Source organism: Acinonyx jubatus, chromosome X, assembly GCF_027475565.1.
Source record: "Acinonyx jubatus isolate Ajub_Pintada_27869175 chromosome X, VMU_Ajub_asm_v1.0, whole genome shotgun sequence".
Lineage (NCBI taxonomy): Eukaryota > Metazoa > Chordata > Mammalia > Carnivora > Felidae > Acinonyx > Acinonyx jubatus.
In genome coordinates, this window is record NC_069389.1 from 25,913,247 (window position 1) to 26,057,425 (window position 144,179).

Sequence of the window (144,179 nt, forward strand, 5' to 3'; positions counted from 1 at the left end):
CTTTATGGGCCTTGCTGCTTTTTTTTTTTTTTTTTTTTTTTTGTTTATTTTGAGAGCGAGCGTGTGAGCCCGGGAAAGGCACAGAGGGGGAGAAAGAATCCCAAGCAGTCTCTATGCTGTCAGCACAGAGCCTGACAAGGGGCTTGATCTCACCAGCACCAGATCATCACCTGAGCCGATGCCAAGAGCCGGACGCTTAACCGACTGAGCCACCCAGGGGCCTTGGCTTCTCGAATGAGCCATGCCGCAAGTGAGGGAAAGACAAAAGCTGCTGTCTCCGTGCTTCCTGTCCAGCACAAGCATTCTCCCATTTGTGCGCTGCCCAGGGTTTGGGGGTCTGCACAGGCTCTACTGGGGAATCCCCCGGCCCTGCTTTGCCACTTTTCCTCGATGGCTTTCATCCGTGACCGGAATTGTGGGCTGGCTCATACTCATGGCTTACCACCTTCAGCGTGCCCCCATCTGTGCCTGTCATTTCTGACCCCGACAACCCTTCCCCGTTCTTCAGCCATTAAAGACGTTTTCATTACCTACTTTAGAAGGTGGGAAGAACCACTCAAATCGTCATCTTAAGGTCGTTCCCCTGCCCCGTGTGACCATTTGATTCCTTGTCAAAGCGTACAGGGAATGAAAGCGATTTCGGTATGCTTCACCCAATTTTCCCCTCCCAACCCGAAACGCCGTTCAAATAAAGATCTTTTTTTGAATAAATAAATGCAAGGTGGCAGGCCATTCTTAGCGATTTAAAAGAAATCAAAATTGGAGGATGGGCTTTTAAAAAGGCTGTGTTCGTGGTTCTTGAACAGAGGGACCGTACTACCTAAAACAACCTGTGTCCCCAGGAGGGTACATGCACACACAGGTCAGTGAACACCAAGCACAGTAATAGAGAATAATGAGCACTTGGTTGGCAAACCACAATGCAAAACTGGAGGAAGCGAGGCTGTGGAAAAATGACCCAATTTCCCCCCAACATTCTGTATTTCTGAACCAGCAGAAGGTCAGGAAAAGGCGAGCCGTCACCCTTTAAGAGGCAGAAAAAGGGGAGGTGGTCTGCCTGATGGGAGACCCTGGAACTGGTGAATCAGAATATCATCCACGTATTTATATACCTTTATTAAACCCTACGAAACCCCTATCACAAAACGTGACCGGGGCAGTGTCCTAGGAAATGGCCAAAAGGCCAAGGTTAAGTAGAAGTCCTTGGAGGAATGCAGAGGGGAGACCGACACCAGGTGCCCTGTGTCCCTTCTGTGTGGGAAACCAAGCTCCCCCATACCCGGAGAGGCTTGCACCAAGAGTGGGATTACAGTGTAATTCTCACAGATGCCTCTTCATTCCAAAAACGAGCACCTTAAGGAATCAGTGTTGTTAACACATTTGAAGTAATTTTCTATTTCAAAACAAATCCATTATTTATTCAAGCTTGAGAGAAAGAGGAGAGAGAACGAACCAGTGGGGGAGGGGTAGAGAGAAGGAGCCGGGGGACAGAAGAGCTGAAGCGGGCTCCGTGTTGACAGCCCGATGTGGGGCTCGAACTCACAAACCTCGAGATCATGACCTGAGCCGAAATCGGACACGTAACTGAGCCACCTAGGCACCCCACTAAATCCATTATTTAAAAGGGACAACCTGTGCTGTGGGAAATCATGAGAAAGGGGGATAAAAAAACAGTTTATATGCTGCTTTTAAAGTTAACTTTGCTGTTCTTTCTATGCATTACTGTACTGGAAGATGTGGTGGGAAGGTAAGTACATAGTTGACAGAAAGTTTCCTTAGGATTTCAGATACGCAGACAAAACACGTATGCAGACTCAAGATGTAAAAGACCATTTCAGGTATTCTACACAAGCCCTAATTTAAATATGCTTGTTGAAAAAAACCATTGTGAGGCTCCCTGGAAAACTTAACACTGGATATTTGATAATATTTTGTCAGACATGATAGGAGTATATGGTGCTTCTGTTAAAAAAAAAAAAAAAAGTTTATTTACAGGGGTGCCTGGGTGGCTAAGTCGATTAAGCATCCGACTCTTGGCATTCTGCTCGGGTTATGATCTCGGAGTTGGTGGGATCGAGCCCTGGGTCAGGCTCCTCGCTAACGGCGTGCAGCCTGCTTGGGATTTTCTCCATTCCTTGCTCTCTGACCCGCCCCCAGTGTCTTTCTCAAAATCAATAAACTTAAACAAAATAATGTGTATTTACAGACGAATTGCTACGATGCCTGGGATAGGATTCAAAATAATCTGGGGTTAGAGGGATAAGAATACAGATGAAATAAAATTGCTTTTTATAGGGATAATTTTGGAAGCTGGGTAATGAGCAAAATGAAGGATGATTCTACAGTTCTTCTGTATTTGGGTAGGTTTACACATTTTCATATATTGAAAGAACATAGCAGAAACTTTTTCAGATATGCTTACTGAAAAGATTAGAATTGATCCGTGATTTCTGTGTAGACGTTGGAAGGTTGACTACAGACTCTAGCACGAGGAGGGTCACGTCCTCTGTGACTGCTGACCTCTGAAAAGCTGTCGCTGACCGTTGCACAACATGGGGGCATGGATGTCCTGCACGGTTGTAAATCTTGTGGGTAACTTTGGAGGCTCCCAAAACTTAAACTAATAGTGGATTGTTGACTGGAAACCTTACAGATGGTAAGTCATTTACTGCATCTTTTGCATATATATTATATACTATATTGTTAAAGTAAGCTAGACTAAAGGAAAAAACAGGAAAATCATAAGGAAGACAAAACACATGGGCAGTACTATGCTGGACGTAGGACACAAACCCACATGTAAGAGGACCTGTGCAGATCAAACCCCTAACCTTCAAGGGTCCACTGTAGCTATGGAATGATAAGTAAGTTTGTTTAATCTGGATCTTGCAAGTAATACATTGAAGTAGAATGCAAAATGTAAGTTCCTAACATATTCCACTTTATTAAGATAAAGTTGGTTTTTATATACTTCTACCCAATTTCTAAAATTACCGAAATCTAACATTACTACAGGTATTAACGGAGGAATTGGAAGAGGAGGTTTTGCAACAGCCTATTTCAGTCGAGTGTGATACTGTATACTGTAAATCATTTCTAACTACACAGAAAAGAAGCAGAACGTAGTGTTTGCTTTTAGTTTATTAATTTATTTTGCAGGAATCTTTGACTTTCCGAATATGTACTGTGTGGAAGTACGATGCATGCATAGCCTTTTAAAATGCCTTTGTACAATTTCACCTCAAAATAATGATTCACAGCATACACGGAAACCTAAAAGAAACATGGTATTTACAAGATTTAATAGGTTCTTGCTGTTTCAATGAAGAAACTGATCAATTCTTTTACAGTAGGGAACCATGGACATTGGGTCTCATTATAAATAAGAATTCAGAATTGTTCAGTCTCAAAGCAACTTTTCATGGCTTTAGAAACTAAAATCGAGTCATCATCCTATTAATCTCTGAATGCCCAAGCCATGCAAAATTCTACTTGTATTAAATATTTGGGGATGCAAATAATAAAGAAAAAAAAGGCAGGTCTAGTGAATGTGAAAACATCATCAGAATTAACTTTCACTCTAAGAAAATTCTGTCAATTCTTTCAAAAACATACAGTAGTGGTGCAACAGACAGTGCCCAATTTATTGATTTTTTTTTTTTTATAGTAACATTTCAGTGGTCATGGTTCTTGCTCGACTGATATACCAATATACCCTTTAACTACGAAGGGACATCTTCACATTCCAGGATACATGACTGATGTTTTCCAAGGACAATTTTTTTATGCCTTATAGTCTTGCTTTTTTGTTGATACTGTCAAAGACATTACAGTTACCTTTTAAAATACTATAGAAAACTGAGTTGCCACAGAAAGTTGGCTATGAACCCTAGATCATCGGGACAAGAGGATGACAAAATTGAAGGAAACGATATTTTTTTAATTAAAAAGTACTAAAACTGAGACCAGCTCCTTAAAAATTAAACTGCCTATCACACTTCCCACTTCATTCAGGGAAACAAACAAATGAGCAACACTTTGCCCCCCTCCTTTTCCTCGTCTAAAACTACCTTTCCTACGACGCAGTTCTTCCGTTTAAAACCCCCTGCCTCTTTGCTCTCCCATACAAGGTCATTATCAATGCAAACATTTTACAATGCTTAGGAAGTTTCTGGCTCCTCTATTACCACTTTAAACTCTTAAGACCTCCACACGTTAAGGGACAATGTACTTGGAACAAAACAGCACGTGTGCTTTCTAAAAACCCAGTTTACAAAACCATGAAATAGTGTAAAACGTATAGTCAGGTCTATGTGTTACCAGATACATCAAACCAGACACGTTTGAAGAAAAAAGACGTTTCGCTAGCAACCAGCCGCGCCCCGGCCTACGCGAAGAGCGGCGGGCCGAGGCGGACAGGTGCGGCCCGGCGTCCGCCCTCCTGCCGCCGGCCGACTGGGCACGCGCTTCAGTCTGACCGGGACGGCCTTTCCAAAAGGCACCTTGAAAGTTGACCGAGTCCTCCTTCAAAGTGGTCAGAGGCAAGAAGTCTAGAGAGGGGACACAGTTAAAGAGCTCAAGCGTGTCCGTGGAAAACAATGTTGCTTCCTTTAAAAACTGAATGCAGCCTAACTTGGCCTACGAAACTTGGGCCCAACCAGAAATGAACACATACGGAACTTCTGGAAAAGCCATCTCTGATGCCTCCTACCCCACCGTCTACACCTATCCCAGAGACCGGTTTCTTCTCCTTTTTCCTGGCAGGGGCAGACAACGATCGACTAGATAGATCACCAAAGGACTGGAACCATGCATCTACCGTATGACGACAGCTTATTAACCCGGATGTGTGTTCATGCAATAGTTGTAAAGTCACCTACGTGGTTTCAATACGGCATCCGACTGTTTCCAGACATGCTACTTTCATTCTGAACGGACAGGCGCCCAGTTAACTGCTGCCACTTGGGCGTATCTAAGAAAAGAATACTGGTAAACCTCGAGCTAGAACACCAAGCGGGATATAGATTTTCCCCCTAGATTGTTATTTAATACCAAGCGGGGTGGATCGTCACTGAAGAGATAGGAAACCATACAAAGGCAAAGGCATTGGCATATTACACAAGAGTAGGACTGAGAGACGGCTGCTGGAGACGGACAGACACCGGTGTCACAGAAGCTTTTAAAGAAGGCGATTTTCAGGTCGACGCTTTTAAGCCCATCTGTTTTCTCTCCGTTCTTTTCACAGTCTTGCCGCAGTCGAGTGAGGGATGTCTTAGCGGCGTAATCACAGAGCCATGCGTACTTGGCGAGACGAGTGGATATTTTGGGAATTTTCCACATACGAGACGTTGGCAAAGCAGTGGGTAGAGGGTGAAACGATGACTTTGAAGGAGAATGGCGACGGGTTATGACGCCTTTGGTTTCATGGTGCATTTAGGGACAGCTGGTGTTTCCAGGTCTGCCCGACACCCCTGGTACCTTACAATACAATGACAGCTTCAAGAGTGTGGGTGTGTGTGCGCGTGCACGCGAATGTGTACAGGGGGGCACGTGGCATGCGAGGGTGGCTACTCCTAAAATCTGAGCCTCCGGTAACATCCTTCGGGATTCAAAGCCCTACTGATCGTATTGCCGTTTACATTCACCCAAATGATGGGAAGATTCCAAAATCCAATTCTAAGCTAGGAAGGAAATTCAACGACGGAGACCTTAAAGAAACATCCTATGAACAGTCTTCCAGTGGTGCACCCTAGGGGGCCACATGGTTTTCTCTCTCTTCAGTTACTCATACCCTAAAGTTTTGGCTTCACAAATAAGGAGTGCTTTAGTATCACCTGAGCTACCCGAACAAACTCATTAGTACCTCTGAATACACCCTGTTAACGTTAAACAGCTGTGAGTTGTCAAGTCCTTTGCGCTCACCTCTCTCTAATCTCATTTCTTCACCAGCCTTCTCCTCCTCCCAAGTAACACAGTATGCAACTTGATGACATCGGCCAACTGTAATTTCCCTCACGCTGGTTTATTAACATGTGCAAATAAATCTGTACTGAACGGCTAATAGTGATTTTTTTTTTTCAGCTAAGTTAGGATTGTGGCACAAAACATTGTGCTGTAAACATCATGAATTCATCACAAAATTGGAAGGAGGAAAAAAAAAGGCCCTATGGACTGCACACATTTCTTACAGAACCGCAGCTGAGCTCAAGATTTCCAAATGGATTCTGGAATGGATTTACATTTGGCATACATTCACTGTGCTATTGGCAAAGCGCAGTTTTATGAGAAGGTCATTCATAAAATTGTTCTTGGTAAGGACTTGTTATTTTTAAAGCCAATGGCCTAATAAAAGCATGCAGTAACATAAAAATTGTATCTATCGTGGCATAATTAGGTCTTAGTTACCAGTGTTGACTTAGCTTGATGAATTACTGTACAAGCAACAGGGATCTTCTCACCTCTGATTGTACTCTGGAACAAAGGGCATGATGTGCCTCATTCCTGACAGTTACAAATCACATTTTGAACTATCGTTGTGTGTTTGAAATTACCTCTGAAAAAAGCAGCAATTAAAAATACCCTTATGACTTAGCCCCACCCCCCCCAAAAAAATTGTGGGTGCTTTTTCTTGTTCTTCTCTTTACTAGGAAACACCGGGAAGAAGCATGGGAAACCTGGGTTTTCCAGAGAGCTGTGACCAGGTGAGTCTGCTCTGGGAATTCACAGTTTGTCTGATAAACTGTAACAGGTCACACCATGACTGAAAGTTCTAGTTTATAAAGTAAGGGCTACTCAGCAGTAACTTTAACAATTGGGATTCCACAGAAGAGCGCTTGCCCTCTCTGTGTACATTCTTTCAGGAGTGAATCCTTTCCCGGTTTCAAGTATCCCTTTCTCTCTCACTCTGCAATGAGTTAAGAAAGGAGAAAAAAAAAAAAAAAAAAGGAAAGAAAGAAAAAAGAAAAAAAAACCCCACCGAAGAGAACTCCCCATTTTTCCTTTAGTGAGCACAACCAGCTCCAGGGTCCTTCCTCCTCCCCCCGTGGAATCTGCCATGGAAAGGCTGGGCAGATGAACACCTTCCCAAGGTTTTCTTTTCTTCGAGTGGGGGCTCCAAGTTTCACTCTCGAACTGACGCGGACCCATCGGAGTTCAAGTGTACCGCGGCATCTCGCACTGCTCACAGCGGTTGAGGGCGGGATGGTTCAGGAAGGTGCAGCTGTCACAATTCCACGGAGCCCCTTCGTAGTCCTCGTCTCGGGGCTGTGTCCGAGGACTCTGCTTGGAGCCGGATGGATGCTCTGAGGGAAGTTAGGATGAAGAGAGAAAACAGACTGAACATTGCCAGGTATGATCCAAGCTGAAACACTACGAGAAAACAAGGGGGGCGGGGCGCAGTTTGCTACCTGACCTCCTGTGAAAGCCAGCTGGTATACGGAGCAACTAGACACAGGCAGCTCAATGGGTTTGTGAGACAAATTCTACTTTGTTCAACATAATTGACTTTTTTGCTTTCGGAAGAAGATAAACAGAAGCCCAGTACATATGACCTTCCTCATTCATGATCTTAACAGCAGTTATGCTACGTGGCAGCCAAATGAACCAAACGAGAAATCTCACAGAAGATGGGAGATTCTTACCATCTCCTTCGGTTTGCCCTGACGTCCCCCAGTACTAGCCAAACTGTCATCAACCTCTGCTAGGCTGGCCTCCTCCCATGAGACCTTCAGCCTCACAGTATGCATGCAGAGTTTTATTCAGAATGGTAAAAAGAGAGACTCCACAGGTTTTCATAAAAGCTAAACTCATTCAAAATAAGATTTTTGATCCTTAGCTTCTTTCCTACCTCTTTGGCATTATAATTTCCTTCAGATATAGTTTTTCAAAATGGACATATCTGAGGGTGCCTGGGTGGCTCGGTCAGTTAAGCGTGAGACTCTTATTTCGGCTCAGGTCATGAGCTCACGATTCTTGAGTTCAAGCGCCACCCCCCCCCCCCCCCACTGGGCTCTGTGCTGACAGTGTAGAGCCTGCTTGGGATTCTCTCTCTCTCTCTTCCCGCCCCCCCTTTCTCTCTGCCCCTCTCCCACTGGTGCGAGTGCTTGCTTTCTCAAAAAAAAGGGGGGGGGCAGTCTATCTGGCCATATAAAATGCTGGCAACCCTTGGTTGGTCCTCAGGATTTTCTTTATAAACACTTGAAACTTAGATTCCTCTTAGGGCCTCACTCCCTCTGGCCTTGTGTTCAAAACGGCTTTTGTCTTCTACAGTTACTCTGGAAATTCTGCTTTTTGAGGAACATCCCTACTGAACATGGTATCTGGGAGCAGGAGGCTAGAGACCTCTAGACGGAACTGACCCTGGAATCCGGAGCAACTCAGGAGGCTGGGAAAAATCTACCTGTAAAACAGTCCAAATCCTCACTGTGAACTGGAAAGGAGGTGAAGATCTAAAGTCAGCAGCCTTCCTAAGCAGGTAACGAACTAAGATGAAAGGCTTTAATCAGCCACCATTTGGGATTAAGTGTATATTCTTTTGGAAATTAATGACCTGACTTGGTGGTAGCAATGTGCCTTTCCTGACAAATGGCTGCAGTGAACATTCATTCCCCAACAGGTAGAGAGGACTGAGTTTCAGACCCGAACCTTCCAATGGTCATAGTAGGGCTCAGGTTCACCCAAGAAGGAGCTTAGCTTGACAAGAGATCAGAAAACCACTGGGTTCGTCAACCTACTTGGGGCTTCTCTTGCTGAATACTATAGGAAAAGAAAAAATAACTTTCCCTTTATCTTTCTGAGTTCTTGACGGAGACCCCTCCACCCCAGGTAAAAAAAGACAAGCGAACAAACAAAGTTCATCAACATGTGTACCTCACATATCAGGGCAGAGACCTAGGAAAACTAACTCCCCAAAGGGGGCCAAGCGGCCGTTTAAATATCATCTTCAGCTTAAGACCAAGCAAAATGGTAGAGGGAGGGCAGGGGAAGCCTGTTAGAGGAGGTTATCTGACAAGCACGGGAAATAGGGGTCTATTCCCGAGGCGTAAGTCCCATCCTTTCTCCACTGATAACCATTCTTTTGATTCAGTCATAAGGCTCTCTCTGGTACAGACAAGGAGATTCCTCTAAGTGGAGACTGCCTTTATAAAGGTCACCCTCACGCATGTGTGGAATTTGAGAAAAAACAGATGAACAAAGGGGAAAAAAAAGAAAAATAAGATAAAAACAGAGAGGAGGCCAATGGTTAAGAGACTCTTAAATACAGAGAACAAGCTGAGGGTTGCGGGGGGGGGGGGGGGGGCGGGGGGGCGATGTAAATGGGGGGAGGGCACTCTTCGAGATGAGCAATGGGTGTTGTATGTAAGAGATGAAACACTAGGCTATACCAAAGCCAAAACTACACTGTATGTTAACTAACTTGAGAATGAATCAATGAATGGAATGAATGGAGTGAATGAATGAACGAACGAGTGAGGGGCAGTGGTAAGTGTACATGTAACTGTTCCTGACAAAAGGGTAACTTCTATTCTGTCGTCAGAGCCTCTCCTGCCTTTGCAGTTTCTTACAGTAAATCTTGACGCCAACAATGGCCTATTTTATGGTGCCGTATTCTCCCCTTCAGGACCACCATGACTGAATTTGGAATAAATCACTCTCAACTGACTTACCAAAATAGTTAAAAGGCACCTAATTTAGAATTACTATTGGTAAGACACTGTGCATTTCATCCCAAGGAAGTACTGCTGAAATAGAAGCATCTAAAACCCAAAAGACATTTTAGATGTCTGTTTTCATTTGATTTACAGTTGTGAAATCGTTTCTTTCTATGGCCTGTGTAAGAAGCAAAATCTTTCAAGCCTCCTAGAAAATAAAAACTTCAAAACAGAACTGAAGTAAATAGGCTTTTCCTTTAAGACTAATTATTTTTAGGGGTGCCTGGCTGGCTCTGTCAGAAGAGCATGTGACTCTTGATCTCGGGCTCCTGAGTTCAAGCCCCAAATTGCACGTAGAGATTAACCCATTTAGAAATGAGCAGGGTTTTTTTAAAGTTTAATTTGAAGAGGCCAAACTTCCATACAAATAACCATCTTCACAAATCACACAAGTCAAATCAATAATGTTTATAATACACTCATTAGAATATAGAAAACAAATTGCCTAAAAGGATGCTAGTAAAAACTTCAAAATTGGTAAATAACTTCTACCCAAAAACTCCTTTTTCCCTAATGGGAAATATGCCAATGGTAAAAGAGGATTTTTTTTTTTTTTTTTTTAACTAAAATAAAGTACAAGGTAGTTTCATGTTTGCTTGGTTCTTAGGCTGGGATTTTTCCCCTACTTCTGTAATAGTCAAGTAAAATACTTGCATAAACTCATATATATACAATACTTTTAGAACCCTTATTTCAACTGAATCCCAAGGTAAAATTCGTCAGGGGTTATAAAAAAGTAATTAAAAAAAGCTTTTTTAAATATTTATGAGATGGGGCGCCTGGGTGGCGCAGTCGGTTGAGCGTCCGACTTCAGCCAGGTCACGATCTCGCGGTCCGTGAGTTTGAGCCCCACGTCGGGCTCTGGGCTGATGGCTCAGAGCCTGGAGCCTGTTTCCGATTCTGTGTCTCCCTCTCTCTCTGCCCCTCCCCCGTTCATGCTCTGTCTCTCTCTGTCCCAAAAATAAATAAACGTTGAAAAAAAAATATTTATGAGAGAGCGAGAGCACATGCATGTGAGCAACTGGGGGAGGAGCAGAGGATCCAAAGCAAGCTCCACACTGACAGCAGAAAGCCCCATCAGGGGCTCTAACTCCAAAACTGTGACATCATGACCTGAGACCAAGTCAGACACGTAACCGACAGAGCCACTCAGCGGCCCTCAAAAAGTTATTTTTAAAAAAATCTTTTTAACCTTTATTTTTGAGAGAGAGACAGAATGAGAGGTGGGAAGGGGCAGAGACAGAGAGGGAGCCACAGAATCCGAAGCAGGCTCCAGGCTCTGAGCCGTCAGCACAGAGCCCGACGTGGGGCTCGAACTCACGAACTGTGAGACCATGACCCGAGTAGAAGTCAGAGGCTTAGCCAACTGTGAGCCACCCAGCAGCCCCAAGAAGCCATTTTTTTTTTATTAATTACTTGGCCTTGCTTTGTAGATGCTATTCAAGCAATCCATCCAATGTGGTGGACTACTAGCCACTTAAAAAGCGGCCACTTCGATGTGCTCTTACTGCCAAACGTACACCAGACGGCAGCACCTGGGTGGCTCAGTCGGTTAAGCATCCGACTCTGGATTTTGGCTCAGGTCACGAAGTCACATTTTGTCAGTTCAAGCCCCGTGACGGGCTCAGGCTCCAAGCTCCGCAATGACGGCGTGGAGACCTGCTTGGGAGCCTCTCTCTGTGCCCCTCCCCCACTCGTGCACGCTCTCAAAATCAATAAAAAAACAAACAAAAAAACCACACCAGATTACAAAGACTGTTTGAAGTAACATGAAATATGTCATAATTTATGTGGACTTGCTACTGAAATATTATGTTGTACATACTAAATAATCTAATTTCACTTTAACGTAGGAAATTTAATATATCTAGCTTGTGTTGTATTTTTATTGGGCAGCGCAGCCTTAGAAACTCATCAGAGAAGATGAGTTTTAATTTTTTTATTAAGAATCTCTACATGCAATGTGGGGGTCACGCTGCCAACCCTGAGGTCAACAGTCACATGCTCCATGGCCTGAGCCAGCCAGGCACTCGGAGAGAATAATTTTCTAAAAGGAAAAAAAAAAGGCCTTTCCTTGTGGTAACTCTACGTGGGTGAACACGTGTGTTTGGACGTTGTGCACAAACTCCGGACACACAGGTACAAACCATCTGCAGCTGCTGCCTGGGTGTCATGGACGTCTGCCTGTACTTTGGAGGTCACGCTAATTCTCCGGGCTTTCCTCTCAATTGTGCAAGGGTCTGATGAGTCTGCATGAAAAGAAGCAAAGCCAGTAGGAAAGGGATTAAAGCCGTTCATGAGAAGAGTGGACAGGCTCCCAAGGATCTGTCATGGGACACGCACACTTGAATAGTTACCCTATGACTTCATGTCAGCGTCCGCGCTCAGGTCAGGGTGCGTGCCCGATTTCATACTGCTTCGACAACCTATGTAGAACCGTGGCTCTTTCGAGCTTTTCCAGCCTCTACAATTACTTGGAGTAAATGTCTCATTTCACCACTTTGCCACTTTCCTGGTGTAAACTCGGTGAGAGTAATTAAAGGTCCACGTGAAGGCAAAATTTGGGAGGTGATACTTGAGCCAACGGCCTGATTAAGCAACAGTTCTTAGAAAACCATGGGTTGAAAGCACATGATCTGTAAGGCTGGCTGAAGAATCCATTACAGTAATAACAGTAAGCTACAGTACTTCATAATTAATAAGAAGAGCAGCGATTGAAAACTCAGCACCAACTGAGAGCAGTACGGACTGCAGGCATCCCTTGCTAGAACACGGTTTCTGTGAACGCACACCTTATTCAGAAGCAGTCCTTTGTGTTACCTGCCCTTAGAAACCAAAGAAGGATCTTGGCATTGTCTGATTAGTTCTGAGCCCACAGGCAATCCCCTAGTATGATCCACCTTTGGAAATTACTGCCCCTGAATCCTAAGCCTGGTGCCTAGGTATTTACTCCACTATCAGCGTAAACAAAAGCAGACTAAATGGTCTCCTTAGGCTCCAAAGAATACTATAAACTTCTATTTCTTAAGCTTCTAAAGCACTTTTATAGTGTCATATGCTTACTACTCTCATAGACTCTTAGGACAGCCATGTAAAATACATAAACTAATGAGGATTTGGACTGATCGCCTCTCCGGTGCACAGACTAGACCTGAACAAGGTCAGGTGGCCGCAATAAGCAGGACCAGGGCTCAAATCATGGGATGACAAGGTCAGTGCTCTCACCGCTGTGTTACCGACGAAAGGTTGGGGAGGACTTTCTAAGGCAGCTGAGAAGCTTACATGTACATGGAATTGCTTCACTACAAAGTTCAGTCCAAAAAGGGTTCTTGGTCTCCTTCTTTTTCCTTAGGTTTCTTTTTCTTCCTTCCCTTCCTTCCCTTCCCGCCCACCCCCCCCCCCTCTCCTGGCCCCCCGAGAGAGACAGACTGTGACCAGGGCAGGGGCAGAGAGAGGGAGACACAGAATCCAAAGGCAGGCTCCAGGCCCCGAACTGTCAGCACAGAGCCCGATGCTGGGCTCGAAGCCACGAACCGCAAACTCATGACCTGAGCAGAGGTCGGATGCTTAACAGACTAAGACACCCAGGCGCCCTTCATTCTCTTTTTATTATCATACTTACTATTCAGATAAACATCCATATTCCACTTGGATTTATACATGTAAGAATGCCAAGACATTTATTTTAGCCAATAAACGAATTCTGTCAGTTATTTTTATTTTATCTTAAGTGGCACTGCAAGAAAATCTACCTTAAAGTACATAAATGTTTTTGAGAAGAGGCCAATTTAGTTTTTGAAATGTGAACGCTTAGAAGACAACACACCTGACTTCAGAGAGAAAACCAAACAGCTTCTGATTTCAGCTTAGGTCATGATCTCATGGTTCCTGAGATCGAGCCCTGAGTCAGGCTCCGTGCTATCCATCACATTTCATTACAACTGTCTCCTCTCTCTGCCTCTCCCCCAGGTGTGCGTGTGTGTGCTCTCTCTCTCAAAATAAACACACGGTTCACCTTTTGTTTTTTTTAGTAATTTGACAAACTACAAGGTAGGGTACATAACAGGACACTATTATACCAGTGCCACTGTATGTTCTCAGCAACAGTATATCTAATGAAAGCTCAATCGGATTTCTCAAGTAGAAATTCATTTCTAGTGAGGATGTTAGTTTTCTAGTCTACTTTGTATTAAAACTGTATGTAGGGGCGCCTGGATTTAAGCGTCCAACTTCGGCTCGGGTCATGATCTCACGGTCCGTGAGTTCGAACCCCGCGTCGGGCTCTGCTGACAGCTCAGAGTCTGGAACCTCTTTTGGATTCTGTGTCTCCCTCTCTCTCTCTCTCTCTCTCTCTGCCCCTCCCCTATTCGCACTCTGTCCCTCTCTGTCTCAAAAATAAATAAACGTTAACAGAAAAAACAAACGTATGTAGACTAGGATAAGCCACTTGGGGTAAGCGTCAGGGAGCATCAAGCATCTATCTAAATGATCCATATACCTACTGACTACTGGATACATACTTTAGAAGTTGACTGCAGTTGGAATTTAACTACAGCTCACTGTGAGGACTACTCAAAGCTGCAAGGAATACAGCCGCCTTAGTAAAGGTACTTAGAGTCACACGAAGCTGGATATGACGGCATCCTAACGATATTCCTAGCTGAGTAGTCCAGCAAAACAGGAGCTTCCCACCTCAAGTATATGCTGTTGGTCTCCAAGGCAGAGGCACAATGACCTGTCTGCAACACCGATATGACCACTGCTAGAACACTCTTCGGGCTCCTGGCAGCTGACCTACCACGTGACGTCAAGACATTTTCCTCATTTCTTTGTGAGTGTTTAAGGTAAAACTTAGTGCAACACACATACCGTAAGCGTGCCATCTGAGTACTTTTGACAATTGCATATACACCTCAATAATCCGAATCCCTATCAAGACATTACCATTAGCCCATAAAATCCTCCCATGCCTTTTCCCAGGTAATCCCAACCTCCACTCCCAGAGACCAAAGCTGTTCTGTTTTTTAATATAAACTAATTTAGTGTATGAATTGCAGCATGTAAACAGACTCATACAGTATATATTCTTTTGGATTTGCTTTATTTCTTTCAGCATTATGTTGCTTAGGTTCCTGCATGTCGTGTGTGAAAAGAGTTGATTCGTGTTGGTGACTAGTATTCCCTCATGTGAATACAGCACAGTCGGTTTATCCACTCACCTGCTGAGGGCCACTTGGGCTATTCCCAGTGTTTGCTCAATTTGAACACATTCGCTATGAATCTTCTACAAGCCACTTTGTGGACATGGTTTTAAATTCCGTTGGATAAATTTTTAGAAGTAGAGTTGATGGGCTATAGGGCAGGTGAATCAAGGTGTGCTTTTACAAGGTGTGCTCTTACCAGAAATGTAAGAATTCTGATGGCTCTACATTCTCATTAATGTTTTAGACCTCGTTCTTTAGGAATCTAAGGATTTGAATTTGCATTTTCTTAATGTCTATTCAAGTTGAGCGTTTTCATGTGTTTACTAGGCCATTTATGTATGTTTGTGAAGTGTTAACTCAAATGTTTTGATCTTCGTAAAACTGGATTGCCTTTTAAGTTTTTTTTCCCAACATTTATTTTTGAGAGAGAGTATGTGCGTGTGTGCCTGAGCACGTGGGGGAGGAGGAGAGAGACAGAGGATCCCAAGCAGGCTCTATGCTGACAGCAGAGAGCCGGATGCAGGGCTTGAACTCACAAACTGTGAGATCATGACCTGAGCCAAAATCAGACGCTTAAGCAACTGAGCCACCCAGATAGATGCCCATGGCTTGTCTTGTTATTACTGTGCTATAGAGGTTCTTGATACATTCTAGATACCACTTTTTTTTTTTAACCAGCTATGTTTTCAATATTTCCTCCCAGTCCATGGCTTGCCTTTTCACTTTCTTCACAGTGCGTCTTGACAAGCAGAAATGTTCAACTTGAACGAAGGCCAGTGTACCAACTATTCTTGCTGTGTTGCTCAAAATTCTTAGCTAAACCCAAGTTGCAAGTATATGTTAGGTTTTGTTCTGCAATCTCTGTAATTTAGCACTGACACTTACATTATGTATGACCCATCTTAGATTTCTGTGTATAGTAAGAGGTAAGGATCAAAACTGGGTTATTTTTCCATATGGTTAACCAGGTTCTTAAATTAGTTGCTGGAAAGACTTCCCTTTCTCCCTTCACTGCTTTGGTGCTTTTGTCAAAATCGGGCAGTGTAAGTGAGGGTCTCTATCTGGGCTCTCCATTATTCTCTACTTTTTATCCCTATGCCATTAACATACTACGATGACTGTAGCTTTATATTAAGTCCTGAAATTAGTTAGGGCTAAGACTTCCAATTACATTCTTCTTTTTAGAGATTGTTTTGAGTATTCTATGTCTTAGGCAATAAGGTATGAATTTCAGAATCAGTTTGTTACTTTTGCCCAGTACAGTTAAAATGGGTGTAAGTACAAATGACTAGGGGAAGAATAAGTTTCCCACTTGTGATTTAAGTGCAGACATGATGTAATACCCTAATTTCTTCTGGCAATGTTTTGTAGTTTTCAACATCTATCACTGGTGTTGAACTTATTTCTCATTTTTGACTTGTTTGCTGGTACATAAAAATAGGGTTCTTGTAGATTCACCTTCCATCCCAAGACCTTGTTAAAGGCACTTATTAGTTCTAATAGTTGTGTTTGAGTCTCCTTATAGCTGGAATAGGGGCTGACTTTTGTCAGATGCTTTTCCTATATCTAGTAAAAGGAGCATGAACTTTTTCTCCTTTACTGATAGCACATTCCTGAGCTAAAAGAAACTTGGTCATGATCCATTATCCTTTCTATATATTGTGAAAATTTCGATTTTTTTTTTTTTTTTTTTTTTGCTTTAAATTCGGGAGGGGGTATTGATGTGTAATTCTGGTTTTTTTCTAGGGGTGTGGGGGGTGGTGAGTAGATAATACCTTTATCAGGTTTTGGAATCAAGGCTCTGCTGATGACACCCAAAACAAACAAAAAACTGAGAAGCTATCTTTCCTCATCTATTTTCTCAAAAAATTTGCATAAGGTTGGTAGTATCTTTTCCTTAAATGTTTGACAGAATTCAAGTACCAATGAAACCATCTGGGTATAGAGTTACTGGATTCAAATTCTTTAATAGACAGCTATTAATATATCCTGTATCATCTTGTTGTCGGTTTTGGTAGATGTGTCCATTTCATATAAAGTTCTGAGTTTATTGGCATAAAGATGTTGACCACATTCCCTTATTATGTTAATGGATAACCATTATTTCTCTTACTATTTTGATAATTTGTGTTCTATATTTACCTTTCAATCTCCTTGACTTTATTCTTTCCTAAAGGTGGAATTTTAGATAACTGATCATTAATCTTCATGGCTTGAGTGTGTCTTCACAAATTTCCTTCTAAACACTGCTCAAAGAATTTGGCCTTCCCTGGCATGCATGGGTGGCTCAGTGGGTTAAGCATCCGATTTTGGCTTAGGTCATGATCTCACAGTTCGTGGTTTGAGCCCCACATCTGGATCTGTGCTGACAGCTCAGAGCCTGCTTTGACTCTGTGTCTCCCTCTGCCCCTCGTCTCTCTGTCTCTTTCTTAAAAATAAATTCACATGAAAAAGTAAATTAAGGAAGGTAGGGGCGCCTGGGTGGCTCAGTCGGTTGAGCATCCAACTTGGGCTCCGCTCATGACATCACGGTTTATGAGTTCCAGCCGCGCGTCGGGCTCTGTGCTGACAGCTGGGAGCCTGCTCCCGATTCTGTGTCCGCCCACCCCGGCTTGTGCTCTCTCTCTTTCAAAAATGAATCAACATACATACATAATTAATTAAGGAAGGCCAACTTCTTCTTGTTTTTTTTTTAAAGAGAGGTGGAGCTTTAATGCCCAGCTCCCGGGAGATAACCACTAAAATCTTGAAATTTCCCCAAGCGATAAGGAGTGTCTCTGTTATTTACGGTGGGCCCTTCAGACCATCCCGGAGATGGCTCGTGGTGGACACACTGCTCACCAACTTGGTCGCTATTTCCAGATTAACAACTTGTCAATGCATTCTGTTACATAGGGTGATTCTTTGGTAACAGCCCTTGAATCAATTAACTGAAGTCTGTTGGATTACCAATAGGTAAGACTTCTTTAGTACATACTCAGGCAACACCGAGTTTAAAGAGACCCATATATATCATTGATGACTTTATCCATTTAGATTAAAAATGTAACTCCGTGACTTTCAACTTGAGACTGTACAGAATGTTGTCACAGTGCCAAACCTGATACTTGGTAGTCATCCACTACATACATCCATAGAAAGCTATTCAACTAAAATCAAGGTAACGTTATTTAGCACAGAATTTATACATTACCTCCTGAGTAGGGAGTCTAACAAGATTTGTAAATATTCTACTGGTCATTTAAAAAAAGGCATTCTCAGGGTGCCTGGGGGGCTCAGTCAGTTGAGCGACGGATTCTGGGCCAGGTCATGATCTGACAGTTTGTGGGTGCAAGCCCCAGGTCGGGCTCTGCACTAACAGCACAGAGCCTGCTTCGGACTGGCTATCTCCCTCTCTCAAAAGTAAATATGGAAAACAAAAAATTAGGGGCGCCTGCTTGGCTCAGTAGCTTAAGCGTCTGACTTCAGCTGAGGTCATGGCCTTGTGATCTGTGGCCTCAAGCCTGTCCGTGTGGAGTCTGCTTCAGCTCCTCTTTCTGCCCCTTCCTCACTCGAGCTCTCTCAAAAAAGAAACATTAAAAAATAAATAAATGAAACACGTCATCCCTAACTTAAGAGGCTTAGATCTACAACTCAAACTTTGCATTCTCAGGTAAGACCTTTCAAGTTCTCATTATTTTAGAAGAAGGGTTACAGTTAAGATCTAAACTAGGATCCTAGAGTTTAGGATTACAGTTATGACAGAGGTAAGTCATTTTACAATGTTAGCTATATATTGTTTCACTTAAAAAAATTAAATGGTATATCCCACTTAATTACCTTTGACAACCATTCCAGGAGTCACTAATTTGTAGTGCCTTTGAGAAATTAAAATATGGGGGACACGTGGCACAGTAGTATCACTATAGTAACTTTTTTTGTGCTGAAAAGTTAACCTCGCTCACGGAAATTTCTTCAGCTAAACATTCTGATACTTATTTCTCTGTTTGTGGCATTTCCCTACTCACCTTTTTTAGATGGCTTGGGTGGTACAACTGGGCCAGGTTCTATGTTGTCATAAAAATTATTCATGGCTTTTGGATCAAAGTTTCCTATAAAGAAAATAAAATCACCATATGCATTTAGGGCTCTTGTTCCTATTTGCCTTTTTTGTTAAAGAATATATAGAAATAAAATATGTAAGAAGGGAAACTTTTCCAGGGTTCAAAACTCCTATCCTCTTTCCACTGAAAATGTTTTCCTGATCACTGTGAGAAAAGACCCAAGCAAACTACCCCATCAGTGTTGATCAACAAACCATCACCTGAAGGGATATTTTTCTAACTGCAAAGCTACTCTCTTGCAGGAGGATTATGTATGTGACACACGTAGGGGAGGTCAATGAGGAAAAAGGATGGCTGAACTATTTTGCATTACTCTTGATTTTAATGAACAAACCGTGAGAAAGAAGGTATCTTTCATGCCATTCATGGTTTACCTTAACAAGTTCCCCATGATAAAGTAAACTGTGGAAGAAGTGAAACAGAAATTTACAAAGAGGAATCAAGTTACCGTAGCAGCGGCTCACAGTTTTCTTATCTTGAAGAAAAGGAGAATACTGAATGGTGCCTACAGATTTATCCAAGATAATAAGGTGCCAATTTCAGAGTAATAAAGACGACAATCCCTGAGAATTTTGTCTTGCTACAAAATTTTCAACTCTCTCAGGATGTTCACTCCCTGGCCTAGTGTCTATTTCAGCCCCACCTCCTGCCCTGAGTCCTCCAAGGTGGGTTGTGATCCACTGTCAGCTTTGGGTCCCGCTTCGACTTCTGCAAACCTATCACCGTAATCTGCTCGTTCTGCGCAATTGCAATGAAGGTTCAAAACTACTCCTGCTTATGAGGTACAGAGAATGCTGTAGGGTACTGACCATTCAAATATATTGGCTGTCTTGATGTCTAGACATTATTTTGCCCCCACGAAAGTTTTCCAACATTAAAGTTTTTCTGGAGTATGGAAGAGTAGCATTCAGTATAAAATGGATATATTTGGACCCCTTAGGAAAGGGGATTTAGAAACACTTCAGCACCAAAAAGAGCTGTGTGTGGCCCGATGAAGACCAAAAACCCAGCTCTTTGCTTCTAAAACCGTAATAGTGCTTTCCCTTGCAGGTTTTATCACAAATGCGTTTTTGCATTTGGAAGACAAATGAAAGCCACAATGCTGTAAGACGCTGCCTATGTATTTCCTCAACTAAGTTACAGCTGATGTTTTAATGTCTAGGTCTCATAAGGCTTACTACAAATGTCCCAACCAACCGTTTGAGTGTGCCTTGTTCTGCTTCAAAAAAACCCCCAAGCAAAAAACATGGACGTAGTCTTTCAAAACAGTGACAATACTTAGTATCCACCCCCCACACCACGCACAGCAATTCTTCCAGTGCTTAAAGCAAGGAGTCTCTAGGATTACCTTTGGGGGGAAAGTGAAGGGTAGGGGACCAGACTGTGCACCTTTCACATTCAAATTTGCTTCTATTCAGACTGTTCCCTATCTTTTACCTCTTGCCTAAACACGGCAACAGGGTACGTTATTATAATACTCTTAAAATATAGTAGAAGCTCTCTTAGCTGCCCTAATTAAGAAAAGGAAGTGGTGGTAAAAGGGGAGGGGCTGAATCAGACGTCGTAAGAAAAATGACTTGTCACCTTCCATGTTGGCACAAGACTTTAGTGTGTGTTGACGAAAAAGTTTTCTACGGTCCGTCTTACATAAACTGTACACCTCTAAGGTCCCCCAGGGGAATGGGCCAACTCTTTCTCGTGTAAGGTCCGGGGAATAAACGTGTCAGGCTTTGCGGACCTGTGACAGTCTGGAGGCAGCCCTCACCTGTGCTGCAGAAGCACAAAAGCAGCCCCAAACACCATGTCAACAACAGAGTGTGACCGTGTGCCACCAGAACCACCAAAAGAGGCGGCAGGCTACTGCCCCGAACGCTGAATCTACAATTCTGTCTTATTTTGAGTAATGGAAGAGAATCCTCTGAGGTTTTTATGACTTATCCCCTTAACCCTGGGCAGTTTTCACCCGTAACTAGCTCGCAGACCTCTTCCTGCCTTTTTTCTTTTTGTAGTGATCTGCCTTTGGTTTTTTTATAGGAAGAGCAGATCCTCCTGCGTCCATGTGAGCTCAAGAAAGAATAGAGACACACAGGAAATGGCATACACAAGCGAGGGAAAGGGCACGACTAACTCCCGCGGAGCAGACCGTTCAACTGCTACAAGCAACAGGACAGGCACAGGCCCGTGTGTGGCCTCCCGCTCAGGAGTGTGCAGCGGCTGCGGACTCGGAGCAGGTATCTCGTGGGGGGAATGAACACCTCCGGCCCGGGGAGCTGGGTGCACGAGAGTCAGTTAAGAGAGCTTCTACCGTAATACAATTCTATACAAGAGCCAAACCAGAAAAGAACCTCAAAATCCAGAAAGTATAAAACGTAGCTGGATGTTTTCATGTGACGGATACACAAAAAGGACAGGGAATTTCTTTTAAAACTGAGGAATCAGATAGTCGGATACATGATTCCCGATTTTTACAGATACGTTCGATGAGTAACACATCAATCTAGTGTGTTTTATAATTAAGACCCATCAATATAAAATATTCACAGTAAAGGACTAAAACAGGAGAAACGCAGAGTAACAACACGGAACAGTCTAAACGATAAGAACTTAATGATGAAACTGCCCAAGTAAAACTATCTTGGATCCCCCAAAGGTATGGCCATGGAGCAGAGGGATCTCTTTACCAGGATTATAATGGATAAAAACTCTCTCTTAAATCTGTAAAACCAAAATGATGGCTATTTAAGCAGCTTAACACACCACACTATTACTTATGGTTTACCAAATAATCAAGTCTATACCTCTAGATTGAAGGAGGTCAACTTCTTTCAGTGTACAGTCAACATTTATCTGGAGTTGTCTGTTCATGCTTCTCAATCTTGTCATTTCCTCAGGCTAGTAAGAAAGGACCCAAAATAGCAATTGTGGGAAAGTCATTATCAAGCCCAACATTTAAGAACTGCTATTCACGTTAATCGTTCTGACTGGTTATTACCAAGAATATGGCCTTAGTCCAAAAGAGGGCACGCTGAAGAAGGCCTAAACGCTGAAAGGAACAGTCAGGTAACATGGGGACATCAGTATGGCCACATAAACACAAAACGTGCATTGTAATCACAGAGCATGGTAAGGGAAGCTATGAGGACCAATCTGTAAAACAAGCAATGTCCACGATTGTAGTCTCGTCCAGGCTTGTAGAAATGACAACAGGACTAAGTTAAATTAATGTGGAGTGTCAGACACTGTTCACCAGAGGTTTCTTACTCGTTCCTCACCACCATCTTCCAGGGCAAGCATCGCCAGTTTATAAATGAGGAAGGCGATGCCCCAAGAAGACCTAAAACTTTTCCAAGGTTATCAAAGAAAAGAAGTGGTAGAACCAGGATTTAAACACACTTTTTCTCCTACATCAAACAAGTGGGCTCCACTCTGCCTCCAACTTCCTTTCCTTCTTCATGGACTTCCAGCCCAACCTACTCCCCCCTTAGGCGTTTCAGGGGCATACATGAGACAAATGTAAAGAATGCTCTATTCTTCAGTTCAAATTTTCTGGAAGACTTGACTTCCTCTGACCTTCTAAGGTTCTTTACATATATACAGGAAAAAAATAATTGAGGTTTTAAATTCCAGAGGCATAGGGACTAAAGCGTTCACCACAGCCCAGATATTAACTCAGTTACTAATGTGCTTTGAGCTATATACGGTAAAAGATGAATATCTGTTAGGACAGAAGTTGTTAAAAACCTGTATTTTTCTACACACCATGTTAATCTAAGAGTCAAGAAAAATGAGCAAAAAGGCTCTCCATTTACAATAATACAAGCTCTCACACTGGAGGTGTTCTCGGAATAACTGGGACTGCCCCTTAAATTCGCGAGTATGAAACCTTTAAAATAAGGAATAGAACACAATATAATAAGAGCTACACTTCCTTACACTGCTATGGGAACACGAAAGTCATTCAGAAATATTTATTAACGACTGCCTCTTTCCTATCTGCCAAACACGGGACGTTACCACATAAAATGCTTATACCTTGTCTACCAGGCAATATCAAGAGTTTAAAATAGACGTGGGCATTTTCACTAAAGATAAAGCCCTTGGATCAGTGCTAGGAGTATGTTAAAAAAAAAAAAAAAAACTCACTTTATAGAATCTTACCCGGAAAGTCAAGTACCTAAACGAGTTGAATCTTCCCATGAAGGTGCAGGAGGAAGGGGGGTGTTTCAGACACAATGGTCCTGAATAGTGAAGCTACATAAGTAAGTATGGAAATACTAGAATACACTTGATAGTCCAGAGGCTATGAGCACATTTCCTTGTAAGAATACCAGCAGCTCTAGTCAACAGGATCATTTCCAAAGACAGGAGAACCACCAGAATTCCCTAAAGAAATAACTTCCCTGTGACGATTCTTAGGTCCTTTTTCATAGCTTCTGATGAAACCAAGGGGTGGGGGAGCTATTTCTGAAAAGTCAGTACCATTTGTAAACAAGTGCACTGTATTTTCGAGAAGGACCTTCAAGATTGGCTGTGTGTAATTGAGAGTTGTTGTAAAAGATCTGACAAAGTCAAAATTTCTAAGCTTTTTTTCAGAAGGTAGCAGAAATACCTTAAGTCAACTGAGCACTTGAAGAAGTTGTTATCACAGAGAGCAAGGCTGACGACCACTGTTGTTTGGTGGCTTGGCCCTCATTATGCAGCTCGGGCTGTAAAATGTCAGTTAGTCCAAAAACCCGCTTACAACAAGATGCAGGAGAGGAAAAACTTGGGTGTGGGGGAACTGGCAGCTCTCTGCTTAATGAAACCTTATTTATCCTTCAAGGTTTAACTTGCATTTTCCCCTCCACCATGAAACTGTCTCATCTTTGAACCCTAACAGCAAAAAGCTAACATTTCTATCGCAAAACTCTCAAAGTACTTAATATCCCTACCATTTAGCTGGCCGACCCTTCCGATTCTCTTTTCTCTCACACAAAAACACCATGCTTTGCAAAGAACAGATTGAGGCCATCTTGCACTTGTGCCCTCCTTAGATCATTTCACTCTTTCTCTAAATTCTACAACTGCAACCTGTAGCTGGTAACCAATGTGCATTTCAGGCTCCCGAGGTACACACGTTTTTTTTTTTTAATGCACTGCTTGTTAAGAAGTTGATTTGCAAACTTGAAGGTAGACCTAGGAGCTTAGTAGCACACACACACACAAAAACCCCGCAAAACGATTCTCTTTTCTGTAATCCCACATGTGAGTGGGACAAAGACAGCCATTTACTGAGCACTTCACTCCATGCCAAACACTTTTACATATATTGTCTCTTTGTCTTGACAATATTAAAACGTAATTCCCTTTTACAGATAGGGAAAATCAAATGCACAGAAGAGCCAGTGATTGCCAAAACTATTCTGCCTCCAGAGCCTACGTGAACACTCTGTGAGCTATGTCCTGGTGCCTCAAGTGAGCCTCCATCAACAACAGGGAATTCTGACCAAATGCTTTATTTCTGGATTAATGTCCTCTGTAACATACCCTTACGTTATACATGTTCCTAAAGCTACAGTTTTGCAAAATGGTTCTCATCTGTGTGTTTTTCCAGTGTTGTCCAACCAACACTTATAAGACTATTCACTATTTGCTGGGTACTACATAAATTCATTACTATGTATTATTTAATCCTAACAAAAATCCCAAGAGATAAGTATTCACAGGTATCACAGATAAGAAAGTTCACAGTGAAGAGAGAGCCACTGTCTGAACATCCAGCTAGAACTGTCCCTTGCCCAGGCGTTGTTAATAGTCCCTCCCTTTACTCTAGGGCTGGCAGCACACACGGAAGGGGATCACACGCTTAAATTTCTCGTCTCTCAAATACTGTCAATTCCTTAGCAGGAATTATCCAACAGCCATAGATCAGTAAACACAGGGCCCACGGTTAGGTTAGGGAAAATGCCTTTTATGCTAAGAAAATCTGTTTATGCTCCATAAGAACCTAAAAGACTGCAACGTGCCCAACCACCAGGGTAGATTCTCATGTGGGTTATATTCTTCAATACCTCCCTAGTCACAGAATTCAATGAAGATTTTGAGTGGAGGAAAAAAATGAAGAATTTATCACCTTTTATTGAAAGACAGCTTTATAATTTTCTAAGCATTTGAAGTAAAATCCTCCCTTCTTATAACACTATCCTTTGAAATTCTAATACTGACTAAATTCCTTTCAATTACTAAATATACCTGTTTATCAATAATTTCTTTCTGGCAAATCCCACCGGTTTCCCCAGGACCAGCAGAATAATCTTCAAACACCTCAGCCTCAACATCTATGCCCCACCAGACCGATGCACATTAACCTGTTAACACTCCAGAAACCTCACCTTACGAGTGAGACCTGTATGTGCTACCTCCTGAAAGTCTGCGTGTCTTAACTTCACCCCTTTGTTAGCTCAGTGCTCTCTTCCCTTAGCAAATGCCCTCCCTGAGGAGTGGGTCTTTGGCCTTTTCCCCTTCCCTCTCTTCACCGTAGGAAAATCAGATGGAAACCAGGGACCTGCTTCCATATAAAAACGCATTATGAAACTGCATATAATTTCCGGAGTTCCCAGATTTCCTGAGAAGCCACAATTCTCCATCAAAAACTTGTCTACAAAGGCAGAGCCGCAAGCTGTCTGCAAGAGGCCCGACTTGGAAATGCTCAGAAACCTCCCTCAGTTTTGACACGTTGGGAAAAGAAGGAACGGCCCTATGGAAAGAAGCCAAGTTTAAGGTGAAGCCCTGAAGAAGACGCAGGACTTACCCATTTAGAGCTCCAGAAGAGGATACGGGAAGGCAGAAGTGCACAGAGTACACACACAGACGAGGGGCCGGGGGAGTTGTCTCATCACCCGCGAGCGTAAACAGCACTGACCCCACTGGGTTAGAATTATCTGTTGACAGATCTACTCGTCTCGCTGGCGGGTATGCGCTAAGCACCCAGCACAGGACCGCATTCATCAACTAAAAACGGCCTGCTGCACAGATGAATGTTCAAAGGTGAAGTGACTGATCGGATCACAGCAAGCTTGTGTTGTCACAAGATTTTAGGAGGCTGGTTTCAAAACTTTCCAGGTTGCTTAACATTTTTTAGAACTCATCAGCAGTGCTAAACATGTTAAAAACATACCGTCTCACTCTTTGCGTGAGAGCAGTGAATGTTAGGACTGCGGTCAATACTGCTATCTTAGTTGCTACAATTATTTACACTTAACAACACTTCTCTGCCTGGAAATACTCTATAGTCAACACTTTCCCAGATTCATATCGATAGCGTTCTAAGTCATTTGAATCAATGTGCTTAAATAAGTAACTTCTAAACCTTTGCAATTTATATGTATATGACATGCTTCAAAGAAAAAATGGACACGTGAGAACAAATGACAAAATACTTAGTAGGGAGCACTTTCCTACTTTGACAAAAACTTACGGTTAATGAGATGCCATACCTTGATTAGAAATGTCAGTTATTTGAAAATACGGATGAATCTATGGAATTCATACAGGTGAAAAAAAAAATACAAGCATCGCATTAGTTTGATGAGAGCTACTGAAGGCCACAGTCCCTTGTCCATCGTTTAAAAAGCACAAAGCTCCTGCAGGGAAGAGAACCTGCAAGAGAAACGAGTGACCTGGACAGCCACCATCCCCACCTTCCCATCCACACACCGCCACCGAGGACTTACCGTGGGAATCGCCGTGGTACAGCTGACCCTTCGGAGCCGTCTCTGCATCAGGTCATGCTCCATACCGTTAACTTCGGCCTTCAAGCGCTCGAGCTCCTCTTTCTCGAGTTTCAACTGCTTTGCTAACCTCTCCATCCTTGCTCGCTGATGTAACAGCAAGGCTACAGTGTTACAGACAGAGTCATCGCAGAGAGGAACAGTGAACCAGTGACTGGGAAAGTTCTCCATGCACTGCCAACGTGTAAAATACTCCAAAGGAACCCTGTCCTCAACCTGAGCGGGCACTTACTCTTGTGTCTTGCTAATGCTGTCTTACCTTTCCCAGGTCTGCTTGATTTTGGCTCTCGTACCAAAATGACACCCTCTGTAGGTCCCGCTGGCTCTGCTGTCCTTCGTTCCCCTAAGACTGTGTTTTTAACTATGCCTGCGTGCGTTTTAAACAGGTTCACTACCAGGCATTTTTAAGTACAATCACAATTACTATCCGCCTCACATACTGAAAGAATAAATTCTCAGCTAGCTTGAAATCTGCATAGACTTAAAAAATCCTGTCGTCTTTTTCTTTAGTTAGGCTATTAACTAATCCAACAAGGTTCTTCATCACCAGTCCCACTCGTAAGTAGACAGTGTTTATAAATATTACACGCTCCAGGCCATTCTCTAAAACAGACACAAATTCTTTGACTTTGATCAACTACAGCCCACCCTCTTTTTCCTACTCTGTAGTTTGTTTTCTGACAATATCGATTTCGCTCGTCTGTATTTTTGTCCCAATGCATGTTCTTCCTAAAAAACAGCCTTATAAGGTCACCATTATCATGCCTACGTGTTCATATTTTAAAACAGAGAACTCTGAAAGCAATAACCCTATTCTTGACAGCTATGCTACTGCCCAATATTTAATCAACACTAAACATTTAAATAAAACTAAACAGCTAATACGGGGGCGCCTGGGTGGATCAGTCGGTTCAGCATCCGACTTCAGCTCAGGTCATGATCTCGCAGTTTGTGAGGTTCATGAGGTCAAGCCCCGCATCGGGCTCTGTGCTGACAGCTGGGAGCCTGGAGCCTGCTTTGGATTCTGGGTCTCCCCCTCTCTCTGCCCCTCCCCCACTCGTGCTCTTTCTCTCTCAAAAAATAAATGAAAACATTAAACAGCCAAGAAATGTGTTTTGTTTTTTTTTTTTCAACAGGACACTGCCACCTCACCACAAAGATGAAATTTCATAGTAGGGCTAAATGAAATTACCTTGTGTATAGGCATAGTCATCTGATCCAGAACTAGAACTCCTCTGGTATTTATGGCTTCCCTTTTCTCCCCCAGAACCAGGTATCACTGAAATGGGCTGAATCGGTTCTGGGGCTGCAGAACGTTCTTCTTGGTCCACTAAATTTAAAAGATTTTCAGTCGTTGCTCGACCTACGGTAATTTTAAAAACCGTAGTTGGGTTTGGTATCATTCGAGGAGATGGTGATGGAACACATGAAGGTCCAGTTGGCTGTGTATACGTAATATACACAGGATTAACACTAAATGGAGGTTTTGGCTGCCCGGATATGCCTCTTGAAGGGGAACTTGAAGGTGGCGTGGTGGCTGTGTACAGGGAGTGCTGATTCCGTGGAGACGGCTGATTACTGATAGGTGAAGGACTCCTGTTCATGGCTGTCCCAGGTCTCTGAGAGGGTTCAACTGTGATTTCTATCTTCTTCATGGATCCTTTGGGTAAGCTGGACGGTGTGTATGGGAGATAGGCGACCGAATGGCTCCCCTGTTTCTGATAGCTAGGAGGTCCTTGTTGATACGGATGGGGTGGAGTGGTGGAAGGACTAGGTGGCATAAAGACATGGGAACCTGGATGGCCCAACTGGGAAGGTTGCACTTGATGTTGCGGAGAGCTGAAGGGTGAAGGGCACTGAGAAGGAGGCGGTGAATGGTAAGCAGGTTGAGGAATCTGCTGCTGTTTGGGAGAATACTGAGAAGGCTGATAGTTCTGTTGATGGGGATAAACGGGTAAAGGACGCTGGCTGTAATGAGGCACCGGGCCCTGGGGGGAGGACTGCCACGGCGTACTCTGAGGAGTTTGTCTCCCTGATGAACTCTGAGATGTCTGTCTAATATAAATAGAACCAGGAGGCCCATAGAGATTGCTTGGAATCTGTGGCAGGATCTGTAAAGCTCTTGGTACAGTCTGTCCGGAAGGGAGGTTCTGGGATACCGTAACAGTAATGGGATTGGTACTATACCGAGGTATGTGCATGTACGAAGGAGGAGGAGGGGGTGGTGGTGAAGGCCCTTGCATAGCAGACGGATTCATTCCTGTTTGCATGGAAGATGGCTGCTGAGGTGGCTGTGAAGGAGGAGTAGCTGCACTTCTGTTCTGTTCATTCATAAAAAAGGGATTGTAGTTCGGAGCAGCAGCCACAACAGCTGGAGCCGAGTGTGGTTCCTGAACCAAGCAGATCAGCTGTTTACTCGCCGCATGCTGTGGGTCAATATGTCCATCGCTGGAGCTGTGTACCAGTGTTCGACCACCGTTAAGTTGGGCTCCATCTGCTGGGTGGTAGCTACTAGGAGAATGGATACCCAGATTAATATGCAAAAGGCGATTTCGATTCATCCTGTTGTCCTCTGGACTATGGTATTCCATATACAAGTATTTGCTACTCTCCTGGGAAAGGGCTCGGCAACAGGCTTCAAGATTGTTGTTGTTCTAGGGGAAAAAGACAGTAACATTGGCAAAATTAACAAATCTTAAGAGCGGAAGTGAAACTTTGCCGGTTCCGCAAATACAACTGTCCTAGAGAATGGTACTTTCAGCAGAAAAAGCTTCGCGGTCATCTTCTCCGACCAGGAGATCCCAAACAATTCATCCGGTTCCACAGACCGGAAGCTCACAGGACTATTACTACCACGACTGCTACAGAAATGTCAAGAACCCGCCAATGAACTTTGTGACTCAACTGCCAGGTTTCTGACTCCAAGTCCAGGGCTCATTTTATGTTTGTTGCATCTCAACAAACTAAAATGTTGGGCTAATCTTGGACTCACCACAACCGCTCTGAAATAGAAGTTAAAGTAATACTCGTCATTAATATTTAAACTGAAAAACATGAAAACAACCATGCTTTAGTTTTCAAAAAGCACTGAAACTACAGAAGGAGAAAAAGTATAATAAATTCCTGGAGTCAAAACAATAAAACTCTAAAGCAGTCCTTTTTAACCCAATTTATCCCTACATCACTTCAGTTATCATTATCAAAGAGTAAGCTAAACAAATCAGTAAAAACAAACACACTTTTTGAACTATGGTTCCACGACTTTGCCAAAGTTAGGGTAAATTTTAACAGGAAACCAGGTCTCAACTGCCTTAATGAAATTCACTCACACTCCCAGAGTCTCAAAATTTTTTACCCACTGGAAGGTTGGTTGCTTGGTAAACCTTCAACATCTCTGGAGGGTTTCAATTTTTTGAGTTAGGCACATACTCACAGGTGATAATAGCAAAGTGACATTTTAGACACTCCACTCCACAATAATCATTCTAATGAAGGATTCCTTTTTTGATTTAAAATACTATAAGGTAGTTTTCCGTTAAAATACCAAAATCTCAACTATTTTATTAGCCTCAAGCACAGTGTTATTTATTGCCTTCACAATAATAAAGTTTGTCAATTACTGGGACTTTGTAGTTCAGAAATATACACACAGATATGCACATACATATGTGTGTACTACTACCTATTTTAGGAAAAAGCACATTTTATAGAAAAATGAAAGGAAACACTTTTACTTCTGCTAAGAAGCACATAAGGTTAAACCCAAAACAGAACATTGAGTGCTATAATTTTGCCACTGGAATAACTTCTGGGTTCATCTACTTCAACTCATTTCCACATGAGGAAAGAAATGCCCGCGGAGTTACACGGCTTGACAACAAGCACTCGACTAATTCACGGGGAGCCAGTTTGAGATTCTTGGTTTCTTGCCTCCCACGGCTGCTTCCACTGTAACACAGTCATTTCAACGGAGAGGATGTTGGGCCAAAAGCAAATTGTTCTAAGGCTTCAGAGGGAGTAAACGCAGATTCAGTTAAGCAAACCTTCATAAAATGAATTCTCAGAAATGTAAAGAATTGGGTTTATCAAAACTCCATACACAACTGGTATCTTTTTCCTTACATAAAGCTTCTGATACTAAAATTCTGAGCCAGAGAAAAAAGTAATTGTTGAAATTTAAGAAGAAAATTATTAAAACTCACAGTCTGGCCTTTTTCTTATCCTGCTTGAAAATCACTCTGATCTGATCAAGGAAGAAAAGCTAGATATTTAGCAAATTTGGATCCAAAGGATTCAAATCGATTGCCAACTAGAAAATGTCACTGACCGATATCTGAGAGAAAAGAATACGAAAAGTGAAAATAAAGTATCTCTGCAATTGGATTAAAAGGAGAACAAAAACTAGACAGTTTTATATGAAACCTAAAGCAGTCGCGGGTACTTCACTATTTGACATTTGTCTTAATGCTGTTGAAATTTCGTGTTTTCTACAGTGAATTAGGCAGCCTAAGTAAAATAGTATCCTCACAAGAGGACCCAAATTCAAAATGATACAAGGCTGACTTGCTAGCCTATTCAAATGCGTGTCTACAGTGACAAGGTAGGTCAATTTTCTTATCAAGAAAAAATATAAACCAAAAATACAGATATTTAAGTATTATTTTTACGAAAGCGTTTTTAAAATAAAACCACCAGAATGAAATGTCATATTTAACCTGCTGACTACCTTCAAAGAAAAACATGGATATAAAATATACCAGTCAATATGAAGAATAAATCAAAATTATTGAGTTGGATAAAGACATAAAAATAATTAAGAAAACACATAAAAGGTTTTGAAAAGACTGAGGCAAAAAAGCATATTCCTAAAGTGATTGTAAATTGAGAGGACAGCTCAGAGAGACTTTAAGACTTGTATATTAAATGTAAACTACTGAGTCTTTAAATGTAAACAGAAAAACTTTCCAGAGCCAGTAACTGGTAAGTCTCTCTACCAATAAACTATATTAATCCCAAAGGAACAAAGAAGAGAAAGACTTGGGTCAATGTAAAGTAATAACAAATGATCATTAACTTGAATTTAAAGTCCATTCCTTCAGTTTAGAAAGCGTGATAAAGACACTAAGCCATGAAAAAATACAGGTGATAATGGGAAAAATTAAATTTGAAAAAACAAAGTCAGAGCTGGGGGGAGCTGGTTAGGACAGGTAAGGAAGGTGATTGCTTGGAAACGGTTTTAACTAGAAGCCTCACTCTTGCTTGATTTCATTCCAGTGGGAAGCACCTTTACTCTACCAGAGACCAAAATGGGGCTAAAATAGACAATAGAAAGACAGACTGGGAATGTGTGCTAGAAAAAACAAAGGCAAGCTATAATACAAAAATCACAACCCAAAGGTCTAGACCCAGTAACAGGGCTATGAAGCACCACTTTTGCCACAATGATTCTGTGAGTCCCTACTGGCAATTAACCTCAACTGTATATAGGCTTAGGTGCTTTCCTGAGCCATTCACACTGCAATTAGGTAGTGTTGGCATATTACGCAGTAAGGTACGATTTCAACTGACTGCGTGTGACAAAGACCAGTGGGCAGCAGGATAGTAGTGTAGACCCAAACGTAAACCAAAAAGGGAAATTCTATAACCCAAAACACACCAAGATCCTGTGGAGGATGATGCAAAATCCAACAGGGAGAGAGTATCAGGCCTGTTTCTCTGTTGTCCCTTGAATGGGAAAACATAGTTTATCCAATATGAAAGATTTACTTTAATATAAGACAGCAAAACCAAAGGACTATGGTTAAACTAGAGAAAGTGGCCTTATACTTAAAACTGCATCTTAGTAAGCATGTATTAACGAGAAAAACAGTAAGAAAGGGACAGGACTCTCCATAGACCTTTAAACATTGGCTCAAAGTTAAAATGATAACTCTGAGATTCAAAATTCAAATATAAGAATTTGGGGACTGATGAAACAAACTCCAATATGTAAGAAGGCAAATTGTGAACCGAATCACTTTTCCTTTTGCTACATGCCTTTACTCCTTTCTTAACGGGTTCTGAATGGGGTAGGTTTTGCCTCCCATGAGGCCTTCATCAATGTGTGGAGACATTTTGAGTTGTCACAACTGCAGGAATACTATCATCATCTAGTGGTAGAGACCAAGAATGCTGCTCAACGGCCTACGAAGTACAAGGCAGGGCCCCACAACAAAGACTACCCACCCAAAATGTCGATAGCACCAAGGTTGAGACATCCTGCTCTGAAAGCTTCCCACTGCCCTCCTCCACACACACAAGAAAGGTGAACTGACTTCTAGTCACCACAACACAAAGCCAGCCCTAATAAGGAGAAACGTAGTTTAACATCACTATCGTTGCTGGGTAATCTACCTGTAACATGCATTGAGACACAACAGCCTCTGGAATCTCCGGGAAACGTTGTCGGAGGTCATGGAGAACCTGCATATCAAGCTGTGGACTGCCTTGCGCCATGCCAGAACAAATGGTGGTCAAGTATCCGTAAGGAAATTGATGCTAACCGGCCTTCCAATAGTAATGATCTTCCAACACCGCGGTCATTTTCTATTGAAAGAAATCAAAGTTAATCACTGTGCTATACACCTAAAACCCATGTAACATTGTGTGTCAACAATACTTCGATAAAAAGGTAAAAGAAATGAAACTATGGTTGCATGTAAGTACATATTTCACTTTACTCAAAAAGAAATGACCAATATGTTAAAATGGAAAGACCCAACATGACCACATTTGATTCCAAAGTTATAAAATTGAGTTCAACTCAGCCAGACTTTTCTGATGTAATACAGCCAATCACCGGTTTTGAAACAAAAAAAGCCAAACTGCATCCCCAAACTTCAGTTTCATTTTAATGCTTAAAAAAAAAAAAAACTGCAGCAGCTAGTTTAAACTACAGATTATTAGTTGGCAACCAAGTTTTTCTAGCCTTGAGAAATGCTACTTCAATATAATCACTTATGTTTTACCAAGGGCTATTACATCACTCCTCTAAAGCAGAGTAATCATTTCAAATGTCTGAAAACAAGGACTTGATAACACCACAAAGCTTACTTGTCCTGTCTGCCTTACATTCTGCTTGTATTTTGAGGCCAAAAGGTTTGAATTTCAAGTGTGAGTAAAGGAAACCCAATGTCTAAAGGAAGTAACTTAGCAAACAAAAATGAAAATGTAGGCTCCTTTGTTTTTAAAGATGATGCTAGTGGCCCGGCATGAGCCAGACCTAACTAGGTAGGCTTTCACCTACTTCTGATGCCACCAGCAGAAAGGCTAAAATGGAAGGATTTGAGATTACAATTTGAGTGTAGAAAATTAACATCTAATCTCACTGGCACTACTCAAATTAAGCACTCATATAAACAAGGCAAGGAGTGAAATAATAATGAAATCATAAATTAACTGGCACAGTCAAGGATCAATAAGCCAGTACACTTTTTCATACAGCTGACCTTTGAGTGACAGGGGGATCAGGGGCACCAACCCGTGTAGTCGAAAATCCACATATAACTTTTGACTCGCCAATAACTTAACTACTAATAGCCTCCTACTGACCTTACTGATAATGTAAACAGTTGATTAACACATATTTTGCATGTTAAATGATGTATTATATACGGTATTCTTACAAAAGTAAATTCAAGAAAAAAATGTTAAGAAAATCACAAGGAACTGGGGCGCCTGGGTGGCTCAGTCGGTTAAGCGGCTGACTTCGGCTCAGGTCATGATCTCACGGTCCGTGAGTTCAGGCCCCGCGTCGGGCTCTGTGCTGACAGCTCAGCGCCTGGAGCCTGTTTCGGATTCTGTGTCTCCCTCTCTCTGACCCTCCCCCATTCATGCTCTGTCTCTCTCTGTCTCAAAAATAAATAAACATTAAAAAACATTTTTTTTTTAAAGAAAATCACAAGGAAGAAAAAAATACATTTACAGCACTGTACTGTATTTTTAAAAAATTTTCTTTTAATGTTTATTTACTTTTGAGAGAGAGCGAGCGAGAGAGAGAGCAGGTAAGCGGCAGAGAGAGAGGGAGACATGGAATCCGAAGCAGGCTCCAGGCTCTGAGCTGTCAGGAGACAGCACGACGCGGGGCCCGAACCCACAAACTGTGAGATCATAACCTGAGCCGAAGTCGGACGCTAAACTGCTTGAGCCGCCCAGGCACCCCTGGACTATATTTATTTTTTAAAATCCGCATACAAGGGCACCTGGCTGGATCAGTTGGTAGAGCATGCAACTCCTGGATGGCGGGGCTTTGAGTTCAAGCCCCATGTTGGGTGTGGAGATTACTTAAAATCTTTAAATAAAAAAATACATAAATAATTTGTAAAAATCTGCATATAAGTGGACCCATACAGTTTTAACCTGTGTTGTTCAAGGGTAAACTGTACATATCTCCCATTTTTTTAACAGGAACAATGAAGAATACACCATACAATCTCATAATATTTCTGCTGTGTTCACTCACTACGTAGTCAAATATTTTTAAGTATAAGAAGTAAACACTTGCATTTTCATAAGAGGCATGGAAACCATGATTATATGTATCTAAACCACACACATAAGGGAGGGTCATTCCACACCAAATCTTCTATTTCTTGCAAATAAGCCCCAAAACTTTAAATTATAGCATTACTTGGGGGCAATGTAGACAACTACAATCAATGTTTTAAAAATTAAAAATGTTTGGATTGGTCCAAGATCCAAAGCACCACAGGCAGACCCTGAACTCACCTCCTCCCATTGACACACTACATTTACACCTACATATAGATCAATTCCTCCACAAGAACCGAAGGCTGACTGAACACCTTACGCACAATAAAGGCTAGAGAAACCTCAATCAGAACGGCAAGAGACACAGATGGCACGCTACCAAGGGCAACTCCACCCCGATGTTACAGGATGCGGTAGTGACATCACTGACAGACTGATGCATAGATTCACCTGCCTGGGGCACAGAAAATAAGCTGCAGTTTAAAAGGTAACTAGACAAGAAGTGAAGAAAAACCACTTATTAACTCCAGAACGTCCACCCAACAGTGGGGTAACTACTGGAACTCTCCCAGGGGTGGGAAATGCTGGTGATCTGCACTGTTTACCTCCCCTCTCCACCTTGGGAGTCCACCCAAGAGCAAGGTCCGGGTGTTCTCGCTGCCCTGCCACTTTGGCTAGTCCCGGCCCCCAAGCACATACCAGCTCCAGCCATCCAAACAGGGCAGCCCCCGTGGGGCGCACACCGGGGCAGGCCAGGCCTTCTTCCGCTACGGCTCCAGTCATCTCACCAAGGGGGCTAAGTGCAAAGCAGCCTGACGCCTCTCCCTCCACACCAGCATCGCCCACAGGGGCAGCCCTGATGCAGAGTGCCCCGGGACCCACAGACCACGCGCACTACCGCTCCAGCCAGCCAGCCAGCCAAACGTGCAAGGAACACACAGTCTGCACAGGGTATGTACCTACACAGGGCCACTCCTTCAAGACCGGCAGAGGGAGCTGTTCCACCTAATTCATAAGAAATAAGCACAGAAAATCCAAGAAAAAAGGGAGCAGAGGAATATACACAAACAAAATTAAGACAAAGTTTCAAGAAAATAACTAAATCAAAATGAGATAAGCAATCTACCTGACAGAAATTTCAAAGTAACGATCATAAAGTTGCTCACCAGACTTGAGAGAGGAGATGAGCTAAGAACTTCAAGAAAAATATTTTTAAAAACCTGAAAGACTGAATAACTGAAACAAAAAAATACACTACAGGTAATCAACAGGAGATTAGAGGATGCAGAAGAAGAGATCAGCAATCCAGAAAACAGGGTAAGAGAAAACATTCAAAACTGAGGATCAAAAAAAAAAAGGAATTTTCAAAAATGAAGAGGGTTAAGGGACCTCTGTGACAAAATCAAGCATATTAACATTTGCATTATAGGGATTCTCAGAAGGAGCTGAGAGAGAAAGGGGCATAAAACTTACATAAAGAAACAATAGCTGAACACTTCTCTAACCCAGGGAAGGAAATAGACATCCGGGTCCAGGAATCAGAGAGCCCCAAACAAGATAAACCCAAAAAGGTCCATACCAAAACACATAATAATTAAAATGTCAAAGATTAGGGGTGCCTGGGTGGCTCAGTCGGTTGAGTGTCTGACTTCAGCTCAGGTCACGATCACGCCGTGAGTTCGAGCCCCACATCCAGCTCTGTGATCACAGCTCAGAGCCTGGAGCCTGCTTCGGATTCTGTGTCTCCCTCTCTCTCTGCTCTTCTCCTGCTCACTCTCTCTCTCTCTCAAAAATAAACACGAAAAACATTTTAAAACATAAAATGTCAAAGATTAAACAGAGAAAAATCATAAAAGCAATGAGGAAACCAATTATGAATGTACCAATTAGGTACAACAACAAAAAACCCGTGAGGATATCAGCAGATTTTTTTCAGCAGAAACACTGCAGATCAAAAGACAGGGACAAGATATATTCAAACTGCTGAAAGGAAAAAACTTACAACCAACAGTCTACAATACAAGGTTATCAATCAAAATAAAAGGAGAGACAGAATTTCCCAAACAAGTTAAAGGAGTTTACCACTTTGACCTCTCTTACCACGAGTGAACCAGCCTTACAAGAAATGTTAAAGGGTCTTAGCCAAGACCCAGAGTGAAGACAATTATGAAAGGAAAAACTTTCAAGGGTAAAGGCAAACATATAGTACATCAACGACTTACAATGCTAGTATGGAGGTTAAAAGCTAACAGGAGTTAAATTATTTGTATCTAAAAAATTAAGGAATTCACAAAATAAAAAGATATAAAATGTACAGAAAAGATAGATAGGAAAGTAAAATGCAGTGCTTTTAGGAAGTATTAGAACTTAAGCAACCATCAACTTCACATAGACTGCTATATATACTTAGGATTCCTGTTCTATGTGAACCTTTTGGTAACCACAACACAAAAACCTGTAACAGATACACAAAAAAAACTAAAAAGAAAGGAATCCAAGCATAGTATTAAAGAAAGTTACCAATCACAAGGGAAGAGAGCAAGAGAATAAAGAAACAAGAGAACTACAAAAGCAATCAAAAAAATTAACAAAATGACAATAAATACATACCTATCGATAACTACTTTAAATATGAATGGTCTAAATATTCTGATCAAAAGCCACAAGGTGACTGAATCCATTAAAATTGACACCCATCTCTACGCTGCCTATAAGAGACCTAACTTCAGACAAGAAGACACATACAGACTGAAAGTGAAGAGATGGAAAACATTCCATACAGATGAGAGAGAGAAAAAGAAAAAGCTTGGGTAGCAATACTTCTAATAGTTCTATTGGACATAACAGACGTTAAAACAAAGACTGCAACAAAAGGAAAAGAAGGACATTATGTAATAATAGAGGGATCAATCCAACAAGAGATTATTACAATTGTAAATATACACCCAACATTAGGGCACCTAAATACACAAAACAAACAAAAAGGGAGAAACTGTGAGTACTACAATAACGGTAGGACATTTTAACATCCCGCTTACATCAATGGATAGATCACTGACACAGAAAATCAATGAAGATACACTGGCTTTGCATGACACATTAGACCAGATGGAGCCAACATATACAGAACATTCTATCCCAAAACAGAAGAATACATAATTCATCTCAAGTGCACATGGAACATTCTCTAAGACAGATCACATTTTAGGCCACAAATCAATTCTCAATAAAGTTAAGAAGCCTGAAGTTATATCCAACATATTTTCTTTTCCTTTTTTTAAAAATTTTTTAGTGTTTATTTATTTTTGAGAGAGAGAGACAGAGCACAAGCAAGTGAGGGGCAGAGAGAGAGGGAGACACAGAATTTCAAGCAGGCTCCGGGCTTTTACCACAGAGCCCGCCATGGGGCTTGAACTCATGAACCGTGAGGTCATGATGGGAGCCGAAGTCAGATGCTCAACTGACTAAGCCACCCAGGCGCCCCTCAAACATATTTTCTAATGACAATGATATGGAACTAGAAATCAGTAACAACAGCAACAACAAAAAATACAGAAACAGGACCATAGAGAAGCTAAAAAAATATGCTAATAATCAATGCATCAACAAGGACATGAAAGAGGAAATTTAAAAATACCTACAGACTAATGAAAATGAAAACAACAGTTCAAAATCCTTGTGACGCAGCAAAAGCACTTCTTCTAAGAGGGAAGTTCATAGTGAAACAGGCCTACCTCAACGAACAAGAAAAATCTCTACACCTAAAGGAACTAGAAAAAATAAGAACAAAGCCCAGAGTTACTAGAAGGTAAACACAGTAAGAAACAGAATGGAAATAAAGGAAGTAGAGGCTAAAACTCAATAGGAAAGAATCAGTAAAACCAAGAGCTGGTTCTTTGAAAAGAAAAAAACAAAACCGATAGACGTTTAGCCAGACTCATTAAAAAAAAAAAAAAAAAGGACACAAGTACATAAAATCAGAAATCACAGAGGAGAAATAACAGACACCACAAAAATACAAAGGCTTGTAAGAAACTACTAGCATAAATGATATGCCAAGAAACAGGACATCCCAGAAGAGATGGATAAATTCCCCAAACCAAAAACCTTCCAAGAATGGATCAGGAAGAATAGAACATTTGAACAGAGTGATTACTAGTAACAAAACTAAATCAATAATCAAAAAACTCTCCCCAAACAAAAGTCCACCACCATATGGCTACACAGGTAAATTCTACCAAACATTTAAAGACTGAATACCTATATGTTAACTACTTGGACTTAAATAAAATTAAAAAAAAATAGATAATTGAAAACAAAAAACTTAATACCTAACCTCAAAGTATGCAAAAAAAAAAAAAAAAGAAGGAAAACTTCCACATTCATTCTATGAAAGAAGCATTAATGTGATATCAAAACCAGATGAAGACACTATAATAAAATTACAGGGGCGCCTGGGTGGCTCAGCGTCCAACCTTGGCTCAGGTCATGATCTCACGGTTCTTGGCATTGTGCACTGCCCTGACAGTGCAGAGCCTGCTTGAGCTACTCTCTCTCCTTCTCTCTCTGCCCGTCCCGCTCGCTCGCATTCTCGCTCGCTCTGTCTCTCTCTCTCACACACACACACACACTAAATAAATAAGCTTGAAAAAAAAGGAAAAGAAGGGGCACCGGCGTGGCTCAGTTGGTTAAGCGTCCTACTTCAGCTCGGGTCATGATCTCGCAGTTCATGACGTTGAGCCCCACGTTGGACTCTGTGCTGAGAGCTCAGAGCCTGGAGCCGCTTTGGATTCTGTGTCTCCTTTTCCCTCTCTGCCCCTTCCCAGCTTGTGCTCTCTTTCTCTCTCTCAGAAATAATAAATGAATCAACTGTATTAAAAAAAAAAAAATTAAGGGGCACCTGAGTGGCTCAGTTGGTTGAACAACTGACTTTGGCTCAGGTCATGATCTCATGGCTTGTGGGTTCGAGCCCTGTGTCAGGATCTGTGCCGACAGCTCAGAGCCGGGGGCCTGCTTCAGATTCTTTGTCTCCCTCTCTCTCTGCCCCTCCTCTGCTCACATTATGTCTCCCTCTCTCTCTTGTTCAAATACGAATATAAAAAATTCTTTTAAATTAAAATTTAAAAAAGAAAATTACAGAGCAGTATCCCTGATAAATATAGACACAGAACTCAACAAAATATGAGCAAACCAAATTCTATACATTGAAAAAGTCATTTACCACAATCAACGGGGGTCTATTCCAGGGATGTGAGGATGGTTCAAGATCCAACAACAAATGAACGTGACACACATTAACAGAATGAAAGATAAAAAGTATATGATCATCCTATGGGGCGCCTGGGTGGCTCAGTTGGTTAAGCACCTGACTTCAGCTGAGGTCATCATCTCACAGTCCATGAGTTCAAGCCCCACGTTGGGCTCTGTGCTGACAGCTCAGCCTGGAGCCTGCTTCGGATTCTGTGTCTCCCTCTCTCTGCCCTTCCCCTGATTGCACTCTGTCTCTCTCTCTCAAAAATAAATAACATTAAAAAAAAAAAAAAAAGTATATGATCATCCTAATAGCTGCAGAAAAAAATAGAAGACAAAATTCAATAGACTCCACTCATGATAAAAACTCTCAACAAAGTGGGCTCAGAGGGAGCATAACTCAACATAATAAAGGCCATCTATGAAAAACCCACAGCTAACAGCACACTCAATGGTGAAAAAGTGAGAGTTTTTCCACGAAGATCAAGAACAAGACAAAGATGTCCACTCTCACCACTTTTACTCAACACAGACTGGAAGTCCTGGTTGCAGCAATTAGACAGTATAAATAAGAAGCATCCAAAGTGGTAAGGAAGAAATAAAACTGTCACTATTCACAGATGACATGATGCCATATAGAAAAAATGCACACTGGGGCGCCTGGGTGGCTCAGTCGGTTGAGCGTCTGACTTCGGCTCAGGTCATGATCCCGCGGTTCGTGAGTTCGAGCCCCGCGTCGGGCTCTGTGCTGACAGCTCAGAGCCTGGCGCCTGTTTCAGATTCTGTGTCTCCCTCCCTCTCTCTGACCCTCCCCCGTTCATGCTCTGTCTCTCTCTGTCTCAAAAATAAATAAACGTTAAAAAAAAAAATTAAAAAAAAAAACGCACACAGGACACCAAAAAATTATTAGAATAAATGAATTCAGTCACGTTACAGGATATAAAATATACAGAAATCTGTTGCACTTTAATATACTAATAAAAAAGCAGAGGAAGAAAAGCCCATTTACAAGTGCCTCAAAAAAGAAGGAAATACCTAGAAATAAACTTAACCAAGGAGATGAAAGACCTGTAACTCGGAAAACTGTAAGACATTAATGAAATAAAATGAAGATGATGCCAACGAATGGAAAGATAACACCAGGCTCATGAAGTTATACAATGAATACTGTTAAAATGTCCACACCACCCCAAGCAATCTACAGGCTCACTGCAAACTCTATCAAAATACCCACAGCAAGGCACCCGGCTGGCTCACTCTTAAGTATCTGACTTTGGCTCAGGTCACGATCTCACAGTTTATGGGAGCTTGTGCCCCACTTCATGTGAGCGCGAGCCCCACTTTGGGTAAAGACAGGAACCGTGCTTCGAGTGAGACCTGCTTCTCTCTCTCTCTCTCCCGCCTCGTGGGATTCTCTCCCTCTCTGCCCTTCTCACTTGTGCTGTCTCTAAAATAAAAAAAAAAAAAAAATAGATAAATACCCACAACATTTTTCACACAACTAAACAAATAATCCTAAAATTTGTATGGAACCACGAAAGGCTCATGAGAAAGAAGAACAAAGCTGGAGCTATCACAATCGCAGATTTCAAGCTATACTACAAAGGTCTAGTAATCAAAACAGTACGGTACTGGCACAAAAACAGACACAGAGATCAATGAAACGGATTAATCTACAATAAAGGAAGCAAGCATATACCATGGGGAAAAAGTCTCTTCAATAAACAGTGCTAAAAAAACAAAACTGGAGATCTACAAGCATAAGAATGAAACTGCACCACTTTCTTACATCACATACAAAAATAAACTCAAAATAGATTAAAGACCTCAATGTGAGAGCTCAAAGTATAAAACTTCTAAAAGAAAACATAGGCAGTTATGCCTTATACTTTGGCCTTAGCAACACTTTTCTTGATATGTCTCCTTAGACAAGAGAAACAAAAGAGAAAATGAACTATGGGGACCACATCAAAGTAAAAAGCCTGTACACAGCAAAATAAGCCATCAACAAAACAAAGACAACCCACTGAAGGGGAAAAAAATATTTGCCAATGATGTATCTCGTAAGGGGCTAATATCTAAAATATATAAAGAACTCATACAACACCAAAACAAACAAACAAACAAACAAACCCAAACATTCTGATTAAGACACGGGCAGAAGACCCGAACAGGCATTTTTGCAGAGACATATGAATGGCCAACCGACACGTGGAAAGACGCTCAACATCAATGGTCGTCCGGAAAATGCAAATCAAAATCGGAATGAATTATCACCTCACTCTAGTCAAATGTCTAATATCAAAAGGCAAATAAGTATTGGCAAGGACGCGGAGAAAAAGAAGCCCTCGTACACTACTGATGAGAATGTAAATTGGTGCGGCCACTCTGGAAAACACTATGGAGATTCCTCAAAAAACTCAACATATAAATACCATACAATCCAGTGATTCCACTGCTGGGTATTTACCTGAAGAAAATGAAAACCCTGAATTGAAAAGTTATATGCACCCCTATTCTTAGTGCAGCATTATCTACAACAGCCAAGGTACAGAAACAACCCAAGTGTCCACTGACAGCTGAACACTCAAGAACATGTGGTGTATGTACACAGTGGAATATGACTCAGCCATAAAAAAAATAGTAAAATCTCGTCATTTACAACAACACGGACCTAGAAGGCATTATGCTAAGTGAAATAAACCATTCGGAGAAAGACCTATACCATATGATTTCACTTACATGTGGAATTAAAAAAACCCAAAACAAATGAATAAGCAAGCAAGAAAACAGAAACAGACTCCAAAACACAACAGAAGAAACTGGTAGCCGCCAGAGGGGGAAGGGGATGGGCAAAACACATGAAGGGGATTAAGAGGTACCAACATCCCGTTATAAAATAACTAAGGGCAGCTTGGGTGGCTCAGTCGGTTACGCGTCCAACTCTTCTTCATTTTGGCTCAGGTCATGATCTCAGGGTTTCTGGGACTGAGCCCCATGGTGGACACTGTGATAACAGCGTGGGACCTGCTTGGGATTCTCTCTCCCTCTCTGTCTGCCCCTCCCGTGCTCACGTGCATGTGCTCTCTCATTCTTTCTCTCACAATAAACAAACTTAAAAAATAAATAAAGTAAGCCACGGGGATAAAAAGTCCAGCATAGGAAATACAGTCGGTAATACTACAGTAACGTTGTATCATGACAAATGGTAGCTACACTTATCGTAGTAAACACTCCTAATGTATGTAATTGTTCTATCACTGTTGTACACCTGAAACTAATGTGACATGGTAAGTTTTCAGTAAAAGAAAATGTTTTTAAAGAAGTGAATGAATCTTTGAAAAACAAATGAAGAAATAAAAATGTTTAAGGCAACTACTCAATTACTTTTGCTCGTTTATACCCGAAAAACAACCATTCTATAATCTCAAACTTGATGTTAATTACAGGCAGGGTATTTCATTTTGCTTGCAATCTGTCGGCTTCTACTGGACATCTAGCTTGCTCTCTTCTTCCTTCCAAGCCAAGGCTGCCAAGAGTTACGTACGCTCTTTTTGTCTACAGAGTGGCCACAAAGCCCCTATGTATCAGACTCTGCCTAGCCACAGGTAAAAAAAAGAGTTATTAGTTACTGTTTTAATAACTCCCAGCCACCACATGGAAGAGGTCTAATTAACATGAAGAAATATTGACAAGTTGGGGATTACAATAGGTACCCAGATGGGCTTTCTGTCGACCCTGTACTCTTTTGCTCCCTGCAATTCATTCCTTAGTCTGCTTTTATCTAGCTCTTATCACTGTTCCACTGACATGCCATCATCTCCCTGATGCTAAATCCAGAAGATACACTTGCTGGTCCCTATGCACCCTTGACCTCTGTAGCATCTGACAGTACTGATTGCTGCTTCTTTTTTTTAAGCCTCTGTGACAATATCCTAGCCTGGTTTCTTCCCACCTCTTTTGTCCCATTAAGGTTCCTAGGTTTTTGCCCTAAGCTGCTTCCTCTTTTCATTCTACATTTTTTTTTTTAAGTTTATTTATTTTGGGAGAGAAAGAGAGAGAACACGAGCACAAGCGGGGGAGGGGCAGAGAGAAGGAGAAACAGAATGCCAAGCAGACTCCGTGCCATCAACGCAGAGCCCAAAGAGGGGCTCGAACCCACAAACTGTGAGATCATGAGCTGAGCAGAGATAGAGTCACACGCTTAACCGACTAAGCCACCCAGACGCCCCTACATCCTTTTAAACAGCGATCACATCTACTAGTAAGCTTTCAATAACATTTAAAGGCTGATCATTTCCAAACTGGGATCTTGAACATCATGCTCTCTCCGAGACTCCAGACGCATACAGCCAAGTGCCTACTCCAGAGCACCATCTGGATACGCCCAAAGATAATTGTCAATATGTTCAAAAAGGAAACCCTCACCACAACCCTTCCTCAAATGCTCTCTGTTCTGTCCATGAATGTCACCACCATGGAGTCAGTTAACGATACTAGAAACCCGACTGTGATCCCTGACTTCCCATTCTTGTACGACCAACTAGAGTGTGAAATGAAGCGGTCAGGCTTTCTACCCCAGTTCTGCAATTTGTTAGTCTCTACGAAATAGACTCAACTCGTATGCCTTGGAAACTTCACCTATAAAATGGAAAGAACGGTAGAGCTGTCATCAAATTCCTACGTCAAACATTAATAAGTCAGAAGGCATTAGTTACTATTATTCAAGGCATTTCTGAATATTGTGGTCATCGGCATTATAGCTGCAACTTCCTGCTGTGCCCTCACCTGGGATCTTGCCTTCGTCCCTCCACATCATGGCCAGAATATTGGTTTTACAAGATGCCACACTGAGCATGTCGCCTCCACTCGGTGTCCCAACAGAGCAGAGCCGGGTGTGATCCTGTGCCACCTTCTCTTCAGGCATTAGACTATGATCATCCACCTGCCGTAGATGTTTTTGTATCGTCCTCCCCCTACCACACACACGCACGGTTTCTCGGAGCCACAATGATCCTGTCCATATTGGTACTGATGGTGCTCCTTCTAAGGAGGCTTCTACGGACAACCTCCTCCCGAGTCCTGCTGCCAGGCCTCTCCTCCCCTACGCTGTGCTAGAGGACCCTCCATTATGCTGCCACAGCAGGTTGGGCTTATCTTCATGGACGCACCAAACACATTATACTGAAGCTGCCTGTGTATCTAAAGGACTCTCATATAAAACTGTAGCTCTACCTGGAACGTGTTGTTATGCCAAAGTGGGGAAGTACTCAGAAAATGATGGGAGCTTGTCATAAGGACCTGGGAGCCAGCTTGAAGAGGCACCCATTGGCCAAACCTGTGACAATCGGAGTACCCAAATAATTAAGGACAGTAATGAATTACAGGCCTGTAGAAAAGAGAAACCCATGAGTCGCTACCAGTATTAAATACACACATACATAAGTGGAGAAGGGAGGGCTTTTGTTTACAGTAGAATCCAACTGGTAAACACGCAAGGAGTGGTAAGACCTAAAAAATCATTTTGCAGACAACACACTAGAGACCGCTTCAAGCAAAAATGATCAATGGATGCTACATCTTGGAGGAAATTTGGATGAAGAGTAGGATGCATGAATGATCTTAAAATATCTCCCCCAAAGACCTGCTTATTAGTTTCAAGGGGTAAAAATTATGTGGTAGACAAATCAAACAATGTCATGCCTGGGTGGTCAAAATTAACATCAATGAGGGAAAGACAGACAGTGGGCACTTCCAGATGTGACACCCTGAGAAAACAGAGTAATATGGTTTCTATGCTATACTATTCCCGTCAGGAATGCAGAACCTGAAACTAGTTATGAGGAAATAGACAAACACAGAATGACAAATGTTCTATTATTTAAAAAAAAAAAAAAAAAAAAAGAGGGGTGGGGACAGGGTGAGGATGTCATCTGAAAAATGTCAATGTCATAAAAGAAAAAGGCAAGACAAGTATCACAGATTAAAGGAGACAGAGTACATGACAACTAGATCTAATAACTGATCCTACACTGGATCCCATATGAGGTGGGGAAAGTGTTAGAAAACAATCTGTTGACAAAATTGAAATGGAGATGACAGATGATGAGTTTCAGGAATTAGGCAATGAAATATTTAGGGGTAAAGGGCATGACAACTTACTCTCAAACGATTCAGGAAGAATCCATACACTATGTATGTGTACACACACACATGTACACAAACACACACACACAGAGAGAGGGAACAAATAAAGCAAACAGGGACGAATGTTAATGATAGGTGAATATGGACAAAGGATATAAAGTCTTCTTTGCTTAATTTTTATTCTTGCAACCGCTGTACTTTTGGAATCGTTTCCAAATAAAAAGTCAAAACAAAACAGAACAGACAGAAAGTCTGTAGTTGTATTCAGGGGCTGTGCCTTGTTCGCCCACGCACTCCCACAGCCTGACGGAGTACTTGCTCAAATGTCTGTTAAATAATGAAGAGTCACTCTTACTGTATGTAGCAAACCAATCTACACGTAGAGATGACTCTTGCCCCCTACCTCCTGCACACACCCCCAATAAAATATTGGGGCCTCAGGGACCACTGATGTAGAACAATCTGTCAATGCTTAGGAAAAAGGAAAAATAGGTTAAGTCACTCCATCAGTGGGTATTTCTAGCTTTTCACTTTTAAAATATCCCAAATTTGAAATGCTAAGCTATTCCCCCAGATTAACAACCTAGGCTTAATTTAAAATAAACATTTCAAAGTCCTGGGTGTTAATTCAAACCTGTTTGAATTACCTACCATTGTGATCAAAACAAACATTATTTGCCTTTTTCACAGTAAGATAATCTGTAATTTGCACTAGCCACAGGAGTCCTAACTAGATGAGTTAACTCTGCCCAATCACTGAGGCTGTAAGACAGCAGTGTCTAATAAAAATATAATGCAAGTTAAGTGTTCTAGTAGCCATGTGAAGGAAAACAAACAGGTGACATTTTAATAGATTTTATTAAACCGGATACACCAGAAATAGTACTGTTTTTACATATGATCAATATAAAAATCACTGATGAGCTATTTTATTTATTTCTCTCAAACTAAGCCCTTGAACTCCAGTGTGTATTTTATACTAACAGCATATCACAGTTCGGAACGGCCACATTTCAAGGGCTCAGCAGTCACCGCCAGTTACCGGCGGCTACCTTACTAGACAGCACACCTCTAAGGCTTTGCGATTTTCATTCGATTAAAAGACTAACATGGAAGCGCCTGTGGGGCTCAGTCGGCTAAGCATCTGACTCTTGATTTCACCTCAGGTCACGATCCCAGGGTCATGGGATTGAGCCCCGTGTGGGGCTCTGCAATGAGCATGGAAGCTGCTTAAGATTCTCCCCCCACCGCACCCCCACCACCCCCGGCCTCTCTCTCCCTCTGCCCCTCCCCCTGCTCATGTTCTCTTTCTAAAATAAATAAATAAAAGGCTACCAGGTACAACTCTTTGATTCTAGAATTCAGTATCTCCTCTGACGGTAGACAATCAATTAGGGACAGGGCCTGGCAGAGACTAGGTGTTCAATGAGTCTCTGTAAGGTCAAACAGAAAAAAAAATAGAATTCACTGAATTTAAAGGTAGGAACGACTTTAGTAATCAGATCCGCTTTGATTTACAGAGATAATGACAACTTTCCCACAGGAAATGATACTTCGATACTCGAGGGGCTAACCACATTCAGAACACTTGATGGCTACTTAACTGTCATCGCTAAAGAGCTTTCTTTTGAAGCACCCAAAAGCTTAACTCAAGCTGTCCCAGTGGCTCCAAAAACCAGTTTTACTCACTTCTCAACGCTAATTTCAAGGGTTTAAAATGTAAGGATAATACAGTTGACTTTTTGTGAAAAAGAAGCCAAGGGTCCCCCAAAACAAAGAGGCTCCGGGTGGGAAGGGCTTGGGTTCGCTCCGCTTCTCGTCTCTGGAGGCGCCGTCTCCCCGCCGGCTCCGTCCGCCTTTAGAACCTCAGGCGCTACGGAAGCCAAAGTTCCCGTTCATTTCACCGCTACTGCTGTCAGACACCAAAGACGGAACCCGTGTGCCCCAAAAGGCAGATCTGATGATCTGGAGTCTACAAGTAAGAAAACAAACTCAAAGGACGGGCCTGTGGCAGAATCACGACTCAAATCCAAGCCTGCCTTCTCCAAAGGCTGTGTCCTCCCCAGGGGCAAGGTATCAAGGACACTGCCAGCAGGGTGAGGATGAGCGCCTTTGACCGGGAAAACAAAAAACAAGAAACCCCACCAGCTTATCAACCAATTAGGTGGTTATAGGTGTGGGGGGTAGGACTGGGAGGGGAGGAAAGAATCCTGATATAAATAAGCTGTTTGGGACACACGAGAAGCAGAGCTAAAAGGAAAAAACTGGCCCTTTTTTAAAGGTTACAATTACCGTACTCGCCTTGGAAAAAAACACTGAAAGGCATCTTTCAAATCAAAGCCAACAACTTACATACCCACAAAGACGGCTACCACCGGAAAAGATGATTAACAGTAGACCTGCTTTTCACAAAGATGAGCCTAAACTGGTAAAAACGTCTGCGCTTAAAGGGATTATGTACATAATCTGAACAGTGGACAGCACTCTGCCCTATACAAACACTCATTCACAGTTAGTAAGCACTGACTGACACGGATCATCATTAAGCGTTTCACAATATACAGCACTCTCAAACTTAATAATTTCCTGATAATTAGAAAATGTTACAAGACTTCTTTAAAAAAAAAAAACAATTTCCTTTCTGCTCACTGGGAGGCTAAAACAGATAGTTTACCAATAGAAAATATTCTAGCCAGTAAGAGGAGCCCCTTTTCCTAAAAAACAAAGTGAAGCACTATACTACATTTTTGCATTTAATCCCACAGAACGCAACTAAAATGAAACACTGCCATATAGCATATTATAGATTTCAATATGACGCTCATCAAAACACACCATCTATTCTTGTCCATATATTATCAACATGTGCAACGACCATGCAAAATACATACGGACTTTGTTTCTTAACAACACTTTAATGGGCTGCTACTCTTTATACAATTCGAAAGTGGTGAGTGATCTGAAACCAACCAGAGGACTCCGGCAGTATGTGAACTGTACTGGCTAGGCTAGGCTGTGACCTAACTCCTGGGACACCCTTGAAACCCCACCACCACCCACTAAAGCACAGATGGCCACAGCTGTGGACTATGGAACTGTGTAGGCGGTAACCCTAGATCAAAAAAGAAACACTGGAGGCATAACCCCACGATCGTCCCAGGGTTCCAAAGCCAGATAAACCAAGAGGTTCTCCAACGTGAAGCCTTTCTTGTCTGTCGGCTTTGCCGGGACTCCGAATTTCTGAGGGCAGGGTGGAGGTGGGGTCGGGGGCTGGGCTCTGACGCTATGCTTAGCAGTGGAATCACTCTGAGGTTTCCTTCAGTGGGGAGGCTACCCTGCCCCCTGCATTCAGGAACGTCGGCACCAAGGCGCAGTGGGTTCTGTTCCTCCAAAAGCAGCTACTGGGATTTCTCCCAACAGAATTATTCCTCCCGGCGGGAAAGCTCCCCCAGAGCTCTGCTCTGATGCTGCCATTCTCCACACTCTAGAAAATGAGCTCACACCTAGTGCTTTGTGTCCACAGCCTTCTCTGAGATCAGCAAGTACACAGGGTAGTGCGGTTCCGGGTCTGAGTGTTTACTTCTGCCACATTTTAGCTCACTTCCTAAAATAATTATAGCAGAGGTTACAAACCAATGGTCTGTAGGCCAATCCAGCCCGCTGATCTGCCTGGTTTGACCTCAAAAGTGTTAAAGAAAAAAAGCAAAAAAAAAAAAAGTTGAGTCGTATTTTTTAAAAAAGATGTCTTATTTCTTTAAGTAATCTCTACATTCAACATGGGGCTCAAACCCACAACCCCGAGATCAAGAGTGTCATGTTCCACCGACCAAGCCAGCCAGGTGCCCCAAACACACTTTCACATAGAGAAATTTTACATAACAATCTGGCTATCCAGCTTTCCTCAGAAAAAATGAGAAGCTGGAACAGTATCAAGTGGCTAAAAGTGCAGCATGGAAGAGACACATACTTTCCAGCCTGCCTACTCTGCACGCTCCCTAGGGCGTCCCCAAGTCAGAGGCCCGACTTTGCTGTTACCCGCAATGTGTCCCATAAAAGGTGCAAAGCCAGTACTGTGGAAGTCCAAGCCTACTGTGTCTCAACAGTAGGCTGCTGATACAGTAATGTGGGGCACAAGAATTCTTCACCGTGCAAGCCTATCTGGTGTATCATAAGGTGGTTAGCATCCTGGCCCCTCTTGCGAAATTGCCAGAAACACCCCAGGCTTCTTTAGAAAGGCAAAAGCATCTCAGGCTGACACCTACTGCTAGCATGTTAAGTTTGGTGACATGACAACTTCGGAGCATTGAAGAAAACTTAGCCTGGTCTTGGGAGGACTTACAAGTAAAGGCATCATTCATTTTTCTGATTAGTCTGGCCCAGCTAATAACCAGTGAACAAAAATACGTATACTAGTATAAGACTTTGGAACTTTCATCCATTTCTTGCTGCTTCGGAGGTTTTGGCTTTAGATGATACTTACTGAGCCCTATGTATGTACCAGGCACTGTGCTAAGTGCTTTGTCTCATTTAATCCCCCTTATCCCACGGGAGAGGCCATGATATCACCCACAAATTTGAAAACGAGGAAATATGAGGTTCAGAGAGGGTAAGTAATTTGCCTGTAGTCACATAGTTAATAAGCAGCAAAGCTAGGATACAAACTTAAACATCATTTTCCTTCCACCTCAAGTCAATTAGGACTTAAAATTTCCTTTATTTCCGGGTACGGGGTTAAGACAATGATGTCAAAACTCTGATGATGTCAAAACTCTTTTTTTTTTTAGTTTTTTAAAATGTTTTTATTGCTTTTTGAGACAGAGAGAGACAGAGCATAAGCAGGGGAGGGGCAGAGAGAGGGGGAGACACAGAATCTGAAGCAGGCTCCAGGCTCTGAGCGGTCAGCGCAGAGCCCGACGCGGGGCTTGAACTCAAGGAGTGTGAGATCATGACTTCAGCTGAAGTCGGACGCTCAACCGACTGAGCCACCCAGGCGACCCTGATGATGTCAGAACTCTTAAAGACAGTTTGTTTGCTTGTTTATTTATTTTTAACATGTGTTTATTTTTGAGAGACAGAGCGAGACAGAGCACGAGTAGGGGAGGGGCGGGGGGGGGGGGGCAGACACAGAATCCAAAGCAGGCTCCAGGCTCTGAGCTGTCAGCACAGAGCCCAACGCAGGGCTCGAACTACAGACTGCAAGATCATGACCGGAGCCGAAGTCAGCCGCTTAACCAACTGAGCCACCCAGGTGCCCCAAGACAGTTTAAAGTCCAAACCAAAACCTGATTATAAAGTAGAAGAGTTTTTTCAGATGAACATAAGGGAAGGAAGACAAAAATAATATAAAAACAGGGAGGGGGACAAAACAGAAGAGACTCATAAATATGGAGAACAAACTGAGGGTTCCTGGAGGGGGTGTGGGAGGGGGGATGGGCTAAATGGGTAAGGGGCATGAAGGAATCTCCTCCTGAAATTATTGTTGCACTATATGCTAACTAATTTGGATGTAAATTTTAAAAAATTAAAAATAAAATGAAAAAAATAAAATAGAAGAGTTTTTTGTAGTAGATAAATTCTTTGAGGTAAACAGCAACAAGAAGTGGCCTGAACAGTGAAACATAACAAAGCATCTTTTACTGGTACAGGTAAGGGTTCCAATTTCAGGACTTTTCATGCATGTATGTAAAGGTGTAAGCAATTAACAAGGGAGGGACAGGAACATGATAGTTGGTATTTCCCCTACATGAGGCCTTCCAAATAACTTATATGATAATCGTGTCACAGGATTCTGATTATAGGGAAAAACGTTTTGAAATAGTCACATTTTCACTGCATCTATCTCATATTCTATTCTCAAAAAATATATATGATGGATCAATACAATATTCATATTAAAAGAATCAAGAGCATTTTCATGTTAAATATAGTCCCCCAGATGCAAAAAGAAGCAGATTCCCTTTTAACTGAACTTAACACCTCCTCGCAAGTGAACATCTGTTTGCAGGCTGTCCCCTATACAGGATCTATCATACATGTCACTCCTGCCTTCCCCCACCAGCCTCAACAAAAATACAAACGAAGGTACTTGGGATCTCCTTCCAATTCTGAGTCTGGTAACCAAAAAGTAGGGTATAATTATTTGTTTTTTTAAGTAAGCTATATGCCCAACATGGGGCCTGAACTCAGGATCCCAAAATCAAGAACCGCACTCTCCACCAACTAAGACAGCCAAGTGCCCCAAAGAAGCAGGATATTAAAAACTAAAATGAAATGATGTTACGCAGTGGTATATGAAAAAAGAAATGGGAAAGCCTTGATTCTTATTAGAAATATTTTGTTCGTGGGGCGCCTGGGTGGCTCAGTCGGTTAAGCATCCGACTTCGGCTCGGGTCGTGATCTCACGGTCCGTGAGTTCGAGCCCCGCGTCGGGCTCTGTGCTGACAGCTCAGAGCCTGGAGCCTGTTTCAGATTCTGTGTCTCCCTCTCTCTCTGACCCTCCCCCCGTTCATGCTATCTCTCCGTCTCAAAAATAAATAAATATTAAAAAAAGAAAAAGAAATATTGTGTTCGTTTAGGAATACTGAGTTGGTTATAGGAAAAAAAAAACAGTATCTAGGTTAGAAAAATCAGAGATTTCCTTCATAAAATGACTTTAAAAATATCTCAAGAACATTCTGGAAAAGACAAAACTACAGAGTCAGTAAAAAGATCAGTGAATGCCAGAGGTCTGTGGGGAGGAAGGGTTCACAAGCGAAGCAGAGACAATTTTAAGGGTGGTGAAATTATTCTGTATAATACTCTAATGGTAGATACATGACATTTATGCACTTGTCAAAACCCACAGAACCTGATAACACAAAGAGTGAACCTTAAAGCATGCAAGTTTTAAAACAGGTCAAGGGATCCCAGGAAGGAACAGAGACCATATGATGTAACCTAATTGTATTACAAATGTATGAAACAATATCACTGCAGGTGGTAGAGGGGAAAGGTGCTGACCTAAATAGCGTTGGAAATGAGTGGCACCTCTAAGAGTAAAGTCAAGGCAAGAGGAACTGTACATAAGCACTGTACTCTAGTTGATAAAGTTGTTTCTTATGGGGGTAGAGGTTAACAAAACTGATATACATCTATACACATATACTAGGAGAGAACAATTAAGTACATGGATGGTGAACGTTGGGAGCCAGTTCTTACTGTTAGAAGTGGGAGGTCACAGACAAGCAACAGGAGAAGACTAGTATGATCCATGTAGTAATGGATTAGGTTGGAGACATCAGTAGCAACTCATGTTTAGCTTAACAGCTTAATACTAACACAGATATATAAAAACAGACATAAAGAAACGTTTATAGACATGCATAAATATATAGTCTATACATGGGATTTCAGCTAGCAGAGTCCAGAAGCACCAACACCCTGAAAAGGCAATGAGCACATCTAGTACTCAGATCTTTATTTTTTTTTAATGTTTATTTGTTCTTTCAGAGAGAGAGACAGAGAGCACGTGCGAGCTAGCGGGGGAGGGGCAGAGAGAGAGAGAGACAGAATCCAAAGCAGCCTCCAGGCTCCGAGCTGTCAGCACAGAGCCCGATGTGGGGCTCGAACTCACACACCATGAGATCATGACCTGAGCTGAAGTCAGTCACTCAACCAACTGAGCCACCCAGGCGCCCCATCAGATCTCGATTTCTAATAGCATTCTCTAATAAAAGGAACCAGGGCTTTGTGGAGAAATGGCTGATTCTAGGACTGGAAGGGAGATACACAGGATAAGCCCGGAGTATGTTATAATGGTAGAAACTTATCAAGTGCTCAAAAGACACAACACCTCCCCCCCCATCACCGTGGAGGCATGTTAAAGTGACACAGGGACCATCCAAAAGAGTTCATCAATGGCCAAAGCTAGAAAAAGTTAAACAACAAAATAAAGTAGTAATGGATTATGATCCAAAGTATAAAATAATTATGCATGAACCCATACTGATATACGTAAGTGACTAAATGAACAACTAAATGGGGGAGAGGGGACAATCTTCCATGCAGGAGACTTCCCAAAAATTTATGTAGAACACCCTCAGGAGATGGACCATAACTTCCCACTCAAGCGGGGACCACACGGTGACTTCGTTCCAAACAACACAGTGCGGGAAAGAATTTAAAAAAAAGAAAGAAAAGTAACACTACAGTGGAGAACCCTGACATAAACCTTAGCCAGGTGACCAAACTGAACATGAACAGTGACAAATCATGTTGAAGCAGACACTCCTGATGTGCTAAGAATAGAAGAATGGCACTTTACCTCTGTGGTCTTCCTCCCCCAAACCCACAACACCAATCTAAATAATGAGAAGAACAGGAGACAAATCCTGACTAAAAGATATTCTACAAAATACCTGATCGGTTCTCTTCAAAACTGACAAGGTCATCAAAACAGTGAAAGTCTGAGAAACTGTCACAGCAAGGGGAGCCTAAGGAGACATGGTGACCACATGTGATGTGGTGTCCCGGGGGGGGGGGGGGGGACCCTAAAACAGAAAAAACACATTAGATAAAAACCAGAGAAATCTGAATAAACTGTGGAGTTAATAACAATGTTTCAATATTGGTTAATTAACTGTAATAGATGTACCGTTGCTAATGTAATCTACTCATTAATTAGAAGAAACCGGGTGCTGAGTAGACAGGAACTCTGTGTATTACCGTCTCCGTTTTTCTGTAAAATGAAAACTGTACAAAACGAAAAATCTACTTAATTAAACAAAATTTACCTGAAGATGATTTATAAGCTCTGGCACGGCAGTCTTACTCACATCTCCAGCTCGAAAAGCACCTTCTTTTCAGGAGTCTGTAAAGGTGACGAAACGAGGAGATGGTTATCCTTGTGCTGACTTCCCAACTCAGTATGGAAAAACGACAGAACCCCACAGACTTCTGGGGCCTTAAGGTGACAGCAGACGGGATGCCAGACCACGCTCTGAAGCCAGGTGGTTCTTTCCCAAGTATCCTCACAGGCTGAATCACTGTCCTTTTTGTCAGGTCACAAATCTCTCCCACATTAATTCTACGTTATTCCAAGAGAGCAGCAGTTCAGGAAAACAAGAAAATAATCCACCACCTGTTTTCTTAAGGCTTTTGTAGCACGCCTGGTTGTGACTTACCATCCTGACCCCCCATTCATCACAGAAGATAGGAGGAAGCCCAGACCTCACAAGCTATGTATGAAACTTTAAACTGTATGGTCAAAATAGTAAATACCTTCATAAAATATGTGGACTACAGGGGCACCTGAGTGGCTCAGTCGGTTGAGTGCCCAACTCTTGATCTCAGCTCAGGTCACGATCTCACGGTTTTTGAGTTTGAGTCCTGGGTCAGGCTCTGAGCTGACAGTGCAGAGCCTGCTTCAAATTCTCTCTCCCTCCCTCCCCACCTTCCGCTGCTCTCTCTCCCTCACCACAAATAAACTTTAAACAACTTTTTTTTAATGTGGACTATAATACAAACTATTTCTGTTCCCCAAAGGGCAATTTATACAAAGAAGAGTAACCTTACAGGCTTCTTTTGACAGATGAGCATTCTCTCTCCCCATCATTCAGAAACTACAGTAGTCCCCTCTCACACATGGTTTCATTTCCTGCAGTTTCAGTTACCCATGGTCAACTGCAGTCCAGAAGCAGATGATTCACCTTCCAACTTACCATGAGAAGGTCAACAGCAGCCTAACACTATGTCACAACGTCTACACCTTTCATCTCACCATAGCTCATCACGTAGGCATTTAATCATCTCACATCATCACAAAAATAGGGATGAATACAATCAAATATTTTAAGATGCCACATTCACATAACTTTTATTATGGTACATTGTCATACATGTTCTCATTTATTATAGCTAATCTCTTCCTGTGTCTACTTCATAAACTTTATCATAGATATGTACAGAAAAAACCATAATTTACATAGAGTTCGGTACTATCCATGGTTTCAAGCATCCATTGGGGGACTTGGAACATGCTCCTTGTGGATAAAAGGGGGGCTACTGTATCTTCATCCCAGTAAACCTGATAATCCAACGTTAACTTTACCATTTGGGGGTAAACACTGGGTTCTATAAGAGGTATCATGGATACAAGTCTCTACTTAATCTCCTGACTAAACCTCATTTTATGACCAGAGGAGAGCTAAAATAACACACCCTGTTTATATTGTATATTTTTAGAACTTAACCATATTCTTCTGGGGCACCTGGGTGGCTCAGTGGGTTAAGTATCTGACTTCAGCTCAGGTCATGATCTCATGGTTTGTGGGTTCGAGCCCCATGTCGGGCTCTGTGCTGACAGCTCAGAGCCTGAAGCCTGCCTCGGATTCTGTGTCTCCCTCTCTCTCTGCCCCTCACCCACTCGTGCTCTCTCAAAAAAGAAAAAAAAAAATTAATGTAACCACATTTTTCTTGTTTTTTAATTTCTCAATTCCTTTATCTTAAACATTACCCCAAAAATGAACTTCAAGTAGGAGCAGAAATCCCAGGCATCTACATGAATGCTGCTTCTTCCATATGTAATGGCTTTTTCAAATCTGATAGAACACAAAATCCACCCCACATTCACGTGAACTTTCTCAACCTTAATCACCATAGCTCTCTCCCCTTCCTAAATTCCCAACAAGTTGAGTGTGCATCACCCCTATCTGCACCTGAAATAATGTGTGTTAACTTTTCATCGTCCTCTAGGGTTCAGCACTGTAAATCTTGAGAAGAAAAATCAAACATGCTCTTTTAGTTACAGTGCCTTATGCACACTAAATAGTGTAAATGATTAAATACAGGATTTTAAATTAATTGGAAATCAAATTTGCTCTGGTTGAGGTGTTTTAAATTTTTTGTTTTCGGTTTTTTAAACAAAGAGGTCTTTATTTGTAAAAAGCCAAAGGGCTCCTGGTCGATAGGACAGGCCAGCTTCTCAGGGCTTGGGGGCATTTGGGCAGATGCTTGGGGTAGGGGATGCCCTGTGAGCGTCTGTGTCACCCAGGGCTGCCCTGGGGACAGGTGGCACTGACTCAAAGACAGGGTAAGCTGGCGGGGGGCGGGGGGGTTGTTCAGGCTCTAGCAATTCTGGAACAGGGTAAGCTGGGGGGGGGGGGGCAGTGCTCAGCCTCTAGCAATTCTGGAACAGGATCCTCCTTGGTCAGCAATGGGAGTGCAAGGGTGCCGCCTGCAGTTAGGCCCCCAGGATCTGTCTCTTGGCACAGCCATGGGGGCTGAGCATGCTCTGGGGCCGCTTCAAGTGGTGGGGCAGGAGCCACGGGGAGGCTGGGCTGGTGGGTGTCCCATGGGCTGGACTCAGTGCCCTTTTGCAGGGAGGTCTCCGAATGGAAACTGTGGTTACTGTTTTCATCACTGAGACCCAGCAGGATGAGGGGGCCACCCTAAGGGACTAGCGCCCCTACCCCCCCACTCCAGGGCTCGGAATCTCTCTGTCCCCGCCACCTGCCCTCTGTCGCTCCCCCTCCTGGAGATCCACCACTGGCACCCAACTTGAAGATACAAAGGGAAGTGTGGCCTACAGTTGACCCAGCACTCCTCCCATCTCCAGACTTTCTCCACGGTCACCATCACCTTCGTGAGGTCATCCTTGGCCCAGCTCCAGGTCTTAGCCCGCAGGGTCCCACCAGCCATGCTGGTGGGGCTGGAGCGGAGACAGAGGCCGCAGCTGGGCCGCCTCCCGTCCCACGGGCTTGGGCTCAGGGCCAGAGCCAGGTGCCGCTCTCTCGGCCTGCCGGCCCTCCCTCCAAGGTCTTTAGTCTCAAATAACATTATTTAAAAAGAGAGACAGGACAAGTGACTAGTAACACATGCCAGAGGCAGATCATCTCCACATTTTATAACTTAAACAGATTACTTAGCACACTTTTTCAAAAGGTAGGTTGTGGCCTGTTAGTGAAACGTATAATACATTTATTGGGTGATGGTAAGTATGAAAGAAAAAAAAAGTCACAGAAAATAGCAGAGTGCTTGATACATAGTAATGGTAAATCTGGATTCAAAAGTCTTGTATGAGGTGTAGGTATGTATTATTAGATCATGATTAAAATGTGTTGTGTTGTTTTCCTCCCCCCCACCCCCACTGTGGGTGGTTATGAGAAATACTTAGAACATGGTGAGGTATTCTAGGCTACGTAAAAAAACAACAAACATTTACTACCTTTCTATTTTACTTTTCTCTCAACAGATGACGATTTTCTTAATGTTTTAAAGGTTTATTTTGAGAGCACATGCACACACCAGCGGGGTAGAGCAGAGAGGGAGAGAGAGAAGAGATGGCAGCAACTCGGCGTGGAGTTGAGACACGTGTGCATATGAAAGCTGAAACAACTCTTGATGTTACTAATTTCTGTGTGACTTTGTCTTTCTCAAATGCAGCCTCAATGAGTTCTGTGTGGCTCCCTCACGTACTACTGGAGGGTTCCTGCCTCCTAAAAAGATTTTTAAAAGGTGAGCCCGGGCAGCTCAGTGAGTTACGCGTCCGACTCTTGATCTCAGCTCGGGTTCATGGGATTGAGCCCCTTCTTGGCCCTGTGTTGACAGAGGCGAGCCTGCTCAGGATGCATTCTCTTTCTCTTTCTCTCTCCCCCTCCCACCCCCAGCCCCTTCCCTGCAAGAGCACGCACACACTCTCTCTCAAAATCAATAAATAAACATTAGAAAAAAAAGATTAAAAAAAGTAATCAGTTTCCTGGGGCGCCTGGGTGGTAAGTCGGTTGAGTGTCCGAGTTCGCCTCAGGTCATGATCTAGCCCTTCCCGAGTGTGAGCCCTGAGTCAGGCTCTGTGCTGACAGCTCGAAGCCTGGAACCTGTTTCAGATTCTGTGATTCCTTTGCACTTTCTGCCCCTCCCCCACTCATGCTCGCTCGCTCTCTCTCTCTCTCTCTCTCTCTCAAAAATAAACAAACATTAAAAAAAAAAAAAAGTAACCCGTTCCCTAAACCCAGAAATTCAAGATCACAAACCGTGGGAACTTCATACTGGAAGGGTATGAAAGATGAACAAAAATATCGTTTATAATCACTTCTTTAACAATGTCAAACCTGATGATCCTCCCGAATCCATTGTTCATTCATTTAACAAGATCTGAGCAGTCAGGTTAGAGGTACAAAAGACCGATGCCCTCAAAGAAACACAGTGACAGTTATAGGAGAGGGGTTAAGTCATATAAAGAAACAAGGGAAGACAAGGAAAAAGCTTCATGGAAGAGATGACATTTAAACTAGGTTGCAAAGAATAGGATTTTTTTGAAATAAAAAAAATAGAAATATAAAGTTGGAAGGAACTCTAGATGTCGCGTAACCCAGTGGTTCCCAACTGGGGATGCTTTTGCCCCAAAAGGCACATTTGGAAATGTGCGGAGACAATTTAAGTTGTCATACTGGGGAGGGACGCTTCTGGCATTTTGTAGGCAGAAGCCAAGGATACTGCTCACCATCCTACAGGCCACAGACAGCTCCCGACAACAAATTACCTGGCCTCAAACGTCAATAGCGCCAAAGGTGAGAAACCCTGAATCCAGCCTCAGTATAATGTCCTTGTTTTATAGAAGATGACTGAAAGCTGCAGGGATTTGAAAAACTTGCTAAAAAGCTAAAATCACACAACCGGCCTCACAACATCTTGGCCGGCGTTTAATTCACACACACAGCCACACATGTTATTATACTAGGAAAGAGATGTTTTGTAAGAGTGGCAAAGTTTCTGTCATGTGGAAAAACTAGGTGGAAATCAAAGCTGATATTATTATTCAGTCTTTCTTGAAACGGGTCTACCAGTGGCTCAAAGAACTACAAAACCATATAAAAAATTATACCCGTACATGTTCATTATACGAGATTTATCACCTCCACAACTCTGTTATTGAGCATGGACCGAAAAGAACAATTACCACAAAAGCTAGGCAGGTGGAAGATGGACATGTGCACACAGCACACTCAATTACTCCGCAGGGCGGGTCTTTGAAACTCCACCAGCTCCAGCCACAGTCACCGAGGGTCTGGGACCTGGGTGGGATTTGCCCCTTTAGTTCAAAACCATATGCTAAGTTACCCTTCCCTTTGCTGATGAGCTTTCTAGTAACAAATTACATGTATAAAGACCTTCTCAGGGGCCTGATTTAGGGCCCAAATCCAAACACATCAAGTTTCCCGGCCATCTTTTATTTTTCCATCCTTGCTCTTCCATGCCCAAAGCGGTGAGAGGGAGGGCATGGGGTAAATACATGTTAACAGCAGTACAGATTAGATTTCGGAACGGTTTTTGGCCCTAGTAACTACCGAAATGAAGATATATATACACTCCTTACCTCTCATTTTTCGATTGCTGAAACTTCAACTAAGATGCCTTGTCCAGTTTGACACACAACAATTCACGGTGAAACGCTTGAGAAAAGGCTGCAGACACTACCCTGAAAAAACTGAAGACCAAAGAGGTTTCAATTATAAAATGTTTAAAGACAGCCTGAGCAAATGATAGTAGATAAATCAAAGGTCACGAAACAGAAAGCAGTGTTTGTACTCCTTTACTGCCTGGAATTTCAGGGAATACGTTTACATTCAATCAATACCAACAGAAAGTTCACCTGACTGCATCAGCCACCCTGCCCCTCTTCCCACTAAGTCATGTCTAGTGCCTAAGGGAGAGCCAGCAACAGCAGGGAGGACAGCCACAGCTCCTCTGAGGTTTCCGTCTTCACAGAAAGCTAGCGAGGCTGGGGGACGCCTGGGGAGCTCAGGCACTTAAGCGGCTGGCTCTTGGTTACAACTCAGGTCATGATCTCACAGTTCATGATTTCGAGCCCTGCATCAGGCCCTGTGCTGACAGCGAGGAGTCTGCTTGGGATATATTCTCTCTCTCTCTCCTTCTCCCTCTCTCACTCACTCACTCAAAACAAATAACCTTAAATTTAAAAAATTTAAAATTTTTTTAAAAAGCAAGCAACAGGAACTTTACTTGCATCCCCGGCAAACTATTGGGGGTCCCTGCAGCTCCCCATTTATACTAGTCATTAAAATGTGATGAGTTTCAGGCTCTTTAAGACCCAGAGGTCTTAAAATTTAAATGACTCCATACTGAATCTAATTTACTCTCTGGTAAAGTAAAGGCATTTTTTAAATTTCCAAACCCCCAAAGGAGCACCACACCCACACTGCAAAGCCCAACAGCAAAGGGGGTATATGGCTTTTTGTCACCTGCTCTATCTCCTCAATAGAATTCAAAATGCTCACTGAAGACTGGGAGGCCCTTCCCATAACCCAACTCACAAAATCACACATCATTCAAAAATACAGAAAAAAAAGTATTTGATCATAAGCCTCAGTGAAATAATAAATAGTCTTAGATAGAGAGGAAACAATACATACCGATCAATAATTACTTTAAATGTAAATGGACTAAAGCTCCAATAAAAAGATACAGGGTGGGTATCTACTAACAGTATGCTAGACCCACAGGGGCTGAACAAAGTGCCGGGGTACAAGCCCCCACAGAGCCAGTGTAACCTGGCCTTGGACGACCTGACGCCGGCCTGCATGAACCTGTTCGGCATTATCTTCAGCACATGCAGCCTCGTGCCCAAGGTGCAGTGGTACGCCTGGGTCACCGTCTTCTGCCCGTTCATCGGCGTGGCCAACACCTAGAGCTCTGAGGACAGTGCACGGATGATGAGCAGCCATGCTGTCCATCTCTGCCACGGTGATGTCCTATCTGCAGAACCCTCAGCCCATGACGCTCCCCCGGTGATGTCAGCAAAGGACTACTCTAGCCACCTTCCCCCAGGCCCGGCCCCCTGGCTGCTCAGCTTGCTACGTCACCTGCTGTCCTGGGTTCCCCTGAATGAGAAAGTCTCAGGGTCCACACCTGCATGGAGGGAACCTGACCCTTTCCCTGGGGTTCCACTTCAGCTGGGCAAAGAATACCCTAGGCCTACTGTTCCTGCCTACCTTCCCCAACCTGCCTGCCAGTGAGGGAGATGCTATCCACTTGTGGTTTTTTTGTTGTTGAAAACAGTGAATGATCAAGTTCTGCATTCTGGCAAAAGAAAAAAAAAAAAAAGATATAGGGTAACTTGAATAAAAAAAAAAAAAACAAGACCAGAAGCACCTGAGCGGCTTAGTCAGCTGAACCTCCGACTTCAGCTCAGGCCATGATCTCACATTCATGAGTTTAAGCTCCACATCAGGCTCTCTGCTGTCAGTGCAGAGCTCCCTTTGGATCCTCTGTCCCCGGCTCTCTCTGCCCCTCCCCCCACTCATTGTCTCTCTCCCTCTCTCTCTCTCTCTCTCTCTCTCAAAAATAAATAAAACGTGTTTAAAAAATAAAGCAAAGAACAAGACCATCCACATATGGTCTTACAAGAGACTAACTTCAGAACTAAAGGCACATGCAGAATAAAAGTGAAAGAATGGAAAAGCATCTATCATACAAATAGAAGTGAAAAGAAGAGCCAGGGTAGCAATACTTATACCAGACAAAACAGATTTTAAAACAAAAACTGTAGCAAAAGACAAAAAAAGACACTACATAAAGATAAAGGGAACAATACAAGATGATATAACAATTGTACATATCTATGCACCCAACACAGAAACACCAAAATATGTAAACCAATTATTAACAGACACAAAAGTAGAAACTAACAGTAATACAATAACAGTGGGGGAGTTTAATACCCACATACATCAACGGACAGATCATTCAGACAGAAAATTAAAAGGAGAGTGGCTTTAAATGACACACTAAACCAGATGGACCTAACAGATATACAGAACATTCTATCCAAAAACAATGAAATACACAGTCTTTTCAAGTGCACACACGGAACGTTTTCCAGAATAAATCACGTTAGGCCATAAAACAAGTCTTAATAAATTCAAGAAAAGTGAAAACACATCAACTATCTCTTCTGACCAAAATAATATGAAACCAGAAATCAATTACAAGAAAAAATCTGGAACAAAATACCAGTACATCTCTGCCCCTCACTCAGTTGCACCCTCTCTCAAGAGCAAAAAGATGCAAAAATCCTTAACAAAGTATGAGCAAACCAAGGTCAACATTACACTAAAAAAAAAAAAAAATCATACTCCAGGGATGCAAGGATGGTACAATATTCACAATTTAATGTGATACATCACAGCATCAAGAGAAAGAATAAAAATCTTTATGATCACGTCAAGAGACACACAAAAAAAGCATGTGACAGAGTACAACATCCATTCACAATAAAACTCCCAACAAAGTAGGTTTAAAGAGAACATACCTCAACATAATAAAGACCGTATATGAAAAGCCCACAACAGCATAGTGAGTGGTAAAAAAAGTGAGAGCTTTTCCTCTAAGATCAGAAATAAGACAAGGATGTCCATACTGAACACTTTTGCTCAACGTAGAACTGGAAGCCCTAGTCAGAGCAACCAGAGAAGAAGAAAAAAAAAAAAAAAAGGAACAAATTGGTAGGGAAGAAGTAAAACTCACGATTTGCAGATGACATAGGGCTATATAGAGAAAACCCTAAAGACTCCACCAAAAAAAAAAATAGAATTGATAAACGAACTTAATAAATTGCAGTCTATAAAGTACACAGAAATCTGCTGCATTTCTCTACACTAATAATGAAGTAGCAGAAAGAGAAATTAAGAAAACAATTCCATTAACAGTTGCATCAGAGAGAATAAAATACCTAGGAACAAACCTAACCAAGAAGGTGAAAAATCTGTACTCTGAACACTCTAAAACACTGATGAAAGAAACTCAAGATGACACAAATGGAAGGATACTTCATGCTCATGGATTATAATAATTAGCATTGCTAAAATATCCATACTGCCCAAAGGGTTCTCCACATTCAATGCAATCCCTATGAAAATACCAAGACCATTTTTCACAAAACTAGAATACTACTAAAATCTATATGGAACCACAAAAGACCTTGAATAGCCAAAACAATCTTGAGAAAGAACAAAGCTGGAGGTATTACAATCCCAGATTTCAAGATATATTATAAACATGTAGTAATCAAAACAGTAGAGTACCGGTACAAAAAGAGACACATAGATCAAAGAAACAGAGAGCACAGAAATAAATCCACACTTAAAAAGCCAATTAATGTATGAGAAAGGAGACAAGGGAGGCTATACGATGGGGAAAGGACAGTCTCTTCAATTAAACAGTACTGGGAAAACTGGACAGCTACATGTAAAACAGTGACACTGGACCTCTTTCTTACACCATACACCAAAATAAATTCAAAAGGGATTAAAGACCAAAGTGTGAGACCTGAAAATATAAAACTCCTAGAAGAAAACATAGGCAGTAATTTCTTTGGCATCAGCCTTAGCAACATGTTTCTAGATATGTCTCTCAGACAAGGGAAACAAAAGCAAAACTAAACTACCGGGACTACACCAAAATGAAAAGCTTTTGCCAAAAAAGAAAAGCATCAACAAAATGAAAAGGCAACCTACTGAATGGAAAAAGTTATCTGCAAATGATATTAACTGATAAGGGGCTAATATCCAAAATACATAAAGAACTAAAACTGAACACCAAAAAAACCATCTGAGGGGCACCTGGATGGCTCAAACATCCGACTTCGGCTCAGGTCATGATCTCGCGGTTCGTGAGTTCGAGCCCCACATTGGGCTCTGTGCTCACAGCTCAAAGCCTGGAGCCTATTTCGGAATCTGTAACTCCCTCTCCCTCTGTCCCTCCCCCGCTCATGCTCTGTCTCTCAAAAAACAAACAAACAAACAAACAAACGTTAAAAAAAATAATCCAATTAAAAAATGGGCAGAAGACCTAAATGGACATTTTTCCAAAGATGACATACAAATGGCCAACAGACACATGAAAAGATGCTCAATTATCAGGGAAATGCAAATCAAAATAACAATGAGATACCATTTCACACCTACCAGAAAGGCTATTATCAAAAAGACAAGGGGTGCCTGGGTGGATTCGTCAGTTAAGCATCTGACTCTGGATTTCAGGTCAGTCAGGTCATGACCTCATGGTGGTGAGATCAAGCTTCACATCAGGATCCGGGCTGATGTGGAGCCTGGTTAAGATTCTCGGTCTCCCTCTCCCTCTGCCCCTCTCTTGCTAAAGAGCGCAGGTGCTCTCAAAAGAGAGAGAGACAGACAGACAGACAGACAGACAAGAAATAACAAAAGCTGGCAAGGATGTGGAGAAAAGGGAAACTTCATGAACTGTTGGTGGAAATGTAAACAGGCATAGCCACTGTGGAAAGCGGTATGGAGTCTCCCCCCAAAAATTAAAACTAAAAATAGTATACAATACAGTAATGCCACGACCAGGCACTTACACAAAGAAAATTGAAAACACTAATCCAAAAAGATATGCACCCTTATGTTTACTGCAGCATGATTTATAATAGCCAAGATATGGAAGCAACCCAAGTGTCCATCCAGAGATGAATGAATGGAGAAGATATGGTGTGTGTGTGTGTGTGTGTGTGTGTGTGTGTGTGTGTGTGGAATACTACTCAAACATAAAAAAAAAAAAAGGTATCCTACCATTTGAGACAACATGGATGGGGACCTAGAAGGTACTTTACTAAGTGAAATAAGTCCAAGAAAGACAAATACCATAGGATTTCACTTACATATGGAATCTAAAAAGCAAAACAAACAATAAAGCACTCTTAAATAAAGAGAACAAACTGCTGGTTGCCACAAGGGAGGTGGGTGGGGAAATGGGTGAAACAAAGGGGATTAATGATGTGCAATCTTCTAATTGTAAAACAAATAAATCACTGAAATGAAAAGTAATGCAGGGAATAGAACCAGTACTATTGTGATAATGTTCTTTGGTGACAGATGGTGACTATACTTGCGGTGAGCACAGAGTAACGTACAGAATTGCTGAATCAATGTTATACACCTGAAACTAACATAATGTTATACACTAATTAAACTTCATTTTAAAAAAGGAGAAGAAAACAGTCTTCAGTTCCCCAGCAGGCAATATTAACAACTCAAGAACTGACTAGATATTGCAGGTTAACCAAGGAGCCCTAGTGAATGAGGGAAAAATTCTCCCACAGAGAAAGATTTCAGCTAATAATGGCAGAAGCGAGCAAATTAGCACAATCACAATTTTGTAACTTTTTTTATTTTTAAGTAAACTCTAGCCCCAATGTGGAACTCGAATTCACGACCCCACGATTAAAAGTCTCATGCTCAACCAGCCAGGCACCCCTCACTTTTGAAAATTTTAATTAAATAATCCTTGCAATGGTAATCGGTAGATGGTAAAAGAATTAGGTAAAAAGTGGGGCTTCATGAAGGGATCAGGAGGTTATCACCGGAGCCCTCTGACAAATCAAACTATACAAAAACACGTGTTAGGGAACTGGGGAAACTTGAACATGGACTAAGTATGGTAAGAGCTATTAAGAAATCATTATTGGGGCACCTGGCTGGCTCAGTCGGCTGAGCATCTACCTGACTTGGTGTCAGCTCAGGTCCTGTTCTCACAGTCCCTGGGATAGAGCCCCGAGTCAGGCTATGCACTAACAGGCGAGCCAGCTTGGGATTCTCTCTCTTTCTCTCTCTCTGCCCCTCTCCCACTCAGGAGTGCATGCAGGTGCAAACTCTCTCTTTCAAAATAAGTAGTTAAAAACAAAAAAGACATCCTTATCAGGTGTGTTGTGTATGCTACTGCATTGCGGTCATACAGAACAACGTGTCGTTTTATAGACATATTTAGGAATAAAACAATGTCTCGGACATGGTATAAATTCTCAGCGAAAGAGACATTTGGAAATGTTCACAAATAAAAAAGTAAAAATAAAAGCACTTAACTAATAGTCACTACAGAGTCCTTTAAGGAGAAAACATCAATGAACTCAAATTAATATTTAAAAGATCATTTTCATTATTTAGTAAAGAGACTGTAGAATAAGAAGCTAGAGATATAAAACTAATGCAAGGGTTCTTAAGGCAGTCCTGAGATAAAACCCTTAAAAAGCCAACACCATTATATTTAAGTATCAACTTAATAATCCTGTTAGTAATTATAATTATCAATATTAACATTTATAATTGATAATATTAAACATGTTAATTTAAGCACTTACTGAATTATTATATGCAAGGCTCTGCAATAAGCACTGAAGCAAGACTATGGCACCCATGCCCTGTTTTAAAGCTTCCACTTGCGCTGGTAAAAAAATAACATACTCCGTACCCCGGTCGAGGTAAAGCAAGTTTACTGAAGAAAAATAACCAAAGTAGACAAGAGAAAAGATACAGGATTTAAAAAAGAAAAGGAAAGAATGCCAATACTCTGATGAGGATATTCAAGAGATAACAGCACCGGTAGCAGTTCTAGCAATAGTTTAAAGCACGACAGGTTTGTCAGTGGGACAAGAGGGGGCACTAATGAATGAACTTCCGAGAAAAGAATCCTCAGGGATTAAAAGTAACTAGTTCTTGAAAGAAAATGGAGTAATACTGAATGTGAGGAGGCCACATCCTCATACGCTGAAATCCGTAGTAACTGAACACCATACTGACTGACTACTCCCAGTAAACAAGGGCATTTGACCTTCATAAACCTACATAACTGTTCAAAGTTACCGTAACAAGGACACGGCATGTGGAATGTAGGCACCATGTAGAAGCAGAAGCACCACCATATTTCTGGTGACACACTGACTGCAAAACGGGTCCAAGGCAGAAAAGCTTTTTGTTCTCCCAAAGATTCAGATGATCAGAGCAAACAAGATTTTGGCTAGGATCTTCATCAAGGGTGATTACAGAAGGAAAAGAAGCCTTACAGAAGATACCCAGTAAGGGAGTTAGAGGGTTTCAGTTTAGCCATATGAATGACAAGGATGGCAAATGTGTTGGAAAGAAAAGAGGTATCTTTTTTGCAACTGGAAAAACGGAGGCACGTCTAAAGACGGGGAAAGAGACTGATGGTACACGTGGGGATGAAAAAGGACTAGTGACAAAGCAAGCTTTCCAAAAGGACAGAGGAGTTGGCAAATTCCAGAGCCAGTGGAATCATGAACTAGAAATGGGGGGGGGGGGGGCTACTGAGGATGGGATATGAAAGAGTAATCTCCCCATTGTCCCAATCTTTAGGACATGAGTCATGAAGTCACTGTATCATTTAGTTTACAGGAAGAAGAAAGCAGAACATGACAAAACTGGGACATCAGTGAGTATGCATAGGCAAGCGTTAACTGGTCACAAGAGGTAAAAAATGCCCAAGTGGTCCCAGACAAAGAACATATGCCATTAGCCAGGTGTGGGGCCACAACAAGTCACTTAACTTCCCTCAGGCTTTGTTTCCTATTTTTTTGCTTAAAACTGCCTAACCATCGCACCTCACAAGGCTCCTGCGGAAATTACACAAAGAAGGAAAATGGTTCTCACCTGTAAAGAACCACATTCGTTCCCAAGGCTGTCTGAGAGCTCTCACAGGACAGCAAAGAGGAATCTCAGCAGAAATATATCCGTGTTTCCTATTTCAAAAGGACAGATATGTATTATACCTACAAACAGGTCAACTATGACAGATGTAATGATGGTACGAGCACGGCTGGGAAAGCTTTCTTTTACATGACAGAAAAAATTAGCTGATACTGTGCCACCCAATAGCCATTAAGAGGGATTTCATGTTCCAAGAGTAACTCCAGACACTATTTTTTTTTTTTAATGTTTATTTTGAGGGGCACCTGGGTGGCTCAGTTGGTTAAGCGGCCGACTTCGGCTCAGGTCACGATCTCACACCTCGAAGGCCCCTGAGTTTGAGCCCCATGTCAGGTTCCGTGCTGACAGCTCGGGGCCCGGAGCCTGCTTCCGATTCTGTGTCTCCCTCTCTCTCTGCCCCTCCTCTGCTCACGCTCTGTCTCTCTCTCAAAGTAAATATATATATTTTTAATGTTTATTTATTTTTCAGAGAGAGAAAGGAAAGACAGAGCGCGAACAGGGGAGGGGCAGAGAGAGAGGGGGAGACAGCCTCGGAAGTAGGCTCCAGGCTCTGAGCTGTCAGCTCACCGCCCGACGTGGGGCTCAAACTCACGAACCGTGAGACCGTGACCTGAGCCGAAATCGGACACTCAACCTACCGAGTCACCCAGGCGCCCCCCTCCAGACACTATTTTTAGCTGAAACTGAAAATACAACAAATCTGTCCATTGTCAGGATCTAGAAACTGCCTAAGGTTGAAGGGACTTAAAATGCTGCTGAGTATTGTTATAATTTTATTTAGATTTATACACACGCATAGACACAGAATATAAACTTTTAACATAAATCTACAAAACTAGCCAAGTGAGTACAATTCCGTAAAACCAAACTTAAAGAGAACTAGCGGCTGAGTCTGAAGTCTTAGAGAAACACGTCCAAGGCGTACTCTGCCATGAAGAGCCAACAGGACTTCCTCTCTCAGTTACAGCACATTAGGGGATTTGAACCAACCTGCCTGCTGAAGACCTATAAATAGAGCTGCACAAAATGTAAGAAACGACTATCTTAAAGGACTGAAGAGCCAACAGGATAGTGCTTTCAGATGGATTAGAGGACCAGAAAATTCAGAGAGGTGACCCCAACAATCCAAAAGAAACCAGAAGCTAAACTGCATCGGACAGCCTGACAGGCTTTAAGGGACAAAAGGAAAATCCTCCCCCCAGCTTCAGGTTAGGAACCTGAAGATCACCACCTTAGAAGTAAGGGTGAACCAGAAATGAATCAGTCCATACACTGAATGCACTCTGGCTTTGAGTCATCTGGTTGGCCCAGAAAAATCTTGACAGAGATTAGACTAAGTAATCCTGGATTCCCTCAAGCAGATGCCACAAAAATAAATCCTTTCTGGAAGAGATCATCCCTGGTCACAAATAATTTGTCAAATAACTCTTCAAATCCAATGCCCAGCATACAATTAAAGACAACAGAGCACTTGAGGAGACAAGAAAGCAGGATCAAAAGCCATAGAAAGAGCAAACAACAAAAAGAGATTCACAGGAACTCCAGATACTGGAATTACCAAACAGAAAAAATTTTTTTTCAAACAAAATTTTAAATTACAATTTAATCTCAGTAATCAACTAAAAAACCATAGTAAGTGACATAATCGATTTTTAAAAGAAGCAAAAAGTTACTGAAAAATACAAAAACTAAAATTATGAATTCAAGAAAGAGGTTTAACAGTCAGTGAGAGAGTAAATCAGACAGTGGAGAGAGTACCTCAAAGGATAGATTGGTGGGAAAAAAGCTCAGAATGAAGAGAGGGTAAGAAACATGAAAATACAGTAGAAGGTCCACCACACAACACAGTTAACTGGAATCCAGAAGAGGTAGTATGGGGCGCAAGCAATATATAGCTAAAATTTTCCAATAATGATGAATAATGTCAAACCACAAACTTAAGATTCTCGATGAATTCCTAGCAGACAATCAACAAAGAAACACTTAAAACTGTCCTGTGGGGTGGGGTGGGGGGAATTACTTTCTTTTGTTTTTTTTTTTTTTTTAATGTTTATTTTTGAGAGAGAGAGAGAGAGAGAGAGCGCGCGCGCGTGCGCATGCGAGCAGCGGAGGGGCAGAACAAGAGAGGGACACAATCCGAAGCAGTCTCCAGGCTCTGAGCTGTCAGTACATAGCCCAACGCGGGGCTCAAACTCATAAGCCGTGAGATCATGACCTGAGCTTAACCAACTGAGCCACCCAGGCACCCCAAGATAGCTTAGTTTGCAACAATATAAATCAAAGCTAATAAAACAATCTCTAAGGAGCAGAAAGAAAAACTGCCAACCTAGTATTCCAGTGCAGAGAAAATATCCACCAAAAATGGAAATGAAGGGGCTCCTAGGTGGCTCAGTCCGTTGTGTTCAACTCTTGATTTCGGCTCCAGTCATGATCTCACAGTGTGTGGGTTCCAGCCCTGCATCAGGCCCTGTGCTGACTGTGCAGAGCCTGGTGGGGATTCTTGATCTTTCTCTCTCTGCACCACCCCGCCCCCCATCAAAACAAATAAACATTAAAGAAATGGAAATGAAGTATATTCTCAAATAAAAACAAAGTTCACTTCCAGCAAACCCCACTCAGAAATCACAAAGCAAAAGAAAACCGATCCAAATTGGAAGCTCAGAGATGCAGAAAAGAATGAAGAACCATGCAAGTGTTAAGGAAATGGGTTTAAAATCTAATGGAACACTGTATAAAATACTGTCTTGTGGAGTTTAAAATGCATATAGAAACTTAACTCCAAACTCATTATGTATATTAAATATGTATGCCTTTTGTAAAAAAAAAAAATTTACAGAAAATGAAATTACAGGACAAAGCATGTATGTCAGGAGGTGGTTAAATGGAACTAAGGAGTTTTAATGTTCTTGCTTCAACCAAGAGGAAAGTGAAAGTATCACTTAACACTAGACTTTGATAAATCAAATACACATGCTGTACATGCTGGGGTAATCACAAAAAGAATTAAAATAAATATGTGGTATTTGAACCAATAATGGAAAAACTGATACAAAAATAACGGAAGAGAAAAAGAAATACAGAACAGGTAAACTGGAATGTTCAGAAATGCTGGAAGTAATCTCAAAATAACAGTAATCATATTAAATGTGAATCAATTAAATGTTCAAAAAAAAAAAGAAAAGAAAGAAAGATTATCAGACTGGATTTAAAAAAATCCCTACAAATAGAGGTTGTTTTCAAGAGAGTCACCTAAAATATAACACAAAAAGATTAAAAGGAAAAGGAAAGAAAAATACATCATGCAAACATGAGCCACAATAAAGATGCAACAGCTAAATTAGTTTCAGACACCAAACAGACATCAAAGAAAAAGCATCCCTATAGTTAAAAGAGTCACTTCAAAAATGATAAAATGTTGGGGCGCCTGCGGTGGCTCAGTCGGTTAAGCGTCTGACTTCAGCTCAGGTCACGATCTCGCGGTTGGTGAGTTCGAGCCCCGCGTTGGGCTCTGGGCTGATGGCTCAGAGCCTGGAGCCTGTTTCAGATTCTGTGTCTCCCTCTCTCTGACCCTCCCACATTCATGCTCTGTCTCTCTCTGTCTCAAAAATAAATAAACGTTAAAAAAAAAAAAGAGAGAGAAGTTATCTAAGGAAAATGTGATAAAGCCAGAAACCAATTACAAAATATGGATACTTCGAAAATTCTCATTATTACTAGAATTTAAGAAATATTTTTAAAAAATATTTATCTATTTTGAGAAAGAGAGAGAACACGTGTGGGGAAGGAGTAGAGAGAGAAGGAAACAGAATTGCAAGCAGGCTCTGTGCTGACAGCACAGAACCCAACACAGGGCTCGATCTCACAAACTGTGAAATCATGACCTGAGCTGAAATCAAGGGTCAAATGCTTAACTGACTGAGCCACCCACACGGCCCAAGAAGTACAGTTTTCAATAACTCGCTGATCAAAGAAGAAACTGCAATGGAAATTAGAAAATGATGTGAAATAATGAAAATATTACCTATCAAAAATTATGGGATTCAGGTAAAGCAATACTTGAACATGAAATGATAGTTTTAAATCCCTGTGTTGGAAATGAGGTTGCGAATTAATACCTAACTACCACTGTTAAGCAGTAAGAAAAGCAAAATAAACTCTAAAGTAAAAGGAAATAGTGCGCATAAAAGCAGATATTAACAAAATATAGTGTTTTGGGGGGAAAATTACTATTAATTGCTAAACCTCCCCATGCAAATTATTTTTAAAAAGCAGGAAAAGATACATTTACTCAGTAGTAAGAATGAAAAATGCCCGAGAGATGAAAATATACATTTGGACAAAAACTTGTACATGAATGTTCATGACAGCATTATTCATGATGGCCAAAAAGTAAAAACCACCCAAATGTCCATCAACTGATGAATGAATAAAATGATATATCCACCCAGTGTACTATTTTCTCGCAATTAAAATATAAAACTGACACATGCTACAATACAGATGAAACTTAGCATTATGCTCAGTGAAAGAAGCCGGTCACAAAGTAGCACATATTGTATGATTCCATTTATATGAAGATTTCAGAAGAAACAAATCTATAGGGGGCAAAAAAGATTTGTAATTACCTAGGACTGATGAGGAGGGAAGGGGCTGGGGGATAATAGGGAATGAATGCTAATGTTCTAAAATTGCTTATGATGATGGTGGACAACTGTGTGAATGTATTAAAAACCACTACATTGTACGTTCAAGTCTATTTAAAAAAAACAAAAAATAAAAGGGAGTTTTATCACTAAGCCATCCGTACACATTAAATGATAAAAGAGTATAACCGTAATGCCAATACATTTGGAACTTCAGCTAAAACAAATTTTAATAAATATGAGATTTACCAAATGGTTATAAGAATAAAGCCATATTCAGCATCTTTTCCCAACTACAATTGTATGAAACTAGAAACCAACTGCAAGAACAAAAACAGCAAATTCACAAATACTGAAGTAATGTGTCAACAAAGAACTCGAAAGAGAAAAAAAAAAATACCATGAGACAGCTATGTACACATTTAATGCAATCCCTACCAAAATTACCACCAGCATTTTTCACAGAGCTAGAACAACCCACCCTAAAATTTGTATGGAATCACAAAAGACCCCAAATTGCCAAAGCAATGTTCAAAAAGCAAAGCAAAGCTAGAGGCATCACAACTCCGGACTTCAAGCTGTATTACAAAGCTGTAGACATCAAGTCAGTATGGTACTGACACAAAACAGACACATAGATCCATATAACAGAATAGAAAACCCAGAAATGAACCCCCAATTATACAATTAGTCTTCAACAAAACAAGAACGAATACCCAATGGGAATAAGACAGTCTCTTCAACAAATGGTGGTGGGAAAAGTGGACAGCAACAGGCAGAAGAATGAAACTAGACCACTTTCTGACACCATACACAAAAATGAATTCAAAATGGATAAAAAACCTAAACATGAGACCTGAAACGACAAAAATCCTAGAAAAGAACACAAGCAGTAACTTCTTTGACATCAGCCACAGTTAACGTCTTTCTAGATATGTCTAAGGAAGGGAAACAAAAGCCAAAGACAACTCTGGTGACTATATCAAAACAAAAACCTCTGCACAGCAAAGAAAACAATAAAACTAAAAGGCAACCTACTGAATGGGAGAAAACATTTGCAAATGATGTACCTGATAAAGGGTTAGTATCCAAAGTATAACTTATAAAACTCAACATCTGGAACACCTGGGTGGCTCGGTTGGTTAAATGTCCAACTCTTGGTTTCAGCTCAGGTCATGATCTCACAGTCTGAGGGTTTGAGCCCCATTTCAGGCTCTGCACTGGTGGTGCGGAGCCTGCTTGGGATTCTCTCTCTCTCTGCCCTTCACCCAGATGCATGTGCTCTCTCAAAATAAACTAAAAAAACAAAAACAAAAAAACCCTCAATACTCAAGGGGCAACTGGGTGGCTCAGTCAGTTGACTGTCTGACTCTTAATCTCAGCTCAGGTCATAATCTCACAGGTCCTGGGATGGAGCCCCGTGCTGGGCTCTGAACTGAATGCACAGAGCCTGCTTGGGATTTTCTCTCTCCCCCTCTCTCTGCCCCCTCCCCTGCTCATGCTCAGTCTCGTACTCTCTCTCAAACATTAAAAAAAAAAAAAAACCTCAAAAACGAATAATCCAATTAAAAAACAGGCAGAAGACACGAATACACATTTTTCCAAAGTAGACATACAGATGGCAAAAGACACATGAAAAGATGCTCAACATGACTGATCATCAGAGAAATGCAAATTAAAACTACAATGATGTATCACTTCACACCTGTCAGAATGGCTAAACTCAACAATACAAGAAACAACAGGTGTTGGCAAGAATGAAAATAAAGGGGAACCCTCTTGCACTGTTGGTGGGAATGGAAACCCGGACAGCCACCCTGGAAAATAGTATGGAAGTTCCTGGAATATATAATGAAATATTACTCAGCTAAAAAAAAAAAAAAAAAAAAAAAAAAAAGAATGAAATCTTGCCATTTGCAACGACATGGGTGGAGCTAGAGAATATTATGCTAAGCTAAATAAATCAGAGAAAGACAAACAGCTTATGATTTCACTCATGTGGAATTTAAGAAACAAATGAGCAAAGGAAAAAAAAGAAGAGAGAGAGGCAAACCAAGAAACAGACTCTTAATTATAGAGAACAAACTGATGATTACCAGAGGGGAGGTGGATGGAAGGATGGGTGAAATTGGTGGTGGGGATTAAGCAGGGCACTTGTGATGAGCATCAGGTGACGCATGGAAGGGGTGACCTATATTGTACACCTGAAATTAATACTACAGTGTGTGTTAACTAGAATTTAAATAAAAATTTTTAAAAAGTACCTTGAGTCAAATGAAAATGTAAAATACAATATACCAAGATTTATGCAATGCAGCAAAAGCAGTTCTAACAGAAAAGTTCAAAGCAACAAATACCTATATATATTTTTAAAAAAGAGAAAGGAAAGGAAAAGGAAAAGGAAAAGGAAAAGGAAAAGGAAAAGGAAAGGAAAGGAAAGGAAAGGAAAGGAAAGGAAAGGAAAAGAGAAGAAAAAAGAAAAAAGGAAGCTCTCAAACAGCTTAACATATCTCAAGGAACTGGGACAGGGTGGGGGCAAGTCCAGACTCAGGACAATGAAGGATAACAAAGAACAAACCAGAAACACGTGAAATAAAGACAAAAGAAACAACAGTAAAGATCAATAAAACTAAGAGCTGGTTCTGCGGAAAAAATAGAGAACCGTTAGCTAGACTCAACAACAATAAAAAGAGGGCTCAAATACATAAAAATAGAAATCAAACAATACATTACAACAGATACCACAGAAATACAAAGGATCATAAGAGACTACAATGAACAATTACATGCAAACAACCTGAAAAACCTAGACGAAATGGATAAATTCCTAGAAACATGCAACCTTGTAAGACTCAATCATGAAAGAATAAGTGGAACAATTACTAGGAAGATTGAATTGATAATCAAAAACCTCCCAATGAGCAAAACGCCAGGACAGTGACACTAGTGAATTCTACCATTCCAAGAACACCAATCATTCTCAAACTCTTCCCCCCAAAATAGAACACTTCCAGACTCATTTCATAAGGCCAGCATTATTCTGATACCAAAACTAGACAAGGACACCACAACTGAATAAAACTATAAGCCAGTATCATTGATGAACATAGATGCAAAATCCTCAACAAAATATTAACAAACCAAATTCAACAATACGTGAAAAAGACCATACACCAGAATCAATGGGATTTATTCCAGGCACACAAGAATGCAAATAAACCAACGTTATGTATCACATTAAGAAAATAAAGGATAAAAATCATATGATCATCCCAATAGGTGCAAAAAAAAAAAATTCAACATCCTTTTATGATAAAAACTCTGAACAAAGTGGGTATAAAGGGAACACACCTCAATATAACAAAGGACATGTATGACAAGCTCTCAGCTAATATCATACTCCAACGGTAAATAGCTCAAAGCTTCTCCTCTAAGATCAGGAACAACACAAGATGCCCACTCTCACCACTTTGATTCAACATAGTATCAGAAATCTTAGCAGAGCAATTAAGCAAGAAAAAAATAAAAAGCATTCAATTGTTAAGGAAAAAGTAAAAACTTGTCACTATCTGCAGATGACATGATATTATGTAGAGAAAACCCTAAAGACTCCACCAAAAAATTGTTAGAACTAACGAACGAATTCAGTACTTGCAGAAAACAAAATCAATACACGGAAATCTGTTGCATTTCTATTAACTAATAACAAACTATAAGAGAAATTAAGAAAACAATCCGATTTACAATTACATCAAAAAGAATAAAATATGTAGGAAAATAATTTAAAGAGGTGAAAGACCTGCCCATACACTGAAAATTATAAGACACTGATGAGAGAAAGGGAAGACACAAATAAACGGGAAGATATTCCACGCTCATAGATCGGAAGAATATTGTGAAAATGTCCATAACCATCCAAAGCAATCTACAGAGTCAATGCAATCCCTATCAAAATACCAGTGGCAGTTTTCATACAAATAGAACAATCCTAAAATGTGTAGGACTGACCTCAAAAGGACCCCAAAATGGCCAAAGCAATCTTGAGAAAAAGGAACAAGGCTGAAGGCATCAAACTCCAGGATTTCAAACTATATTACAAAGCTATAATCATCAAAACAGCATGGTATTGGCATAAAAACAAACACACAGACCAACAGAACAGAATAGACAGCTGAGAAATAAACTGAAGCATATATGGTCAATTAATTTATGACAAGGGAGCCAAGAACACACAGGGAAGGAAGGAGAGTCTCTTTGATAATCTCTTGGCAGGTTGCTTCAGATTCTGTCTCCCTCTCTCTGCCCCTTCCCCACTCACACTCTATCTCTCTCAAAAATAAACAAATATGAAAAGAAAAATTAAGAAAAGAAAAAAGAATGGGGCACCTGGGTGGCTCAGTCAGTTAAGGGTCCAACTTCGGCTCAGGTCATGATCCCACGGTTAGTGAGTTTGAGCCCCACGTCGGGCTCTGTGCTAACAGCCCACAGCCTGGAGACTGCTTCACATTCTGTGTCTCTGTCTCTCTCTGTCCCTCCCCCGCTCATGCTCTGTCTCTGTCTCTCTCTCTCTCTCTCTCTCTCTCTCTCAAAAATAAACACTTTTAAAAAATTTTAAAAATATAACGTCTGTCAGGAAAACTGGACAGCTACAGGCAAAGAATGAAACTGGATCACTATCTTACCCCATATGCAAAAATGAACTCAAAATCGATTAAAGACTTGAACATATAACACACGAAACCATAAAACTTCTAGAAGAGAACATAGGCAGTAATAAACTTGACATCAGAGTTGGTGATGATTTTTCTCAATCTGGCTCCAAAAGCAAAAGGCAACAAAAAGCAAAGCAAACAAGCGGGACTACACCTAACTAAAAGGCTGCTGCAGAGCAAAGGAAATCATCAACAAAAATGAAAAGACAACCTACTGAAAGGGAGAAAATATTTGCAAATCAGATCTCTGAGAAGAACTCCTACAACTCAACAGTAAAAAACAAACAACCTAATTTAAAAATGGGCAGAAGTTCTGAATAGTCAGTTTTCTAAACAAGGCATGCAGATGGCCAAAAGCTACATGAAAAGATGCTCAACTTCACTAATGATCAGGGAAATGCAAATCAATTGGCTCAGTTGGTAGAGCACGTGGCTCTTGATCTCAGGGTCATGAGTTTGATACCCACATTGGGCACAGAGGTTACTTCAAAAAAAGAAAAAAATGGAAAAAAAACCCACAATGAGATAATATCTCACAGCTGTCACAATGCCTAATGTTGGGGTGTCTGGGTGGCTCAGTTGGTTAAGCATCCAACTCTTGATTTTGGCTCAGGTGATGATCTTGTGGTTCATGAGATCAAGTCCCATGTCAGGCTTTGGGCGCTAACAGCGCAGAGCCTGCTTGGGATTCTCTCTCTCTCTCTCTCTCTCTCTCTCTCTTTTCAAAATAAATACTAAATAGGGGCGCCTGGGTGGCTCAGTCGGTTGGGCATCTGACTTCGACTCAGGTCATGATCTCACGGTTCCTGAGTTCAAGCCCCGCGTCGGTCTCTGCGCTGACAGCTCAGAGCCCGGCGCCTGCTTCAGATTCCATGTCTCCCTCTCACTCTGCACCTCCCCTGCCTGTGGCCTCAGTCAGTCTCTCTCTCTCTCTCTCAAAAATAAATAAAGATTTTTGAAAAAAAGTCTTCATCAAAAGAAAAAAATTAGAGTAATAACTATGTACGGTGACAGATGTTAGCTAAACTTATTGTGGTGAACATTTTGCAATATATACAAATATGGAATCATTGTGTTGTGGGCCTGGAACTAAACTGGTATGTTATACGGGGCGCCTGGATGGCTCAGTCGGTTAAGCGTCTGACTTTGGCGCAGGTCATGTTCTCAGGGTTCGTGAGTTCAAGCCCCACACTGGGCTCTCAGCTGACAGCTCAGAGCCTGGAGCCTGCTTCGGATTCTAGGTCTCCCTCTCTCTGCACCTCCCCCGCTCATGCAATGTCTCTGTCTCTCTCTCTCTCTCTCTCAAAAGTAAACATTAACTTTTTTAAATAAATAAATAAGTGGTATGTTATAGGTTATGTTTATACCTCAATTAAAAAAACCAAAAAAACAAAAAAACCCTGAAGTATACTACTACTACTTTAAAAATTCAATCTGTACTTAAAACCTTTCTGACAAAGCAAACTCTAGGTCTAAATGGCTTCAGGACTCAGTTCTATCATAACTTTAAAGAAGAAATAAAACCAATCTTATCACACTCTCTGAGAAGATACAGTATACAACTATACACAGTATATAAATAAGTCCCACATTCATAATGTTGCCCAAGAGTATACTAGGATTCCATTTATATGAAGCACAAAAGTAGGCAAAACTATATGATGTTAAATGTCAGGAAAATGGTGAAGGAAAGTAAAAGGTACAAACTTCCGGTTATTTAAAAAAAAAAAAAAAAGGTCAGGGAAATGACTGGGGGTGTAGGGTAGTAAGTGATCAGACAGGCACACAGAGGAGCTTCTACATGACTGATAATGTTCACTTTCTTGATCTGGGACAAAAGTGTGCTCGGTAAAAATTCACTGAGCTGTTTACCACTGACATATGCTTTCTGCACATTTAGTGAACTTTTAATAAGTTCTTTTTTAAGTATGAAGGAGTACTTATTTTTCAAAATCTGTTAAAGGATGGGGGAGTAAAAAAGTCTGAAGTTCACTGCTTCAGGGCAAAGAAATCAAATAACTAACAAGAACTTCAAAAGCAGGTATCAGACAACATGCTAACTAGCAAAAAGTATTCACAGAGGTGCCAAACCAGCTAGGAACTCTCAAACTTACAGTAAAATTGGTTTGATACTACTCAAATCCAAAAAGGTAAATTGATTTATATCTAGACTTAGTGAGTAGTATTGGTTCATACAGATCCAGGACAAGCCACTTGATATTTTTATTAAGTAAGAAGGTCTTTGAAATGTTAGAAATCAACTAACAGACTCACACCTATAGTCAAATCTCCTAATTTTATAAATGAAGAAAACAAACTCCTTTGAGTCGGGCGATTTGTCCAAGGTCAGAAGCAGCTCTCCCTAAGTAAAAACAAAGTTATTTAATTAAGTTCATCACTCTCCCAATTTCTTTAAGTTCTAGAGGATTGCCACCCAGCAAGAGAATTTGTTTACTGGCAGTGTCCCTCAATAAGGCTATATTCAATTTAAACATTTTCAGCCAAGTGTTACCAACTCAAAATTAATTTCTGTGCCATCCAAGACTTATAGCCAAAAGCTATTTCTGGAGCAGAAAAGATAAGACTTTCTAAAAGTAAAGTTCACGATGTGCAACCAACCGATAACTTTCTGTTTACACTAAATAACTCTGTGTGGCATGCGTCATCATTTAGAATGACAATGGCACCTATAGCATAAAGTGTCCCTGAAAAAGACCAAAATAACCAATAATGATCATAACCTGAAATCCGTACACAGTGAAAAAAAAAAAAGTGCTAAATCTGTGACAATAAATTTTTGTACTAACTTAATATTAATTTTCTTATTAAATCAGTTTTAAAAAATTAACTTCTACAATTCATTCCAGTTAACTTCTATATCCAATATGAAGAAAGTATGCTTTCTATGTAACTTTAACATTTTTAAATTTTTTTTATTTTACAGAGAGAGAACATGAGCAGGGAGGGGCAGAGAAATAGAGAAAGAAAAAGAGAGAGAGAGAGAGAGAGAGAGAGAGAGAGAGAGAGAATTTCAACCAGGATCCTGACATGGGGTTCGATCCTACCACCTTGGGATGATGAGCCAAATTCAAGAGTTGGACGCTGAACCGAATGAACCACCGAGGCACGAACCACCGAGGCACCCCAACTTTATCAGCTGGAAAAGAATGGCTTGTCATCGTGAAGCTAACCCCATCAAAAGTGTACGCATACAACAACCCATTTAGTCCTGTAAAAACATAGTTTTAAATCCTATACATGCTTTGGTCTCCACTCTATCTCCATAGCATTCTTTCCACTATCATAGGACTCTCTCTTTTTATTTCAAACTATAAAGTTCAGCACCAAGATGTATCCCTACACTTGGCAATCCCCAGGGAAACGCCTGGCCTTCTGAAGATCTGCAGAAAACTTAATACACAACATGGTTTTAGGGCCACAGACACTTATTCACTAAAGAAATGGGAGGTCTTAATGATATAAATACAAACATTAAAAGTGACTTAACAGGGGTGCCTGGGTGGCTCTGTCTCTCTATGTCTCTCGAAAAATAAATAAATGTAAAAAAAAAAAAAAAAGAAAAAGAAAAAAAATCACTTAACAATTGGGGAGCCTGGGTGGCTCAGTCGGTTGAGCTTCCGGCTTCGGTTCAGGTCGTGATCTCGCAGTTCGTGGGTTCTCTCTCTCAAAAATAAACATTAAAAAAAAAAAAAATTCTAATGACTTAACAACTAATGCAACATGGTATCCTGGATTGGATCCTGGCACAGAAGAAGGACATTACTGGAAAAGCTAATGAAATCAAATAAAATTGCAGTTTAGTTGATAGAAATGTACCAATGTTAATGTCTTTAGTTTTGACAAATATACCATGGTTCCGTATACCTGGGTGAAGGGTATATGGAAACTCTGTACCGTCTTTGCAACTTTTCCGTAAATCTAAAGTTATTTCAAAATAAAAAGCTTACTGAAAAAGAAAATTTTGACAGCAAAAACTACTAAAAGTTGAGAAATTTTACATCAATTCTAAAACAATCAAAATGTCCAGTCAGTACCTTCACAAGGCCTAAACAGGTGAGATGGGCACATTTATGAAAAGACTTTAAAAAAGTGTTACCTATTTTTCCAATATTACTAAATAAAGCCTGGAAAAGCTTCAAAGAAAAAAAGAAGATGCTTACGTTAGGCAGGTATGAAAATGAAAAGCTATGAAACCATTTCTCAGTGGAAAGGGGGAACAATACTATTTAAGTATAGAAGACAGAGGCAGTGGACAGCCAAGCAGAGAGGGGTATTTTAGAGGCTGTAACACAGTAACACTTAATAATAAATATAAGTGTAACATTACTTGTGCACTGGCCTATGGGCTAGCTGGTATTTTAAGTGCTTCATATATATTACCACGCCGAACCCTCCCAAGAACCTATAAGGTAGGCAGTACAGTACTAATAAGTACAATCTACAGATGAGAGAAGTTCTGTAAGTGAAGGAACAGAGGTTTGAGGGCAACCGCTATACTAAACAGCCTTTTGAAGACCCACACCAGGAAAAAAGTTCGGCCTTCTAGAGACTAGGTCCCACTACTCACCCCGTCCTCTGCATCCGCTAGAGAAGCAAGCCCTCTGCCCACAACTTGGGAGTCCTTGCTAGGATCCTGGAGGAATGTGACTCCCCCATCCCATCTTCAAGATTGTATTCATAATCTTACAGTACCTCCTGCACTCAATGCAGACTCTTGTTGAGACACTGTTATACAAAGAAGTTAGTTTGTATACCACTATCAGTCTTCAAATTCAGATATGTGGGACTGGCCTGGGAATCTGAAGGCCTTACGTGACATTATCTCTGTGAGAAAATGGTGATGAATTGCAAAAAAATAGTCCTATAAATGGACCATTTAGAAACTGAGGCTCCCTCCACACAGAATTTGGCCTTATAGATGCCGAGATAATTAAATGAATTTTAATAAAAGACACTGCAGTTACTCACACAATCCAGTTTTGCTCATATATCAAGGCGGCACAGTTTCTTATACTTAACATAATAGGAATGGTGTTACTGAAAGAAATTAGCTCAATATTTTACGCATTTCCTATACTACAGCCAATTTTGGATGTATCCAGCAGTTAATATGCTGCTCTCCCTGCCCCCCGCCATCAGCTTTGCGCTAAAAAGGACTACCCAGGGGCGCCTGGGTGGCTCGGTTGAGCATCCGACTCTTGACTTCAGCTCAAGTCTCATGGGACCCCAGGGACAGGGGATCCAGCGCTGCGTCAGGCTGCACACTGAGCATGGAGCCTGCTTCAGATTCTCTCTCTCTCTCTGCCTCCGCCCTTCTCCCATACTCACGCGCTCTCTCTCCCACTAAAAGAAACAAATAAGGGGCGCCTGGGTGGCTCAGTCTGTTGGGCGTCCGGCCTTGGCTCAGGTCATGATCTCATGGTTTGTGAGTTCGAGCCCCGCGTCAGCTCCGTGCTGACAGCTCCGAGCCCGGAGCCCGCTTCCGATTCCGTCTCCCTCTCTCTCTGCCCCTCCCCTGCTCACACTGTCTCTCTCTCTCAAAAATAAATGAACATTAAAAAAAATTTTTTTAACTTTATAAATAATTTTTAAAAATTACTACCAAATACACAAATGTTTTCTTTCTCTCTCTCTCCCTCTCCCTCACTCACACACACACACAGACACACACATCCAGCACAGAAGGGGTCTCATCTCAGAAGTTAGTAATAGCAGTAGCGACAATGATGATGACCGTGTACTACGAAAAACTGACTCTTCTTGAGTCTTTACCATTGCTAGTTATGTTGTAAATATGCACGATACATCCTCTGGCTGGCTCATTTCATCCTCACAAAAACCCTGTGAGGTAAATATGACACTACCCCAATTTCAAAAATGAGGAAACAGGTCAGTGATTAAGCAACTTGCCTAAGATCACAGAGCTAGTGTCAAAAGTAAGATTTGAACATTCGAGCATTTTACCCCAGAGATGTTTTTAACCACTGCGCTCTGGGTATAATTAAATAATTTGGCAAACTCTGAAATAAAGGGTGATTACTCCATTTTTAAAACAAGAGTGATTTGGAGATTTAAAAAAAAAAAGAGAGAGAGAGAGAGAAAGAGACCTATCTTGCCTTTCAGTAGAAATACATCTTTCAACCAAGCCAAGACTGAACACATTCATACAGAACAAATTTAAAATGTATTCCGCTTTGCTTTTAACACTTCAAAATCCCTCACTTGTCCGAACACTGCAAACAGTGGTAACGGCATGGAACTCCAACAACAGACTAATAAAACTTTATTTTAAAACCTTCAGGTAAAACAAACACAGTCCCGGTTTACCATTAAGTAAACGGGTCTAAAATAACTGCTACAGTTCAAATACCCTTGAAAAGTTTCAAAACAGCAACAAGAGATAGTGGGAACAAGATACGGCTTTTATGACAAAGCAAAACTCTGTTCTTTCCACAACACTGTAACATCTGCTTTGAGAACAAATATTAACCTGGGATAGACTGAACAACTATATTTCAAAACATGTGCTTGAATTCAAAACTGCTTCATTGAACATCTAAAAAGGCTATCTGTTTATCTCCCAGAAGAGCCAGCTGATCGGCACAACACATCTAATGTGGACAGCGAAAAGGTGTGCTCCATACCATCCCACTGAGTAATTAACAAAAAGCACGCAACCCCCAACAACTTCTAGAGCACACACGGATTTCCTAAATCATCTACCTGAATCTCAGAGCTTGACTTCCCAGCAAACAAAGGTCTTTGTGGCAGGATTCCAAACCAGTCCACAAAAACTAAAACACCCATAAGGTTACCGAAGTATAATAAAATACCAAACCTGCACGGGCAACGCTTCTCTGGGAAAACTCATTTTGCAATCGCCTTTAGAATAAAACCAACTACTCCTGCCCCACTCAGCCCTCCAGCAGCAACCAATTCTTCACCCCCCGCCCCAGGACCACAGGCCCAGGCTTCCACGATCAAGGCAGAGCAGGAGAAAGGGCAGGGAAGATGGCAGTTGGCAGTGCACGAGGCTTCCGAGTTAGGACAAAAAGGCAGAGCTGCGGCGGGAGGAGATCCTGGGATACGGAAGGGAGGACCTACTCGGGAGAGCAGGATGAAGGGCGGGATGGCAGCAAAAAGGGGCAAGAGAAAAGTGTGAGGGTCAGGGTGGGTGACAGAAGAGGACAAGAGAGCAGGGCCCACTCCTGGAGCAGATGAGCTTTCACAAACTTTCCTTCTTCATGCTTAAGAGAGGGAAGGAAGAGAAAAAGAGAAACGGTGGCAAAGATCTTGACACTGCCCCTCTCACTCTGGCTACTCTCACTCTCCTTTTCAATAAAGGATGGAGGAGGTTCGCTAAGGGGTCTTGTCCAGGTCCTTCTTGATCCCATAGAGCACAGGGATTCGAGAAGGGGAGTGGACCTAGAGGAGTTTTGTTTTCCTCCTTGTCAGCATCCACTGTGCCAACGACTTCAGGGACAATTAGAACCAAGGGGGCTAAGGGCTCCCAGGTACCAGCAGGAACAACTAGTAGTAAAAAGAGAGGAAGGAACCTAGGGAAATTTGGCACATGAAGTGGGATGGTGGAGGAGGGCCAAATAAATCAATAGAATTGCCAACGAATTAAACTATAATCACCGTTCTCAAATATTTAGGATTAATTCATTTTGACAGTTTCCAGGATTTCATCAGGTCCATTTCACTTTTAAATAAACAAGTATTTGTGGCCATAGTAATAGACTGGGGTTTATTATGTGGAAGATATGAAAATATACTTCGAAATACATATGAGATAATTTCCTGGTGCTTTTTTTTTGTACAGTGGCACTATAAATCATTGCAGAAAAAGCTTTTTTGTTTACTGAGTGAGCATTCAGTTACTTTATCATTTGTCAATTTTTTCACCCCAATAGCCCAAATATCATGAGTAATTACCTTCACAAATAAGGAAGGATAGTTAACTCTTTCTTGGGAGTATAACTATAATGAAAAACTTGCTCATTCAGACCAAACACTGCCTGGCAGGACTGAAAGTTACTATTTCAAGCAAAGCTCCAAACCCATACACACAGATGCATCCTGAGGAGCACAGGACTTCAGACTCTACCACCAGCCTCTAATGCCCACGTTTCCATCAGACAAGTCTACCTAACCGCAGGTCCCCCCGAACAAGTTACTTCTTAAAGGACGGCCCCGTGAATCCCAAACTCCATAATCACATTCCCACGACTCCCCACCAGAGATAATTAATTCAAGAGGTAAACCTAACGAAATGACCTGCTGGAGGATGAGTGCCAGACACTTCGCATCCTCCTTCCCCCGTGTTATTTTAGCAGCTCCCCTTCCAGTTGAAATCTCTCCTGAGCAGAGATAATGGCCAGGAGGCAAACTCAGCAGCACATCAAAGATGCAAGAACAGAGACCATCAGATGACAAAAATGACCATCGGCCATGCACTGGCAAGATGCCCCTGCTGTTTCACCGACATCTCAGATACTGCTTGGGAACCGGGAAGATTTTTCACCCCCTAGCCCCACAGAAGATCATACTGGATCCCAGAATAGCTGCCACATTTTCTGCAAACGACAAAGTGGATCCAAAACCTCTGGACTGGGGCGCCTGGGTGGCTCAGTCGGTGAAGCGTCCGACTTCGGCTCAGGTCAGGATCTCACGGTCCGTGAGTTTGAGCCCCGCATCGGGCTCTGTGCTGACAGCTCAGAGCCTGGAGCCTGCTTCGGATTCTGTGTCTCCCTCTCTCTCTGACCCTCCCCCATTCATGCTCTGTCTCTCTCCGTCTCAAAAATAAAGATTAAAAAATTTTTTTTAAAAACAAACAAAAAAACCCCCAAAACCTCTGGACTAAATTAAAGAGAAGAAAAACAGCGCCTGTTATCAGATACTCCACTTGTTGGAGAAGGTAGGTGGGTGGGTGCGTGTGTATATACCTCCAAGCTATGATAAAGCAAATTCAAACCCCTAGAAATAGTTGGTATTTTATTTTAGTAATGTAATTTGAAAAACTATGCAGGACCAGAATAAACGAAATATTTGATCTTTGAAGTATCCTGGCATGCTGAAACTAGAGGCAAAGTTACTGAAAACATCTGAATTTCACATAGGTCACTACCGGCTACTGGGAATCCTTACTAATCAGCAGACTTCTGTTAAAATGTTACCTCTGGCTAGAAAATGAACACGTCTGAAAAGAAGGGAAAAAAAAAAAAAACCCCAAAACCTTGAGATTATCTTCAACCAAGAGCACTGAAATCTTTCAAGATTACCGACAGAACTGAAAGGTTTCTTTGTAACAAAAATTTCCATTTCATGAAATTTTTATCACTTAGCACACACACTTCTGCAGGGTATAGTAGAAAAAGCCCACATTCTAAAATCAGACACACATGAATGTGGGCTCTAGGTCTGCAATTTTCCAGCTATATAACCTCCTGAGGAAAATTACTGAAGAATACGAGAGGTTAGTGTGGTTATGTGTACAACAGGCATAACGTTACCTGCACAGGAGAGCTATAGGTAACCCACCAAACCCGGTGCCTGAATATACACAATACCAGCTTCCTTAGCTGCAACACACGCTGCACAGAATATGCCAATGAAAAATATACGTAACTGAGAAGGCTGTGTCAAATCAACACGTGAAAGAAAACCCAGAGTGACAGAACATAGACTATTATGTTCTGTCCAATATAAAGATGAAACTCATATATTTAATATTTATCTTCACGGAAGTCTTTTCCTTTGATTAAGCCACTGGTAAGCAAATGGGGCTAGGGGACTAAAGTTGAAAAACTTCCTATGTGACACTGCTTGAAAATGTGTACGTGGATTTGCTTGCATTCTTCACGTCATCACAAAATTTACCATGGGTGACGATGCCTTTAATAATACTGTTAAAAGCTAACCTCTCATCTCAAAAGCCTTTTCTTGATTGACACGTTTGTTTCTTCTTACAAACGTTCTGGTGTACGATTGCAAAACGTTTAGAAGGCAAAGAAAAAAATAAATCCCTTTATTCTTCTAAAATGAGAAAGTGAGGAGAAGAAGCTAACTTTGTCAAATTGTTCTTCTTTCTCATTCATTCTTGTTCTCTCACAAACCAGAACTAAACAGATCGCATGCCAAAATTATTGTCGGATTGACAAACGTCACTGAAGAACACATGGAACTGACAACCCGTCTGGACCAAAGGTGACAAGTATTCTTAAGCAATTTAAATAAATTAAATTTCCGTAAAGACAAAAATGCTTTTTATCAACACTATGAACTTTTGACTTTATATGCAGCCTACTTGATAACCCACCTTATCCCTCATCCCAACGCCCCAAATCCTGTTTCTTACGCCCTTTTTAATGAGCTGGCACACAGGACTAAACTACACAACTCCAACCGGGAATAACTAATCTGTTGTCGGACCTCAGAGGACTGTTGGTGCGATCTTTGTTTTTTAAAACAAAACAAAACAAAAAACGGACACCAGGTTTTCGCCTTACTCCACACCTGCCACCAATTGCAACCCCCCCCCCCCCCCCCGTTTAGAACAATTACTATTACTACTAACCTTCCCCCACATCTCTCAATAGCCTCAAGAGACTCAACCTTGATGCTGATTAGTCCTCATCGGCAAACGCCTTGCTGGGGCTTGAAGCCCGTCCACCGACGTTCACTCTCCGCAATGTCCAGGGTGCGGCGAGGAAGGACATCATCCCCTCTGCTTGGGGGGCGAAGGCCGAGCAAGGCCCCCGGCCACTCCCTCTCTCCTCGGCCTCCCAGGGCGTCTGGGGCGGGCGCGCCAGGCCCTGCGCAGACCTCCAGCAGCCCCGCAATTCCCGGTGTCCGCCGCAACCCCAGGCCGAGCCGAGCCCACGGGACGCCCGCATTCGAGCGCACACCTAGCGCCCGGGCGCTGGGTCACCGAGACGACCCAGGGGCCACCCCCGACGCCCCGACTGGGACAGGTGCCGGGCCCTTCTTGGGGACACTCACCCGGCAGCCGCAGCTCCTGTCTGCTGCTGCCGCTGCCTCGCCTTCTCGCCCGCCGCCTGCTCCCGCGGGGGGGTCCGGGCTGGCGCCGCCTCCCCGCCCGACCCCCCTCGGGTGCGCGCCGTGCGGGGCCCGGTCTGGTGAGAGCCGCCGCCGCCGCCGCCGCCGCCGCCGCCGCCCCCTTTCCTTTCCTCCCTCCTCCCTCCGTGCGTCCCTCCCACCGAGGCCCGCCTCGTATTTCCTGGATCCGGCCTCAGCAAGAGCTTGGCAAGCGAACCGCCGGCTTCAGGACTCTCGTCGGGTGCCGTCGCTCGCCAGGCACAAAGATGGCGCCGCCGGGGACTGCCGAAGGCGATGTCGCGAGACTTCTCCTACAGCGACCGGAGAGCGGGGGCCCACAGGAAAGGTGGTCAATTAGGGCAGCCTCAGCTGCCCTCAGAGCAAACGCTCCTCCTAAGCGAAAATGGGCGGTACCGGTTACAGCGGAAGTTATTGCGGCTGCGCGGAACGGGGAGTGACGCATGCTCAGAACGGCTCCTGAAGTAAGACCCAGTTCTCCGTGTTTTACCTGTTTCCTCCCAGAGGCAAGGGGCGGAGAAAGGGTGGGCGGAGGAACCAGAAATGAAACCCGGGAAAGGGTTGGGCAGGACTGATTGGGAAGTGGGAGGTGTCTTAAGAGACACCGGGTCCTCCCTCCAGAGCCTGAACGGCCAATTTGGCGTCCCCAGGAGTCCCAACCCTTTCCTTCTCCCTTCTCTCCCAGTCACCAAGTATTCTTTGGAAAGTCTCAGCTGCCCTTTCATCCTGTTTTCCGATTCCCGTTGTGGTGTTTTTTCTTTCTTTTTTCTTTTTCTTGTTTTATTTGAGAGCCCGCTGTGTGCTCGGAGCAGCGTTCGCTGCTGGAAGCCACAGCCCTCCAGTTTCTCACATTACCAAATAACTTTCTCTTTCATTTTGGCGCTACGTGAGCCTTCCAAATGGCATACACTTAACTGCTTCTGCTCCTGTTTTGTTTTTTCTCTCTCATTCATTTATTCGTTGATTCAAACGTATGTTGAGAGTTTCCTGCGTGCCAGGGACTGAAGACACGGAGACGTGCTCTGACCTCAGGGAGCTATTGGCCTGGGATAGCGATGGATGAGATAAAAACAATGATGACAGTTCAGCACAGTGAATTCTGTAACAAAAATAGGTACCGAGAGGAGTGACAGGTCCTGGGAGCAGGGTACCATGACATGCATCAAAAGAGAAAATTCTTGGAGGGCAGTCTTACAGGCGTGGGATTTAGTCCATTGGATCAGGGTAATGTCAGGCAACAAGCCACCCGATTATTTTAACAGAATTTAATATAAAAAAGTGATAATTAGGTAACTGAAAATGCAAGAGGAGAGCTTAATACACGACGGAGACAGCAACTGTGCTACAGTGGCCTAACAGCCACTCTGCTGAGAGCCAGGGGGACCAACCAAGGGGGGATGTTGGGATTATTACAATTTAAATATTTAGAGAAGGGGCTGCGTGGAGCTGAAATTCAGACCACTGAGGAGGGAAGCGCACCTACCGGTGCTGGTGTCTCTGATGGGGGCTCAAGATGCTGTGTCTGCCCTTGTGGAGAAAACTGCAAAGTGGATCCAACCACTGCTATGGGAAGGAACTGCCAGTGTCCTAAGAGTCCCAATCTCCCTCTGACCTGGGTCTGAGAAAGACACTAGAGCGGAGCTGGACTTGACCCACAGCCAGCAGCAGAGCAACTCTGGTGTTGAGAGTCATTTTAGAAGCCGGATGTGGCCCAAAAGGGAGCCGTTCGCTCCTGTCTCCCTCCCCACATAGTGGGCACCCTCGTGTTCAAACACGGATAGAAAACTTGCTTTGAGTTCAGGGTTTCGTACCGAACAAAGCTGCCCCTGGGAGAGCCCGCTCACAAAGCCATGAGTGAGAAATAAATGTGCAGTGTGGTATGCCGCTGAGACTTTTGCTTATTACAGGGCAGAAGCAGAGTGCTAACAGCAGCTCTGTTCCGCAGAGTGAGCGGAAGTTTCTTTTCTTTTCTTCTCCTTCTTCTTCTTTTTTTTTTTGTCTTCTTGCTCCACCATCCCTATAGTGCTGACCTAGCATGTTTGGTCCAGAGTGGCTCAGCACCGCATCACATTCCAGTCATCAGGAAGGGGAAGATCTACCCGTTTCCTTGAAGGGTACAACCCAGAAGTTGGTAACATCATTTATGGTCACAGCCTGTCAGCCCAAACTTATTCACATTGATGTATTTACCCGCAAGGGAGACCGAGAAATGTGTTCTTATTTTAAGCAGTCTTATACCTGAGCTAAAAATGCCATGCCTCTAGAAAACAGGTTGGTGGGTTGCTGGCGGGAGGGGGGGACAGTGGGGAACGAGCGGCCCCCTAAAATAGTCAAATCTCAGAACTTGATCTCAAGTTATGTCTTGTCCTCTCTCCCAGTTGGGTCCTGCCCCCAGTGAGGGGCTTAAAGTCAAAGAAGCGAGTATAATCCTCTTTCTGTTCCTTAGGCTTCTACTTCTCCTTCCCCATTTTTCTAACTAGGAATTTCTTCTCCTCCAAGCGTGAAGATGGCGGGAACGGAGACAGCCAATTTCCTGCTTTACAGGTTACAGTCACAAGATGCTTTTGTCCTCTCCGGACACAGCAGATGGCCAAATTGACTCTATCTCTTGATTGCTTTTGGTTCTTCTTAGGCTCCCACTGGGAAGATTTGATAGTACATCCTAGGGCCCATATGGCGTTCTTCCCTCTGTCAGCCCTCTCTCTCCTCAATCCCTGGTCTCTTACTTTTTGATGTTGCTGAAAGTCCTCTCTTGGTTGTCCGTGTCTTCGGTGTGGCCGGCACCCAAATGCTGGCTCTCTTAGGAGGTGAGTGTGATTCTTCAGCACCCTCCTCACGGCCTAGTTCTTTGATATAAACTCCCTTATGGGATACCCACGACGTCTCACTGCCAGGATCCCCTCACCCCTCAGCAGGGCCTTTGGCAGGGCACAAGCAGGAGGCTCAAGCTTTTTTGCATTCTGGGACCATCACGTGATCCAAAGGAACCGTGCATATCCTTGCCACCATAAGTAACAGCCAGGCCGCCCTGTCACTGCTGCACCCGCAAGCTTCCTGTCTTTAGAACTCTTCTGGCGCAAGGCAGGCAGCAGTGTCTGTGGTGACTCTGGTGTCTAAACTCCAAGGACATGTGGCCAGCTCTCGCTGAAAGTCTCCGCCTCTCCCCTAAATTTCTCAAATAGCTACCGTTCAATCAGGCAGCCGCAGCGTGACACATCTTTAAGACCCTCCTGACTCAGCTCTTCCGAGAGGCCCCCCCTCCCTTTGGCTTTGCCTTCTCCAGGGGAAGAGAAAATCTACAATAATTCCTGAGAGGTGAGAACTACCGAAAATCTTCCTTCGAGACTTCTCGTATGTCAGCTGGAGGAAGTGTTCGGGTTATAGTTCTAGACCCGGGTTTGCTGCCTCTTGGTGAGCCTCTAGGGAGGGACCTAGAGCTCTCATTACCATACGAGACAGCTTAGCAGGTATTTTCTTCAGCTGTGTCAGATACCTCTATGTACCGTTGCAGATATTTTTGGCCTCATTTGTGTTAATAATCTATCGCCACATAACACACCTTTCCAAAAAACATAATAGTCTAAACTAATAACCATTTGATTTGCACGTTATACAGTAGGTCAGCAATTCAAGGATTGGTTCTTTTTTTTGGTAATCTCTGCACCCAACGTAGGGCTTGAACTTCCATAGTGTAATGGTGAGCACTCTGGACCCTGAACTTACAACTCCAAGATCAAGAGTCACACACCCCACCGTCTGAGCCAGGCAGGCGCCCCAGCGGTCAGCAATTTAAACTGGCCGCAGCTGGGCTGCTCTTCGTCTGGTCTCACCCAGGGTAACTCATGGTGACAAGAGCCTCTCACCAAGTTGCCCGACTCCACAGGGTACAGTCTAAAAGCTAAAAGGTTGCTTGTGCTCGCTCTGGCAGCACATGTACTAAGAGCTAAAAAGGGAGTTGGGCCTGTGATGGGCCATTTCGTCAAACTGTCTGCCTCTGAGTGGTGAAGTATATGATGAGATCACGGATTCTCACGGTCAGGTGCAGCTCCTTTGCGGTAACGCGGTCCGTCGGTTTTAAGCAACACTGCATGGGATACCATGTCAATGGATGACCATTTCATAGACTCTTCAACGGTAGCCCTACTGGGGGAACTGCGGATGGGAAAGGCAAACTCATAACTGGAGTGTGAATCAGTCCTGAAGAGAATGAATTCCTGCCCCGTAGTCACACACACCCCTCGTGGAAACGATCCAAAGTAATTATTTGCCCAAGTGGCCGTCTGGTCTCCTTGAGGATGGTGCCATGCTGTGCCTCAGTGCTGGTTTCTGCAGGTGGGGGGTTGGGCCGGTAGCAGCTAAATGAGCCTTAGTGAGAGGGAGTCCTTTTTGGACCTGAAAGGCGAGCCTGGGTTCCATCGGCAAGATCCCTTCTCATAGAGCAAGCCTATGACGAACCTTGTTGGTGATGGACTGTTTGGACGGCTTGGTGCCAGGCAATCTGGATTTGGGGTACCTGCTATTTATAGGAATTCTCTGGGACCTTAAGGTCAATGGGATGTCACAGTCCTCCTGTGAGAGGAAGAGGTCCCATGGGAAGCTAAGCTTGAGTGCAGCCTATCTCTCTGGGAGAAGGGCAGATCTCTGGTTCCAGTTAGCTTTTTGCCTGCAAACCAGCATCATAATTTGTCAGAATCACTTTCAGACAAGTGTGCTCTTTGTACGAAAATGTTCTATCGAGATTATGTTAATTTTCACTCCTGTGTGGACCCCCTGATTGGTTTTTGCCTTGCGATTTGGTGATTCTCAATGGGAAAGAGGTTGCTCATAACCTAAATGGCTCCCTGTGTTCTATCTCCTGTTTTGCTTCCCGCCTAAACTTCACCTAGCACTTGCCCTGTACTGACCAGTACCATAAATAATGAGTGTGTCGAAGCGCCTCCTGACCTTGCTGGAAGAAGTAAAGGCAACCGATTCTAATTGCTCCTGTCAGAACCGCAAGGAACAATAGAATTCAGCCTCTTATACCAAGACATTTGAAGAGGAAAAATGAAATTAGGAATTAAGTGCAAAGGAGCGAGAAGGAAAAGTTACCAGTTGCCCAGCCCCAGCACCTTTTCACCCCTGGTTCCAGGGCAGGACATGCTCATTGTCTCATGTTTCAGCATTCTCTGACTTGGGAGTTGTGATCTGGTGATGGATAATGGGTTAGTGCTCTTTCTGGAACATGACTCATCTATACTCACTAGAACTCTTTTTAGAACAGGCCAGACAAATAGGATTGGTCTCAGGCCATCTCCTGAACTGGATGGACAGAATACACCGATCTCTGCAATGCCAGCTGTTGACCAGGGTCAACCCTTTCACATCCATCCCTTTGCTTGCTAGTCCCCATTCCTAACCACCTATGCCCCCATCCAATGGCCAACTCCCTGCTGGCTCATCTCTACCAAGGCTGTCATCTCAGGAGTGGAAACCTACTTCTCTTAATGTAGCTTAATTCAAATAGGCTCAATGTCTTTTTCTTGTTTAAAGTCAAAGGTTAATTAATACTAGGAATAGGGACCTGGATGGCTCGGTTGGTTAGGCGTCTGACCCTTCATCTCAGCCCAGGTCACGATCTCATAGTTGGTGGTTTGGAGACCCACGTCGGACTCTGTGCTGACAGCGCAAAACCCGTTAGGGATTCTCTCTCTCCCTCTCTCTCTCTGCCCCTCCCCTGCACTCACGCTCAACCTCGCTCTCTCTCTCAAAAATAAATGAAGAAACATTTAAAAGGACATTTAAAAATAATAAAGTGAGAAAAAAGAGATTCCCTCTCTGTCTGCCTCCCCTCAAAAAAATAATGACACTAGGAATAAAAACACTTAAGGGTATAGTTCTTTTGACCAGTACAAAGTAAGCTCTAATTCCTTTTCCAAAAGAGTCCATTTCAAATAGAAAATACACTCGGTATTTACTTCTAAATAAATTCACTGTGACTCTCAATCTATCTTTCCTTGATGCTAGATAATCTCCACAATGCTCTGAGAGAATCCTAATGCACAGGCTGACAGTTGCCCACCTTGCTTCACTCTCAAGTTGAGGGAATCACAGATAGATTTCTTTTAAAAATCTCTGTGGGGGTGCCTGGCTGACTCAGTCAGTAGAGCATGCAACTCTTGATCTCTGGGGTTGTGAGTTCCAGCTCTGTGTTGGCCATAGAGATTACTTAAAAAAAAAAAAAAAAAAAAAAAAAAAAAGTAGTTTAAAATAAGTAAATAAGGGGCGCCTGGGTGGCTCCTTTGGTGGAGCATCTGACTCTGGTTCAACGCACGATCTCACGGTTTGTGAGTTCAAGCCCCAGGTCAGACCCTGTGCTGACAGCTCAGAGCCTGGAACCTGCTTAAGATTCTGAGCCTCCTCTCTCTCTCTCTCTCTCTCTCTCTCTCTCTCTCTCTCAAAAATAAACATTAAGAAAAAAAAGTAAAAAATGAAATAAAATAAAATAAGTAAGTAAATAAATAAAAATCTCTTCTCTAACGAGCCAGCAAGGTAGATTTGCACAGATACAGTGGGTGGCAGATAACAGTGGTAGGAGAAGACAGGAGCGTTAAATACCATTTTTGGCCACGCAGGCAGAAGAGAATGAGTGAGGAGGTAAATTTGGAAAAGTGCATATAGAGTGACCTAAGATCATAGCAATGGTAGACAGCATTTATAGTGGACACTGTGGTGCTCCACTGAGATCCCCTCTTCAGAGCCATGCGCCTATCCCCAAGTCTCTGGGGCTGTGACATCCGTGACAAGTGACACCCGTGTAGCTCACCGGGAATTGCCTTTGCTTCAGGGATCTGTGGCGCAAAAGTTACACGCTTTCCCGGTGGGTGGCCCACGGACCAATGACTGGCTGATGTAGAAATGCAAAGGCCTGGCAACCTTTCACTCATTTGGGACAACTCTGAAAGACCATTCCAGCTTCAGAGCTCCACGTGAGGTAGGCTGAGGTCTTGGTTGCATCGTCGTCGTGGATCCGTGTCTCCCCCTGTCCCCTTTTGTTTTGCCTTCCTCACTGGTGTATTTTCTAAGAGAGTTTCTCACTGAACCTCCCGCACTCAGGTATTCATCTCAAGACGTCTCTGGAGAGAAGCCAATCTACGCCGTCTGTACAGTAAACCCATGTGTATTTGACTGAGTTGGTTTTATTGTCAAGCACTTGCAAACCCTTCTAATAATTGTCCCAGATTTCCCGTGGTGAGGGATGGAAGAGACTACTCCCTTTTATTAGTGCGTGTGCCTCTAATGAAGTTCCTCCACCTCCAGCTCGAAGGGTCATCATATGATTCACTTCTGACCAATCAGAGCCTCATAATCCTTTGGCCACCACCTTTCGGGGGTGGCACATGACTTAGGCAGAGCAACCCTGATGCCGCTGTGAGGCTTTTGCTGAGGCATCTGGGGAAGACTTTCCTACTTCTTCTAGAGGATGGAAGGTGGGGAGCTACAACACCCATCTCATGACTAGGGACGGAACTCCTGTCCGGAACTACGGAAGGGTAACAACCCAAAAGAAGTGACTTGAGAGGTGAAGAGAGAGACAGAAAGGAAGTAGGTCTGGGGGATATAATTTGAACTCTTGTATCACACAGTACTTAAAACCAGCCCTATCCCCTATGCCATTCAGTTAGACGGATCAATACGTTTTCCTTTCTGCGTAAGCCCGCTGAAGATCAACTTTCCGTTGCTTGCAAGCAAAAGATTCTAAACCGATAGACCACGGAAGAATGAGCATAAGAAATGAATGGGTGGAACACGCAAGACCATCGTTGAGATGGGGAAGGCCAGTTGACTACAAATACTTATATTCTGTGTTAATAAAATGAATTCTATCTTTTCCGAGTATCTTTGGGTCTCAACATATAAGTGCTCAAGACTAAGTGTTCCATGAGCATCTGTTAAATTACAAGTAACTCTACAGAAAGGAAGCAAACCTGGAGAACTCAAGGGGCACAGTGACTTTGGGCAGAGGCAAGATTTAAACCCCTCCTCACCAAAAAGTTGATGATTTCTGGATTAATATACTTTATAAAATATTGTACCTGAGAATCTTCCTTGCTCTTGGGAAGACTAGAGCCAACCCCTCAATACACATAAAAAATGGCTTCTGTTTTAGTCACTGTTTTCCCCAGATGGTCTTGAGGTCTTTCTGAAGCACAGAATTGCCTTTTCATAGTAAACATGTGGAGGGGAGGAATCATTTTATTCTAACCTTCAAGATTCTTCTAGCTGGCCTAAGAATACACGAGATGGATTAACGGGGGAAAAAAAAAAGTTTAATGATGTGTACATCGAGGACGAATAATAAAATTGAGACCTAAAAAGAATGAACAAGGCAGGCAGTTTTTAATACATTGTTTTAAAAAGTTTTATTTATTTAAGTAATCTTGCACCTCACGTGGGGCTCAAACACAGGACCCTGAGATCAAGAGTCACATGCTCTTCAGACTGAGCCAGCCAGGTGGCCCCAGTTTTATGCTTTTTAAACAAGGAAACAATAACTTTGTGAGAAATTGACAGGACAAAGAAAACTTATGTTTGTGACGTTCAATTCGTAAGGAATTCTAAACAGATTTTGGGCTGGGGTAGAATATGAGTAAAAGTAACACAGTTCCTGGGATGCCCCGGTGGCTCAGTCGGTTGAGCATCTGACTTTGGCTCAGGTCATGATCCCCTGGTCTGTGAGTTCGAGGCCCACATCAGTCTCTGTGATGACAGCTCAGAGCCTGGAGCCCGCTTTGGATTCTGTGTCTCCCTCTCTCTCTGCTCCTCCCCTGCTCGTGCTCTGTGCTCTGTCTCTTTCTGTCTCAAAAATACATAAACATTAAAAATTTTTTTTTTTTTTTTTTTTTTTTTAAAAGTAACAGAGTTCCTTTAGACAGCCTTCTTGGCTGTGAATTCCCGATCTCTGGTGATAAGGTTGTCTCTTTACCTCCTGGTACAGGGAGGGTTCCTTTCTCATGGGAAATTTATTTTCTGCTTTCTGGCAGCAAAGGTCAGGGTGTTCTTGCACTGGTTGTTTCTTTTTATTTTTTTATTTATTTTTAATTTTTTTTTAAATTTTTTAAAATTTACATCCAAATTAGGTAGCATATAGTGCAACAATGATTTCAGGAGTAGATTCCTTCTTGGCCCCTGACCCATTTAGCCCATACCCCCTCCCACACTCCCTCCAGGAACCCTCCGTTTGTTCTCCATATTTATGAGTCTCTTCTGTTGTGTCCCCCTCCCTCTTTTTATATTATTTGGGTTTCCCTTCCCTTGTGTTCATCTGTTTTGTCTCTTAAAGTCCTCATATGAGTGAAGTCATAGGATTGTTGTCTTTCTCTGACTCATTTCACTGAGCATAATGCCCTCCAGTTCCATCCACGTGGTTGCAAATGACAAGATTTCATTCTTTTTGATTGCCGAGTAATACTCCATTGTATATATATACCACATTCATCCACCGATGGACATTTGGGCTCTTTCCATACTTGGACTATTGTTGCTAGTGCTGCTGTAAACATGGGGGTGCACGTGTCCCTTCAAAACAGCACCCCTGTATCCCATGGATAAATGCCTAGTAGTGTCATTGCTGGGTCGTAGGGTAGTTCTATTTTTAGTTTTTTGAGGAACCTCCATACTGTGTTCCAGAGTGGGTGCACCAGCTTGCATTCCCATGCACTGGTTGCTTCTTAAGTAACTTCAATTCATAATTTTTTTTTCCAAATATTTTAAAGTAATCTGTGTACCCAACGTGGTCCTTCAAACTCAGGACCCTGAGATCAAGAGTCACATGCTCTACCAACTGAGTCAACCAGGCACCCTGACTTTAATTCAAAATAATCAATATGCCAGAGTAGCACATTTTGGGCCAGACTGCCCTTGGTCGCACAGATGGAGAAGTACAAAGAAAATTGAAAATGAAAATTGAGGTTAAGAGAGTTGCCTAAGGTAATAGGTAACTGGACCAGTCAATATGGGACTTTGATCCTTTCCTTCCCAAATGCAATAAGCTCTCTGCCAGGAACACCAGAAACAGCAAGTGTCATTTGCTCACGTCTTAAGAATTTATTCATTGTTCCACATATATTTACCAAGCCAGATTCTGAGGCTACAGAGATGACTAAGACAAAGTCCTTGGCTTCAAGGTCTATTGGAGAAAAATGGCACAGAAACAAATGAGCATAATAGAATGAAACAAATGAAGCTATAATTTATACATTTGATATTCTCGAAACTATGGTTAAAGGGAAGTGTTTGGCATAGTGGGGAGTGGGAAAAGTTATGGGAAAGACACGATTGTCTGGGGAGAGTGTTCTCAAGGAGGTCTTGTGTAAACTCATCATGAAAATGAATAAACAGGGCACCCGGGTGGCTCAGTTGGTTAAGCGCCCGACTCTGGATGTTGGCTCAGGTCATGATCTCACGGTTCCTGGGTTCGAGCCCCACAGTTGGGCTCTGCGCTGATAGCGCGGAGCCTGCTTGGGATCCTCTCTCCCTCTCTCTCTGCTTCTCCCCCACTTACACTTTCTCAAAATAAATAAATAAACTTTAAGAAATGTAACGATTAAATATATGTTCAGTTATCATAAGTGAAATAATAAATACTCAAAATTAAAGCTTATTATTATTTCAATTTTACCAGGGAAAAATTATATATAGTCTCCAAAACTTCTCTTTTTGGTATCCTGTTTATTCTCAAATCTCATCCTCCCAATCAGAGAGTAGTGACATCACAGGAATTCTTTTTAAACTTCTGATTCTATAATTTTCTGACCCATTGTCATGAGTCCTGAGATGTGGGGGGTAACAGCTAGGAGATGATAAATCAGGGTGCATGTGAGTAGATCCTCCTTATATTTTGATTTATAATAAGAAATACATATTTGGTTTAGGTCCCCCTTCCTGGCATAAAGATCTAAAACCCTTGGAATTCCTAAGTGATAAGAGCTATAAAAGTGCCTTTTGTTATTCATAACAAGCTCCTTTCAACCACACCTGAGTCTGTGTATAAAGGTAACTTTTGGAAAACCCCTAAGGATAGGAGCTGGTTGCCAAGGGAACCGACCTCGTGATTAAAGGGTACTTTCAAAAAAAATAAATAAATAAATAAAGGGTACTTTCAACCCCACCCCCAAAACTCTGGGGAGGAGAGAGGGGCTGGAGGTTGAATTAATCATCAATGGCCAAAGTTGTTTTGTTTTGTTTTTTTTTTTTAGAGAGAGAATGAACGCAAGTGAGAGCGGGGCAAAGGGAGAGAGGGGGAGAGAGAAAGAACTGGGGCTCCCCTGAAGCGTGGCTTCTGCTACACCCAAAGTGGGGCTTGAACTCCCAAACTGTGAGATCATGACCTGAGCCGAAGACAGATGCTTAACCAACTGAGCCACCCAGGTGCCTACAGTGACCGATAATGTCATCAATCATGTCTATTTAATGAACCCTCCCCAAAACCCCAAAAGACAGGCTTAGAGAACCTCCAAGTTGGTGAATCTGTGGAGGTGCCCCATGAGTTGCATTCCAGAGAGGGCATAGAAGCTCCACCCATGCCTCTTCCCCACACCCAGGTTTGGGGTGCCGAGGGGGTGCGGCCAGCCCCTCCCCACACCCAGGGGGAGATTCCAGGAGAAGCTCAAACTTGTCTTCAAGGATGGCGGACTGTGGTGTTGAGGGGGGAGCGGCCCCACCCCCCCCCGGGGCTCCTCACCTCTAAAATGGGGGTGTCAATTACCAGGTGATGAGTGAGCTCTTTCCTTTTTCAGCAGAAATGTACTGAACACCCAGGTTGGGTGGGAGCCTGTGCGCGATGCTGGACACAGAGGACCCTACACAGCTCTGCCGTCTGGCTGTTCCTGAGTTATAGCCTTTTATAGCAACCTGGTAATCCAGTAAGTAAACTGTTTTCCTAAATTCTGTGAGTGACTCTAGCAAATTCATTGAACTGGAGACGGGAGTCATAGGAACCTCTGATCTATAGCTGGTTGGTCAGAAGCGCAGATGACAACGTGGACCTGTGATTGGTGTCTAAAGGTAGGAAGGGTAGTCCTATGGGACAGAACTCATAACCTATGTACCCCGATGGCGCTTCCAGGCAGATAGTGTCCTTGATTCGAATTTAGTCATCTGGGGGCACCTGGGTGGCTCACCCGGTTGAGCGTCCAACTTCGGCTCAGGTGAGGATCTCGCGGTTCCTGAGTTCGAGCCCCGAGTCGGGCTCTGTGCTGACAGCTCAGAGCCTGGGGCCTGCTTCAGATTCTGTGTCTTCTTCTCTCTGCCCCTCCCCTGCTCACACTCTCTCTCCCTCTCTCCAAGAAAGAAAGAAAGAAAGAAAGAAAGAAAGAAAGAAAGAAAGAAAGAAAGAAAGAAACATTAAAAAAAAAAAAAAGAACTTAATCACATGATTACATCCAACTCCATATGCCCAGGAAACAGGTTAGAATGGATTGTGATGGACAGCTAGCAGACCGTACCCCAATAGTGTATGTAAAACGTTTTTGTAAATTTTACTTTTTATGTTAAACATTTTCCATTTTTCTTCATAGCCTTCATTATCGTCGTAGATTAGTTTACTGTTCAAACGTATTTGTTGCCCCCGTCCTCTGGGTCTTTTTCTACGGAGCCAGTTCCTGGCGGGCCTCCATGTAGGAGCAGTATCTGCCTTGCTGTATTTTTTTAAATGTTTATTTATTTATTTTCGAGGGAAAGAGAGGGCGGGGAGGGACAGAGAGAGACAGGGAGACGGAGAATCTGAAGCAGGCTTGGAGCTCTCAGCACGGAGCCCAACGTGGGGCTCGAACCCATGAACCGTGAGATCGTGACCTGAGCTGAAGTGGGGGGTCCCTGCCTCATTGATATTAAGCTTCGTCATCATGACTTGCTTTGGAGAGTGGGATTTGAGCAGGAATGCCATGTTCCACATTTGAGCTTAAGCTTTAAGAGCTATTCTATTACCCCGTCCTTGCTTTTTTTTCTCCTGCCCGGAGATCAACATGAGGCTGGTCCTTCCAACTGGGACCTGGGGTTAAACAGAGCTGCAGCTAGCCTGCCCAGAATAGGTACCTGAGTGAGAAACCTGCGATAAATTAGACGTCTGGGGATCATCTGTTACTGCGGCATAATGTGGAAAAGCTGACTGATGCAATGATTATAATGGCTGCATATTATTCTATTGTGTTACATATTCCAGTTTTTTAGTCCATTTTCCTCATATTGAACATTTAGGTGGTTTCCAGGGTTCTGCCATTATAAATAATGCTGAAATGGACATCTGTGAGCACATTTTTGTTACTGTTTCTAGGAAATTATTTCTTTAGGCTACTTTAAAAAAAATCTTTATTTATTTTTGAGAGAGAGGCAAAGTGTGAGCAGGGGAGGGGCAGAGAGAGAGGGAGACACAGAATCTGAAGCAGGCTCCAGTCTCTGAGCTGTCAGCACAGAGCCCGACGCGGGGCTCGAACCCACGAACCGTGAGATCATGACCCGAGCCGAAGTCAGACACTCAACCGACTGAGCCACCCAGGCGCCCCTGGGCTACATTTTTAAGGGCAGGAAACTGGGTCAACATGTATGATCGGTCATCAAGATTGCTCTTATTCCCGAAAGGTGTGTGTTGTCTGTATGTTAGGTCAGGTTCCAGCAAAACCCCACAAAGACCACTCTAGTACTTTTGACAGAAGGAAAATAAAAGAGGAAAGTGACTTTACAAGTAATGGAGAAGCTGAAAAGTCAATGGTAAATGAGCTCAAAGATCGGCAGCAGCAGAAAGATGCAGCCACCCCCAAGGGCTGGACGGCCACGTGGATGGGGTAGTATTGCAAAAGCTCAGAAACCAGGGCCAGTGGAAGGGGAGCTAGAACCACAGCTAGGTATGTCCGGTCAGAACTGTCCAATAGTACCTTGAACCTTCAAGGGAGGTTTGGTCTAGCAGTGCTGGGTTCATGAAAGAAATGCTACAAGCAGCAGAGACAGGGGGAAAAGTCCTTTGAACTCTTGGTTCTCACTCTCCAGTCTTCTGCAGATATTGTCCACTGGGCAAAATGACCCAGAAGTCAGAGAATAAAGGAGTCGGGGAACTTGGGTTTCCTATGATACAGAACAGAGCACGAGCAGGGCGGTAGGGTGTCTGAGAGCAAACTGGACAGTATTGAATGAGTAAACTACTTTGCTAGCCTTGCCAGGTATTGTACGTTGTCATCATTGTAAATGTTCTTTTGGCATGGAGACAATATAGTTTAGTGGTTGAGGTACTGACTCTAATGTCAGACATGCCTGGCTTTGAAATCCTGCTCTAAGCATTTCCTAATTATGTGACCTTGGGTGAGTTGCTTAAACTCTTCAAGTGTGAGTTCTTCATATATAAAATGTCGTGAAGATTAAATGATCTAACGCACGTAGCACAGTACCTAGCGTGAAAGAAGTCCTCAATAAACCCTAGCTAATACAGGTACTAGGTACAACATGAAATCTGTAGATGAGTTGAATTTTCATTTGTTTGATGTCTATATAGGATAAACGTTTTCTATGTGACTTTCCTTTCCCGTGTGTATTTCCTCAAGACTCAGTTGACTGTTCATTCTCCTAACTACGGGGTTTAGGTGTCTTTCTTATAAATTCGCGTGACTTCTCAAAAAACTTTTTTTGAATGACTTCTTAACATGGTATAGCTGGGAATTCTTTGTCACATGTTACATTTCATGTTGCTTGAAGCTACAAAAGTTGTCCTTGTTACACAAAGCTGAAAAAGACTCCATTCTGGGTTTCTAGAGCTGGATTATGATATATTAGCATATTAGTATATTAGCATATTAGTAATTTGATAAGTTTGACTATGTATAACAGAGAAGTAACATCTCTTCTGTACAAGTCTAGGCCAGGGCGGTACGTTATAGTATCAGAAAACCAGATTCCTTCTATCTTGTTCTGCCATCTATAAAGTGCTGCCACAGTCTCCTGACCCCAGATGGCTCTCTACCGCCTCCATCTTCCAACTAATGGGAAGCAGAAGAGGGAAGGACCTGTGTCCTCCCTTTAAGGGCATCACCTGGAAGTTGCCCACATCCCGCTACTCACATCTCATTGGCCAGAGCTTAGCTTCATGACCGCATTCTAATGACAAACAAGACTGAGAAATGAAGTTCGTATTTGAGAGGCGACGTACTCAGCTCAAAATTATATTACGATCAGAGGAGGGGGCAAACAGATTTGGGGGGAAACCGGTGGCCTCTGGCATTCTGATTTTCTGGACACACGAACATCTCTGTGTACCCTTCTTCCCACACACAGAACATGCCCATTGCAGACTCACCGGTACAATCCCATTTCTACTAAAGGGGGGCAGATTATGGCACCCTAAAAATATTCCTCTTCGTAATATGGACCATCTTGAGAGCTAGTTAGTTTTAAGAAACCCCAGACACAGGAGAAGCTCTGAAACCCAGTAGAAGTTACTCTTTTGTAAGAGACATTTACATTTATAAAGGAAATCTCCATCTGTAAGCCTCTCTCCCTAGTACCCGGAAGAGGAGGATAACAAACCTGAGACTTCAGCTGTAACAACCTTATCCTTGTTTGCTGGGCTTTTCCTCCTCACTTCCCATAAATGGCTCCCCTCTCCCCTCATGCCTTTCTTTTATCTTTATCTGAAGGTATTTAAGGGGGTGGCTTGGGCCGTTTCAGGGACTTACTCAGTTTTCCTGGGTCTCTCCCAGGTGTACGGGAGATACACATGTTATTAAACTTCTGTTTGTTTTTCTCCTGTTAATCTCCCTTTTATGATGGGTTGGAGGCGGGTCTCAGCCGAGAATCTGGGAGAGTAGAGAGAGAATTATTTTTCCTTCCCTACACTACATACATTTCGATGTTCAGGATCTCTGAGGAATGTGTGATCCCCTGTGTTAGGTTCAAATGTATCTTCTTGTGATGCTGCGATCTGTAAAAAATAAGACAAGCAGTGTGTCCATCCACAGCATACTGGTGGGTCAGGGGCAAGGTAACCAGAACAGAAACAGCGATGCTGGAAAGAGAGAGGTAGAAACCCCCAGCAGTCATCAATTTGAGGGGATTTTTGGAGTGATGGGTGGGGTTCGAAGCCGCAGGCCAAGAAAGAATTCTTGAGATGTCTTTGGTGCAAAAAAGTTGATTTTTTTTTTTTTAAAGCACCAGGACGGGACCTGTGGGCTTGAAGGGCTGCCCTGGGACCAGGAGGTGAGACTTATATACTTGGGAGTTGGGAGAGATGAAGTCGAGGGGAAGTTTCCAAAGGGATTTTCTTATGTTAAAGAAGATTCACCAGATACTGGAGGCCTAGCTATAATCAAGCTAAGCTTTTTTTTCCCCCTCTAGCAAAGCATTCACATTAAGACGGTACGAGTTCCTGGAGAAACGTTTTCCTTTGTCTGCCTCAAGTATTTGTCGATGGGCTGCAGGTTATAAGGAAATTTAACTGTCTGCCATTTCCTTCTTGCCTTTGTTCCCCACATCAGGTTCAGGGCAGTTATTGAGTGCGACTGGCTTGGAAATGCAAAAGCTCCTTGTCCTAGCCTTGGGTCAAACTCCTTAGTTAGCTCATCTGATCGCCCTTAACTCTGCTCCCTTAAAGAAAGCCCTTGTCCACTGTCCTCTTATGGCCCTCCAGAAGGTTCATTTCCATTGATTATCATGGCCACATTTTTAGTGGGCCTTTCTTGGGGATTGATCAGTTTTCGCTGTCTGTTCTTTGGTGAGCAGTTTGGGGGTCCGAACACTGCGTGAAGGTGAGCAGAATTTGCCACCCCAAAGCATACCGCTTTGGCATAAGGATTATTTGGGGCTGATTATTTTTAAGACACTGCAGGCATAGGAGAAGCTCCGAAAACGAAGTAGAAGTTACCCTTTGGTAAGAGACATTTCCAGGTATAAGGGGAATCTGCATGTGTGAGGGTGTCTCCCTCTTTTACCGGGAGCTGGTGGTGAACTCTAAGTCTCTAGAAACTGTCCTCAATGGAAAAGGCAGGGATTTAAATCTGCATAACAACTACGCCCTTGTTTACCGTGCCTTGCCTGCTGGCCTCCCATCACTGACTCCCCACCCCCAACATAGTTTGTCCTTTGCTGAAACTGGTATTTAAAGGATGGCTGCAGCCATTTGTGGGAGTTAATCCATCTTCCTGGGTCTCTGCCGTGTAGACAGGAGGTATGTATGTCATCAAACTTCTGTTTGTTCTTATCCTATTAATCTGTATTTTATTGGGGGAGGGGGGGTCTCGGCCAAGAACCTAAAAGGATAAAGGGAAAATGATTTTTCCTTGCCTGTGCAGGATCTAATCATCACAGGCATTTGCAGACCCTGCGCTTGGTTTCTTTGGCTTTCAGATGCTAACATTTAATAGGCTTCTGGTCTATTTGCTGCTTGTCAATTACATCCAGAAAAAACCCATCCCAGGGGGTCAGCCTCAGGGCAGCAAGAGTCTGTCTTGGCCACGAACTCCTCCAGAGGAAGGAGGCAGGAAGCTGCAGGGTCCAGGGGTTGAAGGGCTCACAGACCCCAGGAACTTGACCGAGATGCGCAACTGCCCAAGGCTCTCTCCTATGCCCTGCACCCCTGGGTGCCCTCCCACAGCCACCCCAGTTCCACACCTGTGCAGCTAGTGGTGGCGGTTTGCCCCCCCCCCCCCCCCCCCGGGGTCTGCCTAGCTCTGACTGGGTCCCTTCCCTCTGGTAGGATTTTCCTACAAGTAGCAAGATGTAGCGGACGGAAGCTGTTCAACCTTATAAATGTTTCTTACTTATCCCAATGCTATTCTTCTGAGGCCTGTGAGCTGCTTTCCACGATCTTGCTGACCTTTGTTATTGCTGTGCCTGGCTGAAATTTCTTTTTCCTTAGAAGAAAGAGAACATGGATGTTGGGGGGAGAACTAGCCCTCTGCCACAAGTGCCTTAATTCCACTCCATCAAGTGAGTCAGCAACTTGTAGGAAGCATGGGGCCAGTGAAAGAGAAAACTGGCTCCCTCAGATTGCCATATCGTACAGTGTCAGAGGACTCACTCTGGGAAAAAAGAAAAAAACCCAACCCAGACAGCCTCACCCCATTGCCCCCACCCCCCAAAGCTGCAGCTAGTTTTGGTCTGATTGATATAAACGCTCAAAGATTATGTTATAACTCACAATGAGGCTGATTTTCTGGGGCCTGTCAAAAACTTGACTTTGAAAGCCTGGTGAAACAGCGACACAGCGACTCTAAAAACTAAAGTTGAGAAAACCCAGGTACTGTTCTAATTTTTCGACATGGTTGTCATATTGCTTAAGATACTTCTGAAATTCTTTTATTCTCTTTTAGGTATATTTCATGCGGATCTGTAGCTTGTAATATATTCTAAATGCTTCATGATGTTTCCTCCCTTCTTAAAATGTAAAGTAAACCTTTAAAGAGAATGAAAAATGAATGATTGTCACAAAGAGATTTTTCTTCCTCTTCCCAGCATGTTCATTTTCTTTAGATGTCATTTTCTGGATGTTCATTTCATCGAATAAATCTACTCTAGATTCCTTCATCTCTAACACTAAAGATAGCTTCATTAGTTTGCACTGTCAAAATACAAATTAAATACCAATTTTCTCTGGGAATGGAGACGGTGGCCGTTCTAAACAGAAGTTCTGAACCAAGTCAAGAGACTTTGAGAAGTTTGTATCATTATAGTTGTTTATGCTGGTGTGAAATGTAAGGGGGTTGATCTATTTTGTTCCCTGCGATACAGCTGGCACATAGAGCAGCACTTGGTGGGCACTCAATAAATAGCTATTGGGTTTAATAAATTAATGGGTTTTCCTTTTTCATAATGCTAAAGTACACTGGAAAATCTTCAACCAAAGTAGTTGAATAGAGCTGGATCTTTGCGATTCCTTACAAGGAGAAGGCATGGTGGCATTACATAATTCAGACTATTAAAATTCATGAAAGCATTCAGACTGGGTGAGAAGATATTTAACCTCAATTTGATGTCTCTAAATATTCATACCAGGAGAGAGGAAGAGGGGCACAAAGTGTGGGAACACAATTATGTGATACGACAGCGTTTCAGATGTGCCTCTGGTGGAAGATAATGGCCGAGAAGACATTGACCCAAATGATTGGCAACATAGTATTGAAATAAATATTTTCTTTAAAAAAATTTTTTTTAAAAAATATTTGTTTATTTTTGAGACACAGAGACAGAGCATGAACAGGGGAGGGTCAGAGAGAGAGGGAGACACAGAATCAGAAGCAGGCTCCAGGCTCTGAGCTGTCAGCACAGAGCCCGACGTGGGGCTCGAACTCACGGACCGTGAGATCATGACCTGAGCCAAAGTCGGACGCTTAACCGACTGAGCCACCCAGGTGCCCCGCGAAATACAGATTTTCAAGTGTTCTTCCTAGAGTCTCCTGGTCTCACAACAAAGTTGAGAGTGGTTTTTATTACTGTTCTCATTTTACAAATGTGGAAATTGATCTCCCAAGATGTAACTTGTCCAAGGTCCCCGGGGCTGATGATTGGTAGAGCCAAGACCTGAAGGTCTTTGACAATCAAGGTCACGGTGGGTTAGAAGGCCTTCTTTTGTTCCTGGCATCCAGCTGGTCTGCAGTTGTCTCTCGGCCCCTCAACCCCCTTCTGCAGCATATCTCTCGTTCTTTTTGTTAAGGATATTGTACTGATGTTGTAATTTCATTATGTGCCCTGAGTTAATAGAGGACTTCTTTCGTCTTCAAGTGTCCGAAAGGATATATAATATTTGCTGGGTCTTCTAGAAGAAAATAATGATAATTGGAACCCAAGTTCCATTGTTCTCCCCAAGCAACCTGCCACATTATGGATTCCTGGGAGAGCTATTTAGTAGGAACTCTATTAGGGGCTGAAGATTTGTGCCTTCCTCCCATTCATATATTGAAGCCCTAATGTGATGGTTTTTGGAGACAGGATGTTTGAGAGGAAGTTGGGTTAGGTGAGGTCATGAGAGGGAGGCCCTCATGATGGAATTGGTGGCTTTATCAGGGCGAGAAGTGAGAGCTCTTTTGGGCTCTGTGCATATGCACTGAGGAAAGGCTGTGTGAGGACATAGAATTTGGCCATCTGCAATCAAGAAGAGACCTCACCAGGAACTGAGTTGGCGGGTACCTTGATCTTGGACTTCCCACCAAAATTGTGAGCAAATATTATTTCTGCTTTTTAAATCACACAGCCTATGGTGTTTTTTTAAGGCAGCCCAAGCAGATTAGTATACACTCCGCAGTGCTTTGGTCCCCAAACCTCTGTGTGGACATCTTGGCCCAGGGGATGTAGATTATATCACTAGTGCGGAGTGAGCACTGTTTTTGCCTGGACTAGAACGTGGCTTTTTCCGTGTGTTCTTTCTCCAGAGCCTGAATCTAGGCTTCTAAGGGGATGGAAGTAGTGGTGGGGGGGCTTCTTCCTAGCCAAGAGGGCAGTGATAGAAGAGGTGTGGCCTCTGTCCTCTTTGGTCACTAAAAGAGGCCAAAAATAAGAATCTCGAAAAAGAATCCAGGGGAAGAGAATTCATATACAGAGAATGGATCTCTGTACAAATGGCTTGTTACAGTCCTTTAACTTCCCAGCTAATCATGGAAATTGAGGCCGTTGAGTTCAGACTTTTCTTCTTTTGCCAGAACCTTCTTCCCTCTAAGCACTGTTTAAGGTACATCCAGCAAATTTTAATGTGTCCTGTTCCATTTTCATACAGTTCAGAACACTTATCTAATTTTTCTTGATTTCTTCTTTGTCTATGGACTATTCAGAGTTGTGTTATTTGGGAATTTTCCGGAGATCTTTCTGTTTGATTTCTAATTTAATTCCATTGTGGTCCTATAACACACTTTGCATAATTTGAATCTTTAATTTATTGAGACTTGCTTCATGGCCCACACTGTGATTTATCTTGGTAAATATTCCACATATACTTGACAAGATTGCATATTCTGCTCTCGGTGGAGGGAATATTTTATAAAAGTTAATGAGGTCATAGGAGTTGGTAAGTTCACCTCTCCACGTACTTGCTGATTTTCTGTTTACTTGTTCTATTAATTATTGAGAGGGGTATGTACATATATGTATTTTGAGAGACAGTTCGTGCACATGTTTGAGCAGGGAAGAGGGGCAGAGGGAGAGGAAAAGAGAATCCCGTGAGATCATGACCTGAGCTGAAACCAAGAGTCAGATGCTTAATCGATTGAGCCACCCAGGTGCCCCTCCAGCTTTATTTTGATTAGTGTTAGCATGGTATATAGTTTCCCATGCTTTGACTTTTAACCTATATGCATTTTTAAAATCGAAGTGCATTTCCTGTAGATAGCATATTTGGATCTTGGTTTTCATGCAGTGTGATAATCTCAAAAATTATCTGAAGTTCTATACATACGTAGTTTATGTTTTAAACTGAATGAAAATTGTGTGTGTGTGTTGACACATGTAAACATTTTATAAATAAAGGTGTCTACGTATATTGGAGATTGTGATTGAAAATCTTTTTACTGATGAAGCAAACAATCCAAAAAGCATAGAAACTTTTACGGCTTTAACGGCAATGCAAACAAATGACCAATCCTTGTTTCATGTGAACAAAAATAGAACAGAGGGAGGGACAGGGCTTAGACACCACACAACTCTGGTTGACTGGCTCCCCTTGGATCATGTATGTGAATGGTGCTCCCTGCAATTGGGTTAAACTATGCCTTTTGCCAGAGAACCCATTTGGAGGGAAGAATTAGCCACATGTGGAAAAGGCTGAGAGGAGTCTTGCTAAGCGGACCCAAGGCCAAGCAAACTGTCTCAATGCACATCAATGCCCATGTAGGTGAGGAAAAATAATTTTACCTCTGTCCTTCCACGTTCTTGACTGAGACTGCCCCCCCACCATAATAAAAGATTAACAGAAGAAAAACAGAATTTCAATGGCATGTATATCTCCTGTATAGACGGGAGAGGCCCGGAAAACTGAGTAACTCTCCAAAATGGCCCAAGCTACCCCCTTAAATAACCATCTCCAGCTAAAGAAAAAAGAAGATGGGGCTCTTGGGTGGCTCGTTGGTAAAGCATGTGACTCTTGATCTTGGAGTCCTGAGGTCAAGACCCAGGTTGGGGTACAGTTTAATTAAAAAAGGAAAGATGTTAGGCTGGGGAGTCAGTTATGGGGAGGTTACCAGGAAAGCACCATAAACAAGGTTATGGTTGTTCTACAGATTTTCAGTCTTTGCCTTCTCCATTGATCTATTTCTAGAGATTTAGAGACATTCTTTTCCTGGTACAGAGAGGGAGACACAGGGACAGATTTCCCTTATAAATGTAAGTGCCTTTTACAAAAGAGCAGCTTCTGGGGCACCTGGAGGGCTCAGTCGGTGGACTGTGTGACTCTTGATCTCAGGGTTGTGAGTTTGGGAGCCTCACGTTGGGTGTAGAGATTGCTTAAAAATCTTTAAAAACAAACCAAAAACGCCCGAAAGGGCAAACGTCTCTGTTTTTAGGGATTCTCTGGTGTCTGAAGTCTCTCAAAAATACTCAGCCCCAAATCATCAATACGCCGAAGAGGCTTCTTTTGGGGTGGCAAATCCTGCACCCCTTCACCCGTGAAGTCCAGAAAGACTGTCCAGTGAAGAGAGGTGTGTATGCCGCACAAAGTACTGGAGGGTGAGGGGACTAGATAGAAAAGATCCCAAAACCTGCATAGGGATCCCTTTGAGGGCTATAGCTGAATACTAAGCTGTGCATGTACGAAGTTTAAGTACATAGTCTGTCCAAAAGTCATGAAGGCAAAAGTTTAACTACTGCCTCTGAAAAGGAGATATTTTATAAAAGCTAATGCTTATAAAACATGCTATTCAAAGAGTTTACTCTTCCTAAACAAGTACATTCAACTGAAGAACGTTGGTAATCACCTATGTTAAAAGGATAGTTTTAGGGTCATCTGGCTGGCTCACTTGGTAGAACGTGACTCTTGATCTTGGGATCATGGGTCTGAGCCCCACACTGGGTGTACAGATTACCTTTAAAATAAAAGGATGGTTTTAAAGGCTAACTGTGTGTGTATGTGGACCGTTTAAAGATCACCTCACTCAGTATCAGGGTTCTTGAATTTACTCTGTAAACCTCCAAAAGTAATCTAAAGCCTGACATTTTCCAAATTGTGGATTGAAGGTGCACATTTCCCTCTGCCCTTGTAGGGAAGTCCTTTTGAACTCATTTGCTCTCTCCAAAGCAATTTTGGAGGGAACCATTAAGTGTTTTTAATCAGAGCTGTGTAGGAGCCCATTTAATCACTATGTAATAGAAGATATTAAAGGGAGGCGCCTGGGTGGCTCAGTCAGTTAAACCTTGATTCTTGGTTTTGGCTCGGGTCACAATCCTGTGGTTCTCCTGGTTTGTGGGATCGAGCTTCGCATCGGGCTCTGTGCTGACAGGGCAGAGCCTGCTTGGTATTCTCTCTCTCCCTCTCTCTCTCTCTCTCTCTCTCTCTCTCTCTGCCCTCCTCCCACTCTCTCTTAAAATAAATAAACATTAAAAATTAAAGACATTAAAGGAACAACATTTTGTTTAAGGGACTGAATTGACTGAGGAGTTCATTTAAACTAGGTCTTTCCTTCTCTGGCTTCCCATTTTGGACATGTTCAGTCGAGATTGAACGAAATATTTGTTTGCTAGCTATCCTGCAGCCCACCCCGACCACCCCACCTCTATCTTTAGCCTTCATACTCTAAATGGAAACTCACATGTTTTGGGTTTTGTCCTTGCAAGTTATAGTTGTCTCTGACAATTCCCTTTCTGTTTGAGAAAAGCCAGAGTGGTGCTGTGTGTTTTCGGTCATATTCTCTTTGGTATCAAATGTCACAGCTGGGTTGCATGAGGTTTATTTATATTATAATAGCATTTCCTTTAGATCTCAAGGGGCCTCTATCTCTAAAATCACTTGTCTACAGGAACTTCGGGGAGAATAACTTGACCTTTTTAAAAGTAAACTTTCCAACTGAATGGCTCCCTCTGGATCTAGGTTCAGATGGTTTTGTGTGTGTGCGTGTGACTTGAGCTTTTAGGTTAATGTAGCTTGTGACTTTTCAAAGTTACAGAGTGTGTCACCTAGAAAGGTTTTGTCGATTGTGGTGAAGAGTCAACAATAAGCATTGTGGGAGGATAATTTTTGGAGATTTTAATGTACGGTCTTCTCCACCCTCCCCCCCCCCCCCCATTCCAGAAAGTTAGTCAATTTTTTTAGTTAGTTTAGTTGATAATTCCTTCCTCCAATTATATTTATAGGCAGAAAGGGTGACCAGCTGTCCCAGTTTGCCCAGGATGCGGGGAGGGGGAATTCCTGGCATGCAGAACTCTCAGTACAAAAACCAGGAAAGTCCCAGGCAAACCGGGATAAGTTGGTCACCCTGGGCAGAAGTCCTATGCGAGGCACACCTCCCAACCTGGAATTTTTTCTAAACCCTGAGTTCACTGAAGGGACGTGTCCCTAGGGCAAAAGGAGAGCAGAATAGCCTATTAATGTAAACTTGTTAAAAATTTTTGATTCCAGCATAGTTAGCATGCACTGTTAGTTTTAACGCGGACGACACAGTGATTAAACTATTGCAGAGGTCACCCAGGGCTCATCATGACAGGTGCACTCTTTAATCCCCACCACCTGTACCACCCATTCTTCTCCCATATTAATCCGTCTATCCTGTTAATGTAAACTTTCTAATTCAAATGCAACATACGTGTAATGTACAAATCCCAAGTACGTAGATCTACAAAATCTCACCAAGTGTGCACCCACACGGAAGTACGTACGTAGTATCCAGATGTAGAAAGAGAATGTTTCCAGAATCCTAGAAGCCCCCTTCTGCATCCTTTCACTAACTGCCTCCCTCCTTCTATAATCACGTAAGGGAAGAGGGAGGATAATTTTCCCTCTACCCTTCTGAGCTCCTTCTGAGCTCTTGGCTGAGACCACCTGTAATAAAAGGCAGATTAGCAGGAGAAAAACAGAAGGTTAACAATACGGACGCCGCCCCTATACACGGGAGCGACCCAGAAAAGGGAGTGAAACTCCCTGAAAATGGCCGAAGATGCCACCTTAAATAGCCAGGTCAGCTAAAGACAAAAGAAAGACTTTGGGGGCTGGGGGAGGCCTGATAAGGAAATACCCAGAAAAACACAGATTGTCGTACAGATTTAAGGCCTTGCCTTTTCCACTGATGAGGTTCTTGCAATCGAAAGTCATCCTTTCCTTGCAAACGGAGATTATCTTTGTAAATGTAAATTTTTCTCACAAAAGAGTAAATTCTACTTTGGTTTTAGAGCTTCGTCAGTGTCCACTTTTTCTCAAAAAAACGCCACGTCAAAATAATTCTTGTGCCAGGGAGACATATTTTGGGGTGGCATATTCCACTGTTCTTCAACTATTATCCTTACTGAAAATAACTTAGATTAGTTTTACCTGTTTTTACAATTGATACTAGTTTCCTTCACTGAACAGCAGGTTTATGAGATTCATCCATGCGGCGTGTCACTTAGTTTGTTCACTTTTGTCGCCGTGTAATAGCCCATTGGATGGCTATACCGCAATTTACTTACGATTCTACTTTTTTTCAATCCATTCTGCTTAAACAATGTTTTTCAGTTTATTTATTTATTTTGGGAGTGAGAGAGCACAAGGTGGGTAGGGGCAGAGAGGAAGGGAGAGAGAATTCCAAGCAGGCTCCGCGCTCTCAGCACAGAGCCTCATGGGGGGCTCGAACTCATGAACCGAACTCATGAACCGGGAGATTACCTGAGAAGAGATCCAAGAGTCAGACGATGAACTGACTGAGCCACCCAGGCACCTCTATCCATTCTACTTGTGATGGCCATTTGGATTGTTTCCAGTCTGGGGCTATTATAAACACTGACACTATGCGTACTTTCGATGGCAAGGAGAAAAAGAGGACAGCGGTGTGGCACAATCTCGGTGCGGGGGCAGGGGTGCAGAAATACCCAAAAGGGTTGGTGAAAGGTGGACATAGACACTAGATATGGAGGTTCTCACTTCTGCAAATTCTGTGACCCACACAGGGCACAAAAGCAGGGGATCGCTGTACCTTAAGGGAAACTCGACCTTTGACAACAGAACAACCATGTACAATGAAATGAAGTTTAGTGGCCTACATGTAGTTAGTCAAACTGCAAGTTTAAGGGTACAGTTCTCCATGACGTGATACGAGGTCGGGAGTGAACGGATCAAGGCAGAATTCTTGAGACGTTTTCCGTGCAAAAATGGTTTTATTAAAGCACTGGGAGAGAACCCTGGGGCAGGAAGAGTTGCTCGGGGTTGTGATGAGCAATTGTTTGTATACTTGTAAGTTGGGAGGGGCACAGATACAGGAAGTTTCCAAAGGATTTCCATAGGTTAAAGGAGACTTACAGGCTTCTGGATTTGCCTCTAGCAAAACATTAACCTTAAGGCAGTTGTGAATTCCTTGAGGAATGTCACGCTCTGCCTATCTCAAGTATTTGTCGGTCGGATGCAAGTTGTGAGGAAGTTTAATTTTATCTGCCTTTCTTTCTGAGCCCTTTTTTCTTATCACTCCAGACTGCCCCATCTGTCCAAGACTTCCGGCATCTACTTCAAGGAGTTTCTTTCCCTTTCTTTCTTTCTTTCTTTCTTTCTTTCTTTCTTTCTTTCCTTTCTTTTTTTCAGTTTTATTGGGGCATTGTGTGTGTGCACGCGCGCATTTTCTTTATCCATCCATCCATTGATGTGCACTTAGGTTGTTTACTTGTCTTGGCTGTCGTAAATAATGCTGCAGTGAATATGGGGGTACAGATAGCTCTTTGACGTAGTGATTTATTCGTTTTAAATTAAAAATGGTTTGTAAGTAGGCTCCATGCCCAACCTGGGGCTTGAACTCAGAACCCTGAGATCAAGAGTTGCAATGCTTTACCGACTGAGCCAGCCATTTCTTTTAGATATATACCCAGAAGTGGAATTCCTGGATCGAATATTTTGAGGAACCACATTCAGGTTGGATAATTCCCTGGAAAGACGCACAGAACCCATTAAAACCAATTATACCCGCAGTTACATGTATCACGGGAAAAGGATACATTGAAATCAGTCAGAGATGCGTAGGGCACAGGCTGGGAGGGGCCCAAAGTGCTCCAGATCCAAAACTTCCATTTTTCTCAACATGCTTTACCCTTCTGACATAGACGTGCGGCAACGCGCACAGGGCATTGTTGTCGCTCTTCCATGTCTGTTGTCCATCCGGGAAGTTCACCCGAGCTTTGTTCCGACTTTTTATTGGGATTTAATTATGGTGGTGTGATGGATTGATTTGTGGTCAAATTCAGTCTCCACCCCACCTCCTATCACATGGTTAAGTCTTTAAAGTCTTAACCTACCTCCGCCCTGATTCATCTTGTTAGCATAAACTATCCAGTGTGGTCTAAGGAGCTCACTGTGAAAAAGAGACAGTCCTATCACACAAGAATTTTTTTTTTTTTTTTAATTGACGCGGCGCTCCATCTCACGGACCGGAAGATCACGACCTGAGCCGAAATCAAGACTTGGACATTCAACCGAATGAGCCACTCAATTGCCCCTCCCAAGAATTTTCCAAAAGGGCCCTGGGGGGAGGACGGTTTACGGCACCTGCACGGTTATTGTCTACAAAGTTTGGACACTAGTTCACAGATTTTATCGAACAAGGGGACACACAGAAAGAGGCACTGTGGTGAGATCAAAGGGTTCTCATGCACCTAATTGACGGCTGGCTTAACAAATTTTTTTTGTTTTTATTTATGTTTGAGAGAGAGACAGAGGGCAAGCAGGGGAGGGGCGGAGAGAGAGGGAGACAGAGAATCAGAATCAGGCTCCACAGCGCAGAGCCCGACACGGGGCTCCAACTCCTGGACCGCGAGATCATGACCTGAGCCGGAGTCCGAGACTTAACCGACTGAGCCACCCAGGTGCCCCTTGATAGCTAATTTTTAATTAGATCTTGTGGCACCACCTGTGCGTTGGGAGTGGGAAATACTATGTTATCTCTAACAGATTCAGGGGAGGCCGAAAGAAGCCTCCCCCTATCGCAGCCTTGGTGGGCATTTTTAAGCTATGTACGCTGATCTCCGAGGGACCCAGAACACATAGCCCCAAGACAGGTCATTGACTGAACATGAGCAAGATGGAGGGCCAAAGATGGAGTCACTCTTGTCAGCATTCCTACAAAAGGAGAAAGAAAGGAGAATCATTTATTGCTGTGGTACCAAATAGGCTTTTGAAGTCTCTGAGCTGATATTCATGAGAGAAACGGTTTTTGGATTACAAAATCCCGAGTGCTTCGGGTGTCAAAAGCCAAGGCCCTGAAGGCTTCAGGGTAGACACAGAAAGATCTGGAAAAGACCAGATCAGTCAAAACAACCTAAAGCCATACAAAGGCTTCCCAGGACTAGACTAGAGGAGAGGCAGAGAGAAAAAAAGAAACTTTAGAAATGTGTACCTACCCAGGCAAGGAAAATGAAAAGGCAGAAACGTGTCGAAAGTTGCTCAGACCTGACACTCTCAGTGCCCCATCCACAGCCCTCCCATCTTAATCGTCTCAGTGTGGTCTCTCTGACCCCACTGGCCAGTAACTGCCTCTCTGTGTGTAAAGGGTTTTTGTCCCTGGAACTATTGTGCTTGGTACAGCGGGACAGAAGTGCCAGGGAATCAACTCTCTGAGAACAGTCCTTAGTCAAAATTCTCACATTTGTTATCCCCCGTTGTAAATTCGGTCTCATTATTAATACCCCAGCTGTGTCCCGCCTTGGGTGGGACAATTTCGGGGATATATGTCTTATACCATTTCTCTGAGTTGCCTCCCGGGTTAAGCTGCAGGTGGCCCCTCCAGTAGTCGGCTTAAAAAGGCACCTTACCTGCTTCGCCTTCCTTGCATCACGCCCCAGCCTCCCAGGGGATTTCTGTACTGTTCAAGTGAATTATTTGCCCTCGAATCCTTGTCTCTCGGCTTGGGATTCTCTCTCTCCACCCCTCCCTTTCGCGCTCTCTCTAAATAAATAAATAAATAAATAAATAAATAAATAAATAAATATTTAAAAAAATAAATAAAGCTGGAGTGGTTTATTAATATCAAATTAGATTCTGGAGAAAAAATTGATACGAGGCATAAAGAGAGTTTGGCCCCACGTCGGGCTCTGCTCTGACAGTGCAGAGCCTGCTTGGGATCGTCTCTTTCTCCCTCTCTCCCTGCCCTTCCCCTGCTGGTGTGCCATCTCGCTCTCTCTCAAAATAAATGGATGAACTTAAGAAAAAAATAAAACTAAGGGAAAAGGAGAGAATAGTTCCTGCATACCTATTAGATTTCTCTGTGGCTCCTTGCAATAGATTCTCTGATTAATAGCATTACTCAGGGCAGACATAACAGGGCAGAGAGTGTCCTCATCTGCTTTGTAGTTTTTTTGCCGTGAGCTGTTTCAGCAGGAATTATCTTCCAAGAGAGTCCTCACTGTGCCCTGGGTTGAGGAAGTCTCTCAGTTGGATGGCTTGACATTTGCCTCTACCCTGGGCTTGTAAAATTCTTAGATTCAAGATTAGTTTCAAGTAAATTTCCCAGCAGAGGAAACTCCTACTCTAAAGTAGCGCAAACTTTCACCAGCCTGGGCGGTGATCATGCTTGGGGTTCCAGTTTTTTGCAGGTAGCTCTATTTTCTCCAGTGGCCCGACACGGGCACCCGGCGTGGATATCCTCTGCGTCTACTCTCTGAGGACATGGAAACACCTTCCTAGTGCTCGCCTTTATTTAGACAGCCCAGGTCTGGTTTCCTGATTTGACTTGTTCCTTTAGCCTGGATTCCAGCATTCTGTTCGGTCCAGACTCTGACTTGTGTCTCCAGGCTCAGTCCTCCAACTTCCTGCCTTCAGTTCTTTCTCACTGCTTTGATTCTAAAATTCCTTGTTCTTGTGACACCTGCAGATTTGCTCTCGACCTCATCTATGGTTTAAAAACATTTTTTTTTCCATATCTTATATAGCATTTCTATTTGTTAGGAGTAGAAGGGGCTACAGCATCTTACCGGGCAACAATAGTTACCTTGATGTAAAGCAATGTAAACTCTCAGCATGTCGCCCTGCCCACAACGAAGACAATTTTTTACATTTTACAGATGAGATTAGCTCCTCAAGGTCCATTCTGGAATAGGATCTTGGCTTCACTTTTAGGTATCCCCGGGGCTTCCAAATGCAAAAGGACCCTCAAAGAAGAATTTAAGCCTCTGCTTCAATGACATAGGCTGTGTTGCAAGATTTTACAAATTTCAGAAACAATTTTTTTAGAGAGCTCTCATGGTCAATGTTCCCAGGCTATCCCTTTTACCACAAGTTTCTACAAGAAGAAAACTCTTCTCAAACACCTGGCCCAAGATGGGGGCCTGACTTTGACATGGGGAGAGATAAGTAGCCCAAGCTATCTGTCCCAATTCTAGACAAAAACCTCAGGGAGTCACAAGTTTATTCCTGTTCCAATATATATCAGCATGCCCGTCTTGAAAGGTCATCCAGTATCAGGAAAGACCAAGGACTTTGAAGTCAAACACCATAGTGTCAAAAAGTGATTTTCAGGGGCACCTGGGTGGCTCCGTTGGTTGAGTGTCCGACTTCGGCTCAGGTCATGATCTCACGGTTCGAGGGTTCGAGCCCCGCGTCGGGCTCTGTGCTGACAGCGTAGAGCCTGGAGTCTGCTTCGAATTCTGTCTCCCTCTCTCTCTCTGCTCCTCTCCTGCTCATGCTCTGTCTCTCTCTCTCTCCTTCAAAACATAAATAAGAAAGCATTAAAAAAATTAAAAAAAAAAGTGATTTTCAAAAGTTAAAAACATGGTGCTCATTCAAATATAGAATGGGTGTATGTCAAAGGTTGTATTCAATTTGTTAATGAGGGCATCAGTAAGGTGGTAATGCTGGCTCAAAAAGCATTTTGCGGACTGGCATGTTTAAAGTCCACTAGGAAAGGCAGGTTGAAATAAATGGACTAAGTCAGAGACAAAACTGACTAATGTCCAAAGGGCAATGAAACTAACTTTGGGGCTATATTTTCTATTGGACACAAGAATTACCATATAACTTCAGAGTCTGAGCCCTTAATAGTAAGTGGCAGTTACACACGGATATATGTTCCCTAGATAATTAAATAATCCTTGGGTACCCTGTCAACATCCCAAGATGGCTTTGAAAAGAAGTGCAACTTTAGAAGCCAAGGTCAGGCGACCCCATAATAGGCCACTTTGGCACGAAGATTATTCTTTTTCTTTTTAAATTTAAAATTTTTAAAATTTACATCCAAGTTAGCATATAGAGCCACATTGATTTCAGAAGTAGATTCCTTAATGCCCCTTATCCATTTAGCGCCCCCCCCACAACGCCTCCAGTAGCCCTCTGTTGTTCCCACTATTTTCTTATGTTTTGTCCTCCTCCTTGTATTTGTATTATTTTTGCTTCCCTTCCCTTAGGTTCATCTGTTTTGTTTTTTAAATTTTTTTTTTCAACGTTTATTTATTTTTGGGACAGAGAGAGACAGAGCATGAACGGGGGAGGGGCAGAGAGAGAGGGAGACACAGAATCGGAAACAGGCTCCAGGCTCTGAGCCATCAGCCCAGAGCCCGACGCGGGGCTCGAACTCACGGACCGCGAGATCGTGACCTGGCTGAAGTCGGACGCTTAACCGACTGCGCCACCCAGGCGCCCCTGGTTCATCTGTTTTGAATCTTAAAGTCCTCCTATGAGTGAAGCCATATATTTGTCTCTCTCTGACTAATTTTGCTTAGCATAATACCCTCCAGTTCCATCCACGTAGTTGCAAATGGCAAGATTTTATTCTTTTTGATTGTCAAGTAATACTCCACTGTTTATATATACCACATCTTCTTTATCCATTCATCCATCGGTGGACATTTGGGCTCTTTCCATACTTTGGCTGTTGTTGATAGTGCTGCTATAAACATTGGGGTGCGTGTGCCCCTTCGAGAGAGCACATCTGTATCCCTTGGATAAATACCTACTAGTGCAATTGCTGGGTTGTAAAGTAGTTCTATTTTCAATTTTTTGAGGAACCTCCATGCTGTTTTCCGGAGTGGCCGCACCAGTTTGCATTCCCACCAACAATGCACAAGAGATTCTCTTTCTCCGTATCCTGGCCAACATTTGTTGTTGCCTGAGTTGTTAAATGTTAGCCACTCTGACAGGTGTGAGGTGGTATCTCAATGTGGTTTTGATTTGTATTTCCCTGATGATGAGTGATGTCGAGCATTGTTTCATGCGTCAGTTGGCCATCTGAATGTCCTTGGAGAAGTGTCCACTCGTGTCTTTTGTCCATTTCTTCACTGGATTATTTGTTTTTTGGGTGTCGAGTTTCATAAGTTCTTTACAGATTTTGGATACTAACCCTTTATCTGATATGTTGCTTGCAAATATCTTCTCCCATTCTGTCGGTTGCCTTTTAGTTTCGCTGATTGTTTCCTTCACTGTGCAGAAGCTTTTTATTTTGATGAGGTCCCAGTAGTTCATTTTTGTGGCACGAAGATTATTCTGAGGGGTTCCCGGGTGGCCCAGTCGGTTAAGTGTACCGACTTCAGCTCAGGTCATGATCTCACGGTTCGTGGGTTTGAGCCCCGCGTCGGGCTCTGTGCTGACAGCTCGGAGCCTGGAGCCTGCTTCGGATTCTGTGTCTCCCTCTCTCTCTGCCTCTCCCCCACTCATGCTCTGTCTCTCCTCTCTGTCAAAAACAAATAAACATTAAAAAAAATTAAAAAAAAAAGATCTGTTTCTCAAATTGGGGATCTTTCCCAGAATAAGGGTTATTATCAGAAATAAACTTTATCTGAGTGACCCATCTGTATGGCAGGGCAGACCTCTAATTCCCAAACATTTGCTCTTCTTATGGCCTGTGAATTGCATTTCTTTTCTGTAAAGTCCTAGACCCCTACCTCCTTCCTCCTTAGTTCAAGATGACATACCTTATTTTGCCAGCCTTTCTTGGGAATTTCTATGTCTGTGTGGATTCCCCGTATATACTATTAAGTTTGGTTTTCTCTTGTTAATCTGTCTCATGTCAGTTTGATTCTTAGTCCAACTAGAAGGACCCTTGAAGGGGATAGGGATTCTTGCTCCCTGACGCAACTCAACTTTACCCCTTATTTCTTAAGTTTTAAATAATATGCCTTAACAATAGTGAAGACACCTCGCTGCACAGTATTCTGGCTTTTGAGCAATTACCCAAATTCAGTTTGGGACTCATAGTTTCTTTATCTGTAAAACTGAGATGATAAATATCTATCTTGCCTGATTATCTTATTTTTTTTCTTCCTCCCCAGCTAATGGAGACCAAGCAGGGATGACCCTGCAGATGATGGAGTTGAGTGCCTTTTATACACATGACTGGGACAGAAACCAGAGGGTGGCAGGGTAGGGTATGGGTCAGGAAATGGACCAAAGCCTGGATCACTGTATCTGAGGGATGGAAGCCGGGAAGGGAAACCGAGTGAAAATGAGCAACAAATCTAAGGGGGGGGAGTCCAAGTGGAAGAAACCCACAGATAAAACCAGGTACAGGTGTCAGCCAGAGGCGCACGCAGGGTTGGAATTCAAAAATGAAAGTGGTGGGAGAAAGGGGACAAGAATGAGTCTGAACCTCAGTCGGGGAAGGTGGCAGCTTTTTTCTATTCAGTTTTGCCAATAGCGAGGGATGGCCTATCTTTGGAGACTAGGGTTACTCTCGGACAATAAATAAGGCAGAGGTTAATGATAATTTATGCCACGCACCTTGTTTAGTAGCTAAAAAAGCAGGTGCTTAATAAATGGGACTGATTAGACTTTTTGTCTACTTTTCTGTCAGTGGAGGTTGTAGGCGAGACGGTTCTCTTTCAAGAGAAGCTACAAGAATAAAAGTCTCTATGACTTTCCTGTCTAGTATGGAAGGTATTCAGATTACCGGTGGGAACGAGGAGGAGCCTCTGTCGTTGTTGCCTGCTCTGGCAAACAAGAGGTACCGCTCGCCCCTTCCTTCAAGAAGGAACTTTCCCTTAGCTGACGGCATCCAAGTGCGGCGCCCTCACAACCTGCCTCCGCACAGAACCGTGAGGTCGCGCTCTTCTGGGCCAAGCCCTAGCCAGTGACCGAGCATAATGCGGGTCTAAAGGCCTGGCCATTTCTGCTGAGCCTAGGTGTTCGCTAACGGGCAATCTTTGCTCAGACCTCCTTTGGAGACTTCATCAGATCTGCACTAAGGTCTGAAGCTGTCCCTGCTCGATTCTTTCTCCTCCATTTTTTCACAAGGGTCAGACCTGCAACCCAGTTTAAAGCCTGTCTCTCTTGATTTTGCTTCCTCTGCCTTCGTTTTTCCCACGTGTTGAACTCCTCCAACGAACGTTTCACTCTTCGCTCATTTCACTCTCTGCTCGGTCCCATTGTTTGCCGCCCAGAGCATTTGCACGGACCCAGCTGGTAAGGACACAGGGAAGGCGGAGGTGTGTGACCGTCACTCCCCACCTACTTGGCAACGAAGTCCCCATCCTGGGTAGCATATAGGACATGGGGACCGTTGTGGCTGATTGCTAAAATGTACACTGGGGGTGACTTGGGAGAAGGTTCTCCTGGCGGGGAAAGCTCAGGCTAGTGCACGGAATCGAAGAGTCTGGAGGTGTGGGGCTGGAGGCTGGGAGAGTGGGCGGAGGTGGCAATGCATAGGAGAACAATGGAATTGTCTGGTTGCTGCTAAATTCCATAATCCCCTACAGAGAGATCATGAAAAACCGAGCGCAGTCAATAAACCATTGAAAACCAGGTGCCAAGGCCAGAAGTCCTCGTTGGTAATTTACAAAGAGGCTCTTATCTCCTGCAGTGGGAGAGCCGAGGGAAGCTGAAGGCAAAACTCAAGATTAAATAGTTACATTCATTGGCCTTCAAAGCTGATCGAATGTGGGACTGGTCTGTTATGACAAGGTCAGAGCCCTCTTTGGGGCAACCTGGGACTCTGCTACATAGGATGAGGACATGTAGGCGGATGCCCCTGAAGATTTTGGCTTCTCAGTGTTAAAGAAACTAGATTAGGCCCACGTTGCAGTCGCTCATGCTAAGCCCCGTGAGTGCTCACCAAAACCATACTAAATTTCTATGCTTGGCTTTTCCAGAAAAGGAAGGCCTGGGTTAACCAATCAGCACTTAGGCTGCTCAGCACACTTAAGCTCACCCGGCTCCAAAGACTTCCCTTTGCTCCAGATGAGGAAAGTAACCCTGCTTCAACCAATCAGCAAATGCCCAGCATAACTTCCTTGTCCCTCTTCTATTGGTCTATAAGACCCTCTTGAATTGTACAACTCTTGGGAGCTCCTTTCTCTTCGCTAGACTGAATGCTGCCTAACTCACAAATTGCTAAATAAAGCCAATTAAGATCTTTAAAATTTATTCAGTTGAATTTTGTTCCTCAACACGAGGCTCCTTGGAACCCTGAGAGCCTTCAAAGGCGGCCCACTCCTCCCTATTAAGAGCTAGAATGCTCCCAATCTCCAGTGTCTTCTCCCCGAAGAGACAGCAGCGTCTCCCCCCACCCCCCCCCCCCCCCCCCCCCCCCGCCCAGGATCTGCCCAACTTTATCTCTTGGTTGTCAGGCCAATAAGTAGAATCATGCAGCAGCATAACTCAGCTGGGGCAGAGCTGGGCTTGATAAAGGGGGAAAGGGGCCATACCCCAGTGGAACCACAAGACCTGCCCAGCATGTGCCAGCAAGAGCTGTGCGAGAAACAGCGGACTGGGTTTCGAGGTGATTGATCAATGGACCTGAAAACTAGGACTGAACGAACAGGGGAGTTACGGACTTGCTGGCACTCTCTTGGGACACCCTGGCAAGGACCCTGGAGGTGGGCCAAAATCTCTGATAGGGCCGTTTCTAGACGCCTGGAGAGGGTGGTAGCCCAAGCTGAGCAAAGCTGAAATGCCTAAATGGTCACAAAAAAACAATAGAGCAAGGAATCAAGAGCCTGAGGGAGGTGGGCGGACAGGAATGCATATATTATATGAGACCAGATGACTCACCAGTGGATCATGCCCCATGGAAAAATCCAGAGGACACGGCATTCACCAAGACCATCATAAATGTGCCAGGGAGCTGGCTATCGGCCTCACTGAGACATGTAGTGGAGGCTTCCCCTGTAAGGTTGATTCAGAGAGACCGTCAAAAAGTTTGGCTTGTTGATGGGTAAGGGAGGTGATAAAATGGGGCTCAAAAGCAATGGTGTTTAACCACCAGGAGCTACGGGAGCGCAATTATCATGACCAGAAAGGATGGGGTAGCAGCCGAGGGGCTTTAGCTAGGAGAGAATTGGGAAGATGGTTATAAAACTACAGCTCCCCAGGGGCTAAACTGTAGCTGCCGAGGGGAAAACCAATGGGCGTGCAAGGATGCTGCTTGATATGTACAATAGTCCTCCCTTATCTGCAGAGGATACGCTTGCTCCAAACCCCCTGAAACCGTGGACTGTTCTGAACCCTGTACATGCCGTGCCGTTCCCTCTACGCATATATCTGTAGTAAAATGTAACTTATAAATTAGGCACACTGAGAGACTAACAGCAACAACTCCTGGTAAACTGGGACAACCGTAACCATGTACGGTAACAAAAGTTAGGTGACTATGGTCTCCGTCCCTCTCGCTGCAAATATCTTACCGTATCTTACTTAACCTTTCTTGTGATGATGCGAGACGGTAAGAGGTACCTGCCCGCTGAGCTGAGGTGCCGTGAGTGAGACAGGCGTTGTGACCTAGCGTTTGGCTACTACTGACTTTCCGAGGAGGGGGTCACCTGCTTCCAGACTGCGGGTTGACCGCTGATAATGGAAACTGCGGGAAGCAAACCCGCGGATACGGGGGGGGGGGGGGGGGGGCGGGGGGCAACTGTATAACCCAAAGGAAGCAAAGGTGGAGGCGCAGAAGGCTTAAGACGGTCGCTCCAAGAGTAGTGGAATGTATTGAATTAAGAGGTGGCCGCGTCTTGAGGTCCCCAGGTGGAAGGAACCCACAACACCAGGCAAATACAACTACGATTCCCCCCGTGTTTTCCCGAAGGAACCAGCTGTTGTTCACTCAGGTAACCGTATCCTTGCGAAGTCGAGCAGCGTTTGCTATCCCAAAATATCGTCTTTTTGGCCTAAGGATTATTTGGGGCTGTTTATTTTTAAGAAACTGCAGACACAGGAAAAGCTCTGAAAACTGCGTGGAAGTTACCCTTTGATAGACGACATTCACGTTTATAAGGGGAATTGGCATGTGGAAGGGTGTCTCCCTCCCTGTACCCGGAAGGAAAGAATAACTAAATTTCTAGAAACTCTTTATCAATGGAGAAGGCAAAGACAAATTTGCATGGCAACCACACCCTTGATTACTGTGCTTTTCCTGGTAACCTCTCATAACTGACCTGTCCCTTTCCCCGCAACATCTTTTGTCTTTGACTGAAGATGGTATTCAAAGTGGTGGTTTGGGCCCTATTATAGAGTTACTCACTTTTCCTCGGTATCTCCCATATATACAAGACGTATACATGTTAGTAGATGTATTCTTTTTTTTTTAACTTGTTTGATTTTTGATTTTTTTTGAATTTACATCCAAATTAGTTAGCATATAGTGCAACAATGATTTCAGGAGTAGATTCCTTCTTGGCCCCTGACCCATTTAGCCCATCCCCCCTCCCACATCCCCTCCAGGAACCCTCAGTTTGTTCTCCATATTTATGAGTCTCTTCTGTTTTGCCCCCCTCCCTGTTTTTATATTATTTTTGTTTCCCTTTCCTTGTGTTCATCTGTTTTGCCTCTTAAAGTCCTCATATGAGTGAAGTCATAGGATTGTTGTCTTTCTCTCACTGACTCATTTCACTTAGCATAATGCCCTCCATTTCCATCCACGTAGTTGCAAATGGCAAGATTTCATTCTTTTTCATTGCCGAGTAATACTCCATTGTGTATATATACCGCATCTTCTTTACCCATTCATCCATCGATGGACATTTGGGCTCTTTCCATACTTTGGCTGTTGTTGCTAGTGCTGCTATAAACATGGGGGTGCACGTGTCCCTTCAAAACAGCACCCCTGTATCCCTTGGATAAATGCCTAGTAGTGCCATTGCTGGGTCGTAGGGTAGTTCTATTTTTAGTTTTTTGAGGAACCTCCATACTGTTTTCCAGAGTGGCCGCACCAGCTTGCATTCCCATTTTTTTTTTTAAAGAAGATTTTATTGTTAAGTAATCTCTACACCCAATGTGGGGCTCAAACTCATCGCCACAAGATCAAGAGTTGCATGCTGTACTGACCGAGCAGCCAGGGGCCTCCACATTACTGAACTTCTATTTGTTTTTCTTCTGTGAAACTGTGTTTTATTGCAGGGCGGGGGTCTAAGCCAACAACCTAGAAGACTAGAGGGAAAATTATTTTTGCCTACCTTCAGTTAGGAAAGGGAAATATGCAGACGTTTTGAAGATGATTGGACATAGACTCCTAGTTGACATTGATATACAGAGACTCAGAACATCATCAGGCCTCTTGTTAGACCTATGGGGGCCAAAGTCTAGCTTACAATGTCTCTACTTTCTTTATGGATGAAGAAATTACTTTCTTTAGTAATTTTCCTAGTCCTTGAATGCATAATCGGGATGGACGTACTTCTGCAGTTGATTTAATCCCCACATTGGTGCTGGTCGGGTGTGAGAGCTATCATCCCAGGGAAGGCCAAATGGATGAAACACGATCCCTCCTCTACCCTATACTCCCTTCCCCTTACCCCAGCAGCCAAGGTAGTAACTCAAAAACAAAATAGTATCCCAGGGGATGGTGATTATTGCTATGCTTAAGGACCTAGAAAGAGCTCATGAATCCTTTAATTTGGTGGTCTGGCCCCTGCAGAAAATGGACGGATCCTGAAAAATGATCGTGGACTGTTGCATGATAGGCCCAGTCACAGTTGCCATGCCAGACGTGGTGTCAATATTAGAGCAGGTTAACATGGTTTCAGGTACATGATAGACAGCCCTTGATTTGGCAAATGTGTTCTTGTCTTTCCCATATACGTTTACCGTTTTGCCACAAGGCTATGTTAACTTCCCCATACCCTGTTACCACAGAGTTCAAAGAGATCTACGCAGTTCCACAGAGTTATCACGTTGATTCATTGCATCGGTGACATTATGCCGATTGGGAAGGATGGGAAGAAAGTGACTAGTTAGGTGGAGGCCAAGGTAAGATGCGCGCTGTGGAGTGTGGGAGGTAAAGCCTATACTTCAGCATATGAGAGAGAAATAAACTTCATTTGCAGTGAAGCTAATGTTTTTTGACTTGCCATCCCTAATAGCCAGTCTTAATAGTGACACAGGATCATTTGCCCCAAATGATGGTGTTTTAGAGTAACTGATCTCAAGAAGTATTTCTGATAACTAGATTACAACTAATTGCCTATTGATATTGCTGCAAGCTCACATGTATTCTCCAGTGGGACTTAAAAAGTGAGAGGGCATGATTCTAGGTTATCTAAACTAGGTTTTTACAAAGGGTCAAGATACAAAGGGAGGGGAGGGGAGTAGAATGCAGACTTGTATTACACCAGTTAAAATTATTGACTTAGGGGCCCCGGGTGGCTCAGTCGATTAGGGGTCCGACTTCGGCTCAGGTCATGATCTCGAGGTCCGTGGGTTCGAGCCCCGCGTCGGGCTCTGTGCTGATGCCTAGAGTCTGGAGCCTGCTTCGGATTCTGTGTCTCCCTCCTTTTCTGCCCCTCCCCCACCCACATGCTCTGTCTCACTCTGTCTCAAAAATAAATGAAGGTTAAATGGTTTCACTTATCAGCTTAGCTATCAGGAGGCCATTTGAACAGACCCTAATTCTTACAGTGGTGTTGAGGCAGGGGCCCTAGTAAGTATGAATAATCGGGCATCCCTACTGAGATGAGTGAGTTGCCATTCCTAACTGACAGTCAATAGGCAAGGAGGAGTCAATGAAATTAAACTGACCCGTAATTTATTATTCTTAACAGATGATTCCAAAAGTTATGAAAGAGTGTATCAGTAGCCATTCATGTCCGTGTAACATATTGTCTGAACGATCTTATACATAAAATTTGTCAAGCAGGAGCAGATCTAGGATTTCAACAGAGTGATAAGCAGACCAATAGGTTTGTAGTTTGGAACTAGAAGATTGCCCATAAAAATGATCTGATATTACACAAAGAAGTCTTACCCAGGGATGCAATTTAAGAAACCTTAATAAAATTATAGGACGCTGTCCTTGAATTATTAAAGCTGAGTCAAGAAAGTTTTCTGCATGTCAACTGAAATCTGAGCATGCTTCTTTAATCTTATTCACCAGATCTAACATAGGTTCATTGCGTCCTCTAAAGTATGTCCGTCCATTACTGCTTCTAGAGGTCTAACCTAGAGTGATCATACAAGGACATACTTTACTTACACGTTTTTTTGTTTTTGTTTTTTTTTTATTACTTCAAACAGTTTACAACTTAGTATTTTGCTGAAGCCATTACTTAGGTAATAAGTTTGTAGTGAGGGTTAACTTTAATAAGATCCTCCAAGGTGACTTCTTCTGTATCTCATTTCACCTGGCACCACATTAACTTGGTTAAGGTTTTGTTTTGTTTTGTTGCGTCTTTAAAGTACTTGTCAAACCAGAAACTGGAAGGGTGAGGCCCACATTTACCAAAACCTGGAACATGATTTTAATTTTCAATGGTCTGTGGTTAGAAAGGAAAGTAGAATTGTCACTCAGGCACGCAGGGCAATTTCAAGAAACAGCCGGAAATTGCCAATGGAATAAAAAAACCTCTTGGTCTGGGTTACTTTTTTTGACCTTTTAATCTCCCCATCCAATTAGACTAATTAGACTTCAGGACAAGTCAAGTCACCAGTTGAAGTAAAAGAAAACTGTATACTTTACAGAGTTCAAAATACCTATAATACAAAGGAGAGCATTGGCCTCAAGGGGGATAGGCAATATTTTTTCAAGATTTGTCACATTTCCTATGACTCAGCAAAATGCAATTTTTAATTGTAGGTAGTCTGTTGAGAAACTCTACATTTAAGCAAACACACCTCTCTTAGGACAACCAGCTTATAGAGAAATAATCCTGGAAGCCCTCTGTCAGTGGGGACGTTTAGGCATTCCAAAGATCCATACATAAAGATTACTGAAACTGGTAAAGGCTAAAATAGAAAAAAAATGGAATCTCAGTCACACTTGAACTTTAAATTGGGATATGCTTTCAGAAGGGCTGCTTGGCAATATATTTTGGAGCTTTCAAAAGTGCATTTCTTTTATCTAATCATCTCCACTTGAAGGAATTTCTTGTCAGAATATAATCATGTAATTGAACAGAGACAATAAAATATTTATTGTAGTTTAGATTATGGAAATGAAATATTGGAATCAGACTTGACAATATAAGATTGGTTAAAAATCCTGATACAAATGTATAATGAAATATAATAAACCATCAAGATATTCTAAATATATATTCATTAACAAAAATATTTGTGACGCTATTGAGTGAAAGTAACATGTAATAAAGTAGTATGAAGTCCACAAACTCAATATTTAATATATATATTTCTTTAATATTTTATTTATTTATTTTTGAGAAAGAGAGACAGAGAGACAGAGAGGCAGGCAGAGGGCAAGGGGAACAGAAACTGAGATCATGACCTGAGCCAAAGTTGGATGCTTAACTGACTGAGTCACCCAGACACCCCTCAATATTGTTTAAAATCTGAGCTTAAGTATTTGCACACTCACCCCCCCCACACGCATAATAAAAGATGTCTGGGAGTTTGTGGTAGAAAATGTTAACGGACTATTGCTAGGTGCTAGAAATACTCTATTATGAAGTGTCGCAAGCATACAAAGTTATGGAAAATAAAATAAATATTTTTCTACCTGACACTTGATACATTAACATTTTTCTATATTTGCTTCGGATACATTCTAAGTGATGAAACATTTCAGGAATAGATGAAGCCCTCTGTTTTGACCCCTCAAAGCCATTCCTCTCTCCCTCCGTAAGGTTACCACTATCCCAAATTTGCCGAGATGTTCTCTTTAGCAGAAGAGATCTATTAAATACATATATAAAATATAAATATTATAACTCCACATATGTATCTGCATAAATAATATATATAGTATATGTTATGTGAATATAATATGTGGTTTTGTTTGCATCTTAAGAAGTCTCTTTACGTGTTATTATAAAATATGGATCCTGCAACTTCTTTTTTTCTATTGATAGCGTGGTTTTAAGAGTTACACATATTGAGACGTCCGGCCAGCTCAGTCGATAGACCTGGGGTTTTCAAGCTGCAACTCTTGACCTGGGGTTTGTGACTTCAAGACCTGTGTTGGGTGTAGAGCCTACTTTAAAAAAAAAAAAAAAGAGTTACACATTGATATATGTAGCTCTGGGTCATTTGAAAAGTTAATATATTATCATTTTACTTCTTCATGTGCTACAAAGTATTTATTCAACTATTGATGTACATGTAGATTATTTCCGATTTTATACGATTACAAACAGTGCAATTTTTATGCTAAAAATTCTTTAGCATCTCTTTGCAGCCAATTGTGTATTAGTACCTTTACACTATATTCCTATTAGTGGAATTGCTGAGTCTATTTCTGTCCCAGTGTCCCAATCTCATAGTTTATATAACTTTATAATGAGGAGGGATATCTCATAAGGGAGATCTCCCTTCCCTGATGGTCTCCTTCAAAATGGCTGTGGGGGCACCTGGGTGGCACAGTAGATTGAGTGTCCAACTCTTGATTTCAGCTCACGTTATGACCTCAGGCTCATGGGCTGAGCCCTGCTGGGGCTCTGTGCTGACAGTGTGGAACCTGCTTGGAATTCTCTCTGCCCCTCCCCTGCTTGCTTGTGCGCATGTGCGCTCCCCCCCCCCCTCTCTCTCTCTCTCTCTCTGAAAATAAATGAGCTTAATAAGTTTTGGTACTGTGTACTGCCATGACAATTTTGGAATCAAGCTTTCTACGTTCTGCAAAAGCAAAACAAATGAGAGAAACACAAGCTAAATCAATCAAACTCCCTGTGATAACAGCAATAAACATGTTGGGATTTTTTTTTTTTTTTTTTTTTGAGAGAGGGCACAAGTGAGAGAGGCAGAGAGAGAGAATCCCAGGAGGGGTGGGGGGGGGGGGTAGAGAGAGGAAGAGAGGGAGAGAGAAGTGGGGCTCACTTCAAGTGGGGCTCGTGTTACCTGAAGCGGGGCTTGAGTTCACCCGATATGGGATAGGGACATGGGATATGGGACTCGTGCTCACCGGAGGAGGGAGTCAAACTCATGATCACGACCTGAGCCGAAGTCAGATGCTTAATGACTGAGCCATCCAGGTGCCCGGGAATTTATTTGAATTATATGAAACTAATTATTTTGGTATTTTCCCCCTTTTTTGTTAATTATATTTATTTATTTTATCTTCAAAATCATTTTAATGTTTATTTATTTTTGAGAGAGACAGAGAGAGAGAGCATAATTTGGAGTGATGTGTCACTTCTGATACGAGGCAGTTAAGAGTTGGTATGTCTTATCCACATGCTCTGTCTTTATCTTCTGATTGGATACAGCAGTTCTAGTAGAAGATCACAGAGATCACAAGGACCTTGAAAATAGAAAGAGATTGGATCTTTGGAAGGTCATGTGGAAAGCTTTTGTTATCCCCCCTTTCCCCACCCCCAGCTTTATTGAGACATGATGGACATACAACATTGCATAAATTTAAGGTGTACAACATGTTGATTTAATATGCTTACATTTTGCAAAATGGTCACCACGATAGGGTTAGCTAACACCTCCATCCCATCACGTAATTACCATTTTGTTTTTGTGGTGAGAACATTCAAGATCTCCTCTCAACGGGGCATCTGGATGCTTCAGTCGGTGAAGCATCTGACTCTTGATTTTAACTCCGGTCATGATCTCACTGTGAGTTCGAGCCCTATGTCGGACTCTGTGCTGGTAGCACAGGGCCTGCTTGGAATTCTCCCCCTGCCCCTCCCCTGCTTGCGTGTGCGCTCTCTCTCAAAATAAGCAAACTTAAAAATTTTTTTCATGTTTTTTAAGTAATCTCTACATCCAGTGTGGGTCTTGAACCTACAACCCCCAGATCAAGAGTCACATGCTCCATCCGCTGAGCCATCCAGATGCCCCTCCAATTTTTTTTTTTTTTAACATTTATTCATTTTTGAGAGTGAGAGAGATGAGCAGGGGAGGGGGAGAGAGAGAGGGAGACACAGAATCGGAAGCAGGCTCCAGGCTCCGAGCTGCCTGCACAGAGCCTAACGCGGGGCTCGAACTCGCGGAGTGCGAGGTCATGACCTGAGCTGAAGTCAGACGCTCAACCGACTGAGCCACCCAGGTGCCCCAACCCCTCCAATTTTTTTTTTTAATTTTTTTTTTTTTAATGTTTATTTTTGAGAGAGAGAGAAAGCATGAGCGGGGGAGGGCAGAGACAGAGGGAGACACAGAATCTGAAGCAGGCTCCAGGCTCTGAGCTGTCAGCACAGAGCCCGACGCGGGGCTCGAACTCACGAATGGTGAGATCATGACCTGAGCCGAAGTCGGACATTTGACCAACTGAGTCACCCAGGCATCCCCCCTCCAATTTTTTAATACAGGAAAATTCTCAAATGTTATTTCTTCAAATATTGCCTTTTTTTTTTTTTTTTTTTGCTACTTCTCTCTCTTCTCTAACCCTCTCAGAAATATATGGAACTTCGTAGTGTATTTTCCATGTCTCTTATTTCTTTATTATTTATCCCTGCTCTTTTTTAGTGTGATAAAATACACATAATATAAAATTACTATTTTAACTACTTTTCAGTGTACCATTCAGTGGCACGAAGTGCATTCCTAATGTTGTGTAACCATCACCACTCCCTATTTCCAGAACTTTTTCATCATCCCAAACAGAAACTCTGTACCGTTAAATAACAACTTCCCATGACTCCCTCCTCACAGCTCCTGGTCGCTTCCGTTCTACTTTCTGTCTCTATGAATTTGCCTTATACTAGATACTGCATGTAAGTCGAATCATACAATAATTGTTTTTCTGGTTCTGGCTTATTTCACTTAGCCAACTGTTTTCAAGTTTCAAGTATCTGAGTTCCTGTTTTCGTTTCTTAACAGTGTACGCCCGGAAGAGGAATGGTTAAATCATTCTACATTTAACTTTTTGAGGAACTGCTCTACTATTTTTCTTTCCTACCAGTAACACACAAGGGTTCCAATTTCTCCACATTCTCAGCAAAACCTATTTTCAAGGTTTGGTTGGTTCGTTTGTTTGCTTGTGTTTTGATAATAAACAAAGTAAAGTACTATCTCCTTGTAGTTTTGATTTCCTAATGACTAATGACGTTGACCATCCTTTCCTGTATTTTTTGGCCATCTGTGTATCTTTGGGAACAAGTCTATAAAGCCCTTTGCCCATTTTTGAATTGGGTTGTTTATTGACGTTGTTGAGTTGTAGGAATCGTTATATATTTCTCTTTGATACATTTTATGTCTCTCAATGTTGCATTCTATGAGAATCCCTTAACTCTCTTCCAAGGACCTAGTGCTTTTGTAAAATGGGTTTAGCTTATTTTGTCCTATTGAGTTTCTTTTCCGTACCTTATAATGGTTCCTTTCAGAGAGTGTACTTTTCATTTATCGAAGTTCTGTTTGGTTATTTGTCTTGTCTTTCATTTCTTTCCCCACTAGCCTCATGTTTTCCTTTAAATACTTGAACATACTTGTAGTAGCTGTTTTATTTATTTTGTTAAAGGTTTCTGTGCTTTTATCTTTTGTTTTAATTTTTTAAGGTTTTTTTATAATCTTTTTATTTTTTATTTGTTTTAAGTAGTCTCCATGCCCAACATGGGACTTGAATTCACAATTCTGAGATCAAGAGTCACATGCTTAACTGAGTTGAGCCAGTCAGGTGCCCCATACTAGCTTTTTAGAGTCCTTTCCACTAAACCCATCATCACTGTCATTTCTGATTCTGTTTCTGGCGACTGCTTTCTTTTCCTGATTATGGATCATATTGTCCTGCTTCTTTGTATCTGTAGTCATTTTTGATCAAATGCTGAACATTGTGGTTTTTACATTGTGGAGTGCTAGGTCTTGCCTTTCTTTAAAGAAGTATTGGGTGTCAAATGTCCATCGACGGATGAATGGATAAAGAAGACGTGGCATGTATATACAATGGAGTATTGCTTGGCCATTAAAAAATGAAGTCTTGCCATTTGCAATTACGTGGATGGAACTGGAGGGTATTAGGCTAAGGGAAATTAGTCAGTTGGAGAAAGACAAATATCATATGACTTCACTGATGTAGACCTTAAGACACAGAACAGATGAAGACCAGGGAAAGGAAACACAAATAATATAAAAACAGGGAGGGGGACAAAACATAAGAGACTCTTAAATACAGAGAACAAACTGAGGGTTCGCGGAGGGGGTGTGTGTGGGGGGGATGGGCTAAATGGGTCAGGGGCATGAAGGAATCTACTCCTGAAATCATTGTGGCACCATATGCTAACTAACTTGGATGTAAATTAAAGAAACTGTTGGGTAGAACTAACTGGAATTAAAATAAAAACAAATAAAAGTGTTGGTGGGGGGCGGGGGGCGTCTGGGCAGCTGAGTCAGTTGAGCATCTGACTCTTGATTTCTGCTCAGGTCATGAGCCCAGAGCCGTGGGATTCAGCCCCACGTTGGGCTTCGTACTGAGTGTGGAGCCTGCTTGGGATTCTCTCTCTCTGATCCTCATGAGGCTTATTTGCAGTTTTACGTGGGTGAATTTCGAATAGCCTTTGCTCTAGGGCTAGTTTACTCTCTCTGCTAAAGTATGCTCTTCTGAGCTCTGCACTTAAGCCGTGGATATTCCACGGGAAATTTCTTTAGCTGGTCAGCATTTAAACATCTCAGTCCTGTGTGATCTCTGGGAATTATTCAGATTACAGCTCCAATTTCTCCCTTTGCCCGACATCAAGTATTTTCACCCTATCCACGTGTAACTTAGTGTTCAGCGCCAGATTCAATGGCCCCCCGAAGTTTGATTTTGGAGCGATTCCTCTACACATCCCCCTCTTCCCTGATACTCTGCCCCACAAGTTATGACCATCTGCGTCTTCCTGAACACTATCTGTCTCTTTAGCAACACCTCCCTGCTATGCTTGGGAATCCGCATCACAGTCTGGAAATTGCCTGTAGGCAGAATACTGGATTGACCGTAAGACTCACTTATGTTTTATTAAAAGTTTTTGAAATTTGAGTAATCTCTACACCCTCTGTGGGGCTCGAACTCACTCACGACCCCAAGATCAAGAGTTGCACGCTGTTCCGACTGAGCCAGCCAAGCGTCCCTGTTCATCTTACGTTCTTATGGCAGTGTTCTGCCTGTTTTCCAATGTCCAAAAATTAGTGTCTCCTATATTTTGACCAGTTTTGTAGTTGTTTACGGTGGGGGAGGGTATGTTGAGCCCCAGTCATTCCACTATGGCTGGAAGGTTATTCCCCCTGTCTTTGCGTCTCTAAAGCCACATTTCTTCATGAAGAGCTTGGATAGAAAGACCAACACTTTTCCAGTAACTCAGATATGGTGTCTACCAGGAGAAAAGCATTGATAACTATATCTTTCCTGTATTACGGAGAAAGGTAAGTTTGGAGATTGTGAAAGTGATGAGAGATTTGCTTGGAGACTTTGGAACAGTTCCAAGGGTCATTAGGGTAAAGAGAGAGTATCTAATATAATAAATGCCATTGATATTCTGCCCCATATCCTCCTGGTTTGCTTGAGTCACTTGAAGCTATGGACATTGCAAACAAGCAGCTAGCTTCCCACCGCTAGTGGGAACAGATATATATCTGGGTTTTTTGTCAAGGGCTTTCCCTGGCACAGCAAAACTTGCTCAGCTCTGTGCAGGCTCAACCTGTACAGGATAGTTGGTGGTCCTAGGGACAACTCTCAACCAAGGGGTGGGGAACAGGAGTGCTGGATATATTCGTCAGCATCCTCAATCCCCAATGGGACCACTTTTTTAAAATGTTTGTTTATTTTGAGACAGAGAGAGAGAGAGAGAGCGCGCAAATGGGGGAAGGGGAGAGAGAGGGAGAGAGTGAGAGTGAGAATCCCAGGCAGGCTCCATGCTGTCAGCAAAGAGTCCAATGAGGGGCCTCATCTCATGAACTGGGAGATCATGACCAAAGCCAAAATCAAGAATCAGACGCTTAACCGACTGAGCCACCCACGTGCTCCGAGGCTGCATATGATTTTTAAAAACCAGTTGGAATCAGGGTAAAATTGTCAATGTAGAAGGACGAAGCATAAAATATCAAGCATTGTAAGTCCAACCACCCTAGGGATAGCCTGATACATGCTCAACAGTGAGCAAGGTTACACAAAGTTCTGCCAACCGGTAGAATCTCTTACGCTTCCCTGACACTTTCTGATTTCAAGTTGAATGTCACACATGTTCTTTACTTTAATTCAAGACTATGGGCTGTTGGGGCTGACTGTGGCGTGAATATTAATAGTGTGGTCAATGTTTTTTGGGTAAGTCATCTTATAATTAATTGTGTGTGACATAAGAAGAAAAATGAAGCCTAAGTCTAGTTTTGATACCTAGAAAAAAAATCAGCTGCTATTTTTAAAAAAGTTTTAATGTTTATTTATTTTTGAGGGATACACACACACACACACACACACACACACACACAGTATGAGCGGGGGAGGGGCAGAGACAGAGGGAGACACAGAATCCGAAGCAGGCTCCAGGCTCTGAGCTGTCATCGAAGAGCCCGATGTGGGGCTCGAACTCACGAGCCGTGAGATCGTGACCTGAGCCAAAGCTGGACGCCTAACCGACTGAGCCACCCAGGCGCCCCTTTTCTTTATTTAAAAAAAAAAAAATTTTTTTAAATGTTTATTTATTTTTGAGAGAGAGAGAGAAAAATTAGCTGCTGTTATAGGTAGTGCAAATTTCTGCAAAAGGGAATCATGCCCTAGGAAAATAAGGTTTTGTTAAAGGGTAGCATGTCCAAAACTTTGTAAATTCAGATTTTTAGAAGATCAATTGTGACTGCTTTGTTCTTTCTTTTTTTAACCCCATAAGGTTGAATAAATACTGCGTTCAAACTAAGGAGTTATTATTTATTATGCAGACATTAGTTGAAATGTCATCTCATATTTTTATTTTTATTTATTTAAATGTTTATTTATTTATTTTGGGAGAGAGAGGACCAGAGAGAGAGAGAGGGAGACAGAGCACAGGGCCCAACGTGGGGCTTGAGCGCATGAACGGGGAGCTCGTAACCTGAGCCCAAATCAGGAGTTGGCCGCTTAACCGACCGAGCCACCCAGGTGCCCCGAAATGTCATCTTAACGTTTTTAAAGAGCTTTAGAATTTTCGGAGCATTTTTTCATTTTACTCTTTTTGTGACTTCCTAAGAACATGTAGATTATAAACACGTTCAAGTAAGTAGAACAGGACGATTATAAACAACAGAGTAAGAATGCAGGATGCTGTGAGAGTAATTCCCACCCCAGACCGGGTAGAAATCCCATTCGGTTGAGGGAGGAGTGTCATTTGGAGAGAAAATGAGGGGGTTAGAGATAACTGAGTCCGTAAGGGACAGTGGGGCCTGGCTCTCAATCTCTGGGATGGGTCTGGGGTGGGAGGAAGGGATACATGCCTGTGATGGGATGTGAGGGTGAAAGAAAATATGTCACCCATGTCAACTGTGGCCTGGAGACCGCAAACCTTTGAGTAGCCTCTCATTTAGCAAGGCGCCAGAGCAGAGGATACTGATGGTGACACAGGTCCCCCGGGCAGATGTTCCTGATGTCGGCCTCACAGGGGCCCTGCCCGTTGTGAGGAGAGCGGCTGAGTGTTCCTAACCTCGGAAAGTCTGGGAGCGCACTAGTGGGCCTGAGGAGTCTGGGGTCAAGATGGCGAAGGATCAGGATTATGTTTTGGTCGTCAGAGGCCATGATGAGATTCTGGGCTTTAGCAATGAACGCCGGAACTGAATGACAAAGGCCGGTCGAGCACGTTAAATTCCAATTCATTCTGGTAAGAGGCAGGACCTGCGTATTTGGAAACCCTGTTCATATTGAAGCCTGATCTGTAGTGAGTCACCCAGGAAGAACCTAGCTTATTTCTGAGGAGAAAGGGGATGTGGGTGTCCATCTGGAAATGGCTGAATTACCTTGGATTGGGCAAGATGACGCTTTCTACTGCTGACTGCCTTGGGGGTTCCATAGCTAAATTAAATATAGTTAAAGAGAAAGAAAGGAAGTTTCGTTTAGTTATTTGAAAGTTCTTTGAAAGTCCTTTGAAAGTGTAACGATTTTAGACAAGATGTATTTAAAACACATTGATTATTTACAGGATTTCTATAGTGATGACTGCAACAGTGAAAAAGTTTCCTATGTAATTAATGAGTTATCCAACTTCCAGCAGGATATTTGCACATTATATTTAGAAGTCACATGTTTCCACACTCACATTTGGGGACTGTGAGTTTCATATGTACTACCTTTGTGCAGTTAGGTCACAGATTTCCCTATCTCACGGAAAAAAGATTTTCTGCTCTTGGAGGGTTGTAGACGGCATCTGTCTATCTGTCTGTATTTTCCTCTCCATCGTTACCTCTGTCTCTGTCTCTGTGTCTACTTCTGTCTCTCACTCCTGCCCTTCTTTCTGTCAAGAGTTCTTGGAGTCTCTCAATGAGCTCCATCCCTGGTGTTCCCAATAAATGGGCCAATATATTTTATTTTTTCTTTTAGCTCATCTGCTTTGGTTCCTGTCATTTGCAACTGAAATTCTTGACTAATTAAAAGAGTCTTGCAAAGTGGGGAGGGGTGGGCAGGCTGGCTCGGTAGAGCGTGCGACTCTTGATCTCGGGGCTGTAAGTCCGAGTCTCAGGTTGGGTGTAGAGATTACCTTAAAATAAAGTGTTAAAAGGAGTCCACTTAAAAAAACAAAAACTTACAAGTCTTTTATGAATGAAACACTACAGTACTTTACATTATGTTCTAGAAGAAGATCTGAATATAAATGGAGAGATAGAGGAAGATTCAGAAAACTAGAAATTATTCGCAGGCATAGTGATCATCAGAGTTCAGCAACATGGGGCGCCTGGGGGGGCTCGGTCGGGTGAGCATTGGACTCTTGGTTTCAGCTCAGGTCATGATCTCCCAGGTTGTGAGACCGAACTCCGAGTCAGGCTCTGCGCTGACACACCCTAAGGTGACCGTCCGATGAGTCATGCCCTTGAATAATCACTTTCCTTTGAGTGTGGGTGGAATCTGTGACTTGCTCCCAGCCAATAGAATAATGAAGCAAGCTGCTGTATTGTGAGGGAGCCACATATCAAAAAACACTAGGAGGTGGGAGCAGCCCGTGACCAACAGCCACCAACAAGGCAGGGACCTCAGCCCTACCGATGCAAAATGCTGAATTTTGCCAACAACCAAGTGATCTTGGACAAGGACCCGGAGACCCAGATGATCATGCAACCCTGGCCAATACCTTGATCGAAGTTTTGTGAGACCCTTGGGACAGGAGCCAGTTATGCGGGCCCAGTCTTCTGACCCAGGGAAATCGTGAGAGGACAAACGTAGGTTGCTTTAAGGTGCTACATTTGTGCTAAGTTGTTACACAGCACTAGAAAGCTAACAGGCCAGGGGCACCTGGATGGCTCAGTTCGTTGAGTGTCTCATTCTCGGTTTCAGCTCAGGTCGTGATCTCATGGTTTGTGAGTTCGAGTGCAGAGCCTGCTTGGGATTCTGTCTCTCCCTCTCTCTCTGCCTCTCCCCTGCTCACGCTCTGTCTGTCTCTCTCAAAATAAATAAATAAATAAAAACTGAAAAAAAAAAAAGTAGCAGGCTAACCATATTCCTGCTGGGATTAAAACCCTGCAAGCTACGTTCCCCAAACTGCCTGTTTAGCTGGCTTTCTGTTGTGTTTTGCTGATGGGAAATCATGGCGGAAATTTTAAAGGCAGCGGACAAGTCCTTTCTCCCACTTTTGGAGGAAGTCTCTGACAAGAGCACCACCGGAGAAAAGAACTGAGAGTAACCGGAGAAGGCTCTGGGCATTAGTGCGAGTGTGGGATACTGGTTTCCTGCTTAGCCATAGTGCAGTTTCTTTTCCGTGGTTTCTTTCTTAAGTAGGTTTCACCCACGGCGTGGAGCCCAACGCGGGGCTTGAACTCGCAACCCTGAGATCGTGACCTGAGCCGAGGCCGAGAGGCAGACCCTGAAAGGACCCAGCCACCCCAGCGCCCCCAAAGTGCAGTTTCAATGGCAGTGGCAATACTGTCTTCAGAAGCTCGACGGTGACCGCAGGCTCATGGGCCCCAGCCCGGGCACAGGGGTGCTGTACTACTGATCTCTGACTAACACTCTATGCACAGTTCCTGCCTCGCCCTTTTTCTCTGGCCTCCTTCTTCCGTTTGCTCTTTCAGCCCTTCCAACACCCTTGGAAGAAATTCCTTGTGTTAAATTCCCTCTGCTTGAGCGTCCAGGATGGTTTCTGATTTTTCAATTGAGCACCGAGTGGCACAAAAACTGTAGTTATGCATCTTATTCTCCGGCCTCTCTTCGTGTTTGCTTTCCTTCCAGACCTTGGTGTTTCCTAAGTGTTCTGAGTTCTAGAAGATCTCTACTATCATTTCAATATATTCCTTTTGTATTTAAGTTAGCCGGAATCTATTTTTTTTTTTTTTTTTTTTTTAGTTTTTACATTTATTTTGAGAGCAAGAGCAGGAGAGAGAGAGAGAGAGAGAGAGAGACAGAGCACGAGCAGGGGAGGGGCAGAGAGAGGGAGACAGAATCCCAAGCAGGCTCTGCACGGTCAGCGCAGAGCCCGATGTAGGGCTCACACCCACAAACGGTGAGATCATGACCTGAACCGAGATCAAGAGTTGGACGCTGAACGGACGGAGCCACCCAGGCACCCCTAGCTGGAGTCTGTTTCTGTTGCTTGCAATCAAATATCCCAACTGTTCTAGAAATTGCAATAATGTAGAGTGTATTAATTTCTGTTGATACTGCAAGAAAATTACTAAGCCTTTATTTTTATTTATTTTAAAACTTTATTTTATTATTTTTTTAGTACGCTCTACACCCACCATGGGGCTCAAACTCATGACCCTGAGATCAAGAGTTGTGTGCTCTTCTGACCGAGCCAGCCAGGCACCCCTGAAATTGCTACAACTGTAGCGGCTTAAAACAACACTGGTTTATTTCTTTATAGCTCTACTGTTTAGAAATTCAACTTGGCCTTCACTGGGCTCAAATAAAGGTGTCAGCAGAGCTATATTCCTTTTTAGAGGCTCCGGGAGACAATCCATTTCCTTGCCTTTTTCAGCTTCTAGAGGCCACTGCATTCGTTTGCTCACGGTCTCCTTCCTCCATCTTCAAAACCAGCAACATTGCACCTTTCGGACGCATCTTCCAAAGTCCTAGCTCCCTCTGACTCTGGTTTTCTGCCTTCCTCTTTGACTTTTAAGGACCCTTAACGATTACTTTTGCCCTACCCAGATAATTCAGCAAAATCTATCTTTAGGTCAGCTGATTAGCGACCTTCATTTCCACCTACAACTTTAATTCCCCTTTGCCATGTAATATAACATATTAATAGGCTCCAGCATTAAGACATGGACATCTTTGGGGGGACATTAATCTGCTTACCACATAGAACTGTCATTTCCCCCCAGAATTAACGCATAAATTTAACGCAATGTTAATTAGAATCTTGATAAGGGGATTCTGAATTTAATGTAAAAGAGATAATGTACAAGAATAACAAAGAAGTTTTTGGAAAGTAGGGATAATGAAGAAGGACTTGCTCTGCCAGACATAAAACACGTTCTAAAGCCAAAATAGTAAAAATACTTTGGCATTGACAGCCAAAGTAAAACCCTTCCAGGTCAAATACGAAATAAATTGCAGATGAATTAAATGGCTAAAGGTTAGAATAGCTTTGGAAGTAGTAGAAGTGGGGAAAAGTATTTTTAAAAGCCTGGAAGCCAAGAAGGGAAAATATTGACATATTTGAATAGATGCAAATGTCACAGTTTTGTACATTGAAATATACCATAAACCGAGATAAAAGTTAAGTGACAGGATGGGAGTGTATTTTAAATACATATATGAAAGGATTAATACCCATTGTGTGTGTGTGTGCGCGCGCGCAAAAGGAAAACAATGCAATTAAAATTGATTACAGGAAATATTCGTTTACTGAAGAAGAAAATTCAATGTCCAATGAACGTGAGGACTAATGCTTTTTTGAAATCAGGGAAATGTAAAATAAGCTATAATAATCTGTTTCTAAGAAGATTAGGGAAAAATATGTAAAGTATCTAGTATTCACTAGGGTGGTGGAAATGAACCTCTATACCCTCTTCGG

At 42.7% G+C, this 144,179-nt stretch overlaps 1 protein-coding gene and 2 pseudogenes across 5 annotated transcripts; 1 reads left to right on the forward strand and 2 right to left on the reverse strand.

The window, feature by feature from the left end:
* Positions 1 to 3,123: 3,123 nt before the first annotated feature.
* On the reverse strand, positions 3,124 to 89,315 carry TAB3 (TGF-beta activated kinase 1 (MAP3K7) binding protein 3). 5 transcript variants are annotated; one of them, XM_053202218.1, is made up of 10 exons: positions 89,176 to 89,315; positions 61,063 to 61,173; positions 55,484 to 55,560; positions 33,180 to 33,371; positions 27,979 to 29,440; positions 26,730 to 26,890; positions 21,816 to 21,909; positions 18,922 to 19,005; positions 11,858 to 11,959; positions 3,124 to 7,301 (listed from the first exon to the last, which is right to left on the reverse strand). In XM_053202218.1, exons 4-10 carry the CDS (start codon positions 33,279 to 33,281, stop codon positions 7,153 to 7,155), a joined length of 2,154 nt encoding a protein of 717 aa, XP_053058193.1. In that variant the 5' UTR covers positions 33,282 to 33,371; positions 55,484 to 55,560; positions 61,063 to 61,173; positions 89,176 to 89,315; the 3' UTR covers positions 3,124 to 7,152. The 5 variants fall into 5 exon arrangements, with proteins under 5 accessions (XP_053058193.1, XP_053058194.1, XP_053058192.1 ...); XM_053202219.1 differs by lacking the exon at positions 89,176 to 89,315 and adding an exon at positions 69,164 to 69,619; XM_053202217.1 differs by lacking the exons at positions 55,484 to 55,560; positions 61,063 to 61,173; positions 89,176 to 89,315 and adding an exon at positions 55,109 to 55,466.
* On the reverse strand, positions 33,301 to 59,626 carry LOC128311579 (B-cell CLL/lymphoma 7 protein family member C-like; annotated as a pseudogene).
* On the forward strand, positions 60,046 to 62,498 carry LOC128311432 (PAT complex subunit Asterix-like; annotated as a pseudogene).
* Positions 89,316 to 144,179: the final 54,864 nt, after the last annotated feature.

What these genes read in the sequence shown, in the direction of transcription:
- TAB3 (XM_053202218.1), bottom strand. Translation starts at nt 33,281, where the DNA reads ATGGCGCAAGGCAGTCCACAGCTTGATATGCAGGTTCTCCATGACCTC. An exon ending in TGTCTCAATGCATGTTACAG is followed by an intron (nt 29,441 to 33,179) that starts GTAGATTACCCA and finishes TTTTTCCCCTAG; the next exon opens with AACAACAACAATCTTGAAGC. An exon ending in ACCCAAGCCATCTAAAAAAG is followed by an intron (nt 11,960 to 18,921) that starts GTGAGTAGGGAA and finishes CTTTTCATGCAG; the next exon opens with ACTCATCAGACCCTTGCACA.